Source organism: Chelonus insularis, unplaced genomic scaffold (assembly GCF_013357705.1).
Source record: "Chelonus insularis isolate UGA/USDA-ARS -01 unplaced genomic scaffold, ASM1335770v1 contig_90_pilon, whole genome shotgun sequence".
NCBI classification, from domain to species: domain Eukaryota; kingdom Metazoa; phylum Arthropoda; class Insecta; order Hymenoptera; family Braconidae; genus Chelonus; species Chelonus insularis.
The window spans coordinates 1-103338 of record NW_023276779.1 but is presented as its reverse complement, the minus strand read 5'-3'; the positions used below and the strand labels follow the sequence as shown (position 1 = coordinate 103338).

The following is a 103338-nucleotide window of genomic DNA, read 5'->3' as shown; positions in this document are numbered from 1 at the left end:
CTCGTTGGCAAAGACATAGATAATAATTGCTTCCATCCAAGTATTTCTGAAGGACTACCTGAACTTGCAACTGTTTAGAAAGACTCACATCATGACCTTGTAACCTTTCCATATCTTGGACAAATTTTACATTCTGTTTTACAATTTCGTGCTACTGATTATCTTACAATGCAAAAAATTAAAAGGTGAAGGATTCAGCCTTTAATTCTCTTCAAAATACTTCATATGTGAGAACAGTTATCTTAATAGTTTAAGTCATGGTCAAGGTCATTTTCCATATCTGTAACTTATTATGAAATCCCTGTAAAAAATCAAAGTCAAATTTGTAGAAATCTTTTTAATTAAAAAATTATCTTGAATTTTTATATTTCATTCATTAATGTGAATGAAGGAACTTAAATACAATATCTGTTGATTTAATGATATAAAAAATTTTAAAGAAGTTTAAAGATACTTCGTATTAGGAATGATAAAATTTTATTTAAAATTTTTTTATTGAAATTGGAGTCAGGATAATGTGAAATAATAGTAAGGAAGTATAAGAATTGATGATGAAGGATTAATATTATCACGATGGAAGAGTAAAATGGGAGAGGAAGTCTAAGGATCGAGGGAGATTCTAGTGTTGGTTCGCTAATCGATCAGGAGAAATAAAAGTAAAAGTTATGAGAGGGCTGGCATTGATGAACTTACATATCTCTTACGTAGTACGATGATATATGGTAGAAGCTAACGTAAAGGTCGATCTCGTGCGATACCCTTCCTAGTGCAATTATTTGTATCGCACTATCTTCCATTCTGATTCACTGCTTGACGAACGAATGTACTCTTTGATAAATAAAAAAATTTTCATAAAAACCCACATAATTTATTAATTAATGAGAACATTAAGCATACAATCAAGTTCATATTCAAGTTATTTAAAAGTTTAAAACTTCTCAGGAATGAAAGAATATTGTTTGTATTTTATAGAATAAATCGGTTAGTTTATAAAAAGATTATTAAATTTAATCTTTAGTTTCTCATACCATGAGATTAAAATTTACATATGGGGGACGTTATATTAAATAGCACATTTAGACGATTCTTTTCTCGGTTCAACTATAAATGTCCTAATTGTTTTTAATTAAAAAATATCATTTTGTAGAAATGTTCATGATAAAAAAATACTCTTAAATTTTTTCATAATCGCACATGTATTCATTTATCAAAGAAATATAATTTTGTATTTTTTATAGAAGTAAAAAATTTCTTTAAAGTTTGCTGAACGAAAGTAGATTCTCACGGGCGACAATTGGGACAGTATAGTTGGACCGGAGAAAGAGTCGTCTTCGGGTGATTCCGAAAAAGTCAACTCTGCCAAAAAAAAATAACTAAAATGATATCTAAAAGATGTCTAAAAAACGTCTAGAGGAAGTCAGAAAAGATGTCTATTAGAAAAAATGTTTTTAGATATCTGTTGGACATCTTTTTGGTTTTTTTTCAGACATCTGTTTAGCTTTCTTTCAGACATGATTTCAGACATTTAAATCGACATCTTTTTGGATCTTTTTAAGACAACTTTCAGAATGTCCAATAGGAATTTGATATCTTCTTATCTGAGTCTAACAGATGTCTTCTGGATAGCTTTTTTTAGTTGGGATTAGTTCAAATTTCCCTAAGATTTTTTTATTACTAAGAAATATTATTTTTATTGATATGAATTATTGATAGAATGTGTACACGATGCGATATATCATATGAATTAATTATAAAAAAGCGAATTAATAAATGAATTTTCGATTTTTTATATTTACCGCGAGGCGTAGTAATAAAAAATAGGGGAAAATAGAGCTAGGCGCATGCGCTCATTATTTTAGACATGGTGGGGGTATTTTGGCTAAAAAGACTCGAAAACGACTCTTTCTCTGGTCCAACCATAACTTTATAAGTCATCTTTTTAGAGTTAATTAATGCTCAATTGTTTTATTTATCTATTGTCATTCAGTAACCTTGGTTATATTAATTGTAACCAATTTTAAATTTTATAGGAGGTATAAAATAATGACTTACAGATAAAAATAACAAACAAACAGCAAAATAATAAAATTAATGATGTAAAAAAAATCCATTATTTGAGAAGCGACTTCGTTATGAATTTTTCTGGACAAAAGTCATTTGCACTAAAAGTAATCAATGGATGAGGGTCGGCACCGAAGGAGTCTAGAAATAACTCGAGGGTATGTGACAAAAAAAGTAAAAATCAATTTTTTCATAGTTTTTATAGCTTTGAACAAATGAATTTTCTACTACCATAACATTTTTTATTGTTACAATTGTTGTGACGTTTTTAAACTATTCTGGGTGGTCTATTTACGATCGAAATGAACTTTAAAGTCATAATAAAAGATCACAACGCCATTTCCTAAAGTTATTTTGCTTTAGAATTTATTGTAACATTATTTTTCCAAGGAAAAATTCATTTACAGGTTGCAGTGTGATTTTCCTGAAGAAACATCAACAATAATTGAAACGTCTTATTCAAATATCGATCGTACGTATTATTGATTAGTTGATAATTTAAATGAGATACTCTTCAATTACCATAATTAATTTACACATAAAATTTTTATGTTTTAATAGCTTTCATCAATTTACATCATCAAACCATTTCTGAAAGTTTACAAGTATTTTCGGAGTCACTTCAACGTTGGTACAACAATACTAGGGTCGTGACTAACGCTACGGTGTCGGACATTAAAACCCTTTGGATAATAACAAGTTAGCGAAGAGAGAACTATTTAGAGAATAAATTCATATAATTCAGCAATAATCCTTTCCTCCAATTTGTCTGATTGCAGGCGGAAATCATTTGCATAAAGGAAAAGTCGTGGGAAAATTATTGGCGTACTATCTTATTGTTATTGGAATTTATCTCATTCAAGTTGGATTTTGGATCAACATTAAAATTATCAAACTTATACTAGATGTCATCATGAATCAGCCTAGGAAGTAAGTTCATTCATTCAACAAAATATTTTTTCATGCGCTTTGTTTGCTAATAATGAACTGTTTATGATGTATCAATGAAAAAATAGTTTAAAGACACTAGTAGCCTACAAGCCAAATATTATCACTATCAGTAAATAATATTCATTGTATGAAGATCATTAAGCCAATATTAATAACGTCATTATAGATAACACAAGAGAACAAGTAGAAGGTTTTGAAATACAATTTGTATAAGATGCTTTGAAATATGTACTTGTGCATAATAAAATATTTAATTAGCTTTGAAAGACTAACTAAAAAGCTATTGAATAGCTCAAGTCAAAGTACCAATTTCATATGCAGATAAACAATGAAATAGCATTTTGTAAACTTACGCAATACAGCGACTGGTCTTGTAATTTCTTAACTCATAAAAACAATCATCTCTGCATTTTTACATTTTTAAAATTTTTTTTTTCGGTCCTTACGACCGCCTTCTCGTGAAGTTATGCTTTGTGCAGTAAAGAAACCGCCTGGTCATTCTTGCAGTTCTAAGGGCGAGTGAAAACGTCGAAATGAGAAGCAAGTTTCCTAGTGCGAGTAAAGTTTTATACACGATCCCTCTGACTTATTATTATGCTTCAGTACTTTTCTTCATATTCTCTTTTTCTCCTCTTTAATTTGGCTCTTCCGTACGCTTTTGCTCAATATAAAATAGTTATAATTCTATTTTATTTTTATCATCTATAAATTATATCATATCCATTTGTTTATTTTCCATTTTTTAAGTATCATTTGTTAGACTGCAATCCTTGATTAGATTTATAGTATTTTTTATGTTTAAATAAGTGTCGGTTATGATACTTCCGCATTGTAATAATTGATTATTTAACAAATATAGAAAAGTAAATTGTTGACAGAGTCTAATTATTGTTCTAACAATAGTTTTATTATTCTCTTTTATAATAATTGTTCAGGGTAAAGAAATTTAATGATAACTACTTTGAAATGAATTTGAAAAATTAGTTTCCCATTGTTTCAACTTTTACTACTTTAATTAGCATTATCATGAATTCTTGCGTTTTCGTTACATCCATCTCATATTATTTAAAAATAAAAATAATAAAACTAATATTGATCCAAATAAAATATTCATTCCCTCTAGCTATAATCGCATCCTAATAATTATTGTAAATAATTCTGTCAAACATCACACCAAATTGTTATGTTTAAATGTAAAGATTAATATTAGATGATTTTTTTCAGCAATAGAAGAGCACTGGGGATCCTCTTTAGCATCTTAATGGCTCTTTTGCTTGGAGCAACGATCTCTGCTGCATGCGATGACTAAAAGACTCTTTTCTATCTGTCTCGTTCTAATGTCACGATTCAATGCACGCGAGCCTGCTAAATCGATTTCGTAGATCAATTTCAACTTGATGGATCGTGAGTAAATCTATAAATGTTCTTCAATTATTTCATTTTTTATTTATTCATCCTTTTATTTGAATTTTTTTATCAATCTCACCCTTCATATTCCTTCCTTTTGGCTCATTTTAATTATTTACAAAATTTTTAAAATTATTTTTACAGGTTCTATCTATCAATTGGAATATTTTTCGTCTCATCACTGATTCAATAATCATAAAAATGTTTCATGTAATTTTTCTGTCATGTCAAGTATTTTCTTATTTATTTAACGATTAGGGTAGTTTATATGCTAATTTGACTGCGGATTGACTTGGGTTTTACATGATGATGCAATCTAAATCGTTTTCTATCGACACAAAGCGTATAAAGAGTGTTTGATTGCGTATACAGGTGGACTTGATGCGTCTGCATATGTATATTCAACAATAATATATAAGGCAAGATCACGTTACCACGCGTATGTAAATGAGAAAAAGGGTTATATACGTATCTACCGCTATAAGACGACCGCTAAGAAGACCACGGTGTGAACCGTGTGAATCCCAACGCGGCTGTTGTTACCGTTCTCGTTCCTCATCCCATCTTTCTTGGTTTCCTTCCTCTTTCTCTTTTGATCTGTGATCACTTGACTCACGGGAATTCCACATTTTTATCTGACAAATTGTGCTAACGATTAACAATGGACCTAACAAAAACTACCTAGTTGGTTTCTTTTGGATTCTTATAATTGATTGGATACTTTTTACCTATCATCGAATTTACCACTCACAATCATTTATACACTGAGAAAAAAATTTACTTCATACAAAAAATATTTCATTCGATCATTAACATCGAAATTTCAAATAGTCGCAATAAAATATTTCTTCGAAATTATGAATATTTCATTGAAATCATTTTACTTACTCAAATGAATAAAATGTCATTTGTTTTCATTCTTGTCGTAACCTTGAAAATTTGTTTTCAAACTTATCGCAACATTGAAACAAAAGACAAAATCGGTTTTTGATAACACTACTATTAGTCTGAATAAAATATTATCTTGAGAATATTCGAAGTTTCCATTATTGATTGGATAAAAAATTCTTTCATTTAACGAAATTTTTTTCTCAGTGTAGCATTTACCTTTTTCTTAACTTTTAAAACTTTATTTAACATTTTTTACTTTGATAAATATTTGCTAAATTAGATTAAATTAATAACAAAACATCGTAAATATATTTTTTTACAATAAAAAAAAAATTTATCATCATTAGGTTTTTTATGATGTATTACTTTCTCATTAAATACCTCATGATTAAGTCTTTTTTTTTTACTTTATAAAGACTTGATTATAAAATGTAGAATAAAAAATAAATGCATGCTATTCAATGAAACTATTCCATTCATCTCAGATATTATAACTCTTTCTTTGCTAATATCATATTTAATTTAAAAGTAATCTTCTTTTAATAAATAAGTTTTTTTCTATGAACAAAAATGCAGAAGGCTTTACTATATTTTCTCTTATAAATATTTTATTAATAATTATATAATAATCGAAAGAGTCATAAACTGAATTCTTTTACTAATGTATCCATGTAATTTTTTTTTCAGAAACTTATTATTCCTGATTTGAAGATGTCGGAACAAAACGTGATTATACTACTTCCAAAAATGTTTAAGGAAAAAAATTAAACTTAGTATTCAACTAGATTCTGTTAACAGTTAATTGAATTAAATGCTCTGTTATTTCTGCTATGTTAAGAAAAATTTTTTTCAAATAAAAGGTAAATAAAAAATTATAACACGTTTGCTATCGAAAGAAGTAATAATTAAATAATTTTTTTTTTAGGCAAAAGTATTAACCGGTTTTTAATAGATCAATTGGTTTTTAAAAAATATTCCATGTCATTAGGATGAAATATTTGAAGGCACAAAATACCATGGATCTCACATATTCAGATTTATTCTATTACGTATTTTATTTTTTGTAATTTACCACATCCAATCCACAGCTGTCCATATCAAATGGTATAAAGCATGAAAAGTAAACGCGTTACACTGTCATCGTCGTATCTCAATCGCTAGAACTTCCGTCAGCCACTCAGTGAAATTGAAAATTGCACATTAGCTTAACTTTTATTCTTATTTGTTCTCTAGTTTTGCTATTTTATTGAAAAACGAAATTCAATGCTTGAAAAACTTTTCCATGTTTCTTTTCCCTCTTGTTTACATTTTTTTTTTGGTTTATATTTTCATCAAATTTAAATTTAGATATACCCCCAAGTGATATCAAGTCCCAGTATCATTCCAAATAAAAAATAAGTCTAAATGGAATTTAGTCTGTCCACAATGGCAACTTACACTGTAAATTTTAGTGTTTTATTTTAAAACATTAAAAGTGTTTTAATATGACGTTACCCATTTGATAAACATTGTCTCGATTTTGAAACGTTTTTAAGTGTTTAAAAAAAAAAACACTAAAATTTACAGTATACTAATTAATATTTGAAGACTTTATACGAATGAATATTTATATTTTTTTTAAAAATTAATTAATTATGAAATAATGAAAATTTAATTCAATTGTAATAAAAGAATTATTAGTGTAAACGTGATTCTTATTTCATAACATCTATTTTAAAGAGCCATTTAAAAGCATTACTTCCGTTTTGTGCAAAGGGTAACAGGGTAATTTAAATCATGAGGACGTCGTAGTAGTAGTTCTAACTGACTCCTGCAGCCTTGTGCATCTATTGTGCATAAACTTGCATTATGCAGTAGGTTCAATCGTTACATTCTGCTACCGGGAGATACGAAGTAGCATATTTCTCTCCTGTTTTTTTTCTGTTATTGAATTTCACGGTCGTCGCCTAGTCTAAGATGATTTTTACTTTTAAGAAGTACTCTCTATGCTTTCTGTAAATTTCATACTGACATTAACTACTACGTGTGCGCAATGTCGGCATCAGATAGAAGATTTATTAAAGAACATAAAAAATAATTTTCTCATGTTCATTTATCTCTTCTTTATTATTTCAGGATTATCTAAACGATCTGAAGATTCTTGATGACTAGAATTCTCTCCCTCTTGTCAACTGTTTATTCTCTTCAAGATTAACCAAGACCAATCCGATTTTGCGTGGGAAGCAGAGTTGCAAAAATAATTGTTTAGAAATAAATTAATACTCATGCTGGTACTTTATCAATGCATCTATCATTCGATGAATAATTATAAAACTTCTTAATGGTGAGATAAATGACTTTTCAATTTTTACTGTTGTGTTAAAGCATCTTAATAAGTCGACTTTATTTATTTAATAACTTTTGTTTGAAGATCATAAGAAAACTAGTTATATTTTTCTAAAATAAAGTACTTGAATATACTTTAGTCGGAAAAAGAATTTTTGTTGTTGCAGATCGATAAAAATTAAATGATAAATTCATAGATGGTCCGATGAAAATAACAATTTGAAAAGTAAAAATGATAAAAAAAAAAATAATTACGTCATGATAGATAATGCACGTAAGTATATACGCAAGACAATCGAGTAAATTTTTGTTGTTTACTTCCTGTACATTAATATTGATGCATTATTCAAATGTAACGGTCTTCGAATGATTCATAAACGTCGCAAGAGCGTAAATACAGTGCAGTTCACCGAGCATACTTTTATTGTTTACTTATTATTATTATTTTCATTATAATTTTAATTTTTTTTTGTTCGACTTTTTTTTGCTTTGCTATCTTTGGAAGATTTAAAAATAAGTTTAATGAATATTCTTAGTACAAAAAGATTTGTTAGATTGTTTAAATTTCATGACAGATTGACGAATACTAGAGGAAGCAGGCGTTGATGACGAAGAAAAACGAGATGAGCTTGATGGAGAGGTCGTGGGACGATTTTGTTTCATTCTAGACAAGGAAAAGGTTCAATTTAAATGAATAGTCACGGTCTTGGACTCATCCGTTATTCACTATGTCAAAAACAAATTGATCTAGATGATTAACAATAATAATTATCAACAAAAGTTCGAATTTTACAATTTTATCAAATTAATTCCTTTGTTTCAACTCAAGAAGTTGAGAACAAGTGGTTTTAATTTCACTAAAAAATATTATTCTATCAAATTTCACTTTTGTTTTGACCAATTTGTTAAATTAAATCATTTAAATGAAATTTTTGATCATCAATCTGAATATATTAATCAATAAATGTCTATTTTACCTGATTATTAAATAATAATAATAATAATAATAATAATAATAATAATAATAATAATAATAATAATAGAAAAAAAAAAGACAGTAGAGGCTGAATGATAATTTTTTAGAACTTTGTTGATCAAAAATAAAAAGACATCAATAAATGTAAGTAACATTATATTTCACTTTTATTTCAAATATCATTATTTAGCATTGAAAGAAAAAATTTTTTTCAATTTAAAAATATTTTTGCAAGGAATCAATTGCTCCAAACAACGCGTCATGTTTGAAGGACCATTCGGGCTAAGGCTGCCGAATAAATCTCGTGTTCAGCCAGAAGGGAAATCAGAGAATCTCGAGGCCAAGGGGACAAGACTCAGCGGAAGTCAGTGAAGACTGTTGGTGCGTGTATGTCAAGATGTTGTATCAGGATAAAAAGCATCCGCATCGGTGATGATGAAGAAGATGCCCACGAGGAAGATATACAAGCCTAGTGAAAAGGACGAGCATGTGGGTGAAGGCTGTTGAATATCTTTCTTACTACTTCAACGGTGGTGTTACTCTTCAGGATGTGTCGAAAGTGAAACTTCATCAAGGTCTTAAGAAATTAATTCTTCGTTGACTCTAAATGTATGTACATATACATATGTTTCTCACTTTTTTTATACATTTTTCTTAGCTCCGAAAGCTACCTTCTCGTACACTTTTCCTTGGACTTTACGAGTTACTCATGCAGGAAAGTAATAAAGAGTTTCATGTGTGCAGCACCAAACGCCTGACGTGCCTCGTTATTGTTCATCATTCCTGCGTTCAACAACCGTGTAATATCCTTCAAGTCCCTTCGGGCTTGCAAGTGTTACGCAGGGTAATTATTAATCATAATATGGTCAAGGTAAATTTCCTTGTAGATTATTTATTTTTCCAATTGGCCATGGCGTCGACTTTTAAGTTAGACAGCTCACTGGGAGCCTTATGAACTCTTCAAAAAGACTCGTTAATATTTTAATCATCTTCAGAGAGAAAGATTATCTATTCATAGTTAATAAATCTTTTTTACTATTAATGAATAATAAATTTTAATAAAGATGAAATATTTTTGCTTTAATTAAATATATATATATATATAAAATTTAAATTTTAATAACCCTTCAAAAATTTTTATCAACTTTTATTTGTTAAATAAAATTTATCATCTATTATTCTGTTGATAAAGAACATGATTTATTTTTTTATTTATAGTTTATCGTTAACTATAAGAGAATGAAGACATGAAAAATAAATAAAGTGGAATGGTGAAAAGTTACAACTTCCGGATTCTTCTGAAAATTTATAATCCCACAAAAAAAGAAACGTTGTGGGAATTTTTGCATGTCCGTTATTCAAGATCTTCATCTCTTACCATGTAGCTAACACTACATGCTACTGGTTTTTACAAAAGATCATTTGACGATTTCATTCATATGCTGTTCACGATTTTTTAGTATTATCTCATATTTTCTTGATAATTATACCTTTCATGTTATCTCTCTTCATCCATTTTTAAACTTTTTATTTCTTACTTCAACATTTTTTTTTTTCATTATTTACGGTAAATATATTAATTTTATATGAATGAACAATAAAAATTAATTAATAAATTATTTACACCAATATTCTATCAAGTAGAAGAGTATGAAAAATAAATTAAACTTGTTTAGCATAAATTATATTAAATGTCAAACAAATTATTATTTACTAGAAAGAATAAATGCCGCTGTAATTTAAATTTATTCGCGCCAGTGTTTGTGAGACAAGTGTCGCCATCACAGATTACAGCAAAGGGTGCAATACCATGACAAAAATGAGGTTAGAATCAGTTAAAGGTATCATTAGAGCGTGAATGCATCGTCACTAAAATATTATCGAAAAAATTCATTTATTATTGGATGATCTAAAAGACAGATAATAAAGTTCCGTTGATTAAATAATCAAATTATGTTACGACCATCGAGAAGTTTAGTAACGACTCTTCAACGTGTTAAAGAATGCAGTCCAATTTTGCTGTGTGTACGACAACGTTCTGACATAACGGAATATGAATGTAAGTTAAATAAAAAATTTTAATTATTATGATTACATATATGCAAAGATTAACAATAAAATATGTATGTAATTATTGTCCACGAAATAATAATTATATTAATTATACAATTTATATAATTATTTAAATTGTTTTAGCACCCATTACGGACGAATATAAAAGAGGTCCTTCTGAAGGACGTTCTCTATATCTTGATGCTCAAGCCACAACTCCAATGGTATTAGATAGTTTTGTTTTTTTTATAATAAACATAGTTAATATTTATTTTCTAAAATACAAGACAAGTTTAACAAATTCAATTTATATGACGATAAATATGCATATGATTAGATTTATAAATAAGCATAATAGTGAATGAAAAACGTAAATCATACATTATTTATAAATTGATTGATTTATAAATTATTCGGTCACGATTTGTAATTGAATATATTATCTTCAATGAGAAGTCAAAATAATTAATTAATATTGTTTTTTAACAGGATCCTCGAGTATTAGATAAAATGATGCCCTATTTTGTCTCATACCATGGAAATCCTCATTCACGGACTCACATGTATGGTTGGGAGACAGAGGCTGCTGTTGAAAAAGCTCGTCAGGTATTTAACATGAATTATTAATCATTAATTGATAAAGAATATAATAAATACTGATAAACACATGATATATGATAATAAATTAGCATAACAGAAAAAAATATATACAAATTGAGGAAATCACAAATTTACATTAATAAAAGAAAAAAAATTTCGAAAATTACTATAATAAAGTTATTTTACATTTTATTACTACTATTTATTACAGCAAGTGGCAGAATTAATTGGTGCAGATAAGAAGGAGATAATTTTCACTTCAGGAGCGACAGAATGTAACAACATTGCTGTGAAAGGAGTGGCTCGATTCTATAAAGTGAAGAAAAAGCACATTGTGACGACCCAGACCGTAAGTTAAAAGAGTATTAATTCTTTGGATTAAATCACTGTCTTATTAAAATATCTAATGAAGTGTGACGACAAAAATACATCAAACTAGAGATTTTAATATAAAATTGAAAAAGGAGTACAAAAAAATAATAACAACCGCTAGACTTTCATCTCATTGGTTGAATGTCTTAATAAAATCTTGTTTTATCTTACATCTATAACATAAAAAAATGTCACTTACTTATCAACGGAAATTAATTTATACCGAATATATATTTATAGGAGCACAAATGTGTATTAGATTCATGTCGAGCCCTCCAAGCTGAGGAATTCGAAGTGACTTACTTACCAGTTAAATCAAATGGCCTTATAGACATAAATGAACTGAAAGAAGCGATAAGGCCTGATACTTCTCTTGTTTCTGTTATGACTGTTAATAATGAAATTGGCGTCAGACAACCTATTGAAGAAATCGGAGCGATTTGCAAGTAATTTCATTTCATTCTTGATTAAATAGCTATTTATAAGAGTGTTTCAATTCTTAAGCTATTTGACACATTTTGTATTTACTAGAGATTCATTGAAACTGAAAAGTTTTTTTACAAAACTATAAAAATTTATTCATAAATAAAACAATAGTTAGTGCATACATATTAAATATTCAAAGTTTTGTTACTTACTTAAAAAAGCATTTTGCAGGGAAAAAAAGGTATTCCTTCACACAGACGCTGCCCAAGCGATTGGAAAGATTCCAATAGACGTGAAAGCAATGAATATTGATTTATTATCAATAAGTGGTCATAAAATATATGGTCCGAAAGGAGTGGGTGCTCTTTATGTGCGAAGAAGACCAAGAGTACGTGTGGAGCCTATTCAAAGTGGCGGAGGACAAGAGAGAGGTATGAGGAGTGGTACTGTTCCTCCTCCACTTGTTGTTGGACTTGGTGCTGCTTGTGAATTAGCTAAAAGTGAGATGGAAGTGAGTACTAAACTATTATCACCTCATTGCAAGTCTTGATTTACATAAAAAATATTTTGTAAAGACATGTAACATTTTCTTCTTCTTTTTCAGTACGATAGCAAACACATTAGCTCTTTATCAACATATTTAATCGACAAAATCACCACAAATCTTACACACGTTATCCGAAACGGTGATCCTGTTGCCTGGTATCCGGGTTGTGTAAATTTGTCGTTTGCTTATGTAGAAGGTGAATCGTTATTGATGGCTCTGAAAGATGTTGCTCTAAGTAGTGGATCTGCTTGTACCAGTGCTAGTCTAGAGCCCAGTTATGTTTTAAGAGCTATTGGTGCTTCAGAAGATTTAGCACACTCCAGTATAAGGTTTGCTATTAACTTTTCAATATTTTTTTCTTCATCATACACACAACATTTCAATAGTCTTTTCACATTTTTGACAATTCTTTTATTTACCTTGTTCGTTTAATCTTTTACTCTCTATTTTCTTCTTAATAGTTTATTACCTCCATTGTTTATTATAATTGATACTTTTGTTTGTAACTAACACTTTACTGCTTTTAAATTATTTTCTTCATTGGTATAATTATCAATTCTCTGCGACAAAAATATTTATGGAAAATTTTATAATAAACTTATTTTAATATTCAGATTTGGTATTGGTCGATTCACAACATTTGAAGAAGTCAATTATACAGCAGAAAAAACAATCATTCACGTAAAACGTCTGAGAGAAATGAGGTAAGAATAAAAATAATTTAATCATAATTGATTTAGTAATATATATTAATTTATTAATATCTTAAAAAAGGTAATAAATATTATTAACTGATTTTTTTTTAAAAAATAAATTCTTTCCAGTCCGCTTTGGGAAATGATTGAGGATGGAATTGATTTAAAGACTATCAAGTGGACTCAACATTAGCTTCAGTACTCTCTACTCGTAATATTTTAATTAATAACTCATATTGATAGCGAAAATTTTATTACAAAATGGCTGTTTTTTCAACTGATATTTTGATTTTATTCGAACGTTCGATGATCGAAAAAAAGCCTGCACCTGTCAATGTTTCACACTGTTAAAAAGTACGTCAATTATTATAAGCGCAATTATGTAATTAATTTTTCAATTAATTCGTTAATTGATTAAAGACTATTAGTTATATTTATTAATACGGAAAAAAGTTTCTTAAATCCTGTCACTCGTTTGCTTATTGTTCATTTTGTTCGTTTTGGTTCCACCATCCAATTAATGTCATGATAAATTTTCTTTTGTCTTATTTTTCTTAATTATTGGTAAAAAAGAGATCGTTGGTTAAATATTCTATCAGATATCTTATTATCTTAGTCATTTGTTAGCGTTCTAATTTGCACCCACTGTGATATTAAAAGATTATTACGATTTCAATCGCATAAAAAATATTAACACATGCATGTAGAATCAGCGGTTTCATCTATATACGATATTTTAAAATGGTCCTCATCCATTTCATGTAATCCTATTCTTGATCTGTTAGCTTCAACAAGGTGTTGTGCTATGTCTTCAAACATTTCGTGAATACCTTCCCCAGTTTTACAAGATGTTTTATAAGTAGCCGAGATTAAATTATGACATTGTTCACTAAAAAAACATTCCACCAATTAATTTATCATTGATTTGATTATTAAATTAAAAGATAGAACAAATGTTTACCAAAACTGATCCATTTCAGCATCAGTTACTAATGGACCATTATTGTCAACATCACTTTTATTTCCACATAAAAATATTTTGGCATTTTCCGCATAAGTAACAATGTCAAGTAAGTGTTGAGATAATAGATGAAATGATGTTGAATTGTCAAGTGCAAAGACTAGAATAGCTGCTTCTGCAAATTTGTAGTAACTAGACGTCACCGAAGCCACTCTTTCCATGCCTCCAGTGTCCCATAATTGTAGCTAAAAAATTTAATCATCAACGAATTATACTATTTTATTACCTAGTTAATTTATTACTCAAATAATTTATTGTTATGATTAATTAATGAATCGTTTTGAAATGATTAGCATTAAATAGTAATTACTCGGATATGCTTATCGTCAACAACATATTCTTTGTCAATGTTGTCAAGTCCTAAAGTTGATTTTCTGTCACTACTTGTGACAAATGTATTATTGGCAAAACGTCGAAATATTGAAGTTTTTCCTACTCCATATTCACCGCACAATATAACCTTTTGTTCAGTAACTTTGACAGTTGCCATTTTATGGTCCGCAACAATGACGCCACTAGTTTATCAACAACAAAACTAAAACAAAGAAAACAGACTTATATGGAAGTTCAGTTCTTGTGAAAGCTAAAAAACTGAGTTAAAATTTGCTGAAATAACTGCGAGATGGAATGCAAATACTAACTCCGATAGTTAGAGCGCTAAATTCAAAAGTTCTCGTGCTAATACTAAGGCAAGCAATCTATCAATTTCTAGCAAATGCAAACAGAAGAATTAATCAAGCCAAAAGACTTGACAACCACATGTGTGAAAGTAAAATATATGTGATTAATTGTTAGTAATTAATTAAAGATGATTATTATTTATTAATGAGTTTAAACTTACTTTCTTCTACTGATGTTGGGCTAAAATTTAGTTAAGAAGGTATCGAAAGTAAAGTTACTCCATTATGTTCAACAGTAGTAGTGAACAATAAGTTGCAATAAAGAGAACCTCGTTCATCCATGCATATATGACATATGCGCATAAGGGATAGAAAAAAATCATCTCTAAATCGTCTGAAATTTATACAAGAGTCATCATATTAGTTGATGTTTGCAAACAAGCGTACATTTATGCATTTTTATCAACTTATTTATTTTTTATTTGAGTGATTGCTTAATTATCTATTTTTTCATTATAATATATAAAAAATGTAAATAGAATTCAAGAAAAAAATTACGTGTGCCAGAGAACAAAAATGCTATGTACGTCTCCTTTCTCTGTTGTGTAAAATGATGGTATACCATCATTACTCTTTGTAATAAAACAAGGTTTATTTTATTTACACAATTAAAAATGAAAATATATTTATTCGAAATAATTGATTTTTTACTTTTTTTATTTAATTAGTACACTTAAGTATTTTATTTTATTTTATTTATCAAAAACTAATTTTTAATTTAGTACACAGCTTCATTTTAGATGTACACAGACGTTTTAAAACTCGCGGATGCAACGACTTTTGATTTTTTTGAAGTGACAACTAGCGGTTCATGTAAGTCAATTCTCTAACTAAGCGCCATCTATTCAATGTGTTTTTTTTTAGAACTAAGATTGTCAACTTCCCATAAGGAAGTTATTGAAATTGGGTCGATTGATGAAATTTGAATTTTTATCATATCTTCACGATATTTGCAACGTACTGACTGATTTTTAGAATGATGTGTGTGTATGTACGTACGTATGTATGTACGTATGTTTGTGTGTCAGCATTTTTTTTCGTTTTTGATATCTAAAGAACGGATTGAGATATCAACTTCAATTAAAATTTATTCAAAAGATGTTATTATGAAGAAGATCTAAAAGGAATTTGAATGAATTCGGTTGACCGGTTTTTTTTATAACAAAAAAACTAAAAATAAATAAATGAGAACATTAACTATCTAAAATACTTTTAAGCAAAAAAATAACAATTTTATTCGAAAATGAAATCAGTATTAACTAGACATTATTGTTTACAACTAAATATAACTTCTATCAAACATGCATTGTTTATAACGATATGAATTTGTTTCAAACAATTAAAAATTGTATTTTTCGATTAAGTAATGTGTATATCATAGGGATTTGGATATTTTCAACAAACATTGATTATAACTATTTCAATTTCTTATAAACAATTACTAATGGGAAGTTCGTCGTGTTAGCACAGTCAAAGTGTGCTCAGACCTATTTTTATTGATTTAAACACCGTGAGTTCTGTTATAAAATAGATACGTGCTATTCTTCTATGAATAGTAATATTTTCGAAAATTAAAGTTCACTGTAATTGGTTTAAAGCGAGGTACAAATTTAATCTAATGAATTATAAAATATAGATAAAAATTTTTAGATCACAGATTCCTATTCAAACCTTTTAGTGTTTGGATTGTCTCTAGCTTTAGCTATAACTTTCTCTATTTTATTTATTTTATTTTACGGTCTTAAGATTAATTGTAATATAGACATATATTTTGTATAAGTTATTCTGACACTGTGCATTTCAATGACTAGACTTTTTTTTTATATTTGTTTTTAAAATTGGACATTAAAATGATAAGTCAAATTAACGTCCAGTAAGTTCTAATCTTAGATATTAATTAAGAAAAAACAATTTAGTGTGACCAGTAACAAATCTATCGGCTGTTTAACACATGAATTAAAATATTTTTCTTTTCTCTCTGAAGAATTCCAATTCTGCAGGGAACAGCAATAAAAATGATGATGTACTAATATGGACCGTTTTCTAAATTAAAAAGGTAAATTATAAATAATCCCTAGAAAGATGATATTAAAAGTAGCCGAAACATAATAAATTTTCAATATATTTCAAATTAACTTACCAATGATAGAATAATTGGCTATCAATTGAATGCAGAATCTAAACAAGAAAAAAAATATCATTTTATGTTTCAAAATTTCTCTCGTTCCTGAGGCACAAATTCATGCAGCATGTTTCTGAGGCGCAAATTTATGCAGCCTGTTTCTGAGGCACGAATAAATTTGACCTATGCTTTGATCAAATTTCTTTTAAAATCAGTTTATTTCACGAAAAATATTTCAAACACAGTGGGCAAGTCCAATCATCGGTATCCATTGGTTCACCGTTTTCATATCTCATTCGTCATCTATCATGTATTTTACGTTTACATGATGTACATTGCAATGTCATGTTCTTTCTTTGTCACTTGTGCATAATATACAAATATTCTCTATTGATTCCGATGCTTTTAACAAATATGATGCAATATCGGATCTGCGTTTATTTGGATCGTAGTAAGGGTTTTCGAGAATAGTTTGAAACCCAAAATTCTCCATATAATACATAATAAACATCCCATAATTATACCCATCAGACTGTACTGGCCGATTAATGGTCAAGTCTGTCTCAGTAAAAACTTTCCACCGTATATCATATAAATTATTATTTTTCAATTCAATTTTTCAACTAGAAGACACCAATGATTGCGATACGTATATGGTAATAATAGGATGTTTACTGAACTTCAATCAATGTGATAAATAAAACATGAAGGATCTATTTCTTCCCGTTCACTGTTGTCTTCTAATATAAATGCAGTATGCCGAGTCGTTATAAATTGCACATTTTTCTAATGTTCTGATGAAGATTGAGCTATTGAATAGCTATCAATAACATCACCATCAATCCATGATGTATCTCTTAATGTTTTAAATTCTGTAGACCACGAGTTATATACTGACACATCGAGTAAAACATTGGGATTACATTGATATTGTGCCACTGGATAATCTGCATTGATATCTTGATAATAGTATTCAGGATCATTAAAAACTGCCGTAGAAAACATGGGTGTTCGTTTTCGTTTTTTTCTAATAAACTCCATTGTAATGTATGTAGGATTTCTAATTTCCATGTTTCGATTATGCCTACTATCGATGATTTCCGGAATCAAACAATTCGTATAGAATCTTTCTAAAAGTTCTTCCATATGAACAGTCCAAAATTCATCATCTTTCAGTACTTTTGTCTGCTTCATACCTAATGGAGTCCAGAGTAAAAATACACAATAACTACGATTTGTAATATGTAATAATCCTTGTATTTCATAATAGAACACATGATGAGTGTTCATATCACTCATGTCTTCGTCAGTATAAATTTTACTCATTTCTGCAACATTTTCTTTGAAAGCTTCTTCTGGTGTTAATTCTTTTGCCTTGATGGGAAAAAAAATTTCTACAATTCCATCATTGTTTATAAGTCCACCGGATGGAAAAGCTGATAAAAATGGTTGTTTAGGATCAATGAATAATCCACATTTTGGAATTTTCGAATCTTTTTCTTTTTTTCGAAATTGATTCCAAGCTTGTTTTAAACTTTCTTCCTTGTATTCGCTTGCAACCGTATTCCGTTTTGCTTTGTAAAGAATTCTTTTTACAATTTCTGCTCATGAAGTTGACTTTCTCAACTTGCAAATTTTACCAAAATGTTCTGCAAAAATAGTGTTATGCAAGATATCATTAAGCAATCCCAGGTTATCTTCTCGAGTTTCAGTTTGGATTTGATATCGAGTTTTTTGCCATGACCATAATTTTTTGTATAAATTTTTTCTTCGTTCTTTAAACTCTGACTCATTTATGTCAGGCTTTCTGCAATTTTTTCCATAGTCTTTGGCCGATTTTGTTTTTTCTGTTGACTTATTTTTTGTTCGTTGGTTCCCATCAACTTTTTCTAAATATCCCCTAGCTTTTCTTAGATCATTACTTAACTTTTTTCTTTCTTCCATATCTACTACAATTTTTGCAGGCACTTCCCCTATGGCTTCAGCCATCTTATCCAACTAGATCCTGCAATTTTAATTCTATGCTTCTATTTTGTTCGATTCTGGCTTGACGTCTGAAAAATGATGTATGGGGCCAATTTCAATCCATTTTTATTAGTTCTCAAGATTATTAAATCAGAGGTGTTAAGGAAAAAAATTCAGCGCCATTTACTGTACAAGATTTCTATTGTAAAATTACTGTCCTATTGATGAAAATTTTTACACCGACAATTGTACAATAATTTTAGTATGTATTCGTAAAAAAAATTTGATTCACTTAAAAATGCTAATGAATTTTTATTACATGTCCATTTGAATTTTTCAGTATTAATTTTGAAAAAAAATATTGAAAAATTACAAAAAAATACATTCTACCATCTTTTAAAATTTTCTTTCAATAGAATCAGTGGAACCTGGAAATCTGGAGACCTCTCATTATTGATGGTAAAAGTGTATCAAAATCGACTTTCTAAGTGGAAAATTTTTGTTGTAAATTTCCACTATTAGTGCATAACTAGTAAAAAAGAATTACTATGATCTTATGTTGGATAAAAGAATTAATAAAGATTAAAGGTCACTATTTTTTAGTCTTCAGAAAACTTTGAACTTTATTAACTCTGTCGAAATGCATGCAGTTGTATTTTTCGCCACTTAAAAAAAGCTTTAAATGTCATTTACATGACTGATCTAGTGCAAAAATTAGTTTGCTATTTTAAAATAACGTGATAAGCGCCCCGCGTGTTTGTCACTATGGTAATCTCCTATCTCTTCTAATTTCATATCTCTCACTCTCTTACTCGTTTTACATATGGCCGACCAAAATCTGTCAAACCGCTTTGGATTTTTAATTGCGGATATTAAGCTTATTCTTCAACCAATCGTCCTTATCTCGTTTCATTCCATAGATTTTTGTTGCGCGAATCTTTTTCTGTAAGTATTTTCTTATTTTATTTATTTATTTGCCTAAAACTAGTGCGCAAAAATTCATATACTTTAATATATCTATATGTTTCCGCTCGAGGCGCCTTAATGACTAAAGAGCGAGTACGTTTAACCCTCCATATCATGATGTAGACTGTAAGCAACATACCGTTCAACCTACTACTTAATTTATATGATTCGTTTTTTAACATTATATTGCCCCCCAGGCAACTCTCCCTGTTTTTCTATTTTTTTTGGAAACTAATTGAATAAATAAAAAACTACGAAACTCGTCTAATCTTATTTTGTCTTAATTACCCGTAAACAACATAAAATTAAAAATTCATATTCTTGAGTTATAGAGGGTCAATGATAAAAATATTCATAAGATTTCAAATGTTTTAAGAAATTATTTTAGTATTTATATAGTTGATGTTTTTATAGAAATCAAGATAAGTTTATCAAATAATTAGAAAATAACTAAAATGAAAATGTTAGATGTGTTACTATTCATTTTTTTGTAACTTTAATTTGTGTATCGCTAATTAATCTCCTACAAATGTATTAGTCAAGTATTCCCTATTATTTCAAATTTGCCTAATATCGAAATATCAACCAATCGGCGTAGTTACTTGCAGAAATGACCAAGAATGAAAAACTAAGTGACTCTCGATTTGATCGATAATTGCATTACAGTACATTCAAATGTCTTTAGGTACTAAGTAATATATAGTTTGGTTTATTTAAAATAAAAAGATAACATTTGATTCCAATAAGAAAAGAATGCTAAACACGTCAGAATTTTATTTTTAATATCATAACAATTCTTTATATTATCTCTTTTAATAGATTAATAGCAATAAACAAATGTTATTGCGATTAGTGTCAGAATCGTAAATCTTTATTTTTTACCAAGAATGATAATAATACTTTTTACTTTATTTGATCATCTGTTTTCAAAACAGATCGAAGGAAATGTGTAGAGGTAAGAAGAAAACTAATTAGTTTTCAGATAGAAAATCATGATCGTCATGACATGATTGAAAGTCATGATTACAATTTTTTGTTAATTTGTATGCATTGTTATATATTAAAATATGTTCAAGCAAAATGTATACAAATTAAAGGCATATAATGAGTATAATTTCAGTTAAAATAATGCATACTTCAATTTTCTTACATATACTTCAAGGATACATCATGGAGTGTATTCATTTGATTTAATTAACATTCACAGTATTTTAAAATGCATATTTGATACATGTGATGATGCATAAATGAGTATTTCTCTGGTGAAAAAAAAAATATGCATTTTCCTTTGAAAACTGTCATAAATGGTGGGGTCATTTTTTCAAAACACTATGGTGTATTTTCTTTGACGCATATTTGATACATCTGGTGATGAAGAAATGAATATTTTTTTATCAACAACGAGGATACTCATTTTTGCTTCAAAATTGTTAAATGAAATGAATTCATTATATGTCAGCATTATTGAATGTTTCATTAGAAGCATATTTGGTTTATTTAATGATGAAAGAATGACTATTTTTTTGGAAATAACGAAAACACAGATTTTTACAACATTTTTACGAATAATAAAACTACGATCCAATTTTTAACATTAATTATCAGTAATTACTGATAGTTTTGTACATTGAAAATTGCATTTCATATCAACAGTAGAAAATGAGCATTTTTTTAATATGCATTGTATTACTTATACATTTAAATGCCTGTTTTGGGCACTTCCACATCAATTAACGGTGTATACAGCCTAAAGTTGATGACATAAACTCTGTTACCCAGCATGATTTCATTCTAAAAAATAAGTAATTGTATGGGTAATACGCGTTACCTCAATAGTATTTTAAAATATGCTATAAAAACTAGGACCAAGCAGAGTACTGCTCTAAGTAAAAATGAATTCTGCTCACTTTTATTTATTTATAAATAAACTATTATGTAAACTTAAAAAAACTATCCAATGCACTCTTTGTATGGCTGCATTGTACTTCAACATGTTTGAACATGCTGGATTTTACAATCGGTCTATTACAGGGAAATCCCAACCGTACGTCTGGCAACAAATTTTATTACTTTTCAAGGATTGATTCGTGCTCTTCGAGACTATGAACACGTGTTTCATTTTTTTTAACTGGATCCTTTAGGACAAATCTTATGTCTTGTATAGACTGTCTTGTAAATATTCCCTTTCCACCAAATATTCAATATTTATCTGTTATTTTATTTCAACAAACCCTCAGTTTCGTCTTGTACTTGGAAGCGTTCTGTTCTTTAAAGTATCAAAGTTCTCGGCAAGATTTTCATTATTCAAATTTACATGGACTGGTAAATCAGGACCAAATAGTTAGCCAAAAAAGAAATTTAAAGGAACAAAAATGATGAAAGTGTTTATGAGTAAGTATATTTGATATATTATACCTGATTAATTATTATAATGATATTAACACTATAGTCATACTCGACTTTATTATTTATGACTACTATTTTTAAAGAAAACATGATAATGTTACAGGTGCAGCAAAAAGAATTAAGAAAATTAAAACGTTCACTTTGAATGAATTCACTTCGAATTTCTCCGAGGTCCTACGACCTTATAAACAAATTTCGAAAGCTTTAAAGAAGAAGAGGGCAAACAGAGGCCAAAATGAGGAAGATTCAGATTTATTGTCAGATGACGAAGATAATGAAGCAATGATGGATTAAAATTTAAACGAAAGAACATTGAAATTAAATCCCTGGCTACTCTGCATTTTGTATTAAGATTAATCTAATAATTATTAGTAAGAAAGTTTTTTTGTATTTCATATCCTCTAACATTATAATATAATTACATTTATATTTTTAAATAATCATGAAAGTATTTAATATATTTTAATGTTAATGATAATTATGTTTTATATTTGTATTATTTAATATTATTCAGGTGTTAAATAAAAAATGTAATAAATAATTTTACTGCATATATCTATCATACCGATTTCTCTAGTAGTGTCACATTTTGATCATTTGATGAAGTAATCATGATTTGAAAATAATTCTTATTTAGAGAAGTATATATGTGTACATATTTAACGCTTCAAATGTAATCATCGTATGCTGTGAATATGACGAAAATATGATTTAAAAATATTCGTCATTTACACAAGTATATTTGTAGGAGTATATGGTGTTTTTAAAACCATCACGGCATGCTTATAATATGAGGAAAATATGAGTCAAACATTTTTATCATCGTAATAGGCATACATGTAAGAATATTTAATTTTTGTAATGAAATCATATAACGCTGAAACTAAACTATCGATTTTTAGTACAAATTTTCTATGATTTACTTGATCTGATATTTTGACAATCTACACTCAATCATGTATGTCATCAGTTGCTTTCAATTTGGTCTAACTGAGGTACTCACAAAACGGTCATGATGAGTTCATATAAATAGTAAAAAATGGTATCAATTTGATTTAAATTTCATAGAGACTTGTCTATCTGGTAAGTAGTTCTTATATTTATATATGATTTCAAATTAAAAAACTCATTTTATAATTATAAAATAGTTAATAATTGAAATATTAATAATTTTGTTATAATATTTCTAAAGAAAAATAAATTACATATTTCATTCACTTAAAATATTTACAGAGATGTATGATTCGTTCAAGTTTTTAAACTATTTAAAAATTCCATCCTTTTTTCAACATTTCATCGTTCAGTTTGTCATTAAGTTGTTATAATAGAAGTTTGAACTAATAAAGTAATATACAAATTACTTTGCACTTGATTTATATTTTGAGTTATTTGATCAGTTTGTCATCATCTTATAATTGAAAGTATTTGCTAAATAGATCGTTTTCTCAAATTTCGTGGTAATTATTGTGTATTTGTCTACGTAACTTTATCGGTATTAGGGAATAAGTCAAAGACAGAGCATCCAACTTTTTTAAATCCTGTCATAAGTTTAAAAACATCGTAGGAGCTGAAAAAGAATGGCGTGAATTAATAGAGATTGTGATTGGTGAATGGAATAAAGATATATTGCTATAAACATTGCCAAAACAATATTCAATGGGTGCATGTATCTTAAACACGAATTTGGAGCAGAAAATGAAGCTATCACCTGATTCAAGGTTTAGCTGAAATTGATAATTATGATTCAATAGACAAGTTTTTGGATTGAAAATTTGAGACAATAGCAAAGAAGTAAAAGTTTAAAGATAATTTTAAAAATCACGTATATTAATTTTGGTGTGTTTGTAATATATGGTATTTCCGTAAAAAAAAATATTAACGAGGCAAAAAAAATTTTCCTAATTTTATACCCGGTTTTAGAATCAAATGAAGAGTCAGCAATAGCTCACTTTAAAAAAGATAAATTACTTCATGTTGAAATGGATGGCTTAAATAAATTTTATCTTGATGAACTGAATAATACTGGTATTTTAGATGATTTTTTTCTTAGTGTTTGTTAGAGGCATATACGGAAATTTAACGACTCAAAAAATATATGTCTACTGTAATGAAGAAAAATTAACAGTTATTATAACATATCTAATAATTTTGATACTCTTTGTCTTTTTCAATATTTTTTTTTCTTAAATTATTATAATGATCAAAGGCATAATTTTGTTTATTTTTTATTTTTTTAATGTTTTGAATGAATTAAATCTGTTAAACTACTTTAGTAGAATCAAGAGCAATTGTGTAATCTTAGTGAAACTATACAAGTTGATAGTTTTTCAGACTCATCATACAAACTTGATAAAACTGTGCGAATTATCTTAAGATACTTGTCAAAAAATTGTTTGCTTATTAATTAATTTAAACTTATATTATAGCTAGTCTACAGAGTCCTCTCCTAAAGAATTGATTGTCATCGAAGTTGTAATACTTTTATTCGTGTTGTGATTGATTGTTGAATTTATTGGCGGTAAATAGCTTTTATTTGAATTTGGTTGTTTGGTTAATTCGAAAAGAATGTTATTTTTATTTTTTAATCAAATTATATTATATTTATATTATTTACGTTACTATTTATACCTCTAGTGTAAGTAAATTAATAATTTATCGCTATTTCGTAACCACAATTTCGATGATAAAATAGCCAGTTTGTTAATCGGTAAAGTAGTCCGATCAGGAAGTGTTGGTAATTTTCCTCTTTATTCTATTTAACGACGACGTAGTTAATCGAGACCCCATAAAAAAGTGAAATAAATTTTAGTATCAAGTTAATTTGGATATATAAATAAGCGTTAATTTACAACAATAATTTATTACTTATCACAATTATGGCAAGTTATACTTTCTTGAACTCCAGGGAAATTAAATACCGGTGGACCATAAAAAATTTTGTTGATTACTTCACTTTTGTCACTCCCCAAAGAGATAATACGATAAAATCTTCTATGTTCGATATTGATGGACACGAAGAATGTCAATTCTATTTGGAAATGATTGTTTCGCAAAATTCTGTACAATGTTTGCTCCTATTGAATCCTTGTAGTAGACGTTTACAGCTGACATATGAGCTATCTGTATTGAAAGCAAATAATGACAATTTCACGAAAGTAAACGGGAATATCTTGTGGGATGACACAAAATATTACACACGTGCATCTCCACAATTATTCATTTCGTTGGATGATTTTTTTGCAAAAAAATTGTACGATCAAACGAGCTCGCCGAAGGCGAGCGAAGTTCGATCGAAATTATATAAAGTCTCGTTCGAAAGGATTACAAACGTAGTATCGCCTTCGTACTACAACACAACCACACATTCAGAGATAGAAAAAGAGAGCCCTCTATGACTCTCTACCAGCTTCCGGGTAACTCTCATAATTTTTACAGATATGAAAAATAAATAAACTTGGGGTGGGACTTTCTTTTATTATATTATATAATTAAAACTTAAGGGGTTGGGATGTAATCCTTTCGAACGAGACTTTATATAATTTCGATCGAACTTCGCTCGCCTTCGGCGAGCTCGTTTGATCGTACAATTATAGTCGTCTCGTTCTCAGGATTACAAACGTAGATGTTTAGAGTCCTAATTTTTTGGGTAAAAAATTTTTTATTTATTTATTTTTCCAATTACATATTTTCTTACAGCATTACTTTACTTAGATTATAACTGAAGGCAGAGTATTTCAACTTAATAACTTATTATATTAGCTTGAAGACAAACTGTTTCAGCGAATATGCTTTTCGATACTTTAATTGGTCTATTGTAAAATCTTGCGAAAACCTCTGACGATTTCGTCCAACCAGCCGTTGACTTAATTGTGTTTATGTCAATTCCTTTTTTATATGCAGTTGATGTGGATGCATGTCGCGTTGAATATGCGGTAAATTCTTCTGGAACACCACTTTCTGTTAACACTGACTTAACCCAACGACTGATTGTTTGAGTAGACGCTTCTTTGTAAGGTTTCTTAAAAGTGATTAGCAGTTTGTCAACATTATTTCTTAATGAATTAGTAGCCTCAATATATTTTTCTACTGTGCTTGCAATACATAGTTGAGGTTTGTCTTTAAAATAGGGTAAAAACAGCAATGGTTGATTTACACCTTTTTTAGATGTTTTTGTAAAATCTTCAATTTCTATTTCTAATCCTCCTTCTACTTTTTTGATTTTACTTACTTTAATTAGTGCCAACGTTTGTATTCTATGAGCAGTGCCTAATGCTAACAAGGTTGCTACTTTTAACGTTAACCTTGACAACTTTAAACTTTCCAAGGGAAACCAAGTTTCTAACACATCTAAGACTATCTTTGGATCCCGGGTTTTATCATACTTCGGCCTTAGAGGACGATTTCGATAGACACCTTTGAAAAATCTATTTAATAATAGACTAGATGATAGGCTTTTTTCTGATAATAGGGATATTGCTGCTCTCATTGAATTTAGGGAGCCATAAGCTGCTCCTGCTTGAAACTTGTGAGATAAAAATTCTAATAAATTATTTTCTGTGATATTATATGGATCTTGCTTCTTTTCTTCGCAAAATCCAAACCATTCTTTTATTGGACCAGCATATTGTTTTATTGTTCCTTCTGCAAGCGATAGTATTACAATCTCTACGGCTGATGACGGAAGTCCTCTTTTTTCGAACGCTGTCCGGATAGCTTGCCGACAATCAAAAACATTTTTTGATGCAAGGGATGATTTAATGATCTGCAAGGTGATAACAAAAGTTTTTTAGATGGTTTGAAAACGATAGGTTTTTCTACTAAAAGAGTCTCGAAAACTGGAAACCAAGCCTGTGTGGTCCAATAAGGGACTACTAATATACCCCGTGCTCTGTCAGATACAATTTTCTGAATGACCCTAGGAATCATAGCAAACGGAGGGAACGCATAGAAAAACCAGTTATGCCAGTTGATTGTAAACGCATCTACGATGAAACTTTCTGGGTCTTGAAACCAGGAACAGAAAACCTCGCATTTTTTATTAATTCTGTTCGCGAAAAGATCTATTTCCGGTGTACCATATTTTCTAACTATTTTACGAAAATATTCGTTTCCAATCTCCCATTCAGTGTCGACATTGTTTTTTCTTGATTCTCGATCGGCATCTTCATTTTCTTGAGAGGGGATATACGATGCAAAGATCCAATTGTTTTTCTGTTCACACCACTGCCAAATTTCTCTAGCAAGAATATTTAAATTCTGATGTTGAATACCACCCATTCGATTTATGTAAGAGATTGCAGTCGTATTATCAACTCTCAAGAGAATGTTACAATTGTAAAGATCCGAAGCGAATGATTTTAAAGCAAAGAATATTGCAAGCAACTCTAAATAATTTATATGGTGTTTTTTCTCTTCTACAGACCATGACCCGTGAGTACCAGTACCTTCACAATAAGCTCCCCAACCTGATAGAGAGGCGTCAGTAAAAATAACCCTTTTATAACTAGGTAATTTAAAGGAGTTTCTAGAGTTCATAATATTTATTTTCCACCATTCAAAATCCTCTCTCAAATGCTCTGGCAACCTCATGACGCAGTCATATTTACCATCCTTCTTCAACAGCGACAGAAACTTCTCTCTCTCTAACTTCTTTGTATAGAGCCAACCATATTTTATTGCTGGACAAGCTGCCACTAAACTTCCAATAAGTTGAGCTAATAATCTGATTTTTACTTTTTCCTTATACATTATTTTTTGAATCTTTTCTAATAAATTATGTTTCTTTGACTCTGGCAATTCTAACGTCATACTACTTGAGTTTATCAAAAACCCTAAAAACTTACACTCTCTATCAGGTATTAATTGACTTTTTCCCTTATTTACGATGAATCCTAAAGACTCAAGAAGCTGCACTGTTGACTCTACATTCTTTGTACATTCTTCATAAGTGTTTCCTACACACAAAATATCATCTAGATATGCAATTAATAGTGAACCCCTCTTTCGTGCAACATTAAGTGCAGATCTTAAAACCTTAGTAAAAATGAATGGGGCTGTGGATAAACCAAATGGTAAACAAACAAATTCGTACAGTTTATTTTCGAACCTAAATCTAAGATATTTTCTACTCTCCTGATGCATTGGTATAAGAAAGTATGCATCCTTTAAATCAATTACAGCCAAGTAGTCTCCCTGTGATATAAGTTTTGAAGCTATTTTTATATCTTCTAGCTTAAAATGACTAGTGTCTATGAATTCATTGAGATTTTTTAAGTTTATTATAAATCTCTTTGTTCCATCTGGTTTATCCACTAGAAAATAGGAAGATATAAACTGTCCTTGAATGTCAGAACAAAGTCTGACAGCTCCTACTTCCAATAACTTATTTACTGTTATTTTATAATTTGTCAAGTTATCCAACTTAATAAGGTTAGGACTCGCAGGTTCCTTAGACTGATAAGGAGTTTCTCTAAACTCGATCTTATAACCCTCTATATAACCTATGATAGTTTCATTGGCAGTGACCAGTTTCCACGACTCCAGAAAGGATCCTAACCTCCCAGCATGGTGGGTTACCTCTATTTGTGACGACGATCCGATGACCGGTGAGTTGTTTTGGTTCTGCTGTGAGAGCTCGCATATCTCGAGTCTCTCTTGGACGTCATTCTCTGAGTTTGGGGATTGTACATCTTCTGTCCCATCCTCGAATATCCCAGATTCTTCGAAGATGGGTTCTTCCAGTTTAAATGATTCTGTGATTTCGAGGGAAATTTTTTCATTATTTGCTTAGGCTTAAGTTCGGAAGCCGCCTTTTCAATTGTTTTCGTTGTTTGGATTTTTTCCGCTAATTTTTCACCAAACAGATATTTGTCGAGTTGACATCTTTCGAGAGCATCTTTCCTGGATTTTTCTAATCCTGGCAGAATAAATGCTCTTCTGTTAATAGCCATTTGATGATGAGTTTCAGCCATTAGCATCCCTGCGTCACTTACATATTCTAACAACAGATTCCTGTGCTCATCTTTAATGACCTTTTCCTTCAATATTAAGGAAATCCCCAGGCCTAGGGCTATCATAGCTGAACCTAATGATTTCTGTGTTTCGACAGCATGTTCATCTCGCTTCTTTGCCGCTGGTTGCATTATTACGGCGACTTCTTCATTCAGAATCTGGGGTTCTAACAGAACGTTTTCAGCTCGTGGATAAGCTGCAATGAGATTCTCCTTGATCTCTTTTTCAAGACCCTCTGGAATCCATGACGACCATCTCGCTGCAACTTCTGGGTGTATTGAAGCTATATTTGTATTTTTAAGTCTTGGGTCCTTTCCTAAAATATGTTGAGTCTCCTCATCTACCTCGGTTGATGAATCGACCTTCTCTGTTTCCGCCATATTTCTTTCCTCAGTGTCCATTAGCGTACCCTGTCGCGTGAGATTTGAATTATCTTGCGGTTCAGGGTGGGTCGGTAAGCTATCGGCTGGATTATTGATTAGCTGATCTCCAGTACCATTTCCCTCACTTGCACTCTCTGCAACAAGCCATGTAGACCCCAAATTACACCTTGCCACTCGTGCAAGTATTACTCGAAATGAACAATCTGTCCCACCACTCGTGTGGGCACATTGTTTTGAATTTTCTATTGAAATTCTTGAGCGATCTGTCCCACCACTCGTGTGGGCACATCGTCATTAAGCAACCACTCTTCTTTTTACACTCACCTGAATTCGAAGATTGTTCGTTAGCAGAGTGGTTTTGCTCGCTTACTATTGTCCCTGTAATTTTATGTAAAAGCGATTCTAATCCTTTTAACTTCTTCCAAATCTTTTCCCGTTCTTCTCTTTCTTCCTCTCGCTCACGTTTTCTTTTACTTTTTCCCATTTTTTCCTCTTTTTTGATTAAAATTTCTTACTTGAATCTCTGAACGTGTGACCGTGCCGCGCACAAAAAACGTTATGAGAGTTACCCGGAAGCTGGTAGAGAGTCATAGAGGGCTCTCTTTTTCTATCTCTGAATGTGTGGTTGTGTTGTAGTACGAAGGCGATACTACGTTTGTAATCCTTTCGAACGAGACGACTATAATTGGAATTATTCCCTGACTGAATTTTAATTCCAAGATATCAAACAATAACGAATAATTTCAAAGAACTTTTGAATAGTCAAAATGAAAGTGATGTCGTATTTGAAGTTGATGGTTAAGAATTCAATGTTCATAAAATAATACTAATGGCACGCAGTCCAGTATTTTCAGCAATGTTTAACTACAATATGATTGAGAACAAATCGAATCGAGTCAAAATTGAAGACATAAGTCAATTTTTAAATAAATGATACATTTCATTTATACAGATGAAGTTGAAATAAAACTTGATCTAGAAACTGGAATAAATTTATTGAAAGCAGTGTGTAAATATCAATTGGAAGGTCTGGAAGCGATATGCGAAACAGAACTTTGTAATCTATTAACTATAAAAAATGCCATAGACTTATTGGTAGTCGCTGAATTATATAACTTGCCCAATTTTATAAACAACATTAAAAATTTTCATTAAAGTTCACCCGAAAACAATTCAGAATATCACTAATCCTCATCATCTTTTTTTGATTCTTACTGATAAGAAAGAGGAAAGTCAAGATTTCGCCTCCCAAGTAAGTAAGAGAAATAAGTTTTATTTACTTAAATAATAGATTACTATTTCAATTGTCATATGTCTTAATATATCACTTGCGATGTTTCAATGTTTATTAAATGTTAAATAAATTCATTTTTTGTTTTTCTTATAGAACTAATTTCAATTCCACTTGATTGAGTTAAATCTACTTGGACCGTTGCGTAATGAATCCAAAACATAAGTTACTTGCAAAAATTATCTTTGAAAGTTAGGAAGGGTTACAATAACGTCAACTAATAAAGCTAATTATCAATATCAATGTCATCCGTAAATGATGAAAACAAGAAACACTCCTGTGAAAAATATCGATCATACGAATTCGTTCAGAAAAAGCACATTATTCTTAATTCTTTCTGTTAACCTGATAAAGCAATGCATGTTAGTATTTTATTTTTTTATATAAACGCAATGAAATAATATAAAATTTAATAGAGATTTTTAGCAAAGATAGACATGTTGATTATTGAATATATGGGTACGAGAAGAAGAAGTAAATTTTTAATGTCCAAATAGTTATAAAAAAAACATGAGTCTATATGATATTTGGTAACTTTGATAAATAAAACTTTTTCTCATAGAATGTAAAAGTGATAATAAAAAGTTTTATATATACGTATGTTATCTATATAATCAAGTTGATATAAGTTATACACTTTCCTGTAATTTTTGGAATAGTAGAGCCAACGTAAAGTTGGTGAATGGCATCAAAGATAAGAAGAAGTCAATTTGTAGTTTCTTGGCAGAGCTCAAACTTGAATAAATATTTAAATATTCTTCTAAACGACACATTATACTATTGTGACAGGAAATTATTATTTGGCATAAGAACTTGATCAATTAAATACAAAATCGATAAGGTATCTTATAATATTTATATTAATTTGGTAATAGGATTAATTCAAAAATAATTTAGTAATTAAGTAATTAATTAACAGCAGTTAAAATTGTAGGAGTGATAACAAATATAAATGTAAGATATATTTATTTATCTTTTACCTACTTTTCATGATCATAAATTATCAACGATAACTATTTATTAATTTAGTTCATTAGTATCAATGGCATTTTTCTGTCAAGTATCAGGTAAGAAAATTCTATCTTTGTACCTACGATTGTAAATAATGTTATACAACTCTTACTACAAAACTGTTTTGCCGAGATTTCATACGTAAGCATTAGTAAAACATCATTTAATTTTTTTTGTTTAAAGTTTATCAATTAATAACTTGCAGTTTACTTTCATTTAAGGTAAAAGATGCAGTTTTCGGCTACACCACCATTGTTGTCTAAATTTTTTATATTTAATATATGTATATATAATTATCAAAATCATCAAACAATCATGGTTTTTTAAATTCTCATATTAAAAATTAACTAACATTTTTTTTTAATTTCTATAAAAGAATAAAACAATGATATTTTTTATATTTAGTAGATAAAAAAACAATGATGCGAATAATCGTTATATGGATCTGTGTCTTTTACTCTATCAATGTTTATCACTGGTATTTTGTTTATTTTGGAAAAAATGATTGGAACACTGAAAAATTTTTTCGCGGATAACGAACATACCTATTAGTTTAAAAAACTATTCTCAAAACATCACCTGATGACATTGTTAAATTGTCAACATATTGTTTAATCATAAAAATACACTATTGATCTGTTTTGAAAACCGTACATTTTTATTATAACATAGATTTTTATGATGACTTAATTTTTTTCTCACAAGAAACAATGTTTTAAATCAATTTAGACTGAGTTTTAGAGGTAAAGTATTCAAGTCGAATAAAAAATTTTTTGAAAACATTAATAAATTACTGTTTAGCGTTAATCAGATATTTTAAAGAATAATTAATTTATCATATTGATAATAAAAAAAAATTGTAAGTAAAAATACCCAGAATATTTAATTAATAATATTTATTTTTTAATGAATACAAATTGAATGAATTATTTACAGATCGATTATCATGTCGTCACGTTTTAAACAATGGTAATCTCAGGATTTATGCTAAACTATGTGATGAGAGTAAATTTAATCCTTTCTATAGTGTCAATGGTCGTTCCTAGTAATTCATCATCTAACTCATCCTATGTAATAAGCCACGAGTGTTCTGATTCTTCACAAACCATCAATACTAGTGTAGTAAATTGATTAGCTATCAAATGTTATAAGTTTAATTATAAAAAAATATTAATAAGAGTGTTGCTTTTTTATGGAGAGATGATGTTTCATTTAATATTTAAATTAAAGTCTACAAAAATCACTAAATGTATTTTTGTATGAAGTTTAGATTTTATATATAACTTCCCAGTAGGAAGCTGTTGTAATGGGTCCGATTTTGCAAATCCTAAATTTTGAAAGATCTTCAAGCGCTTTAGTGCCTTTGGCTGCTCAGCTAAACGTGAAATAATCAAACAATGTAGATAGTAAACTACACTTTGAAGTCCTCAAACAGTTGGTAAGTAAGCTTCCATGACGCTGAAATAAAAAAAAGTTGCTACTGAGTGTACATATTTTGATACAGATGCTTATGACATATAGGTACTAGGTGGTGGGGATATAAAATCGACCGACCTGAATTTTTTTCTATTAGTTAGACTACAATTTTAATATCTTCTGTGCATTCGTTATTCATTGATTAGATTTATACAATAAACCGTGTTCTATCTCTCATAGAAATAGTGGTGTCACAATTAGTAAAAATTATTTACTTTAAAGACACAAATCATCAGTTTATAGAAATTATTTATTTAGAAAACATATGACGTCACATTCTATTAATAGAATTATACAATTAGTAAGATAAATTAATCAAGTGTGTGAGTACACGAAGATCATTTCTGTAAAATTATTTCATTTTAGTATGATAAAATTTATTCTATTTTACTTTTATTTTATTGATTTTACTTTTCAAGTTAACATTTTATATTCTTTGTGACATTGAAATTTTTCAAGTTTCTATATGCATTCTATAATAATAAAATTACATAATTTTTTTTTTTATAAATTACATTTAACTATTTTTGTTGGATATTATGTGTGATATTAAAAGTGATAATTACATTGTTTCAGCCTATATATATACATATATATTAAGTGTTGTCTATATAATACTCACAAGAGACTAAAGTTAATTTATAAAAATGAGGAACTTGAATTGTGGTATATTTCATATATTTTATTTAATGACCATTTTTTCAACAATCCAAGGTGGTGAGTATTATTTTTAAATTCACATTAAGTGAATCTATTGGAATCGAAACTTAAATTCCAATTGTTTCATAGATATTTTTATCAAATATTTTGACAGTACATTAATCAATCAACTGTCCAAGTGAAGATTAGCATGTTAGATTTAGAAATATTTAAAAAAAGATTAAATAAATAATTAAAATGATTTACTGTTTCACGTATATGTTATAAGTTAATTCTATAAATTCTTTTGGAATTCAATTAGTATGTTTAAATTGAAATTTTCATTGAAGATTGTCCTTCAAGTCGTATAACACTTAAGTTTTATTTAATTCAGTTGTGTATTATTACCCAAAATAATACGCTTTTGTTAAAAGATTATGATAACATTTGATGTGATTATTTGTGGAAAAAATTCTTTTGTCATTAGAAATTTTAGAGCTTTGAAACTTTTTGTTAATCTATAATTAACACCTTTATGATTAATATTTTTCTAAAATGCTAAATTGTAATTAATTATAAATAATTGATCTTTATAAGTAATAATCTTTATGTTAATATAAATCAACAGTAATAATGAATATTTAATTTATTCTAATCAATTTTCATTATTCAACTTTTATGAATACAAAAAAATGAAACGTAGGTATGATGAAGACAAAGATAAATTCAATAATAGTTTGGGAATACATGTCTTTAAACTTTCTAGAACAAAACGTTTATTGTCGTTAATGAATTTTAATTAATACACACTATTTCTATTTCAATTAAAAATTTTTCATATTATGTACAAAATAAAATCTAAGGAATATTAATTGATAATTTTTTTTAATTATTTATAAATTTAAATCAAATTGCTTTCAAATTCAAATATAATTTATTTTCATATAAAAAATTATTGTCATTTTACAACATATTATGAAGCTTTTCAATAACTTGTAGAAACTATTGTTCAGAATTATAAGTGGTATTTGGATGATTCACTTGCTAAAAATAAAAAACCTAAAAGTCATACGTTTTTGTTTCAGTAACATACCATGGATCGACTGAAGTACAAGAAGAAAATCCATGGAGTATTGAATGCAGAGGTCTCAAAGCAGATGATAAAGTATCTTGGACGCGAAATGGTCAACGTCTTGTTGATGAACTAGGATCGGGTGATATTACAGTCACGAAGATTGACAATGGTGCAAGTTTGTTAAAGTCACAACAAGCTAAAGATTTTCATGAAGGAAATTATAAATGTATACCAAATAGTAATGTTACTTTTCACTTGACTGTTAAAAGTGGTAAGTTATTTTTTTATTATGATATAATAATAAACATGTCAAATGTTTATATAAGCTAATATACTATAGTCTTCTTATAAATGATAATTAAAAAATATTTCTTCATAAAAGAGTGATCATTCAATGACTAGTTAATAATTAACAAAGATTTTTGTTAATAGCAGCATAATTTGTTCAGTAAATTGATCAATTAATTTTTACGTATGACCAAAGCAATGATATAACTTAAGTGGTTAGATGCAGATAAATTTGTCTGAGCAATGCTTTATTTGAAAATATATAGTTGTTCTTTCAAATTCATATACAATTCATTTTCAAGCAATTGGAATTGCGTGTAAGTTATATCATTATAAAAATTAGACATTATAGACTTCACTACTAATTAAAGATCAATTAGTGTAATTTCGGCCTGCAATTAGTAAAATATGTTTTTGACAGCTTTCGACACATTTATAGAACTAATCGAAACATGTATATTTATTTGACTAGTTTAACATCTTGGGAATAAGTAACATTAATTAATGTTTGCTAAGTCAAATTGCCGAAGAAAATGTAATTGAAATAGTAGTTTACAAAATTTTTATCATGAAAAAAAGATTAATTCAATTTATATAGGTAGAGTTTATTTTGGGAGAATTTATTAAACATGAAAAATGATTCATTTTACATTAAAAATGATATGTTCCTTTACAATAATGCTTTTTTCATTAGTCATTGTGAAAGTAAAATTAGACATCTACTATGTTCTTATACAAATAAACAAATAATCAGTTAATGCATGTATAATATTATTTATTCAGGTTTGAAATTAATATTCAATAATTTAAAATATGTTAGATGATTTTTTTGTCTTTTATATTGAAGCTGTGGATTGTGCTAAATAAATAATCGCGATAGTTGTGTGATAATAAGTCGATAAGATAAAAAACGTGATTGCAATATTAACTAGAAAAATCATAAAAAATAAAAATTAAGGTGCCTTGAGGGATAATAAAGTAATTATGGGAAAGTAAATAGATGAAATTTGAAAAATATTTTCGTCTTCATTTACAAATATTTTTTCGTAATTTTATTCATTAATTTGTTTATAATTACTGTGCAACATTTAATCTTATTTTTACACATATGTATTATCAGTTATTTGTTCGGGCAACTAAACCAATAAATAGACATCACTTAGAAGAAAGTCAATTCACTCGAATTATTAAATGATCAGAATTAAAATAGAATAAAATATTTTGTATTTGTAATAATTTTTTTTTTTTTTCAATTTTTTGGGCTTAGATGTTCATTCACTGGTATGTTCATTAGAATAACATTCCAACAAATCTATTCCTGCTAAATTCGGTCATTCATAAATTGCTTGTGTACATCTGTTGTTCTATTAGGGGTTCAATACTGGTAGTATTGTAAACCAGAGGTGGGCATATATAATACTCAGCTTTCCAGGTATAGAGAAAGTTGTTATTTACTTGCACTCATTAATATTTCCAGAGTCACTGAAATTTTAGGCTTCCTTGTAGTCAAATTTTTTCCACCTCTGATGTATATTGTAATACAACATTCGAGTTTAATAAATTGTAACTAAACTCATGATTTATTATAACTTGTTTAAGATCCCATCATTTATAATCTACATATTTAAAATGATAAGATACTCATGAAAAAATACAAAATGAATTTACCCTATAATAATATATTCAAGATATAACTATTTACCTGTAAATTATAAATTTATATTTTTTTATTTCAATGAAACTGAATTTTAAAGACCAAATTATTTTATGTTTTCAGTTACAAAGATAAAAGTTATCCCGCCAAAAGAGGAATTACGCATTGAGTGTGAAAATGTTACTTCTGGTGATGAAGTAGTATGGAAGAAAGATGGAGTAGATGTAAAGCAAAAATTCGCATCAAAAGATGGTTTGGTTGAAGTTGAAAACAATAGTGGAGTTTTAAAAATTCTGAAAGATCATGCAGATGTTTTGGGTCTTTATAGTTGTAATACTTCTTCCAATGCAATGACATCTATACGAGTTGTTGGTAAGATGAAAACTAATTACTATTACTTACAATATAAATTATATTTATATTTAATTAAATTGATTGAAACCAAAGAGAGAATAATTCGATCATCAAAATTATGAAATCGTTATTTTTCAGCATAACTTAAAACTCCACGAAATACTCTTGGGGTAGTTAAAAAGAATTAGTGGCAATAGAAATTAGTTTGCTTTACCCTTTGCTTAATACCAGGCAAAAAAAGTAATTACCAAAAAACTACTTCAAAATTTGTTTTTCGTGATTAATGTAAATTTTACAAGATACAGAAAAAAGTTTCAAAAAATATCAAAGTTCTTTAAATTTCACATAAAAAACGTCAATTGGCTACACTTTATATCTATTATAGTTTAGCTGTAAAACTACAATAAAAAATTTATTTTCAACATTCTTTCCTTTTTATGATACTTTTGCAACTTAATTGTGGAAAAGAAAAGGTACAAATCTGCTCACCAGATGTTTTAGACAAAATTATTTTCATGTGGCAAACTTAGATTAAAAAAAAAAAATAGTTCTAAAGACAAAAAATAGTCTGCCTGTAAGTCAAAGGTGGGTAAGAATTACCTGCAAAGGAGCCTAAATTTTGGGTTACTCTGTAAACATAAATGAGTTTGAGTAAAAGAAAACATACCTGAAGAGTTGTTCCGGTTCTGAAGAACCGATTTTTTTTATTTTTTTTGGAAAGCCAATATCTCGTGTTGAGGACCCAAGTTTTGCTTAAATCGATTTCAATATTAATCTTAAAATTTAAGTTCTCTGTTAAATCCTCAATAAAATCAAATAATCAATATATTTGATATTATATTACAGCTCCACCAACAGCTAAAATCTCTGAATTCGTGAGTGTTGTCGAAGGTGAAAAGCTTCATTTAACCTGTTCGGGATCACATAGTCCAGGAATCAAAATAAGCTGGCTTTTTGCTGGAAAAAATTACACCAACAGCGATGGGCGTGTACAATTGATGCGTGATGAAGATCGTGGAATTAATCGTGCAGTATTAAATGTGGATCACATTGAGATGAGTGATCGTGGTGATGTCACATGCTGGGCATTGTACGACTCTGATGATATGCAATACACTGCTCATTCAACAGGAACACTCAGAGTTAAAGATAAATTAGCTGCATTATGGCCATTCCTTGGTATTTGTGCTGAAGTTATTGTTCTCTGTGCTATCATTCTGATATATGAAAAGAAACGCAACAAATCAGAACTTGAGGAGTCTGATACTGATCAAAGTCCTGACACGTGAGTTATCTTTATTTTATTTATTGTATTTATATTATATTATTTATCATTTGATTAGCATAGTTTAATGTATCAGTAAATTAACAAGAGGCTTAGAATTATATGCCTATATAAATGAATATTTTTTCAATAATATTAAGAATGAAGTGGATGATTTTACTGATAATCATGAAACTTCATTAAATCTTTGCTAAGATAAAAACACCAATGCTTGATAAAAATGTATCAAAAAATTAGCAAAAAATAATATTTTTTTAAATTGATTTGATTAAAAAAATACAACGGAATTGAGCATTAGTGTATGTATTTACTTTTATTTATCATGGTTATTTATTTTATTTTTGTTAAAATTAAAGAAAATTTTTTTTTATCTGTTAAAAGCATGAAATATTGGTTATTAAGATGAAATTAGAAAGATAATTCTGAAATAATTTTTTTTTTCAAAAAACAACAGGAAACCAACGCCTAACAAGGACTCAGATGTGAGACAAAGAAAATAAAATGTAAAAATTAAGTGTCACATTGGAGAGGAAGTCAATACAATGTCAATGGTTTCAGTATAACTTCCAAACTTATAATAAAATAGCTACTTATTTCTTTCTAAATATAAAGTAAGAATAAGTTTAAAATAACAACTTACATACTCTACAATTTTTATTATTCATTAGTGATTATTCATTTCATTCATAGAACTATTAATAAAAAAAAAAGTTTGCTATAATTTCTAAAAGATAAAACATAACAAAGAAACAATTGTTTCTGATATATCTACTAATATTATCTGATATAAAAACTTTGGATATTTCTTATGATGTGTAGGTTTTTACCACAATTGCAATGAAAACAAATAAGATGCTTTTTCAAAGTACGTACATTATATATTGATATGAAATAATTATTATGTGCACTGTTAGAATTATTATTATGTGTATACATAGGTTAATCGATATTAAAAATTTTAAATTTATTCAAAACTGAGTTTTTTCTGTATGTAACACATAACAAAGAAACATTTAAATTCATTTTAACATCCCATCGTTTTTGTTAAATGCCAAAATGTTATTCTATTTTTTAGAACATATATCTTCAGATGTTGAGATAATATTAGAAGATGGTTATGGTACTTGAATATTAATTATTAAAAGAGTGAAAAACAAATTGTTTACATCTTTTATCATTATTCATTATTTTACTTCAGATTTTTTTCAATGTTAAAACAGTTATATTAATAGCACATTATATTATTTTCAATTGAAATTATCATTTCATTTCTGTAATGTGATTGATAAAAAATATATTTAAATTAAGGATATTTTTTTAATTCTTCATTAATCCATGGGTTATTTTCTGAAAAAGTTGAAACTTTGACGTGATCATTCGTCCTATTAATTAAAAATCCATACAGATACGGATTCTGTTCGTAATCTGGGCATATTAATGGATTATAATGTGAATATGACTTCCATGAAAAAAAATAAAATTTTATTTAGTTAATTGAATGTGTATTCATTTTGATGAATATTTTTAAGTGAGTTATGAAAAATAATATTGCTTTACCTGATTATCGGGATGATAGATTTGAAAGCAGTTCATTTCGAATAGAAATACTTTACATTTGTCATCAATAATAAAATATTTGTCAGCATGTGGAGAAAATGGAACATGTTCTGAGTATGTATATCCAAAAAATTTACAGCATTGTGGTTTGGTGATGGAATAAACGTACTCAAATTGAACTTCATAACCATTGTGCATGTTTCCTTTGGTATCTATGAAAATGCATCGAGTTGGATCACCTGCATCTTCACGATATTTGTGTTCGTAAATATATGAACCAGTATTTTTGACAGTGACGAATGAATTTAAATGTATTGATTCAGAAAGTATTAGTAAGTTGACATCGTTTCTTCCTACTTCACCCGGGTTCAGTTGCTGAAAATTCATCATTTCTGATACGGAACGTTCTTCATAAGCTACATGTTTAGTTATGTTTCTGTTGTGACTCCAGTTATAAAATCGAACTGATGTGACATCTTGAAATCCCATTCTGCAATGAATGAAATTAGATTTGAGTTTTTCAACTGATTCAACAAATCATTTATTTAAAAAACAATTTGACACATACAAGATTGTAAGTAACATTTTGGTAAAATCTAAAATCTATTTCATCACAATAACAAACTCAATAAATCAAAGCTAAGCGAAGCTTACTCTTGCTGCTATTAATGTTCTTTAAATAGGTTTGCACATACTGAAAGGCTCAGTAGAAAAGATCCTGATTTTCCTGTAATCTGTTTAGAAAAAATCAAAATTTTTCCATCTATAGAATAAACTAAATAAGATTAAAATAAGTAGATGAAATTTTAAAGTACATTTTGTGCAACCTCATAAAAAATAAAATCATTTGTTTTAAAGTAAGCAGAGTAATAAGTACTTGATAATAAAATAACTAATTATAATATGCAGTTTTTTCTACAAATTTTTATTTAGTTTATTATTCACTTTATATTGAACTAATTGAAATAAATAAACAATAATTTAAGATATTCAGCAACATTGCTTTAATAAAATTGAATGTAAAATATGGGAGACATCACATCAATATTGACTAGTAAATTCTACTGTCTCTTATAGATAATTATTCTGTCATTTTTTTTTTTTTTTTGAATTTTTATTTAGTTCTGCTATTCTACAAATTGTATACACTGTAAATAGAAACTTTATATTGTTGTTTTCATTGAATTTTACTTACGGTACACATAATGCAGAGACCACTACAACTTTTGGATTAACCACAGCACCTAAACACTTAAATTCATAATCAATCTTCGATGAATTTTGTTTTGGAGTAGAAAAAATTGCAGCAAACCAGTCGGGATGAACTCCTTCAGTTTCGAGTGGATCATTGTGAGGACCACAACAATAAGATAGCTCTACAAAGCTAATAATAATTAAAAATATTAGAAAATGGCTAGAAAATCGATTCATTTTTATAGAATTTTTTCAGACAGACAATTATGATTATATATTTGATGTATGTTAATTGAAAAGTTTTTTGGAACCTAAGTCAGTTAGACATCACCATTTAGTATAATGAATACTTTATGTTAGTTTAAGAAAAATGTTAGGATTTAACGATGTCGAAAATAATGATAAATCATTTTAACAAATGGAGAATTATCAGAAAAATATTTTCTTATGAACTTGTGGAAATATTTGAATAACAATGTGCATTCTGATAAGATAAAACAATCATTAAATGATAGAAAAAATGGTTAAAAATAATTTAGCATTTCCTTGGAATCTCATATCATGATTACATTGTTGTAAATTCAATTTTGAAAAATTCATCATGATCATGAATGTTTTTTTTGCTGTTAATTATCCAAATTTATATAAAAAAAATTTTTTGAAAAAATTACAATTTGTCTAATGATAAATTAAAAGTTCAATGAAACTGTTATTAAACCTAGAAATTTGGTTTTACAATTGACAAAAGGTGAATTAATTTAATTAAAAAGAAAAGATTTAAAAATAATTGAGAACAGAAGTAAATAAGTTAATATCATTACAGTTTATTGTATTAAACACCAAAATATCATAAGTAAATACAATAATAAATATAAAGATTGACAATGGCTTAAATATACTATTTATTACAATAATTTTTAACAATATGGAATATTAATTGTTAAATAAACAAATTAAAAAACTATTTACATATTTACATTTTGTTTATAAACAGTAATTTACATGTTAACAATTCAAAAAAAATGAAGATAATGAATAAACAAAACAATGTAGTAAATTTACATGTATTTATCGAACAAAATCATTTATTAGTACTTTTTTGTCTTCGTCATTTAATAAAGCAATAATGTGCTCAACGCATTCATTTGGCAATGATGGCAATTTTGTTTCTTCAATGAAGAATTTCATTAATTTAAACATGAGATTATATTCTTCTTTTTTCGTAAGAGCAATCGTCAGTTTATTTTCAATTAATTGTGCATACTCAGGAAATCTACTTGGAAATTGCAGCATTATCTTGAGGTCTTCAAGAAGATCATCATTCCGAATTATTTTTGCAGCTTGTTCATCAGTACTTCGAAGAAAGTGATAAAGTGTGATGTAGCTGTTGCTGATCCTAGTTTCTTTGATGAATTTAAGTTCATCGTCGATAATTTTGCTGAAATCGTTGTCCAATTTTAATATATCATTGCTGTTCTCCATCAGAGTTCTTGGGCCAACAGGAAGTCCTATTTGATCAAGCTGATAAACATAGTGCTGCAGTAACCGGAAGGTTGCAAGTTTCAGCATGGAAACCATTTCGGAGACATCACTTTCTAGATTGTTACTGCTGTTCACCCGTATATTTAGAGAAACTATCTGATTTTGACTGAGTTCTAAAGGCGTCATATTTTTGATGTTGACTTTATCTACTCGTGCTCCGTGTGCAAGTAGTACCTGGACAACACCAGGGACTCCGACTTTGGCAGCAAAATGAAGAGGGTAATAATGAGTATTGCTTGTTTTTGTGTTAATTTTTGCACCCTTCAAAATGAACAGCTTGACAATTGTAGTTTTGGTATTATTTACATGCCAGTTTAAATGGTTATGGAGCCAATCTGCCTGTTCCATTATTGCATAGTGAAGTACTGTATAATTGTGTGGATTAACGTCTGCTACATTTGCCCCATGATTTAAAAGAAGGTGGATGATACACAGGTTGTTCTTTCGAGCAGCAATCAATATGGGTGTGTTTCCATCATAATCACGAAGATGGATGTTGGCACCATATTCCAAAAGTAGCCGAACGATATTTGCTTCTTCGACTTTTACAGCATTATGCAGTATAGTTCCATCTTTTCCAAATTGAGAAATAATTTCAAAATTTGGATCGATACCCAGTTGTAGCAGATTCTGGACAGCTTCGTAATGACCGTCGTCAATAGCTGCGAGGATCAGTTCAGGGGTGATGTCAGCTGGATTCAACGTAAATCCGTATCCGTAAAGCATCCTGACCAATTCTTTTGAATAACCAGAACGTAGACAGATTGCTTTTGCAATTACTTGCTGATGCTGATAAAGATTAACACTCGGTCTGTGTGCCAGGATACATCTGACTATAATAATTTTTCCTTCTGTCACAGCATAAGTCAGAAGAGAACAGTCCTCTGTGATGAGAGTGTCAGGGCTGATTTTATTTTCCAGAAGATAGTGAATGACTGGAAATCGATTATATTTGATAGCTAAGTAAATTGGCGGCATTTTTCTAGGGGATATGGCAAAAATGTCGGCTCCGTATGCGATTAGAAGTATGACCATAGCACAACTTCTTGAAGTTAAGGCAAAATGAAGTAAAGAAGAGCCTTTCCAATTACCATGAAGAAAACATTGGTTTGGATCTGCTTTACTTTCAAGCAATAATTTCACCATTTTAATGTCGTTTACGAGCAAAGCCATTTGGAGTGGAGTGTATTCTTCGACATTGTCTCTTGATTCTGTAGCTTTTAGAAATTCTATTGACTCCATCATTTAAAATTAATGTACAATGACACTTTACACTTGAAGTTTGAACCCTTGGAACTTATCACTATTTTTTAGTAACAACTTAACAAACAAATTTAAGTTATTACACTGCGAAGGCTGAAAGCTCTTTGATGGAGGTGCTAAGAATTGAAGAGCCTCTATCTCAGCCGAAGACCTTTGTGCTGCATGGAGGGGATTTTGGGTCAGTAGTGGAAATATGTGAATGAAGAATGAAGAAATGCAATTGGTAGTTTGAAAAATTGACCCCACTTTACTAAACTCAAAGATTATTGCCTTTTTTCATTTTTACGGTACAAACGCTATTTTTCTAACGTTTTTGACATTTGATTATGGATATATAAATTTATATTTATTTTTCAAAGTCTTTATAACTGATTGATTCTTACATGGATATAATCTATTTAAAAATTATCTTTAAGATAATATGTTTCTCAAAAAATAATCTGTTCTTCCATCATCTTCTAATATAAAAAGAGTATTGAAAGAAAAGAGATTGCCTTGAGTATTAATACTTAATAAACTGAAATATTAATTAACATTTCAGTTCATTTGAGATAAAGAAAAATATCTATAATCTCTTTAACACAAAAAATAAAAAATAGTAAATTATGTAATGAATAATCATTTATATAATTATGAAATTATTAATTTAATAACAACTACAATTAATATTCAATTCATTGGACCAAATGATTTATAACTTCTAAGTGAATTTATCATAAAAATATCAAAAAACATACATACTAAAGTAAATGATAATTGTTAATAAACGTTATAATTAATTGTTCATAAACGTAATATACAAATTGAAGAACTTAGGATTCTAAGTTTGTATATTATCATATCATTGCTTGGTGACGAGCATGACTGTTGAACAATTATTCAGTAAACTTGAAAATTCTAAAACAGGCATGGGCAACGTTTTTTAAGTCAAAGTCCCTTTTAAGATTAAGAGTACTCGTACAATAAGATCCACAATGAAAATTATATTAAGTAACTCAGGTACTCAGTCACAGGGACTTCGAGAAGTCCCACTTATTACCCATGCCTGTTCTAAATTTTAGACTAATGGATTTCTATAATATGTTCAAAAGTACTACATTGTTCTTCAGGTAGTTTTCTGCTATCCCCAATTTCAATATTCCGTTGCAGCAAAAGGTTATGATGGCCATTGTTGGAAATCAGCGTCTCCGACATATTTGAGTGTATAGGGCCTGTACGAGTGTTCGGCCCTAATCGGTTTCCCCCGTAGCCTTTCGGCTAACGTCTCTCGTCGTGCTCTTCACTTGATTCAAGTTGGTCGTCTATTACGGTTCAATAATATATTCATTGATAAATAAAGTTCTAATTTCTAATTAAACTAAGTCTTATTATTATTGTTTAAATCCACATAACCTCTAACAGGTTATGGGCCCAGAGCTCGCTTTCACTGAGCAGATTAATAAAGTGTTTGTTAAATTATAAAAGGTGTAGTATAGAGAAACGTGTAAGTGATTTTGGAAAATCTAACAAAGAAGACTTGCAGTTTCAATGGCTGAAAAACAAAGACAAAGAAGGATCGACAGTGTCGTCGAGTTGGTATCAGTTCTTTTAAAGTAAAATGAACAAGAAAATTAATGTATACATTATTAAATGAAAGGCGGTTTGACGAGTGATGACACGGTTTGGAAAATAGTCAACGAGTGTCCAATGTTTAGCTAAAACAAAGAAATCATTGTTCATTTTACTGAATAAAGGTTATTTAAATCTAGGCCTAGTATAAAAATATCATGATTAAGTACAAATAAATTAGAAACTAAGCACGATCGTGCGGCGAGGTTTGGCTTGGCGGGAATTTGAGAGTCCATTGTGACGACAATTGACGAGTTGTGCGCATGATCAGACAGTTGAACGGGAAAACGAGTGCTAGACAACGAGCGAAGGAATGTAGATGATAATAATAAACAAACAAATGAAAGGACGCATTACTGGCTCTTTGTCTCGAACTACGGGCCAAATTCTCGCTACACTAAATTAAATAAAAGTTGATCAACTATAAAATATATGTTTGCATGTAAACTAACAATTCTTTTCATTCCTACAGCTTTTGAAATAGACACGTTAAATGAAATGCTTGATAACATGACATTTGAAAATGTTATGGTCAAGCTGGAGGGTGTGTTTATGCTTAAAGCAAACCACCCAAATGAGGAAATTGAGTTATCCCTGCATGAAAATTATATTTCACTAAAAACTCAGACGAGTGTTGAGTACAAAGCAGGTGAGCGAAGGGTATTTTTATTTTATTTTTGAAATATTTCCAAGAAAATATGTATAGCTATACAAATGAAATTATAATTAAGATGCATCGTAAATTTAATTATTAAAAATCTCGAGTAACTGTGCATATTTAAAGCACGAATAATAAAAGACCTATGAATGTCTGAAGACATTCTAAATAATAATTTTTAAACCATTAAAATCAAATTACTCATGCTTGGTGGTTGAGTGCCGTGCATTTGGCTACTATGTATGAGAGTAGAGTTTGTATATGTGTAACCTTGTGTTCGGGTAAATGTATACTTGCTCGTCTTAGTCTGGAGAAACTTGTGTTCGGTGGATCCAGCTAACGACATGATTTAAAATCCTGCCAAATGTCAGATTTTTATTCTTTCTCAATATATTGCAGCTAAAACATTTGTTACCAAAGAGGAGTTGAAAGCGCTAGAAGTATGGCTGGACAAATGTAAGAAACAGGGTGTGAAAGCTGTGCTGCCGAGTACTGTAAAGAAACAGGAAATAGTTGATCCTGTAGAGGAACAATGGTTGGCTACGAGAATCAGCAACGACAGAACGAATGACGACAGTAGTGGTGACGACGGAAAGAGTGACGAGAGAATCAGTAACGACAGAACGAATGACGACAGTAGTGGTGACGACGGAAAGAGTGACGAGGGAACTAGATATGACGGAACTAGTTATAAGAGGAGTGTCAACACAACGAGAGCTATGATTCATAATGTAGAAGGAGATAATATAACTCAGTTGGCCACTGAGACAAAAGGTAAAGGTCTACCTAAAATAATTGAGACAAAACCGGTAAAAATATCTCTAAAGAAATTTAACGTTCCTAAACTATTGAATAAATCTGACAATAAAAATTGTTTAGATGACACAAATACAGAAACTAAACAAAAGACTGACGAAAAGGCGACTGCCTGGATACCTTGCTTCAATGCCATGGACAATATGCTGTTGCAGCAGTCCAAAATGTTGGCTAGCTTAACTGAAACTATGAAAAGCATGGAGAAAAGGCAATCAGAAATTATGGAAGAGTTATGTCGTAACCGACAAAATATGAGTGATCTGGGTAAACAAGTAGAGAAAATCGAGTGTAATATAAAACAGGTAAAAGAGTGTGAACCTGATGTGAGTTGCATGACCCAGAACAGAAGCTCAGACATCAATCTGGGAGAACCGAGTGGTCACAATTTAAATAGCAATGTAAGACAGAATGACGACAGATACGTTAGAGCTGATGATGTTAAAGATGCAATAAAGTATGAGATAATAAGTAAAGATGTGGGTACGCGCCGTGATTACAAATTAACTAATCAAACGAAATTTGAATACTTTTACGATTATTTTTCTTCAGAATTGAGATCGCTTGAACTATTGTATGTAATTGACACGAGTGAAAAACCGACTAAAAATTATGATGCAAATACTTTGACAAAACATAAATTCAAAGTGCGTGATATTCTCATAAATCGTTTAGAGTCATACTATCACACAAAGGTAGCTCATTTAAAAGATCCTGTCGAAATACTAAATAAAATAAAAGAATTAAAACGATATGAGGTGAATTTAACTACTAGTATGATTAGAAGGAATTTTCACACCATGCAGTATTCACCAGATAAAGAGAGTGCTTCTGAGTTTTGTGAAAGGTTGAAAACTGCATACGCGATTATGGGAATATCTCAGACACTGCGACCTTTTCTGAGGAGGAAAAACGCGACACATTTATAATGCTATTATGACCACGGTTCCTTCTGTTCAAGCTGTTGAGTTTATAAGAGTGAGTGGGACTGGTAAGGGTTTAGATTATGAGAGTCTGAAAATGTTTTTGATGCAGGCAGAGGCAAATCGAAATCAGACAAAATCAGGAGAGACCAGAGCAGCAATGACAGTTAAGAAAGGTACGAGTGCGAGATGTTATGAGTGCTCTGATTTTGGTCATATCAGTTATGATTGCCCCCGAAAAGGAACAGGTGTTGTGAAATGTTACGAGTGTAATAAGTTCACAAACCATAAGGCTGACGAGTGTCCTCAAAGACAGGAAAGACTAAAGAAGCAAGGATCTACGAGTGGTCGAGTTTATAAAGAGGTAATGGCAGGTATAATTACAATAAAAACTTACAAAAATCTGGACAGATTAACGACAGACGACAGACATTGAAAAGGAGAAATGACGATAATACGAGAGGTTATAATACAAGAGAGGCAGATTCAATCAAAATAAAGGTCGAGGTGGCTACAAATATGTTAATAAGAACTTCAAACAGCCCAAATCAAATAATGATGGGAATAAGAAATCAGCTGATACTGCAAAGGGTAAGTCATTCTTGGCTGATATTAACTCTAAGTTAAGAAACGATGATATTTTACACGAGTATAATGATGATAGAGAAAGAGTAAATAACGAAGGTAGATTAGTAGCCAAGTTCTTAGCCGACTCAGGTGCGACAGAACATCTCACAAATTCTAGAATAATTTTTAAGACCCTGGACGTAAAAGACTACGGTACAATAAAATGTGCTAATAAAAATCCTTCAGCGGACCTGAGAACGGAGGGAGTAGGCCAGGTTGAAGTAATCCTGGACAATAACAAAGTTATGAAAATTGATAACGTTATATTTGCGGAGGCTCTTTCTGATAATCTTATGTCCCTGAGAAAATTCGCTGAAATGGGGATTAGCAATATATTTAGATAAGAAAAGGATAAATATATTTGATCCAGTCTCGAATGAGCTATTCATTACAGGTGTTTATAATAAACCCTATTGGATTATTGAACTGGAAATCAATCGAGATACGGCTGGAAACGAGAGTAATATATGCGAAAGATCTAACAAATATATTTTAGCTGACTTGACGAGTGATTACAAAACAACTGTAAATGAAGCAAGATGTATGTGGCGAAACATTGCGACAGAAGACAAAACGAGTGCTGAAGAAAATTTTATTAACCGAACAGATATGAGCGAAAATGATAATGAGTGTACGAGAGCAAAGAAATCAAAAACAACAGATGAGACGATAGACGGTACAGAAAGAGTGGAAACGATTGAGAGCAGGCAAGAGAAAACGGGTGAAAACAAACGAGTGGAAGCGTGTGAAGAGGTACGAGTGAACGAATGGGGAGAACAAAGTACAGACTGAAGACAGAGAAAGGAAGACCAATAGTAATACTCTGACTGGATACACTGAGTCAAGTATCACTGATGATCAGAATGTAAACATGAAAAATAAAATGTATCAAAACTTTAACTTTGAAACAACCATATGGGATAGGAAAATTAACGATCCAAATGAATTGCCAGTAACAGAAACAACAGATATTGAATCTCCATTAAACGAGTGTAATAATAAAACAAATTATGACAAAGCAATGTTATGGCACGTCAGGCTGGGGCATGCTTCAGTAAATTATTTAAAGGCATTGCAAAGAAAATTACCCGAGAATAAAGAGCTTCAGAAGATCGTGTTCGATCAATCGATCATGGATTGTGAGATCTGTATGGTTTCTAAAATAAACAAGTTGCCATTTAAAACAGTGCGTAGACGAGCGAATGCTCCACTGGAGATTATACATTCAGATACGATGGGACCAATTAGTCCACCTTCTCATCCTAAAGGATACAAATTTATATCTGTATTCATTGATGACTATTCGCGATTGGCAATGGCATATGCGATGAAAGTTAAGAGTGATACGGGTGCTTGCTTTGAAGCATTTGTGAAGAGTGCGCGAAATCTGCTAGGAAAAGATGCCAAAGTGTGCTATTTACGCTCTGACCAGGGAACTGAATTTAAAGGTGGTTATACGACAGAGGTTTTAAATAAATTAGGTGCAGAGTTACAGGTCTCTAGTCCTGATACCCCTGAACATAACGGTGTTGCAGAGCGGTTTAATCAGACTATACAGAAGAAGGTGCGAGCCTACATGTATGATGCAAAATTACCCGAGAACATGTGGGATTTGGCTTTGAGTGCAGCTGTCTATGCCTATAATAGGACCCCTCATAAAGCAAATGACATGATAACTCCTATGAGTAGATTTGCACCAAATCATAATTTTGATATAAACCAACTTAAACGTTTTGGCTGTATTGCCTACATTAAAGTTCAACGGAAGACTGGACCAAAGTTCCGTTTCGAAGGAAGACGAGTGGTGTTAGTTGGCTATACTCCCACTGGGTACCAATTTTTAAAACCTGAAGAAGGAAAATTTTACGAGAGCAGAGATGTGCGATTTAACGAGAAATTGGTTTATGGCGACAAATACGGTAAAGACAGCATTAGAAACTGGCCAATTGAAGAGTGGAAAACAGAAAAAGACAAATGGTTTGTGGAATTCTCTGAAAATATAAACGAATGTACTAATAAGTTAAAAACGGAGGGAGAGATTCCAATAAAAAGAAAAAGAGGAAGACCTAGGAAAAATCCTGTAATAACAGACACGAATGTGACGAGTGATAACATAATAACAAATAATAATGGGCAGAGTGAATTAAGCATGAGTGATAGAGAAATTGAAGGTAAAATTATGTTTACATCTAAACTAAATGACGACTATGATAGAAAAATAGAAAACCTAGAAGATGAAATGTATTGTGCAATGCTGGCAAGAATAAATGAGGATCCTGCTACCTACAGACAAGCCATGTCATCGAGTGAATCTATTTACTGGAAAGAAGCAGTAGATAATGAGTTGAAATCAATGTCGGAAAATAACGTGTGGGAAATCATTGATCGACCAAAACTAACGAGTGATGGTAAACGAGCGAATATAATTGATTCTCGATGGGTATTTAAAAGGAAAGTAAAGGATGATGGTGAAATAAGACACAAGGCAAGACTGGTTATACGAGGGTTCAAAGACAGAAACGTCTACGAGCTGAAAGAGACTTATGCTCCGGTGTCCAGACTACCACTAGTTCGAGCTGTGCTGGCCATTATAAATAAATATGATCTGGAAGTTTGTCAGCTAGATGTGCAAACTGCTTTCCTCAATGGGACGATTGATGAGGAAATTTTCATGGAAATACCTGATGGAATTGAAATAAGTGATACCGACAGACGAGAGAAAGTATGCAAACTAAACGAGCGTTATATGGTTTGAAAATAAGTCCAAAACGTTGGAACAAAAGGTTTACAGAAGTAGCTCTAGGTATAGGCCTGATTAATTGCAATGAAGAACCATGTTTGTTTACCTGGCGGAATAATAAGAAGTTTTTGATTTTACTGTTGTACGTTGATGATATTTTAGTTGCAAGTAATGATGAGAATAAACTGAAAGAAGTGAAAGAACGATTAAAAAGTGAATTTAAAATGACAGATTTAGGTGTACCCAAAAGAATTTTTGGGTATTGGTATAACGAGAGATAGGAAAAATAAAATATTGGTCCTGAATCAAAAACGGTACATAGAGAAGATACTGAAGAGATTTAATTTTTCAGAATCACATCCACAGAAAACTCCTATGATTACAACACAGGCGGCCAACAGAGAACGAAAGCTTAGAGAAGAGAGTGAGGATCCAGAGCTGCTACGAGTGACAAAAACGAATGAAAATATTCCGTATAGAGAAGCTGTTGGAAGTCTATTGTATCTGGCTGGTGCAACACGACCAGATATAGCTTATGCAGTCAATGTGCTAAGTAGACATCAAATAAATCCAGTGGATAATGACTGGAAAATGGTGAGAAACGAGTGTTTAGATATTTAAAAGGAACGACGGATGTAGGACTGAATTATTTGTCTAATCAGGATGATCTAAGAGCGTATTCGGATGCTAGCTTTGCTGATTGCAAAGGCTCCATCACAACGAGTGGATTTTTAATACAACTGTATGGAGATACAATAGCCTGGAAGTCTCATAAACAAAATTATGTAGCACTATCGACTTGTCAGGCAGAATACGTTGCGATGAGCGAAGCAAGTCAAGAGTTGATTGCTATGAACAATTCTCTTAAAATAATCTTGGATCAATCATTTACTCCAATGCAACTATGGTGTGACAACAAAGCAGCTGAGGCGAGTGCACAGACGAGTGGTGGAAATAAGCTGAGACATATGACTGAAGTGAGAGAACACTATGTGAAAGAGTGTGTAGAAAGAAACTTCATTAAAATAGGCTGGATTCCTTCAAGGAATCAAATAGCAGATCTATTTACTAAACCTCTTCCCTATGGGACTTTTAAACGACTGACAGAAATTGTGTTGAACAAGACGAGTGACAATACTGAGTGACGAATGTAACGACTGAAACCATTTGAAAATTAATTTGTTTTAATTACAGGTAATGGATCTGATCAATCTAAAGAATGAGAGTTAAACGAGAGGAGAAACAGAAGTTAATGAGACGACCAATTGCCAAAGCAAGGAACCAAAAGACTGAATCTGTTCCTATAACTGGATTTAAGTTTGTTATTGTTAAAAAGTTCATATATATTTGTAAACATATCATATTTTGTATTTGAGATTTGAGACTTGACGCAAATATGTGAAGACGGGAGGGAGTGTTGGAAATCAGCGTCTCCGACATATTTGAGTGTATAGGGCCTGTACGAGTGTTCGGCCCTAATCGGTTTCCCCCGTAGCCTTTCGGCTAACGTCTCTCGTCGTGCTCTTCACTTGATTCAAGTTGGTCGTCTATTACGGTTCAATAATATATTCATGATAAATAAAGTTCTAATTTCTAATTAAACTAAGTCTTATTATTATTGTTTAAATCCACATAACCTCTAACAGCCATTTTCAAGAGAAAAATTTTACCTACTTTACTACTATACTAGTAAACTAGTTATACTGCCTCTTTCATTTCTCTAACCATTGTAGTCGTTTTCATTTTTCTTATTTCCTAATTTGTGGAAAAATTGAAAATTCTTGACTGACGTTAAATCATATTTGTCAAATTTATCTTGTTATGAGTAAGTTAGATATTGTTGGAGGATTTTTTTGACTTTTTTTACGCTTTGTTTAATTAAAAAATATTTTTATATTATTTGGAAAATTTATTTTCAGATATAGAAATAGTATTAGAGGATGACGATGTAACTTAGTAGCCGAAAAGTATTTATTATGTCCACATTTCTAGTAGCCAAATCAACGTCAGATTTAGATACTTTGTCCTACGTTTGTCATCTACGTGTGTAGTTGCTATTTTTCTGAAGCAACCAAACATAAGATTTTCGTCAGAAAATTTAACGTCAGACATGGCACCATAGTGCTTTGAAACATTTTTTTAAAAAAATGCTGATATTAATAAAATAAATAAATTGAACATATGTATACACTAAATAATTATTATCAAGTATAAAAAAATGAGTTGTGCATAAGTTATGAGAAATTTTAATGGAAAACTTTAGTGGTGACGCCGGCATTCTATTGTTCAAATAAGCCGAGACAGTTAAGCTGCTTGTTCTTCAGGTAATTTGCTGTCTCTAATCTCCGTTACAACACAAGGTTTTGATAGCAAATTTCAAGTGAAATATTTTACTTGCTTTATTACTATATTGCCTATTTCGTTTCTCATCATTGTAGTCGTTTTTCTTATTTCCCAACTTCTGGAAAAATTGAAAATTCTTAACTGACGTTAAATTATAGTTGTCAATTTATCTTATTAGTATTAGAGAATGGGTATGTAACTTAAATAGTAATTAATAAAACTAATTATGTCAATAGAACATTATTCAAAGTTACCATTGAAGTAACCATGGAAATTGTTTTTAGCAAGTTCACTTAGTTCTTAGCTTATAGAAAAAATTAAAAATCTTTTAGATTAGACATAGTAAAAAATTTATCTTGCTGGAAGTAAATCAGTTATCATTGGATTTCTTCAACTTTTGTAATTTTACGCTTTAATTAATAAAAAAATCTTTCTATGATTTATAAAAGACAAAACATAATGAAGAATCATTTTAATTTCTTTTAACATTAATTTATGCTCAGATTAATTTTTTTCTGCTACATAGTACGTCGTTGAATTATTTCAATACATATAACTAAAATGATTCATGATACCATTTCAATCTGATGAAGCAAGTATAATTGCTTTACATTATTTCATGTAATTAGGAATAATTTATTTGAATTGATTGTTTCTAATAAAATAGATTTAATTGATCAAATATCATCAACAATCGAAATTTAATTCAATTGATTAAAATAAAAATGCCAGTCTTCCAAAAATTTGTTTCAGTTATCGATTCTAATAATGAAAATGATTAACAAATATTATTTTAAAATATTTAATTTACAGTATTATAATCGCCTACGATAGATAAAAAGGTATAAACAGTTTTATTTTTGTAAACATAATTTAATAAAGATGCCACAAACCTTTTTTATCATTTGAGCTATGTTCACTCGTACATCTTACATATTCTAGTCCTGATATAATCAAAAGTAAGATCAGTAAGTAATTCAATGGTATCCTTTGAATCACAAAATTCTGATGTAATTAATGTATTGGATTCACGGTGAAATAGAAAGATAACTTAAGTAATTTCATCATCAAATAAACGCAGTCCCACAATGGAACTGGCTGTTTTGAGCTAATTATATGTAATTTATTCTTTGTGAATTAAATACTGCATAACGATACGTAATATTAATTAATTTAATATTGAATAAAAAATATATTTTCGTTTATCACTTAACTACTCCGATTTTTTCTCCCCAAAAAGTGCCCTTAATTCGGCAAGTGATCGTCCTTTTATCATATTTGCAACAGTTTTGCAAGAAACTTCCATGAGTCCTTTTACATCCAAATAATTAGCGGCCGCTATAATCTCAAAGAGAATTTTTTGGTCGACCTAAACAAGATGATTGATATCTTAATATTTTTAATCTTTTTTAGGAAATAATATTTTTCTAATATAATAAAGAATAAACCTTCAAAAAATTAGCATCCCACTCGCTAATATCATCACTTCGTTTCGGCACCATTATATCGTTGTCTTCTAGTGGTAACGGATCATCTTGATGATAAGTGGCCCATTCTATGACTTTTCTGAGAATAGTTGAATTGACTTCGGATAGAGGAATGATTTCATCTTCTCTATCATCATCTTGATCATCATTTGGATTCAAATCTTCCACCAGACATTTAATTGTTCCTGAGAGTTTGGCAATTTTGGTATCAACTTCGAAAATCTCACCATCATTGGTCTGCAGTTTGATGGTTGTCATCTATGGAAGTAAAAGTATTTATTTGGTCATCATTTTTTTAGATCAAACAATCGTTGTTAAAAATACACTTAGAATCAAGTGTAAATTGCATGAATTCATTATTGTGATAAAAATTTCAATCACCGCATCTTTGACGGGGTTACAGAGTAATATGTAAAAATGACATTATTCTTTACCTTGACCGAATTAATGTAGTTGTGATGTATGTTTTCAATATACAATAAAAATTTCGTATTATGTTTAAAATTGTTTTTTAAAAAAAATTACCATCTAAAATTGGAAGTTGCATGGTTATATTTTTCAGTTAAATGTCACACTATATGTAGAGAGAAGTCATTTCCCTATTTTGCATAAGAGGGTATAAGAAAATCGCATGTATAACCTTCAAAAAATTGAACACCATTTATGTCCGGTACTGTATGTTTTGCATGTATTCTTGTACTACAACTTGTACGTTTGTGTTGTAGCAAAAACGTGGTAGAAGGGATAAGAAATTAGTGGTGGGGAGCCCGAAAGCATTGAAGCAACTCTTTTGTTGTTCGACAATAATATCTCTATGGTTCAATTATAGCGTAATTTTAATTGAAAATGGCTCTATCTTGTGCAAGCAGAAAGAAGTCTTCTCTCTGGTGCAAGTAAGAAAATCCTAAAAATAATTTCAACAGTTTTATTTTTCACGGTATAAATATTATTAAAAATTTTACTTCAAAATTATAAAAATATTAACAAATAGAAGATACGTTATGTTATATTGTACCGGCAAGCTAACCTTAAAAATGAGCGTCTTTTCTAAATTATTATTATTATCATAATTTTTTATAGTCGGACTGAGAAGAGAGTTCCTTAGGGCGAGTTTCACCACATAGCAGACTGCTATTGTGTACCAACTTAAAATTTCAAAAATGAAAGAAATTACCATTTGTGCCATCTGGCGAGTTCTGGTGAAGTAACTTATGTTCTTGGAAAGAAATTTCAATATGGTTGACCGGCAAAAGTGATTGTAAACAAGAATAAGACTGAATAGGTAAATTTTACTCCTTATAACTTTTCTTTCACTTAATTCACTCATTAATCATCACTTATTGATAAATAAACTTCTTAATTATCTCAATATAGTGCAGGTAACTGCAATTTATATTAATTTTTCTCATAAATATTATCTGTATGCTATGATTTATTTTGTTCAGGAGAATGAATAATCTTTTGCTACTGATTCTTTTTGACGACGATGATGATGATGATATTGTCAGAAGGTCTCGGATAATTCGTCCTCGAATGAATTGGTTCGATACTTTTGATGACGAAGATTTTGTACAAAGATTTCGCCTAACCAAAGCAATGACAAGGGTAGTTTTTGAGCAAATAGAGGCAAGAATAACTCCTGACTCACCACTGTATGTAATAAATTTAATATTAAGCGCATATCAATAGATTATTTCTAGGCATTTCAATTTCATGTACATTCATTTCAATTTTCAGCAATAATGCGATTCCACCAATGATCCAGATGCTTGTAGCTATGAGATTTCTAGCTACTGGATCATTTTACATCACAATAGGAGATTTTACTGGTATTAGCAAAACTAGCGTTTGGCGAATCGTGCATAGAGTATCAGAAGCAATTGCTGGATTGAGGGAACGTTACATCTATATACCGCCTTCTCATCAAGAAATTAGAGCTATTCATAGTCAAAATTTTAGTCAAGCCGCCTTTCCTCGTGTCCTGGGTGCTATCGATTGCGTCCATGTTCGGGTTTGTTCGTATGGTATGTATACATATACAATAACTCATCTTGTTATAATGCGATATATACATACATGTATATAATTTCAATCAATTATGTAAACTATTACAATTTAAGGTATCAATATTACAGGTGGAGAGTATGCAGAGTTATTCCGGAATAGGAAATCGTTTTTTTCAATCAACACTCAAGTCATTGTCAATTCGAGATTGGAGATTATAGATATTGTGTCACGTTGGCCTGGATCGGCACACGATGCTACCATATTTGACAATTCTAGAATAAAAAGACGATTCGAAAACGGTGAATTCTATAACTCATTGCTTGTAGGTGATTCTGCATATTCTCAAGTGCCATTTATTATGACACCATTGCACAATCCTATGACTCCAGCTGAAGTCCTTTATAATGAGTCACAAATTCGAACACGAACGATGGTTGAGAGATGTTTTGGTGTTTGGGGACGAATGTTCGCCGTTTTAACTATAGGTTCCAGGTTTTTTAAATCAGAGTTGAGTATGCATGCAATAATTGCATCCGCTGTGTTATATAATGTGACAAGAAGAGCAATTCCTCAATCGCTAATAAATCAAAGAGCTTATGATCAAATTCCTGAAACTCATCAGCAACTTATACAAAATCAGCAGAGACATATAATAAATAATTATTTTCATAAGTAAGTATCGAAAATTAATATATATCATGATTATTATATTATATTCCATGGTGGAAATATATCTACAACAAACTACAATTTTACACAACCATGCAAAATGTTGTCAAAAATTGTAATTTGTTGTAGAGTCACGTAGAAAGTTGTAGATATATTTCCACCAGGGTTGTAATTTATTGAGTCTACTCTGTTTCAGTTTACTTTGAATGGGTATCTTTGATATGCTTTGATTGTCTACATTACATCTACTATACATCTATTTAGATTATTATCTGTAAAAAGATTTAATAAAATAATAACATGATAATGCAATAATAAGAATGTCGTTTACAAAGGTTTATAGATGTTTATTTATTTTTAACTGTGATAATAAAGTTATACAGTGTATATTAAACTTTTTTAATCATACATGTTGCCATTTTCACAAAAGTAATATTAAGATCTTTTTAACTCAAAAAAATACAAAATGTCGAGTTACTAAACTACGAATTAATAATTTTTTCATGTTTTGTACTAATGTTATTAATAATTAAATATGATTTAACATTTATTAATGATAGAACTTGCAATACTTATCGACTTAGAATCACAATCATATTGCATAGTAATACTTTCATCACGTGCATAAAAAATATATTTTTTTTCACAAAACTAAATAACATTTTCTTATACTAATTTGTTTTTTAACATATTAAATGCTGATCTACTAATAACAATACTTTTGCACATAGATCATTCTTTTTTGAAGAATACTAAACGTTATTCATAAAATTTTATGAAATAATTCTTTCATTCAAGTTTAAGAAGAAACATATGCTCAATCTCACATGTAAATATTAAGATTTAAAAACGAATTAACGAACTATAATTAATACTTGAACGATAATATTTGGTTATTAGACTATATTGTTAAAATTGTACTTTCGTTTTTAAATATATCATATATCTATGTCCTCTAATCGGATTCGGAACTAAGCAAAATCGAATCATCATTCTGAGAAGCAGTCTGTTGATTCTCATCATTATAATCAGGTTTTTGTACTTTAGCATGGCTAGCTATATTTTTCTTTATGTTATCATTACTAGAATTGTTCTTTTTCATTTTATTCAAACCAAAACATTTAGCTTTTAGAATTTCCAGTTCGAGATTTTCTTGCGCTAACTTTGTTTTTAGATATTCTTTTTCTAATGCTTGGTTTTCAGTTAAACTTTTTTTAAGTAATTGAAAAGCTTCTACTTTAAGAGACGTTAATTCGGTTGCAGACCACTTTTGTCTTGATGCATTAGTAATGCCCGTGGATGTACTAGGAATTTGCTGTGAAACATTACTGACGGCATTACGTAAAGGAGCACTCAATGATGCTTTTAACTTCTTCGGGTCCCATTTGTTCCATTTTTCTATTTTTTTTGTTTGAAGTAAATGCTATAAAAAATAATAACTAAATGTTTCTTATTTAAATTATCATTTTGTGTCACAATTAATAACTAAAAATCTATGAAAACTCAATAAAAATTAATGCATGTATTAAGATCTAAAAATTCTAGAATAAAATGAAATAATTCAACTTACATCAAACACTACTTTGTTAGGACATTCATTTTCAGCATCACTATCGAATATATTCTGTAGGCCTTCTACAGAGAATGGATGAATTATTTCCAATGCTGCCATATCAATTATACTCATTTGACCTGTATTAACACCTCCACCTGTAAAAATTAGTATTAATGATAATTGATAGTAAGTCTGGGTTCGAATTATTATTGATTTTATTTATTATTAGGTTACCTGTAGCACGTGTTTGTTGCTTAGATTGTGCTGCATTTTTTCGAGCACATTGTTTTATATGCTGCCAGCAGTTTCGCAAGGATGCAGTATTTCGTTTGAATACAACTTTCTTGTTGAATGTCTCCGTTATGACACTCCATGCTTCATCTTTTTCGAGATTTCCGACTGCATCAGTTCTCTTATTCTCCACCACTTTTGAATGTTGCTTTACCAAATCAATTAGTATTAGTTTGTCATCAACGGAATAATGTTTTTGTGACATTTCAATAATAATCTAGAATGAAATTACATTATTAAAATGAATCATTCATTTCCATTGATTCAAATGTATGAACATAAATGAGCCTTTAACCTTACTTCTTTCAATTTCTATGCTAATAACAATTGCTACTATTTGTTTACATTTGTTCAATAAACGATTTTCTAGCTAATACATGATTCAGTAATAATACTTACTAATATTTATTGTAAAATAAGTGAAAGAAAAGTTATAAGGAGTAAAATTTACCTATTCAGTCTTATTCTTGTTTACAATCACTTTTGCCGGTCAACCATATTGAAATTTCTTTCCAAGAACATAAGTTACTTCACCAGAACTCGCCAGATGGCACAAATGGTAATTTCTTTCATTTTTAAAATTTTAAGTTGGTACACAATAGCAGTCTGCTATGTGGTGAAACTCGCCCTTAGATGCTCTTCATGTGTTCTTGTACGCTTGCGCAGTAGTAAAAAACATGGTAGAAGGGGTAGAAAATCAGTAGTGGGGAGTCCGAAAGTATTGAAGCAACTGAGGAACTCTTTTCTCAGTTCGACTATAGTTTCTAATGAAGTGCCGGATCATCCAGTAATTTCACCAGTTTCGGGCAGTATTTTTGAAAAGAGACTCATCGAGAAATATATTGCAGAAAATGGAATAGATCCTATTAATGGGAAAGAGCTTACAGTTGAACAGCTCATTGAAGTGAAAGGTAAATATTGAATTATTTATATGAGGAATTTACTTCTCTTCAAAAACTAATAAAATTCGTTTTAATCTATTATAGCATCACCCTTAGTTAAACCAAAACCTCCAAGTGCGATCTCGATTCCAGCGATTTTAAAGATTTTACAGGATGAATGGGACGCAGGGATGCTTCATTCTTTTACTTTACGACAGCAATTGCAGACGGCGCGTCAAGAATTATCACATGCCTTATACCAACATGATGCAGCATGCAGAGTAATAGCCAGGTTAACCAAAGAAGTAACAGCTGCTAGAGAAGCTCTTGCATCTCTGAAATCTCCAAGTGGAATTATGCAAGCTACTGCTATTCCTCAACCAGCAGTTGCTGTCGAAGCTGGAGGTGCAGCAGCACAACCCACAGAGCAAGCTGGAATCACCGATGATGTTATTCAGATCCTACAGGAAAAAGCAACTGTTTTGACTCAGGAAAGGAAACGGCGAGGATGTTCTATACCAGAAGAGTTAGTTCCTGTAGATAATATTCGAATATTCCAAATTCTAGCATCTCATCCAAGTCTCCACTCGGCAAGTGTACCGGGAATTTTAGCCCTTGACATTCATAGTACGGACACTAGTAAAATTTTAACAGGAGGTGCTGATAAGAATGCTACAGTATTCAATAAAGACACCGAGCAGGTAGTTGCCATATTAAAGGGACATACAAAAAAAGTTACTAGGGTTGTTTATCATCCTGAAGACGATGTTGTTATGACTGCTTCACCAGATACTACAATTCGAATTTGGAATGTTGCTACCAGTCAGACAACTTTACTATTAAAAGCTCATGACGCCCCTGTTACCGGATTGTCGCTTCATCCTACTGGTGATTATTTACTTAGTTCGTCGTTAGATCAACATTGGGCATTCTCTGATATACGTGCTGGACGATTATTAACAAAGGTAGACTTGATTTTTTAACTATTTTTTGAGTTTAATTTTATTATTAATTGCTAAAAAATTATTTGCTGATAGGTTGCTGGACCAGCAAGTCAAGGGATTTGAGGAAATTGAAAAATTTCAAGACTTTGCAATTAGATGATTCATACGAAGTAAGAGATTTAGCTTTCGACAAAAGCGGAACATATTTGGCTGTTGCTGGGTCTGATATCAGGTAAAATTCCTTGTAAAAGTGTAATAAATAATAAATAATTAATTGATTATAAACTTATTCTAATCTGACCAATAAATTGTTCTCAGAGTATATTTATGCAAACAATGGCAAGAACTCAAGGTTTTCAATGAACATACTGCTGCAGCAACTGGTGTTCGTTTTGGTAAACATGCTCAATATATTGCATCAACCAGCATGGGTCGAACCTTAAAACTATATGGATTGGTATAGAAAAACGAATGAATAGATAGTAGATTTCACTTCTAAAATCATTATCCAATACAGTTATGATTTTGTTTCTATTCAATGAAGTATTGAATGCTTATATTTGCCAATAACATTGAAAAATAAACAACAAATGAAATACAGCAAGATTGTCTAAATTTTAGACTCTAAAGGTTTGCCTATTGGGAGCTCTCGGGCCTTTAAGAATGTAATAAAATTTTATGCTCGAATACAACAAAGAGTTTGAGATAATAATATACAGTACCGGACATAAATGCTGTTTAATTTTTTAAACGTTATACATGTGATTTCCCTATACCGTCTTATAGAAAATCACACAGCATTTATGTCCGGTACTGTACCTGAACACTTTTAGGTAAAGATTACAATGAGTCAATCTGTAAAAATTTTTGAAAATCGGACTTTTGAGAAATTCTGTTGTATGTCTTATTGCAGATCAACTAATGGAAATAATTAATGGACTTTTTGTCTAGAGAATTACATTTTTATTTTAAAAAAAATTTATCACTAAAGGAGCTATAGCTATAATTATAGCCATAGCTCTTCTTAAGGCTGGGCTGAAGTCAGAGAGGCGACTGATTCCCCCAATCCAAATACATGGGATCGGGATATTTCTAATTTCTTCGCCAATTTACTATTATTTCTATAAAATTAGATACAAAATTACAGAGAAATCAATGCCGGACTGACGTAAACAACAATTTTTTGTATGTAGTGAATATTTTTATTGAAAAAATTAGAAAGAATAATGAACAAATTATGAATTGACTTGCCGCGCTTAAATTCCAAGATGGCGGCCACATTATTCAGATGAAAAATAACTAATTATTTCATTTTTATACGTTTTTCGCCCAAAATTCGTGTTTGCGTCAGTCTTTGCCACCTGTCTGAATGTCAAAAAAATCAATTCATAGTATAAAATTGAATAATTTAGAAATAGTTTCCCAGAGTTGACTTCACGCCCTCGCGTTGTGCGGCGAAAGACCGAAGCTCGATATCAATTGAAATTGAGTAGGTAACAATGAAATCGTTCGAAAAATGATAATTTTCAGGGATGCACTACAAAAAGGAAGCCTTAAGGCACCAAGCAATCAACAAATTTTAGAATAATCTGTTCCGAGCAAGACAGAGCACAGAATATATCTATCTATCTCCGTCTTATTTTTCAGAGAAGATTACGAGTTCGAACAGTTGACGAGCAAGCACATCCTCCACCCTCTGTTACTAAGTCTGAAGCTTATGATATCTAAACGTAATAGTCCAGTCAAATGAGGGAAATGGGATAATTTTAGTTTGCTGCGGCCAAATTGATGATTTATAGATGACTGGATCGGAAATTTCGCGAGAAACACAATGGTGTAGGTTAAAATTGTTTGGCACGCATAGGGGGGGAGTAAATCGCGAAAAACCGCCCCTCATCGCGAATTTCTCGATTTCTATGATAGATATGAAAAAATGTTTTAAATAAAAGTTGTTCAGAATTTAATTTTAATAAAAAAAGTACATGACACTATTTTCATATCTATGATAGATAAAAAGTTATTCGCGACTGAAGCTTCACTATTGACAAAAGCTCCAGTCGCGTCTAAGAAAATTGATAAAAAATACTTAACGCTACAAATATCACTTTGTAGTGATTTATTTCGAAAAATGAGATATTGAAGTACATTTTCACAGAAAAATTTTTTTTTATCAATTTTTTCATTATTTTTATGAACAATGAATTATCTAAATCCTTCTGATTTAGATTCCGATTCTGAAAATCGGGCTGATCGGCGCATTTGAACAAAAATGAGAAGGAATATTGCGGAAAATTTTTTTTTTTTAATTAAATTGCATGTAATTGCAATTTTATCATGCCAAACATGAGTTTCAAATTTCAATTTGTATGTGAAATTATTTTTCAATTAATCGATGACAAATGAGAAAATATTTAAACAGGGCCATTAACCTTTTTTTTTTGTACAAATACATTGATAATAGCCTTTTTAACAACTTATTAACAATAAAAAATAGTTTAAACAATCCGCGGGGAGTTCCGGCACTTTGCTGGCAAGCTTTATCCTTACCCTTCATACTCAAGCCTGCATTATCCAACTCATAAACATGAACATAATGTCCGAGATAATGTGTTAGCTGTGTGGTTAGAACACCAGGCTTTCATTTTACCGATTAGGATTCGATCCCAGTCATAGCCAATTTTTGTTCATTAAAATTTTACATAAATGCAATAGTTGGTTGTTTATATTAGTTCAAAATCAATTCCTATAGTCTTTTAGAGACAACATTTTCTAAAAAAAAGAATTCATAGTAACTCATTCCTCACCCTCAGCTTATTTTCAGAAAAACAAGTTTTTTTTCGTAATTAATTGGAAGAATATTTCAATAAAATTTATAAATATATAAAGTTACTCAAACGAAAAAAAAGAAAAAAAAAAATTTGCTATGACTAGGATCGAACTCTGCCTGGCAAAACAGAAGTCCAACACTCTGACCACAGAGCTATCAGGATAACAATTATTTTATTTATGCTTATAAATTCTAAGCTGTAGGCTTGGGCACAGAGAGTGGGGGTAGAGCTTGCCGGCGAAGTGTCGGAACTCTCCGCAAATTGTTTAAATTGCTGCTAAATATTTTCAAATTATTTCTGAAAAAAACTACATTTATATAACTGTACTAAAAAAGGGTTTATGGCCCTGTTCGAATGTCTTTTCCCTCAGCGTTCATTAATTAAAAGAATTATAAAAAAAAAAAAAACTCAAATTCTTATTAAGAATCAATTTTGGCTTATTAAAATTATAATTACATTTAATTTCACTAAAAAAAAAAAGAAAAAAAAATTGGCCGAGATCGTGATTGAACCCTGCTCGGCAAAATAAAAGTCTGGTACTTAAACCACAAAGCCAGCATATTTCCAATCATATCTTCATGTTTATTCATCTTAAACTACATGCTTCGATCCGTAGACTTGGAATTGAGCTCGCTTGTTGAAATTTATACCTAATAGAAATAATAATAATGGATGAATATATGTATTGTAAGTTATTTTCAGGTATTACATTAATTAATGTTTAATGAGTATCATCATATTCATATATATAATACAATGTTTCTAATTATTTCTAAATTATTCAATTTTATACTATGAATTGATTTTTTTGACATTCAGACAGGTGGCAAAGACTGACGCAAACACGAATTTTGGGCGAAAAACGTATAAAAATGAAATAATTAGTTATTTTTCATCTGAATAATGTGGCCGCCATCTTGGAATTTAAGCGCGGCAAGTCAATTCATAATTTGTTCATTATTCTTTCTAATTTTTTCAATAAAAATATTCACTACATACAAAAAATTGTTGTTTACGTCAGTCCGGCATTGATTTCTCTGTAATTTTGTATCTAATTTTATAGAAATAATAGTAAATTGGCGAAGAAATTAGAAATATCCCGATCCCATGTATTTGGATTGGGGGAATCAGTTGCCTCTCTGACTTCAGCCCAGCCTTAAAGTTGTCTGAAAGGTCATCTTTACGCCATCTATATGAATCAACCAAATCCTGACGGTTTAAATGTTACCTTTAAGTTAACTTTAATAATTGACTTCTAAGTCAGCTATTATTCGTTGAAATTAAGACATCTTTTGAAAGATATCGAAAAATTTATGCATCTCGACATCATATTATTAACATTTCCAGATAAAGTTAGTTTAACTTTCGTAAGTTATCTATTTGATGACTTACTCTTTTTGTGTCTACTTGGGAATTTGTCGTATACGAACGTAACGTTTAGCTGACGACTTTTAGACTAAAAATACGAATTTTTTTATCAGGACCACATAATGTATAAAGAAGCCCCGAGATTTCTAGTAAACGTGAACGGTTCAAATATACACAACTTAGAAAATCTGATTGGCTAATAACCCGCTAATCGAGTGATATCCAAAAGATGTCTGAAAAACGTCTAGAGGATGTCAGAAAAGATGTCTTTAGATGTCTGTTGGACATCTTTTTTCATCATAAATCATTCTGATCAACCTTCTAGCGTTTTTCAGAATGTTTATCGTCAAACTAGGTTCATTAGAAAAATAAAAATAAACCTTCTATCACCTGAGGTGAAATTTTCATATTTAATTTGATACTGAACATCCTGAATGACCGAATTTCGTCCGGATTTGATATTGAAGATCTTGAAAAATTGATTTCATACTTATTTTGGTACTGAATATCCTGAATATTTGGTCATACAAATTTTCATACTTATTTTGATCCTGATCACTCTGATAGTTTCATCTTGAATATCCTGAATATTTAATCATCAAAATTTTGATGCTGATTTTCATCCTTAACACTTTAGTGATTTCATCCTGAATATTTGGCCTTACAAATTTAATATTGATTTGATCCTTGATACTCTGGTATGTCCTGCTATATGACAGATTGTTCAGGACCAAAATCAGCATTAAATTCTTAAGATAATTATTGCCAAAAATTCAGGATATTCAGTATCAAAATAACACATCTTGAATCTTTTCAGGATATAAGTATTAATTAATATTTAAATTTAATATTAAAATTTAAATTGTATCTCAAATGTAGTATTAAATTTAATCTATATCTATCACAATTACATGAATTTCTCAATTATTCTAGGACATTTGTTCATTAATTATTATTTTATCTTGTCAATATCATATTTATTATTAATATCATAGTATTACATATCAATTTTATCTATAACAATTAACAAAAGAATATATTGTTTTTATCATGATTGACTGCAATGCACAATTGCAGTGCATATAGTAACAGTTGATCATGAGTGATTAGTTATTATTGTTCATTAAATTGTATTATTAAGTATTTACCTGCAAACTATAAATATGTAATTCTACAAAAAAATAAGATAACAGAAACTTTTATTATTCTAATTCATACTTATTTATAGGAAAAATTACATAATCTACTTTATCAATACTGATATAAATACATGACATAACAATATCAGTGATTCTTATAATACTATCAAAAGAAAATTAAGATGGTGTTTATACAGTAAATTATTGATGATTAAAATCATAGAAAGGTTTCGTATGATGTAACTATAATTGTAATAGAACTTTTCTATAATTTTAATTGTCTTGTATTGACTGTACAAACAGTATTTTGACTTATACTAATCATACTGGCAATACCAGACAGATATGATCCTGATATGATACTGCATATCCTGAATTTCTCATTTAATGAGATCCTTAATTCATACTGAATATCCTGAATTTTTAAATTGAGAAGATCTTGAAGATCCTGAATTTTTATTTTCATATGATCCTGAATTGGTCCTGAACATATAGAATGCGGACTCATGCTGAGGTCTTCAGGATCAAATCAAGATCTTCTTAACACGGAATTGGTATCCTTGTTCATCCTGAATTGATACTGAAGATTCTGAATACTGTCAGGATATTCAGGATCAAATTAAATACGAAAATTTCACCTCGGGCATACTGAACATCTTACTAGAAATAAATTAGTTAATTTTATGTTTACAAGAAGGAACGAGAGTTACCATCCATTAAATATTGTGAAGTACGATAAATTTAATAGAATAACGGACTAAATGTTATTATTAACAATATTTCAGTGTCAACAACAATATTCAATAGTTGTTTTCACTATAGCCTTATACGTGAAATAAAGATTGTTTTCATTATGTTTAATTCTTTTAAACATAATCGACTATTGTATAAAAAATATACAAAGGTTTCTAACAATATTTAATTGGTCTTAGTGCAATATTTATTCATATTCATATAATTTAGTTGCGCTCTCTTGAAATAAAACAGTAAAAATAATTAAACTGACTGAAAAAATCAGTGAATATTCATTGATTTTGCATTTAAAATGAAAAAAACTACTCGAAACAGTTGTATTATATTCATTGATTTTATAGTTAGTTTTTTATTTTTACTGTTACGTTTTTAGAGAGCAGTTCATCGATATTAATTAAAAAAACAATATTTAATGGTTATTCACTAACTTAAATATTTATTAAGAACTATTATTATTTATTATTAGCTTTATTGCAGTTGTTAGATTAATAATCAAACACTTTATTAACACAAAATACGAAAGAATATTCAAATTCAACATCGTACGGGAGTATGGAAGCTAGCACTCTACATCTTCAAAGTCAAGCAACATCTACCGTGGAGAATACTTAGATGGGTGACCGCTTGGGAACCCGAGGCGATAATATGAAACTTATTTGAAGTTGTCTAATTTAAATTAATTTCGAAATCAAATTTGCACATCATCGAAGTACTGGTCCATTTTAATTAAATAAGTGTGAGAATTAGCAACTTGTCTATCTATGTACCGTGTGCCATGAATATATTTTAAAATTTCCCCATTTAGATTTTCGTATTCGTAGCAAGTAAAACTCCACAGTGGCCCTTGAATTCTCACACTATTCGCCAAATGCCTCAGTAAATAAAAATGAATAGAATTAAATTTATTTCCATAAAATTCAGTAAATTCTTTGGAAAATCTATCTAGTAAATCTTCGGCTGTATTAATCATCAACCATGTTATTTCATCACAACTTAATATATATATTTCTGTTACTAGTCGTAAATAATGTTTGAAAGAATTTTGTTCCATTATTTCATTGAAAATCGGTACCGAATGATAAAAAAAAAATTTTTCAGTTCAGATAACTTCCAATGAATATAGTCATTCAAAGTTCGTGGCATACGATAAATAAATTTTAGGGGGTTTGATATCCTTTAAATATCTATTTACTTCGTTTATAGGTCTATGTAAAGAAAATGGAGAATTTTTATCGTCTTGATCGAAGAATAGCCATAACAGTTTCAATATTTTTACTGTATGTGTCTGTAAACATAAAATTTTATATATCCAGTGACATGACCCTTGATCTTCTGAACAGTTCTTTGATATTTTTCGATTTTTTACATGATCAAAACGTATCAGAATGTACAAAACTGCATGTTTTCTGTCCCTTCTTCTCTAAAATTGATGTTCTTATTATTGCCCGCAAGGTCAATTTGCGGTTTTCAATAATTCTAATCGGATAGAATTATAGATCAGACTGTTCTCTATTAGTTTGCCAATTTTTATTTCTTAATATTAATATTAAAAAAAGTTACCGATTTTAAAATGTGAAAAAATCATGTTTTCTGACACTCATTTCCTGTACTGGATGCTTCCGTGCAAGTTTTATCTATCTTTTTTTGCCCCTCAAGTATTTTACCTATTTTACGCCTCTCTATGTTTAATTCTTTCATAATGTTTGCTGAAAAAAAATAGTTTTTTTCTTACTTTTATATATTTAAGCCTATATATAAAAAGAAAAAGTTTACGATGGATTATCTTTGCCGTTAATGACTGTCATAAACACCTGCATGATTTTTTAATGTTACGTAATTTCATTGTTTTTTTTTCCGCTATTTATTATTCGCGATTTATTTTCTATAATTTTTTTTCTTCTATATCGATGTTGTCTTATTTTTCTATTATCATTTGGGGCCAAGATACTGTTCTTTGATATTAATTGTTGTTACTTTTTCGTTTATTAAACAAATTTCTTTTTCCAAGTCAATTTAATTTTTAACGTCTTCCCTAAATACGATAAAATGTTCGATTGAATCCCTATATTTTTCGCATTGCTATGATCGTGTAAACTTTCCTCATGAAAAATTGACCACTAAAAACATGGTTTTTGGCCCTAAAAAATTCTGTAACTCGCGAAGTTTTCAATTCATTGCGTTGAAATTTTCACAGGAGTTGTAGAATCGGTTTATCTTTATATTGATTACTTACACAACTTAATGAGATTATTTTTTTTTTCATATCGCTTTTGAAAGTGAGGGGCCTATACTTTTTACGCCGACGAAAACTGACCGTTTTTCCCGGAAAGTCTGCGTTCTAAAAACTTCTGGGTCCCTGGAGAAGGGATATCAACACCTAGGAATTAATTAGAGTAGTAATTATACGCTATACGCTTATACTTATAGCCTAATACGCCTATACTTTACGACCCTTAAATTTTTAAAGTCCTAGAAATCGTGCTGTGAGACTAGATTGAACAATTTGATGCTTTGAAAAATTATTCTGGGACGTTAAATATTATTCTGTAAAAAACTTTAGAGCTCTTCATTGTTTTATAGGCTATTCTTTAAATCCTCCTTAATTTTCATTTCTTAATTATTGTAAATAAATTAGTTATGAATTTTTAAAGTCCAAGAAATCGTGCTGTGAGACTAGATTGAACAAGTTGATGCTAATAAATAATATTAATTCTTATGATCCACAGATTTATTAGAAAATTGATCGATTTTTTTTTAAATAAAACATATGTTATCGTTCTTTTAGTCACCCATGAAAGTACCGAAATTGGTTAAAATTGTGATTCCGTCAATATTCTAGTGGGATAACGTATATGAAAAAGTGGGTTTTTCAAGCAGTTGTTTGAATCATGATCATGTTGTCGAGCCGCAAAATGTAAATTCGTCTGTACATTGTCAGACGCCACCCGACGTTCCTTTATCAGCACCGATTATCTTGACTACAGAGGAAAGAAAGAAGCAAACTAACTGTTCATTAATATTTGAAGATTTACTAAGTAAGATCGATTTAAAAAAATCAATGAACAGCTAAAAGCTTCCCATGACAAAATGTCATCAATTAATCAGAGTATGACCAACACAATTCTGAGCAAGAATAGCAAAAACATCCCAGAAGAGCAATGGAATGTTATTAAAGAGATCTTTGAGACATCAAAATTGGATAGTAAAAAAGGCAGGAGGTATTCTGAACATTGGATGTATTTATGCATCTTATTGCATATGAAGTCGCCTACGACATATCGATTTATTAGAGATAATAATATCTTGCCTTTACCATGACCCAGTACTATTAGGAAGTACGTAAAACATTAGTATTTTATAATTTTTTTGTTACAAGAAAATTGTACATAGCAAAACTTTCTTTTTTATTGTATATTGAAATTATTAACTTTATGTATTTGAACGTTATACAGACAGCTATCTACAATTACAATAGACGGTGTATTTGACGATAATTTTTTCGTATTATTGGAAAAGTATCTCAGTCAAAAAGAGGACAAAGATAGAGTTTTGTTGGTGGATGAAATTGGAATACGTGAAAATATAGCAGTCAATGTTAGAAAACTGGAATATGTTGGATTTGAAGATTTTGGAGAAGTCAATACAGACAATCAACCAAAAAGAAAAGCGAATTATGGCTTAGTCTTCATATTTCAATCATTAACGGAAGCATTCACACAACCAATTGCAGTTTTTACTTCCCACGGACCAACATCTGGAATAATGTTAGGACGATTAATAGTGAAACTAATAGCATTACTAGAAAAAGCGAGAGCTATAATTTGGTCTGTGATAACGGATGGTGCGTCACCGAATCGAAAATTTTGGAGTGAAGTCGGTGTCAGTGGAGCAATGAAAACAACTAAATCACATTTTCAAAATCCAATGGATGAAAATCGGAAAGTATTTGTATTTTCGGACACTCCACATCTTATAAAGACTATAAGAAATCACCTATACGACAAAAAATCACTCCAGGTTAGTATATAAAAAATAATGGGGATAAGACAGTTCTTCAGTTATTAATATGACAACATAAGTAAGATAATCATGATATTTCCACAGATACATTCATCTCAACCTTTTATTAAATGGAAGCATTTTAATGATATCTGCAATTGTGAGAAAGTAAAGCCTATTAAAGATCGTGCTATTCCAAAAATTACATCAAATCATCTAACGTTAAACAATTACTAGAGCGTCTAAAATCGGGTAACTGCGAAATAAAAGATGCAAATACGCAGTTAATTACAATGCAAGAGCTTCAAGAAATGTACAATAATAAGAAAAGCGGGAATCGCAGCAATATAGAAAATTTGATCAAAAATGCTGTGAGCGATAATGAATGGGAGGTAGATAATATTCTAACAGAACATGATTATCATTCACCGGAGATCAAAGCTTGCGTTTTATACTATTGTACAGAAGCGATTTCCCCCAAAGTTCCCCCCCCCCTTCCTTCACTTTTTCCCTATTCTTTCTCCTACATCCCCCGGTTTTCTTGGATCAGCATTGCCATTGATCCGCGTCTCTTTTTTCGGACCCTGTTTCTCTTTATTAGGATCTCTATGGAGTTCCTTCGTCTTTTTCAGGTCCTCCGGGAAAGGGGGGGGGGTCGTCCCTTGGTCCTACCTGTAGTTCCGGTAGGTCCTCATACTCTTCCATCGGATTGCGGTCCTATTCCGTCACTGGGTCGGGAGTTTATTTCTCGACCTCTAATTGCTGGAGGATTGCTGTAACGCTCAAAACAGATCGACCAGTAATAAAACTTTGTTTTTTGCCAACCCTAACTGATGACACCAATAATTCGAACCCTGGAGGTTCGAAGGCCGGCGGGAATGTCTGAAAACTACGACAAAAAAAGAATCCCATGGAAAGTCCCTTGGAAAAACCCAACACATGTTGGGAAACCACCGCAAAAAACCCCAACGGATTTTTCCAGAAGGCTTTTAGACCCAGCACGTGGGACTGCTCCTACTCCTCACAGCACAATCAATCGCCGCACATCTTCCCTCCAAAAAAATGGGCAGGAGGGAAGGACCTCTCGACAGTCGTCGCGTTTTGTCTCTGGTCAGTTGATCGTCGGCTTTTTTCAGATAAGCTTCTCAGGCACAGTGGTTTTCGCTCAGAAGTGTTTTTTGTTGTTACGAGTTTCATTACCCTTGCTGGTGAGTCGTTGGTTGCCCACGCTGGTAACAGGTGAAGGTTCATCCTCGCTGATGAACAGTGATCGTCCACCCTCGCTGGTGATAGACACAAAGCCACCCCCTGCTGGTGAGAAGTTTGAGTCCACCCTTGCGGGTGATGAGAGTGCCCTCCTTGCTGATGAACAACAGTGAGCTTTCATTTTTTAGGTTACAGTAGTGAAGTTCCCGGACTCAATCCAATCATCATCGTGCTCGAGTCAACTGAGAGGCGGCGTCAGTGGGATCTTAGAGGCTGTTATAGAATATATTTTATACAATAAAGGAGTGAATTACAAACAAGTTATACCCTCAGTTTTTCACTATTTCCTAACATTTTGGTAATACCGTGAAGATATTATACCGTGCACGGTAAAGGGGCTTCACGGTATTGAAGGGCTCTGTAAATTGATAAACCGTAAGAATATATACCGTATACGGCATACCGTCCACGGTATTGTGCGGATAGCCACTTCCCTTCATTATCTCTGATCACGGGGGTAGGTGAACAACACCAAGCATTAGCAAATGGACGTGCAGCACATACTCCTTTACCGCATCATTCTCAACATCCACAAGGAAACCATCCACCGGTAATTCACTTTATATACTAATCTAGACGAATCAACTATAAAAATATTTTCTTATTCAATTTTATAATCATGAATCTTATTACCAGGAAATAAAATCACTCATTTCAACCGTTTTATCTACATTAGTTTTGTAGTGTTTATTTATTAAATTGTTTCTTATTTTTACACAAAACAAATACTCTTGATTAACTTTAAAATAATTATTTTTTGTTCATCAATAATATTAATCTATTGTAGGGCTAATTCCAGGTTTAACACCAGCTGAATTTGAAGCCAGAATGATAGAATAAGTGAAACTTCTCAACAAAGAACTAAGAAATGCAGGTGCAGGAACACCTCCACCAATGATATACCGACAAGGGAGTGTAATATCATCATCATAAAGTAATGAATTTTTTTCTAATAAGCTTGCAAAATTGATTCTTAGCATCAAAAAAAAACAATATAAAGTTACCAAGGTAAGATTTACTTTTCCACATTTCATAAGATAATTACATAGTATTAGATAACGTGTAATAATCTTTCAAGCAGCTCATAATTTTAACATGAAATATTAGATAAGTATATTTAATTTTAGATATCGGAGATGTGGAAAAACACTATCCTGGTTTATTGAAGGCAACAATCGAGTGGTTTAAAATTTATAAAGTTCCTGATGGAAAATCAGAAAATCAATTTGCTTTTAATGGCAAAGCAAAACTCCGTGAGTTCGCTTTACACATTATAGAAGAAGTTTACGAGCACTGTAAAAATCTTATCGAACGTGAGACTGAAACTTCAGGAATTTTATAGTAGTCACAATATAATTATTTATATATAAATTACTTGAAGAAAATCTTATTAAAGGTAGACATGTATGTAATTTAAATATAAATTTAACTGTGGATAGAAGCCCATTTAAAATTGATGCAAGTGCAACTGAAGATATTTTAAATCAAGTATTGATAAGAAGAATAGTAATAACAATAATAATTAATGTAACTATATCAATGATCAATTATTTGCATTAAATAAATTTTGTTATTGTTGTATGAAGTAGAACACTTTTTTTCATATTATGGTGTCAGTTTGAACGTATCTTATATCTAATCTTTTAATTATATGAAAACCTAAATTACTATTCTTGAATCACGAATAAAATGGTCAATGCATTATATTTTTACAAATATTTGTTAATGAATATAATCAGAATTTCTATTGTCTTCAAACGAATACATGAGTAGTTAAAGTGACATATGTCATATGACATAAGTCATTTTCAAATTTGACTTTGTTAACCGAATAGTACTTAGTTTATTATCTTTGTCATAAATATTTTTATATGTACAATTTTTTGTAATAATTTAAGACAAAGCTTAAAACTTCTCCAATGATAATGAATAAAAAGGATAAATAGAAGTGAAGTATTTTATTAATAAATATTTTTTTTATTTTTCCATATATTTAAAATTAAATATTTCCATAAATATTAAGGATTAAATTAAATTACTCAAATAATTTTAAGATATTATTAATGATGATAACATTCTATTGTTGTTAAATTGGTATCTATGTAAATTGTAACCAATTTAGATGTAATCTAGTGTAGTAATAGTGAAGTAATCAGTTAATTATAATTGAAATTAATTTTTCTATTAACCACATATTAATTGTATTAAAGCTATGATGATCAGACATCCTAACGCGAATCTTTCTGAATCTGAACGATCAAGAATTATCGGATTGTTTGAGGCTGGTAAATCAGTTGAGGAAATTTCTGAAATGGTTAATGTTCCTATAATGTTCATATAAGCACAGTTGAATGATGGACATTACGCTATGAACATTACGGAATCGATTGTATCAAAGATCACAGAAAGTGGAATAAACGTCCACTCAAAACAACCACCGATGATAAGCAACAACTGAAGCAAATAGTAGAAGATCATCCTTATGATGCAGTGGCTGACATCTTGGAAGGACGAACATGAATATTTCCGTGAGAACAGAAAAAAGAAGATTGAGAGAGTGTTACGTCCTGACGAACTTCACTTAGATTTTAGGTTAAAGAAAATAAATATACCACTACATTTATAACTCCGAGCATATAAATTCATAATCACCACCAAGTCCAACGCACATGTACGTGCAGCAGGCGAAAGCCAATGCGCATGCGCTTGGACTTAGTGTCTAGCAATTTATTCATTATAATTTTCGGTAATAACCAAATTGATTGCCTGACAACCCAGGGATCTTTTTAATAAAATTTATGCATACCATTAAGGCAGAATTTACTGTTTTTATAAAATTTCTACATGACTAGTAGTTTTTAAATAAAATAGGATTTAAGTTGCCAAGCGCGGCGGGGCAGGCATTTAAGATGATTTTGGTGATCCCCAAAACTGTGCAATGGTTACCCAGCACCTATCCTCAGTGACATTTTTGTGGGGGTGAGACAGTTTAATTTTGTGGACCTCTCCTTTAAAGTTTTTTTCATTTTTGTGTTGTTGTTTTCGCAATCATAAGCAACCAGCGGGCTCCGTGGGACCAACAGGAACGTACTCCGGATCATCATACAGCGACGGGTTTGGTAGTTGGCAAGGTGTCACAGTAGACGCTAACCTTCGCATCACAATAAAAAGCTACTCGGCTCCTCTAAACATTAAGGAGGAGCGAGTAATCACCAAATCAGGCACCAGATGTGTCTACGAAGATTTAAAATGTCTCACAAGCGACGGGTCGACCGCCTATTGGAGAGAAATCCCCACTGATACATGTAACTTCGATAATTACGCAGTACTATATCAGGGCCCAGCACAATGGCTAACGGGTAATGGGTCGAATCCCGATGTCTATGCTATTACCACGAGCCAAATAACATTCGCGCTTACGCGTAAAAATCGATTGAATGTCTGTGGATACAGTATAATCAGTACTGAACATCCAACACTTTTTATATTACATATTGTTCATTCGGAGGTGCCACCGAATCAAAAACACATTGAAACTGATAATATAGATTCGTTTGCTTATATAAACACAAAATTCATTTATTTAGAGCAAAATATTTATTCTCAAATAAATAAACTTTACCAAGATGTCCTATATCGCCGCTGTGAGCTAGAACGGACAGTACTAATGAACTCTTTGGCGTTTTCAACTCATACACCCGACGAATTTGGCTACGTTTTGATGAAGGGACCAGGCTACTACACCACGATCGAAGGAGAATTTATCCACGTCATCAAGTGCGTTCCAGTTCCAGTCAAGCTCAGGAGAGCTGAACTCTGCTACAACGAGTTACCAGTCACCTACAACAATCAAATGTTTGCTAAACGATACTTCCAAGAGCAAGGAACAGGATCACCTGTCGGACCAAGTACTCATTCTTCCATGCCGATAAAATATGAATATGATCATCGAGCTATTGGATCAGGTGCTCCAGGATAATTATTTAAGACGTAGCAGAGAGCTAGGTTTATAAGCTTCGAAACCAGCATGTAAGCCTTTTTTACTACCTCATCACATGCATCAAAGATTGGAATATGCTCACGATCATCTTCGTTGGACTGTGGAACAGTGGAAAAATATTATTTGGTCTGATGAAAAAATAAGTTTGTTTTTAAGTATAAAAATTAAAATTTCATTTATAATTTTTTTTAGTTATTAAAAATTTAAAAAGATGGAAGGAGAGTAGTCTATAGAGCGCGTGGCCAAAGATTAGATCCTAGATTTGTGACTCCAAATAGATGTAATGATCGTTCATCTGTTATGTTTTGGGGCTGCATGACTTCCACAGGAGTCATGGCACTCCAAGAAGTTTCAAGCCACATGAACGCAGTAGAGTATATTGAAGTTCTAGAAAATGTAATGCTTTCAGCTGTGAGGGAGGTCTTTCCTGAAGAGGAATACCCATTTATTTATTTTCAACAGGATAATGCCTCAATCCATACAGCAGGTATTGTTCGCCAATGGTTTGTTGACCACCCTGAAGTGATCCTCATCCCTTATCCTCCTCTTTCTTCTAATTTAAATCCTATTGAAAACATATGGGGTATATACATAATAGATTTATTTTTTTTTCTCTTATAGTGAAATCAAATTTTGTTATTAAAATAATTAATTTTTGTTAATATTATTATTACGAGATTAATGGAAAAACAATGGAGTAGGAATTATTAAGGACGAAATCGTAATGATATAATTATGAGTGTAATGAACGTTTGGTATGATTTGAAAAACAGACCAGATTTTACTGAAAATTTAGTCAATTCTATGCCGAGAAGAATGCAATCGGTAATTGCCAACGAAGGTTATTAGACTGGTTATTAAGGTAAGTATTCTTCATGTTTATTTATTATTATTTAATAATTTAATAATTTAATAATTAAAAAATAAAAAGTACAAAACTTACCTTAATTAATTTCGTTAGTCTATATAAAAGATTTTCTATTTGCAACTCCAATTCCAAGTGATGATTCATTTTTTTAACTCTAAAATCCATAAAAATGAAGATGTCTGTTGCAGCTCCCATCATGTAGATATTTTAAAAAACAATTTCATATTTCTTTATGATTCATATTCAGATGGACGTGAGAAAAGTCCATAACCTACTAAGGTTATTACACATATCAGAACACCTGGTAGATCTCCTAGGAGTTCTTCAGGTTGTAATCGAATAAAAACTCATATAAGAGACTCTTCAAAGACTATAATAGCACTTGTAACGCAAGAAACTCCTTCACCTGTAAAATCACCTATTAACGAAGCGCCAATATCGATAACAGATACTCCTGTGACAACGAAAATTACTAGTGAAGATGAGTTCAAGAAAAATAATAAACCTTCCTATATGACAGAGTCACAGAATGCAGCAAATGAGTGAGTCATCAGAAACGAAAATATGTACTCCTAAACTAGCTGAAGAAGCACCAGAAATAAAACTAGCTCAAGATGAATCGATAAATGAATCCAAGCCGATTTCCTCGATATCTGAAATCAATATATCAAAAAATGCGATCCAAAATGATGAACCAATGGAATAAGAGCTTACAAATGATAAGGAAAATGACATTGATAATAAAATATCTGACGCATATTCAGAAGAAAAATCAGAATATGATAAGATGTTCAATTCTATTGAAGAAACAGAATAAAAATATGAAGACACAGAAGAAAACATGAATTAATGACGTTGATGATCGAAATCATGATATTAAACCAGAAAAACAATCTTTTGATAACTTTAATTCTTAAAATGTTTCTGATGATAAAGAAATAAAACAAGAGTTCGAAGAACAGTCATCTGATAATTTGAAACAAGAGACTGATGATCTCAATGAAACAGCTAAAATTGAACCAGAACACGGAGAAAAATCATGTGGTAGATTTTGCATAAAAAGTTATGCCGATTTTTTAAAGTAATTTTTACATAATTTTAAGTAAAGACTACATGTTGTTTGTGTTCAAACTATCGTAGACCTAATTAAAAATTACATGTAGATTTATGTCACTTCTTTATCGCGTTATTACATTGGTTTTGTGTAATTTTGACATTGAACCAATGCTACATTTCCTCGTCAGAAATGTTAAAGAGTTTTCAAGTTCATTTATTGAATCTGTTATGTAGAAATTACTTTCTTGTAGAGTCAGATTTACTCACAGGCAAAGTAATATAAACATATGATGACCGCAGGTTTCCTAGAATTCAGTCATCGGTTTTGTTTACTTCAGAGTTCTGTAGATTTTACTCTAGTATGAAATAAAATCAACTGATCACCTAAGTTATTGGTGTGCTAATACGAAAAATACTCCTTCCATTTATCGATCGACAGTTTGAATTTTTAGTTGACCTGAAGCAGTGAGCCAGGACACACTATTGAAGTGCTGTAATTTATTTAGTGATTATAATTTATAGTGAATTATAGTTTATTAAGTGATCATATATTAATGATTTAAATTTATCTGAAAGTACAGAAATTGGAATTCAAAGGAAACTTTCAAATGACATTTACAATAAATATTTTTCAAACATAGTTCTCAAAAACTGTATAAATAAGGTGTCTTTGTTGACTGTTTCAGGAATTAAATATACAGAAAACACAGTAATTATAGTTGAAATGAATAATTTTCCTGTATTTTGAATTATCGATAGTGTGTACATGGCTAATAATAACTCATATTTCTTAGTTCATAAGTTACATCCTATTTGTTTTAATAATCACTTTTTTGCATATGAAGTGGAAAAAAGTGACGATTTGTATGTCATATTATATAATAATCTTCCAAATGTTGAACAATGTTTATTCATTGAAAAACATGAAAAAAAATTTGTAATGACTCGTTGTGTGATTTGAAGTTTTTAATAAAAAATATTAAATGTTAAACATGATGTATTTTTTACAGTAATTTTGTTGCAATTATCCCAACAATTAAATTCCAATAATTTACTGCATATTAAATTAAATCAAAAAAATATATAAGTAGCATTAACATAACATTCCTAATGTTACTTTTGCATATTACTTATGTATATTTGATCGTTTTTTTGTTATGTAGCTTTTACCAAACTTTTATGCTGAGATAAGTTTTTATTTTTACATATCTTTAATTAATTTTTACTTCAGTTGTTATGTAAATTTTACACATTATATGTGCTAAATTTATATAAAACTATATGTCAGAATTGTAATTTAATTTCTGTCGTTTTTATTTATAATTAAGTAAACTCGAACAGCGTTCGAACATTACATAAATTTTTTAGTAGTTAATACTTAACAGTGATGCTGTTCATATACGTACATTAAACTTATGTAAAAATAACAAAAAATTAAATAAAATGTACTGAACATTTTTCTCCGTGAAGATGTTGAAATGAAGCCAAATGTGCAGCAAGAACCCGATGAGAAGGAATCAAAAGACTATGAACGTAGATATCGTAGAGACAGAAAAAAAGAGCAATGGACTAGTTCACAGAATGCTTGCCACAACAGTACAAGTATTGTTGACGATGAACCAGAAATATATTATTCGAAAGTTTTATTATCAGAGTATTATTCAGATTTGAATTTAATAATTGATAAATCTAAATTTTTATTAGTAACCCCAATGCACAATAGTGGATTTGTATATTTTAAAATTAGAAAACAAAAGTTGTGATTATGTTTTAAAACAAAAGAAAAACAATTTCATATTCCATTTGTTTATTAATATGTATTTGAAGTGGACTAATTGACTGTATGAAAATAAATTAAACAATTTAAAAATGTGTAATTTTTTTTTGAATTTTAATTTCCATTTAAGTTTCATAGCAAAAGAAATGTCGCTTTCCTGGCTTAATCCATTGGAATGTTGGAGAAAGTTTTGTGATTTATATCACAAATTGAAAGGAGGTTTCATAGTCATAATTTTTTCATTATTATAATAGTTATCATTTTCTCAGGAAGAATATCATTTACATGAAAGAGGAGAATCAAAATACAAAGGATCATATTACTAGAATTTTGCGAAGAAATAGTAAATAAGGATAATGACTTTTGGATCATTTGAACGAAAGAATTATAATAAAAGAAATATTTATTAATAAAATAATTCACTTTTATTTATCCTTTCTATTCATTATCATTGGAGAAGTTTTAAGCTTCGTTTTAAATTATTACAAAAAATTGTACATATAAAAATATTTATGACAAAGATAATAAATAAAGATAATTACAATTTAATTATAAACTTAAGTTTATAATTACTATAATCAAACTAACATTAATGGTCACGATTATTTCATGATAACTGAAGAAGTAAGCTTAAATTAAAATTATTATTATTCAAATTTATTATTAATCTCCTTTCGGTTCGTCAGAGGTGTCTGGCCAGGGATCCCAGGGCTCCGACCCACCTGGGGCCTGACCAGACGGGATTATCCTGCAGACACCCGACTCCCTCAGGTTTGAGGGTGAGCCGGGGCTGCAGCCGTTCAGTCATTATTTACAGTCGTCTCAGGATTCGGAGAGAACCAAGGATGACCGCTTTCTGCATACGAGCCGCGAGAATCTCAGCCTGACTACGGCAGACTGGTATTGTTCGAAGCTCTGTCAGAAAACGGTCCCTCATCCCTCCGAGGGCGCCAATCACCAGGACTATCACGTGCGCCGTGTATTCGGGATAGACATTTCTCATGACCTCCATGAGCTCTCTGTAGCGTTCCTGTTTACTCTCTTCTTTCGCACGTATATTTGTCCCGGCCGGGGCTGAGAACTTAATGTAATATACGTGCTTGGTGGTATGGTCGAAAAGAGTAATATCCGGCTTATTGTGTTCAATACGTTGGGGCGTAGAGAGTGGGTAATTCCAAAGAATTTTTGCTCTCCCGTTCTCAACGACTGACTCAATTTCACCGGGCACATAGAGCAGCACTGGTGTCTCGTCTATTCCATAAGAGTGCCGGAGGTGGTAATACAGCACTCTTAGGGCTGCTATTATCATTATTATTATTATTATTATTATTATTATTAATTATGTTATTAATAAACTAATAGAAAAAATATTTTTAAATATGCGTTTATTGCATAAAAAATATCGAAAGTAACATTAACATGTAATTAAATCTATTTGTGAATTCGAATATTTATATATTAGTGATTGGCTATTGGATGTTTTACTTTATGTGTAGTATTAATTAACACATTCGATATCTTTAACACATGACTTAAAAAGTATGATTGTTCTTGCAAACTATTTAATTTAATTCTACTTATTTATAAAAGTACTCCGCCTCTGTCGTACGCTAATATTTTTCGTTATTTTCCGTCTTTTGTTTATGACATTTATCGCTGCTTTGTTTTTTACACCTGTTGAGAATTAATTAATTCTCAGTTTGAATTTGCCAGCTGACAGGAACTTCGGCGGCCATCTTGGGACTTGGTCGATAACCAATCGACCAAATAATTAATATTTCTTAATCTAGTCACTCATTTGACTAACTTTCAGTGCCCCTTTTGACTAATGAATTTCTTGTCGCCATTCTTTCACTGTTCTCGTCCACGTGTACACGCCATTCACATTCCTTTCTAACAAATCTTAAAGTTTTGAGTCAATCATTAGTGCTAGTGCTATTGTAAATCATCAGAAACATTCAAGTTGTAGTCTACAATAGAAATCAATCAATAGTTCAAGACAATTCAAGAAAGTAAAATGAATTCTTTTTGCATTGCATAGATAGGCTAACGCCACGTGCACAATCATATTCTCGATCAACTTGAGAAGCGTGCTGAGCTCGTGTGGGAGGTCAATAATACCGAACACACCAAGTTGAACATTTGTTGGACATTTAATTCAAACATTCGTTCTTGTTATTCTAATTATTGTTAAAGACATTCAATTTTTGTATTCAGACATCAACGGTCATTCAGTGTATATTGTGTACCTGTTAGTGCTGAAAATAAAGATATTATATTTTTTACAAGACCTGACTTCCGTTTGCTCTGTTCCGGCACAATCATCCCTATCCTTAAATAGTTAGGTTAATTGAAAAGTTGAGATTCTCTCAACAACACCTATTTTAATCTTTCTAAGATTACATCAGAGTTCAATCGTTTTACAAAATGCGAATAATAGACTTTAATTTTACTTATTATTTCAATATATCAAACCAACGTAATATTGAACGTAGTGATAAATCACCAATTGATTTCTCAGTGAATAAGTGTGTTATTTGCCTCTCTTCTCTAGAAAAATTAACGTCGTCGAAAAAAGAATGTCAACGGATCATAACTGCAGCATCAATTCGACAAGATGAAGTGTATATGAGGTTGAAAGATTTACCTGAAACATTTTATTTTCATATGACGAATAAGTGTTTTAGACAATATACAATAAAGACAAATTTTGAACATGCTTGATTTAATCTGCCTCATCATAATAAGGTCAGTTCTAGTCAGCTTGAAGATGAGTGTTGTGTCATTTGTGATCAAGCGCGTTTTAAGACTGATCAAAAAAATTAAAAATAAGTACGATTGGAAGAGCTAACAAATTTTTTGCAGCATGCCATTTTAACAGAGATAATTCGTATAATCGCATATCTTTAATTAAAACTTCTGAAGAACTTCTTACATCAAATATTCGCTATCATAATTTGTGCATGCGATTATATTTACAGGCTTATGACAGAAATTTAGCAAGAAAAGGAAGTTTTGGTAGCTCCGAAAACTGTATGGAAATAGATAATAATAGTTCCTCATTAAATCTATCAGTTAATTCAGTAAATGATAAGAGTACTTTCGATAAAAAAAAATGATGCTATCAAAAAAGTGTTACTTGACATAAAATGTCAACTGGGAGCAGGGAAAATTTTTTCTCTAACTAGTATTACCTGTAAGGTCAAACAAATTTTAAGTTCTAAAATAAATGTTACCAATCGTGATGTTAAGCTATCCGTAAAAAAAATATTATAAAAAAAATGTTTCTTTAGTTGCTCCACTTCAAGCAAATCAATCGAAATTATTTTTCGATAGCTCTATTCAGCGTGATGATGCTATACCAAGTCTTTATTCTATAAATATTATCAAAGAAAGTGCTAAAATGATTCGAAAAACACTCCTGGATATTGATTTTAATTTGAAGAAGAGATTTTGTAATAATGTTGATTTGGAAGATTAGTGGAATCACATGCAAATTCCTCAATGTCTTGAAAAATTTCTTAGTGTTTTATTTAATAACAAAGGAAAAAATAATGATACAGTGGACTCCGCAAAAATTATAGATGAAAAAAAAGATGAAAATAAAAAAGAAAAAAGATTCGACGATGAAGAGCAAGATAATGATTCGAAGAAACGACAAAAACTAATTAAAACATTACGGATGAAAAGCTTATACCAAATAATGTACTTTATAGTACACAATGGTAAAAAAAAGACACCATTACATGTAATGAATGGTATTGCTATCTATTCAACATGCAAGAGTTCTTCACTCATCACTAGTTCCGACAAAATCGGTTCATCAATGTCTTATGACGATGTTAGACGATGTCGATTACGTTTGGCCAAGTACACAATTGAACGTAGCAATGGTAATGTTCCATTACTATCTCGTTTTAATTTAAATGAATTTACTGTAGGTGCATTTGATAATTTCGACCACAATGAAGCGACATTATCAGGATTAAATAGTTCTCATAACACTGTGTCTGTTTTATTTCAAAATAAAGCTTCTGATGTAAACAAAAAATCTTTTATTGATGAAACTAATGTTTGCAAATCTGATAAAACTTTGCAATCTATGTTGAATTGTCAAGAATTAAAGGAGTTTGAGAAGCCTACTGAAATCATTATTCCATCTAACTATAATGTGCATGTTAAGCCAACTACTAATCCTGCTCATTGTCGACACCATACTTATGATCTTCCCTGGCTTATTTGTAGAATGAACCTTTTTTCAGAAGAAGAAAAAATTACTTCTGTGAATAGTAATCCACAAAATAAACAAACTATACCTTCGTGGGCTTCATTTAATAGTTTATTAACTCATGATACACGTCCAATACAAATATCTGGTTATCTTCCAATACTACCTGCTTTTGTGACTGAATTTTCTACTGTTTATACATCTTTGTCCAATTATAAAAATGTTTTATCTTAACTAAAACAAAAATACCTACCAATATGTTGTGATGAAGGTGTGTACAGAATAGCTCATCACATTAAATTTTTGAAACCTAAAGAATTTGAAAACATCTTTGTAATGCTAGGTTCGTTTCATATGGCAAAAATTGGATCAACTTGTATCGGCAAATGTTTATAAAGTACTGGTGTTGAGAATATTCTTGTTGAAACTGAAACATTTTTAATGTTTAAAAACTCTTATCCATTACAGCTTGATTTTGAAGAATTTGTTATTAGAAGAAGTTTGCAATCACCTTTATTTTCATTTTGGAATTCTATAATTATAATAATAAATTTATTTAAAGATTTAGTTCGAGCAGATCGAACCGGCAACTGGGAGTTCCATGTTAATTTAGTGGTAAAAATGCAGCCACTATTTCATGCATTTGACCGAATAAATTACGCACGTTAGTGTTCAATATACATTGCTGATATACTACAATTAAAAACCACACATCCAGAACTATTTGAAGCCTTTTCACAAGGGCTTTTTACAATTAAGCGTCAAAACACTCCATTTACTTCAATACCTGTAGATCAAGCATTAGAATGCTCTATTAATCGTTCAGGTAAAGACTCTGCTGGTGTCATTGGATCTACTGCTAAAAAACAGTATGTTACGATGTGGAATCTTGTATACCATGAAGAGCTTAGCATTAAAAATCTTTTTAGAAAAATTACGTCTGTGGAGGAAGATAATTATGAATTAACGTTGCACCATGAATTTACTCGATCATATACGGAGCAATCTGACTCGATAGTATTAAAAATTTTAAACTTTATACAGAAGTATACTAATCCATTTTCTCCTGGTTCTCAAATTTTAAGTAATATTGTTACAGAAGAAGTAGCTACAAGTTTTACTTCAGACAGTTTATTAAATATGTGGGAAACAGGTTGTGAAAATTTTAATACTTTTTTTAATTTCGCATTTCGTTTTAATTAATACCTCTAATGATGGTTCATGAAGGTATGAAAAAGAAACAATTGCAAGCTAGCTTTGATGATAGCAAGGATGCTCAGAAATTGTTTGCTTTGGCAGCAGAACGCCAATATTCACTAGAACTCTTACTCTCATATGATTTGACAAGAAAAAATAAATTATTTGAAGAAAATGGCTCTCTAAAATATGCTGAAACAAATAAACTTATTGACGGACTCCAAAAAAATATTCTATTACTTGAATTAAATTCATCTAGAAAATTTAGAATATTTGTCATTGTATGACCGTGCAATTATTCACATTGATAATACTGTGATGGAAGGGCGTTATTTTATAAAAATATTTTTTGGAAGCTGTGATCTATTGGTGATAATAGTGTACTATTAGCATAGATTCCAGACGTTTGGTTTGAAAGTTAGTAAAACAAGTATTATACTCAAGTTTTTCAATGGGTTAAAGGCAATTATCATTCAAATTTGTAACATTGATGAATTAAAATTGTCGATAAAATAATCAAACTACTTTGAAGCAATCTGCATTTGTCCGATAATTTTTGTTACTGATTTAGGAAAATTTGAATTTCAAATGTAAACATGAATTTATAAAGTAATAAATTTTTTTTTGTATATCAGGAATTATGGATAGAATTTATGACGGGCAAAAGAAAAGTGATCATCCCAGTTCATCACTGGGTAATGTACAAGGCAATCACAAAGAAGTCTATTACTGTTTAAATAATTATTTTCAATTATTTTAATAACAGTATATTTCATGATTTGTTATTTCTTTATGGAGATTATTGAATATTCAGAACGTAATTAAAGAATACTCCAAAAATATTTTTTCTGTGTTAAATTATACTCAATAATGTTATAGGTACTTGTCAATGGCAAATGAATAAAATATTTGATTGAAGTAGTGAAAAAAAATAGTTATTGTAAGACTTTTTAACGAGTTAAGAAAGTGGGAGTACACAACCAGAAAATCAGTAATTGTTACTAATCTGTCTCCAACAACTGCAACAATATTTCTGCACATTTTACGAGCATTCTACATCACCAATAAAAAAATTTCATCACTCGAGCCACTTCGTCAAAACTTAAATCCATCAAAATTTGTATACACTAGAACAAATTTAGGACAACTAATACTACAACAAGTAACAAATCTATATCCTCCAATTGATGATTTACCATCACCGTGTGATTGTAAGAAATGTTCGAACAGTTATCAATGTAAGAGTTTTAATGTTTTGTGTTGTGCATTTTGTACCTGCGTTGAAAAAAAATATTAAGAAAATTATATTTTTATATAACTAAAATAATTTTTTTTCTATTAAAAAAATTAAAACCATGATGACAATACTAATTCAAAGTCAATAAAAAGATCCAAGAAATTCTTAAAAATTGAAAATAAAAATTTTCAATTATTCAATTATACTTAAATCAAATTAAAAAATTGTAGTAAAATTGTATAATTTGAAAAATGAATAAATAAAAAAAAAGTATATTGCTGAATTATATAAAAACTTATATAATTGAATAACATCAAGTTTCATGTGCGAGCGTCGGCATAGCCAGTGGTATGCATTCGAAAATGTGCTCCATTTTATAAAAAACATTATTCTGCGTAAACTATTGAGGGTAGAAAGAGAAAATTTTTTATTGGAATCCTAGTGCGATTCTAAATAATTTATTTGTGTAATTTTTCCATCTCAGACTAATAGATTTTGAGATATTTAAGAAAATATATCTAAAAGAACGTAGCACGCAAACGGCATACAAACTGCGCTCGAACGTGAGTGAGACAGATCATAAGTTATAACTGCGTGCAAGTGAGAGACCCGATCAATCGGAACACTAACAATACATTTTATTTCAATTTCATAATAAATAATTGAAATACAAAAAAATACTTTAAACAAAAGTTGTAGCCAAGATTATAGAGAACATTTTTTGTCCAAGAATTTTTTTTGTGAAATTAACGATATGGCTTGTATAACAGTTTGAAGTATAGATTTGCTAATAATGAAAAATTGACCACAAATATTAAAAATAAACTTGATACACGTGATCCCCACCTAAAAACTATAAAATCGCGTTGAAAAATCGAGTGGACACTCAGATGTATATGGGCTTCTATCTAAAGCCAATGGACTATTAAATTCTGTCTAACTTTTGACAGGTAAAAGATAGAGCAGCATTTTGCATGGGTAAATTGTTTAATTTTCGATTCTTCACATTTTCAGCCCAAAATCGGGCTGATCAGTGCATTTTTACAAAAATTAGAATGATTTAAATAATTCATTATCAATAAAAATAATGAAAACATTAATTTAAAAAAATTTTTTTCCTCTGAGAATATAGTTTAATATCACATGTTTTGAAAAAAATCGCCACAAAGTAATATTTGCAGCGTTCGTCAATAGTGAAACTTCAGTCGCGAATAACTTTTTATCTATCATAGATATGAAAAAAAGTGTTCAGTACTTGTATGACTTTTCTGAATATTTAAAGGGACAGTAAGCGACCGCAGCTCTGACCTTTTAGCAGTCAGCTACTCCTCCTTTCTGTCCCTTTCAAGAGCGTAGATGGGCCATCTAATAAGAGCGTCTTATGTTTATGAACATAAATATGTACAAACAATCTCGAGTCTTCTGTCAACCCCCTAAAAAATTAAAACTAATCAGAAAATTTGAATTTCCTGTATTGCTCGACATTAAATTCCTTCGACGTATTACTGCTGTTTCTTAGTACGTTTTGTACATTTTTCTTTTTTATGTAATTTCTCTCATGTAATCTATAAAGATTTATACGTTATGTCGTTTCCAGGAACGAAAAACACAAACCTCTCCCTTTCTTGGCAGTCTGGCCCCAACTGATGTGGGCGGATCTACCGCTGTAGTTCTCTAATTTCCTTATCCCTCTCTCTTCTGCTATTCTCCCACTTGCTTTTAATTTTTTGACGCTTCTTGACATCAGCGCTACCCGTAGAATTTAGGAGAACTATCCACCAACTCTACTTTTAGTACCAAAATCCTATCCCTGAGCTCGGCCTCCTTGTTATATTCTCCATGATCAAACGCTTCAGAGGCTGAGGACGAAGTCTCACTGACACCCGAGACAGCCGCACTGAGTTGGAGCATACTCCCGTTCCACCCTTCTCTCACTGCAGAACCCCCATCTCCTCCCCCTGAGGGCACCAATCAACAGGACTTTACCAGCAGAGAGGGTAATTTTCTCCAGAAAATTACGCTCTCTGCAGAACACCTAGCTAGCGCTAACCAAGATCTCGACCATCGGGTACCAGATAAAGTAGACCTTTTTGCACTCAACAATGCAGTCTATGATGTGACTCGAGGGTTTACTCAGGGCAGACGAACACCTGTCAATTCTGAGTTAAGCCTGAAAAGACGCATCGAACAGATTGCAAGTAAGATCAAGAAGGCTCGACAGGGTGCATCTCGTATTCACAGTGTGATGGATCACTTAAGTACTCACAGGCCTTATACGCCAAGAATTCGGCGTATCGTGGCGAGTATCAGACGTGAACATCACACTTTGAATACGGCCGTGTTACTGATCCTCAAGGAGAGGTACACAGGCAAAATAAGATCGCTAATGGCCGTTAAAAAGTCATTAGCAAAGCAGTACAAGCGACGAAGAGACAACAGATTGTTCCAATCTGACCCTTCGCGCTTTCTTAAGCCGCAAGCCCCTGTCACTTATGAGCCCCCGAGTGCAGAAAGAGTCGAAACCTACTGGACCGAAATATATGGTCGCGCTAGTGCGCTAGATGTAGACACTCCAGCCCTTCAACTTTTCAGAGAATTCTGTGACGAACATCTATCACGAATTCCTGAAGAGATTCAACGAGTCAGCATGGATGAGATCAGGAATGCTTTAAGGGGCACAAAGAACTGGGCTGCCCCTGGGCCAGATGCAATCCCCGCCTTCTGGTGGAAGAAACTGACGTCATTCTACCAGCATCTGGCGCGTATCTTCTCAGAATATCTAGGAGGAGATACACCCATTCCTGGATGGCTCGTTGAAGGGCGTACTGTGCTGATCCCCAAAAGTAGTGATCTGTCCGACCCCAAAAACTACAGACCTATTACATGTCTAAATACTCTCTACAAATTGTTTACGAAGATTTTGAACGAGAGGATTTTGACTGCAATAGAACCTGTATGGAGACAGATAAACGAACAACGTGGCAGCAAGCGTGGCTTGACAGGTTGCAAGGAGAACTTGCCAGTAGACCGATGCGTCACAATGGACGCATACTACTACAAGCGCAACTTGTCAATGGCCTGGGTGGATTACAGAAAGGCATTTGATACCACATCACACGAGCTTCTCCTCTACTTGCTCGAATGCCTTTCAGTACCCCCACAAATAGTGAGATGCATCGAACATCTGATGCCGCTCTGGAGGACACGTTTCACCGTAACATCTGGTGAAACAAGAGTGTCTACCAGAGCAGTGCCATTTAGGAGAGGCGTATACCAGGGAGATACCCTGAGTCCTCTTCTATCTTGCATCTCACTGCTGCCATTATCTGTCACTCTACGCCGAACGCCTGGATATAAAGCCGGACGAGTCTCCAACCGCGTACACAAAGTCACACATCTATTTTATATGGATGACTTGAAAGTGTACGCGGCAAGTCCTGAGAGACTCCGAACAGCCCTAGAGGTTGTTTTCGAGTATACCAGTACAATCGGTATGGAGTTTGGGTTGGACAAGTGCGCAGTTGCCCACTTAGTAAAAGGAAGATCGCCGAACTGGAGTGATAATGTCGAGCTTACAGACGGGAGCATCATAAAACATCTGGATGCTGGAGAGTCATAGCGATATCTTGGACAAGCACAATCTCCTTTACAGGACGTGTCTGTTATCAAAGATACTCTCCGCAGTGAGTACAAGTGGCGACTTAAGAGAATATGGGGCTCTGAATTATCAGGCCCTAACAAAGTCAAAGCTACGAACATGCTCGCTGTCCTAGTCTTGCTATACTCATTCGGAGTTCTCAAATGGCTCCGAAAAGAGCTTAAAGATCTGGACATTATCACGAGGAAAGTGATGACATTATATCGAAGTCATCACCCGCGATCTCCTGTCCAACGCCTATACTTTCCCCGTGATCTGGGAGGGCGTGGACTACTAAGTTTGGAGTGTCTACATGACAGGTTAGTGATAGGTCTGGCTTATGACATCTATGAAAGCTCTGATCCTCTTCTCAAGTTCGTGAACAGCTTTGAACTATTGGGAAGGGATGCGTTCCTATATAGAGCAGCATATCAGGCAGCGCAGAACCTCGGCTCAGTTTTTGACCCTAGCAGCCCAGACGGTCTAAGGCTTTTGCAATTGATCAGAGGGCAGCAAAAGGTCGATATAAAAACAACCGAGCAGTTAAAACTGCTCGACGAACATGTGGCAAAGTCCTTACATGGTGTGTTTCACCGTCATCTCGAAACACAGGACTTGTCACACCAGCTGACTTTCCAATACCTTAAGTCAGCTGGCTTGTTCTCTGAGATCGAAGGATTCATTATGGCCTGCCAAGATGGTGTATTTTCCACCCTCGCCTATCGGCGTGATGTTATGCACGAGCAACTCGAGGACACAAGATGCCGAGTTTGCCACGGTGATGTAGATGAGACGCTATTTCATGTATTATCGGCTTGTCCGATATTAGCGCGCTCAGCCTACATTCACCGGCATAACACCGCCCTAAGAGTGCTGTATTACCACCTCCGGCACTCTTATGGAATAGACGAGACACCAGTGCTGCTCTATGTGCCCGGTGAAATTGAGTCAGTCGTTGAGAACGGGAGAGCAAAAATTCTTTGGAATTACCCACTCTCTACGCCCCAACGTATTGAACACAATAAGCCGGATATTACTCTTTTCGACCATACCACCAAGCACGTATATTACATTAAGTTCTCAGCCCCGGCCGGGACAAATATACGTGCGAAAGAAGAGAGTAAACAGGAACGCTACAGAGAGCTCATGGAGGTCATGAGAAATGTCTATCCCGAATACACGGCGCACGTGATAGTCCTGGTGATTGGCGCCCTCGGAGGGATGAGGGACCGTTTTCTGACAGAGCTTCGAACAATACCAGTCTGCCGTAGTCAGGCTGAGATTCTCGCGGCTCGTATGCAGAAAGCGGTCATCCTTGGTTCTCTCCGAATCCTGAGACGACTGTAAATAATGACTGAACGGCTGCAGCCCCGGCTCACCCTCAAACCTGAGGGAGTCGGGTGTCTGCAGGATAATCCCGTCTGGTCAGGCCCCAGGTGGGTCGGAGCCCTGGGATCCCTGGCCAGACACCTCTGACGAACCGAAAGGAGATTAATAATAAATTTGAATAATAATAATTTTAATTTAAGCTTACTTCTTCAGTTATCATGAAATAATCGTGACCCTGGGATCCCTGGCGAGACACCTTTGATGGTTCGCACGACGATAATAATAATAGTAATAATATTAACAGTTATAAATATAATTATAATTATAACCAAAACATCGCCGCTATTAGGACAGACGAGCTCCGTCTTCTCTAATTAAATCTTGATCTCAACATTAACTCCACGAAAGAAGCGTTTGCACTTGTGAAAGAAGAGCAACTGTATGTACTGTTATTACAGGAGCCCTACTCCATGAATGCCGGTTTACAAGGCTACGCAGTCCGAGGATTTGGCCAAACCCTCGTTGCCGCAAAAACCCATAAACAAGAAAAGTCAAAATCGGCTATTGTCGTAGTCAATCTTCTTTTTAACATGCTCTATATCGATGAACTTAGTACTGCACACTGTACATGTGCTCTTATTGAAGGGCTTGGTTATTCATTTTACGCTATTTCACATTACTTCCAGTTCAAGGATCCATTCGAAGTTCACACCGAACACCTACGAAAAGTTTTGACGACTCTTAAAGGCAAGCAAGTTCTTATCTGTATGGATGCGAACGTCCGATATCTTCTGTGGTCACTAGACTTCGACACCAGACGGGAAAAGCTTGCAAATTTCTTTACTGAATTTGATCTGGAAGTTCTCAACAAAATCGGAGAAGGTCCCACATACAGCTCCTCAAGAGGAGAATCGCACATAGACGTGACCGTAGCGACTCAGGAATTGTCACAGTCCCTTAGCATAGGGGGTGCGTCCTGCCGGTGATTGCTTATGCGTCACGGATGCCGCCAGTATTCACAGGACATGGTATATTTCTTGTATATCAGTGCGCGATAGACACTTCGTACGGACGAAGCAGTTACGTACAACAATGTTAGGATTTCTGTGAACGATAATACGTCAGAAGAATCGTCGACGCTGATGATAAACCTCAGGCTACAAACACTCAAAATATGGCAGGCAGAGCGGGATGCGTCCGAGACGAGTCGCGAAACATACCAATTCTCCCTAAACATAGCAGATAGGCTCGATAATAATTAGATACACTTGAACAACCTAATGACACCAGTATTCACAGGACATGGCATATTTTGTGCACATCGTGCACAATATGCTGCAGAAACAGACCCAACCTGCCCTAATTGCAATAGGGGAGACGACGACACAGTGGACCAGTTCTTGCTGTACTGTCCTGCATATAGAGACAAACGTAGGAATCTCATATCGGTCATACGTTCGGAAACAAACGTTGACCTCAGCCTAACATGACCTGAAATAGCGCCAAAATCCGTCCAAACAAAGGACACATGTAAGGCACTTGAGCAATTTGTCAAGGCGTGCGCGAAAGAGAAGTTGTTCGGGGAAATCAGAAGAATCCGCGAGGGGGTGAAACAAAAGAGAAGGGTAGCGCGAACGGGAGCAGCAATGCCCAGCACACAGAATCCTCCGCCCCGTAGAAGTAGTAGGTCATTACCAGCGCCGAAAAACATAGCTCGTGAACTTCATTGATCCACACCTAGGTGTTGTCAGAGCGCCTAGGCACAGGTTGCAGGCTTGCAATCTTTGCAGAACATCTGTAACCTGTGGATCTAACGGATAGGGACCTTATTCTCCATTTACTTTATTTAACAATCTTTAATAATAAAAACTTTTACATATTTCAGGAAACACCTAACGCTAACCATTTCCTTTCTTTCAGCTGTCGACAATATAATGGTGCTCCCCTCACACCATAAACAACTGGGGCCGCCGACCAAAGCGGATAGAACTGGTACTACGGGTGACCGAAATCCAAGCCCGCACCTGGGGCTGCCAAGTCGAAAAACGATATGTAGAACCAGGTGCTTTTGGTCAACTGAAGTTGGACTTGTAGTGGTATGTCGTAAGGTCTTGGGCTAGATGCACGCATCCCCGTGCCTTCCCGAAGGCGCGAGTATATTACGTCCCAAGTAACGCCGTCACTAGAAGTAGAGCCATTCTCAGAGTTATGCCCTATAAGGCGAGGTACTCAAATAAAATGTCCTTCTCAAAACAGGGAAACAAAGACTTGTATTTTCTGGCAGTCTGAATGGAAACTTTGTAGTGCTCCAAATCAAGGACTACGGAGTTCGACGGCAGCTGACAGTTGTGCAGCAGCTATTTGGTCATCGCCAAAGCCAAGCAGATCTCTCCAGTTCGGTCGACCCAACGTGGGATATCGTAAGCTAAGTTTTTCTGTGCTGGCTTCGCATAATTTTTATTGTAAATGGTATCATACAAGTCAATTGTATTGCTCGTCTATTATTAGTGTGTGTGTGTGTCTGCTGTGGAGTTTTTACGCCGCATGGGTCATGCGAGTGAGTGTGTTACGTGCCCTAATCCTTCTAGCACGTTTGAGACGGCTAGAGAAAAACTTTGTATGATGAATTCTCAATTAGTTTAAAATAACTCCGACAAAATGGCGGTTGAGCTATCGCGCCGGAGTTGAAAATAATAATAATAATGATAATTGTATTAAAAGTTAAAATTGTAAAGTATCTGGTGAAATATGTAATATATTTGTAAAGGGAGAAATAGGGAAAAAGGGGAATGAGAAAGTGTATGATTATTATTTTTACTCTCTATTTGAAGGGATATATTCCAGGGTACATGGAAGAATTCCGGTTGTTTTCTATTCTCGGTGGATTGATACCTTAATTTGTATGAATAATTATATTTAGCAGCGTCTTACCTGTCCTTGTCCGACCCAACGGTTGACAACTTTTGGCGCAAAATAGATCAGCAGCAGGAAAAATAAGTGGAAATATCAATCTAATACTTTAATTAACAACAAGAGTGGATCAAGCACAGAGATCTGCATACGAGGAGGATTTATTCTCTCGTGGCACTATCCTTGCTGCCGAACTTCCAGACTAGCAGATCCCAGGAGAGATCTGCGTGAACCTTCAATCAAGCTTCGTCGAATAATAAGGAGTCACTCCGCCATGACTTCCCTCTACGAAAAATGTGCATGCAATCAGAATTCCTCAGGACAAAGGTTTTGGCCAAAGTTCAACTGAATTAATTGTATTATCTTACTTACTATTTAACCTAAGACTTTATTCAACAAATGGTTTCTTTGAAATAATTAGTCGTTATAAATAACGCGAGAGGTATAATCTTCTTATGACTTTTACATAAATTACCGAATTCTAAACCAAAGTCGGGACCGATTGAATTTACTGAACGATTTCCAAGAAAATAGTACTGAGTGAAGGAGAATTAATTACTCCCATTTTCCGCTAAAATGGTAGGTAGGTGCAGTTTTTATTACAATAGTAGTTTACGTGCATCACCTATGCTCAGTATAAGAATCATACTGGACGTGATGTCGCTCACCCATTGATGTTCTTAGAAATTTGCACTGGAACCTTCCCTCTAGTCGTGGATGGTGGCTTGAGTTCGAAGACCTCCTCTGTTGACTCTGCGACGGCTGGGATAAACAGCAGCTACGACGAGCTCACTCTCCTAGTCACCCAATTGTCCAGAGATGAAGGCAGATCTTGAACCGTACTACGATGTCCACGACCGTCTTACTGATCTCGGTTCTCGCACTCGAGAGTTTTTGGCGGCAAAATTAAGGTAATAATTGCGTTGCCTTCGGTTTCGACCTGACTGTGCGACTGCTCGCCGCTGAATAACTCTTCTGTGCCGTTCAGCGTGGGTGCCAAGCTCTGGCGTCCCTTCCAGTTTCCTAGAGGTGCCGTCCACTGAGGACTGGCACGCCATTTCTTTTGAAGCTTGCCCATAATTGATGATCATTCTGGTTGATACAGTGGAGTTGCTAGTACAGCTTCCGCTGGCTGGGTCCTTTTGTTGGATAATGTAGTTTTCCCCTGAAACATTTTAGCTCCTACAAGATAGTTAGCGGGTGACACCCCCTTTAGATGTAAAGTTCAACTGCCATTTTCATGAGGAAGGGTCAACTTGTAATCTGACTTGTCATAAGTGCCGTGACGCGAGACGACGTATGTCGAGTAATAGTTGTAATTAAGTTACGGAGTGCTGTATGAACACTCAAATAACGTATGTCATAATGTATCAATGATTAGAAAATTTTATTTTTTTGTAAATTTATCATGTATGTTAAACATAGCATACAAGATCCTATATTAGTCTAGTAGCTGTAAATTTAAGCCCCATGCTATCATGCATTAATTATAGAATGATAATAAAAAATTTTCGGTTACATATTCTTGTAGGGGATGATGAGGAGAGTATTTTTGCAAATTTTTATTATTCAGTAACAATAATAACTATTGTTTATCGAGTGTCAAAGTTTGGCGAATTTCGTTTTGCCACCTTCCACCGCTTACGTAGCGAGAACGGTAAGAGACATAAAAAAAAGTTGACATCTTTTTTGTAGAGAATCGAATTCTCTATAAAAAAGTCAGCAAGAGCACCTGTCTATCGTGGACAGATAAAAATGTACAGCGCTGCGAAGGCAAGCTAAAAATCGAGCATTTTGGGCGCTCCGGGCAGAATATGCCGTTGAGCGCCTTTTTAATTAACCTTAAAAAAAAATATTTCCGTCATATGAAAAAATTAAGAAAAGTGCGTAGAATTCATTTTTTCACAAAAAAACTATAAAAAATTATTCACGAATTCGAAATAATAAAAGAAATGTGAAAAAATATTCTATAATTACTAATAAGTAATTATAAAAAAATTCGGAAATTATTTAGTTTAATCTTCACCAGGCCGATGACCTTGACCTTGAAATATGTGGTGCAACTCGTTGTGCTGAACAATTATATGTATATATGTTGGGCGCGGAAAGCATAAAAAAACATAGTCTGTCTGCCAGGAGTGTTATAGGATAATATGGGAGTTAGTAGCACACCCCAAACCGTGTATGAGGGCATAACAAATTGTAATGTAATATCAATCAGGAGTTTTGTAGGATAATATTAGAGTTAGTAGCACTTTATGGACTTGAGTCCATATGGAATAATGAGTAGAGAAACGATTTGCAATGCGTTGAGGAATGTGCAAAAAAAATCGATGCTAATTTAATACCATAAGTTATCGATACTGCTGAGGAATGTAAACAAAGCGACAAGAAATATCAAAAATAAATGGTTAAATATACTCTTGTAGTGTTAGAGAATGTAAATAAAGCGTCAAAAAGTATGAGTAATGAAATTAATAGCATTAGATTTATATCCATGCAAAACACAAGTTAATAAATACACAATTTTCAACGTAAAAAAAATGTGTGAAGGAGGCATTTCCGCGCCCAATATATGTATATCATCTTACTCAGAATGACCCCAAAATTTACATATTTTAAGGTCAAGGTCATTGGGCCGGTGAAGGTTAAACTCAATAATTACCCTTCATGCCGATAGGCGAGGGTGGAAAATACACCATGTTGGCAGGCCATAATGAACCCTTCGGTCTCAGAGAACGAGCCAGCTGACTTAAGGTATTGGAAAATCGGCTGGTGTGACAAGTCCTGTGTTTTGAAATGACGGTGAAACACGCCAAGGACTTTGCCACATGTTCGTTGAACAGTTTTAACAGGTTACCTCAAGGGTCCTGGTTTCAGATTCAGCATCAGCAAGGTTGCACTACAATAGGGTGTCGCCTGGTTCCCCAAGGGCATCGTGGCGGCAATAGCACTTTTGTACTATTCAGTCATCAGCACGATAGCTTACGCCTTTGACTGCCCTCTGAGAGGCCTCCCGCTCATCGTGGTCAGAGAAAAGACTATATTATAAATGGGTCTTGTCTCGGCCGGGAATCGAACCCGCTACCCATAGTGCGCCAGGCTTGCACGTTACCACTTAGGCCACGATGTCGGTTTATTTTTTTGTAAATAAATTTATAATGAATAAAATAATCTAAAGTTATAAGAACAAATTGATATTTTCAAATACCAGTACAAATTTCATTGTTTTATAAAAATTACAATTGAAAGTTTTTGGAGAATTAAAATTTCAAAGTCTTTTCCCCAAGCTGCCCAAACTCCTTGAGTTGGACCCAACATCCACAGTAATAAAATAACATGTAATAAATGCAAAAAATAATAATTAAGTCAATTATTGTTCCTTTGAATTATTATATTTGTATTAGATTTTACAAACTATATACTAATCACTTTTGTACATCACCACAATAGTTGACATCGCTCTCATATTTTTTAATCATATATAAAAGTGATGATGATAAATAAATAATCATAATTATTTATTTAAGAAATATTTTTTTTCCTGTTTATATTTTAATGACAATTATTAATTACTAAATAAAATTAAAATGTGATAATGATAATTATAAATAGTATACAAGCAATTAGTTTTTAAATATCTTTATTCAATAATTTAAAAGTATACTTTATAAAAAATGTAGCATTCATAAGCTCTGAAATTAATTTTGAACAATTTACAAATAGAAACGTTTTTTTTCTTTGTTAATGAAAAAAGATTTTATTTAATTTTTTTAAAATGAAGTTTGCATATTCTACTTGTTATAAGCAGCTTCATTCATATGAACAATATATTTGAAACAGGCATTTTAGAAAAAATGGGGAATCGATTAAAGGATATAAGCGAATAAAAAACTAAGATAAAAAAATAATATTCAACAATAAATAATTTATTATTTACACATACCAGTATAACAAATTATACATTATTAAACTTTTTGGTGTTCAAATAATACGAGTTTTGTATATTTTTGTCTCATAAAATGATGCTTTTCGGACATTTTTTTGGCTTCATAATGTAATCGAGTATTTAAATATAATTCAATAACGTATTTGCAAAGTTGCGATTGATGATTATCCAAAATATCTTGTGATAAAATGTGTTCATTCATGATTTTATTGTCGATTCGCATCTCTATGTTGTTAAATATTTTATTTATTAAAAATTGTTCAATGAAAGGTTTACTTATTTCAGATTGATATTTTCTGATAATCTTGTGATAACTTGTATGTTAACAGGTAATTGAGTCCTAAAGTTTTTAGTTGCTCAAATAACGGAAATATATTCCTCAGTCCTATAATTATACCAATGAAGCCCGTTTTCCGATTACTTTGTATAATTTTTTGGTCATTAACAGTTTGAAGACCATTAATGTACTCTTCTAAATTTTTTGCTGCATATTTTAATTTTTCTACATTTGCATCATTTAATGGAATATTCAGGGTGTTCTTGGAGAATTTATTTTTACAATTTGACATATCGCTCATGTCATTGAAGTTTTTACAAAATGTAGCAGTAGCCTGAGATTTTGCAAATACTTGTTGTATCTTGTCATCATTGATATTTTTTAAAAAAAATAAAGAATAATATATACTGTTACTCAATTTTTGCATTGCCAATTTAACATTCATCTTACAATTTTGATAATTAATATGTTTTTTTGTTAGTTTATTGGCTAATCTTAAGCCTTCTTCTGTCTGTAGTTCAAATAACTGTTGAATAGAACTTCAATCCACTTTTCTCCGTCAGCAGTTTTTAATACTTTTAAATCGCCTAACGTATTACGTACTAATTTAATCATATGACATAAATCATAAAAAATATAACACGTTTCATTTGAAAAAGGATTAATAAAGTAAGGTTTAAAGTTTGGACCATATATTAAATTAGCACCTAGATTACTACACATGCTAATGTTTGATGCAGCTCCATCGAACGTTATTGAATGAACTTTGCAATTTATTTCATGCAATTCTTTCAGTGCTAACTTTATTAAATTAGCTCTTTAGCATTATCATTCTGATAATCATGGTCATCTCCAAAGTCAACGCAACCATAAAAACGTCCTTGCTGATGAAATCATTGTTCACGAATAGACATTTCATCTATAACTAAATTAGTTACAACGATCTTCTTTTGAGTTCACAATTTAATAGCTTCTAATGCTTCAACTGTAAATCCCGGGGACCCATCAACTGTAATGTAAATGGTTCCATGTCTGAAAATCCCCCGACAAAATATCCCCGACAAAAAATCCCCGACGAAATTTCCCTAAAAAAAAAAGTCCAACACAAAAATATTCCCCATCTGAACAATCATTTTATTTTCTTACACTGCATATAAAATTTTTTGTCAATTACTTCATCAAAACATAATCAAAAAATAAAATTTATATAAATCATGATACGCTGTCATTACAACTAAAATCTTATATAACTACATTGTGAGCAACACCTTTTAAATACTCCAAAATATTATTTCTATCATAATTATTAACCACATTTTCTAAACGTCTGTCATAATCTATATACTTTCTTCGCTTTTTATTGCAAACATCTCTCCCTGCAGCAAGCTGTTCTGAATAAATTTCTATAGTGTTTTGCTCATAAATTAGTACTTCTATAAACTTTCCAAAAACAACAATAAATCTATAAGTACTTCTATAAATCTATAAATAAATCTATAGTACTTCTATAAATTTTCCAAAAACAACAATAAAACTTATTTACATTTAGAAGAGATTTCCCACTATCTCTTTCCACCTCCCACCTTAAACCTCCATATTCTTTCTGATATACAATTTTGACTGAAATTTTTTTGTATTATAAATCCCCGACAAAATTTCCCTCAACACAAAAATATTCCTCTACTGAACAATCATTTTATTTTCTTACACTGCATATATAATTTCGTTGAATTAACGTTGGTTTTGCCCTCAAACACGGGATTGCATATTCTACATAATCGCAAACAATTCTACAAAATATTATTGGACTAAAATTTGATTGTCTTTCTGACATACAATTTTGACTGGAATTTTTTCGTATAGGAAGATTTTTGTTAGGAATATTTTTGTTGGGATATTTTGTCGGGGGATCAATTTATCGGGATATTTGAACGTGTCACGAATGTAAATGTACGTTAAATTATCATTGGGAGATAAATTACACGCTTTAATCCACTTATTTCTGAGTATTGGATTCTTCAGAAACCTATTTAGAAGTAATATGTAGAATTAAATGTCTCGATAACGAATTTATATTATAATATTATACAATAAAAAAAATTAAATACACCCAATTAAACTTACTTGTGTAAAGAGATTCGATCACCTTTTGATGCTTTGCGTCGGCATACATAGAACGTCAGGCTCATTTTTTTTAATGTTATGCACAAAACTACACTAACAGGTACTTATTATTTAAATGATATATTAATTATTTGTATAAATAAATAATTAAAATCACTTGGTAGTAATAAAAACAATATAATTAACCTCTTAGTGAACACACTTCACGAACACGTGGGATACACGTGAGTTTATTTGTACACGTAAATATTCATAAATATAATAATAATTATTAACATTGAATTGATTCTGAAATGGTCAATTAAAATATATAAAAAATTGGATGTAGCATGTAAAACAGACGCTATTTTATATGCAAAATGACGCTATTCTATTTGCAAAGGATGCTATCTCATCCCTTGTACAAATTGAAATGCTGTCTAATGCGAACGCTTTATTCACGATCATGCGCACAAGTCGCAGCGTATAATAAGTGAGACAAACGCATATATGTCTGCACCGTAATGCTTAAGTCTCCCTCCCTATACCGACTAGCAATATAGGAGTATTACATATATGTGCAATAGTCATCAAAGTGTAGGGCATTGTAGAGTGCTACACTATCTTTACATCACATACATATATTCCCCGTACACACACATACACAAATTACTCACCGAAATGCAGGGCACCACCAGTTCTGGATGCGGATTGAGCATTTTTTCAATATGGACGACTGGGGTCAACTGTGATCATATGTCTATATGGTGCTGCTTTCAGTCGGACTTATTTGAACTAATTTCCAATGATAATCATCTCAAATCCTAGGTTTCTAATTTCTTTGTAATTATCCAATTTTATCACCTGAAATAATTTTTTTTATTCTTAGAAATGTTGCAAGAAGTGCGCTAGACAACATTGAGGAGCTGGAATTAGATAGAAAATAAAGAATTCACGATTTCTTTTCATAACCTTGTAGCGGCCATCTTGGAATTGAAGCGCGGCAAATCAATTCATAATCGTTTAATTTTTTTTTTAATTTTTTAATTAAAAGAATCGGTTGGATAATCGAAATTGCTATCTAGCGCACTGCATCATGAAACAATCTATAATTTGGGACCAAAATTTTCAAGTAATAACCTAAATTCGCGGAGAAATTAGAAACCTACGATCCAATGTATTTAGATAGGGGGAATCAGTCGCCTCCGTGACTTCAGCCCAGCCTTAAAACATCATATTTGGAATATAATAACGAATGTCATAATTATTACAGTTCACCTTAAACTTCAAAATTCGAGATTGGGAACTCAATCTGAAAAAAAATCATTTCCGCCGTCGATAATCGCTCATAAGATACAAACCAGGCATTACAGCTGGGCTGAAGC

The 103338-nt window shown here is 31.4% G+C and overlaps 12 protein-coding genes across 15 annotated transcripts; 6 read left to right on the top strand and 6 right to left on the bottom strand.

The window, feature by feature from the left end:
• The first annotated feature begins 2041 nt into the window (after window positions 1–2041).
• LOC118072258 (uncharacterized) lies at window positions 2042–6059 on the top strand. Its single transcript, XM_035091971.1, has 6 exons — window positions 2042–2219; window positions 2469–2533; window positions 2623–2760; window positions 2841–2991; window positions 4237–4416; window positions 5998–6059. The coding sequence occupies exons 1-5, from the start codon at window positions 2176–2178 to the stop codon at window positions 4319–4321; spliced, it is 483 nt and encodes a 160-aa protein (XP_034947862.1). The 5' UTR covers window positions 2042–2175; the 3' UTR covers window positions 4322–4416; window positions 5998–6059.
• A 4358-nt stretch (window positions 6060–10417) lies between these two features.
• Nfs1 (Nfs1 cysteine desulfurase) lies at window positions 10418–13744 on the top strand. The gene is made up of 9 exons (XM_035091960.1): window positions 10418–10670; window positions 10808–10887; window positions 11153–11269; window positions 11475–11612; window positions 11876–12081; window positions 12293–12572; window positions 12666–12937; window positions 13223–13312; window positions 13433–13744. The coding sequence occupies exons 1-9, from the start codon at window positions 10565–10567 to the stop codon at window positions 13494–13496; spliced, it is 1353 nt and encodes a 450-aa protein (XP_034947851.1). The 5' UTR covers window positions 10418–10564; the 3' UTR covers window positions 13497–13744.
• On the bottom strand, window positions 13340–15317 carry RabX6 (RAS oncogene family member RabX6). Of its 2 annotated transcripts, none has more exons than XM_035091961.1 (4): window positions 15166–15317; window positions 14635–14859; window positions 14265–14509; window positions 13340–14192 (listed from the first exon to the last, which is right to left on the bottom strand). In XM_035091961.1, exons 2-4 carry the CDS (start codon window positions 14812–14814, stop codon window positions 13994–13996), a joined length of 624 nt encoding a protein of 207 aa, XP_034947852.1. In that variant the 5' UTR covers window positions 14815–14859; window positions 15166–15317; the 3' UTR covers window positions 13340–13993. The 2 variants fall into 2 exon arrangements, with proteins under 2 accessions (XP_034947852.1, XP_034947853.1); XM_035091962.1 differs by lacking the exon at window positions 15166–15317 and adding an exon at window positions 14966–15061.
• A 10885-nt stretch (window positions 15318–26202) lies between these two features.
• LOC118072268 (uncharacterized) lies at window positions 26203–28211 on the bottom strand. The gene is made up of 2 exons (XM_035091981.1): window positions 27282–28211; window positions 26203–27225 (listed from the first exon to the last, which is right to left on the bottom strand). The coding sequence occupies exons 1-2, from the start codon at window positions 28209–28211 to the stop codon at window positions 26203–26205; spliced, it is 1953 nt and encodes a 650-aa protein (XP_034947872.1).
• On the bottom strand, window positions 27169–29928 carry LOC118072264 (uncharacterized). The gene is made up of 2 exons (XM_035091978.1): window positions 29040–29928; window positions 27169–27225 (listed from the first exon to the last, which is right to left on the bottom strand). The coding sequence occupies exon 1, from the start codon at window positions 29873–29875 to the stop codon at window positions 29042–29044; it is 834 nt and encodes a 277-aa protein (XP_034947869.1). The 5' UTR covers window positions 29876–29928; the 3' UTR covers window positions 27169–27225; window positions 29040–29041.
• Window positions 29929–33704: 3776 nt separating this feature from the next.
• Window positions 33705–40024, top strand: Bsg (immunoglobulin domain-containing protein Bsg). Its single transcript, XM_035091964.1, has 6 exons — window positions 33705–33958; window positions 34212–34352; window positions 35360–35620; window positions 37415–37663; window positions 38492–38930; window positions 39385–40024. Exons 2-6 carry the CDS (start codon window positions 34283–34285, stop codon window positions 39428–39430), a joined length of 1065 nt encoding a protein of 354 aa, XP_034947855.1. The 5' UTR covers window positions 33705–33958; window positions 34212–34282; the 3' UTR covers window positions 39431–40024.
• Window positions 40025–40140: 116 nt separating this feature from the next.
• On the bottom strand, window positions 40141–42101 carry LOC118072254 (uncharacterized). Its single transcript, XM_035091965.1, has 3 exons — window positions 41683–42101; window positions 40488–40977; window positions 40141–40389 (listed from the first exon to the last, which is right to left on the bottom strand). The coding sequence occupies exons 1-3, from the start codon at window positions 41916–41918 to the stop codon at window positions 40234–40236; spliced, it is 882 nt and encodes a 293-aa protein (XP_034947856.1). The 5' UTR covers window positions 41919–42101; the 3' UTR covers window positions 40141–40233.
• Window positions 42102–46555: 4454 nt separating this feature from the next.
• LOC118072266 (uncharacterized) lies at window positions 46556–48924 on the top strand. Its single transcript, XM_035091980.1, has 3 exons — window positions 46556–46743; window positions 47152–47870; window positions 48601–48924. The coding sequence occupies exons 1-3, from the start codon at window positions 46593–46595 to the stop codon at window positions 48922–48924; spliced, it is 1194 nt and encodes a 397-aa protein (XP_034947871.1). The 5' UTR covers window positions 46556–46592.
• Window positions 48925–54989: 6065 nt separating this feature from the next.
• Window positions 54990–56462, bottom strand: LOC118072279 (S-phase kinase-associated protein 1-like). Of its 2 annotated transcripts, none has more exons than XM_035091995.1 (3): window positions 56120–56462; window positions 55647–55943; window positions 54990–55567 (listed from the first exon to the last, which is right to left on the bottom strand). In XM_035091995.1, exons 2-3 carry the CDS (start codon window positions 55941–55943, stop codon window positions 55412–55414), a joined length of 453 nt encoding a protein of 150 aa, XP_034947886.1. In that variant the 5' UTR covers window positions 56120–56462; the 3' UTR covers window positions 54990–55411. The 2 variants fall into 2 exon arrangements, with proteins under 2 accessions (XP_034947886.1, XP_034947885.1); XM_035091994.1 differs by having other exon boundaries at window positions 56211–56462.
• On the top strand, window positions 56444–58748 carry LOC118072277 (putative nuclease HARBI1). Of its 2 annotated transcripts, none has more exons than XM_035091991.1 (6): window positions 56444–56578; window positions 56766–56967; window positions 57131–57337; window positions 57423–57709; window positions 57821–58364; window positions 58558–58748. In XM_035091991.1, exons 3-6 carry the CDS (start codon window positions 57135–57137, stop codon window positions 58565–58567), a joined length of 1044 nt encoding a protein of 347 aa, XP_034947882.1. In that variant the 5' UTR covers window positions 56444–56578; window positions 56766–56967; window positions 57131–57134; the 3' UTR covers window positions 58568–58748. The 2 variants fall into 2 exon arrangements, with proteins under 2 accessions (XP_034947882.1, XP_034947883.1); XM_035091992.1 differs by lacking the exon at window positions 56444–56578 and adding an exon at window positions 56606–56622.
• Window positions 58749–59156: 408 nt separating this feature from the next.
• On the bottom strand, window positions 59157–60795 carry LOC118072278 (uncharacterized). The gene is made up of 4 exons (XM_035091993.1): window positions 60659–60795; window positions 60151–60424; window positions 59932–60071; window positions 59157–59784 (listed from the first exon to the last, which is right to left on the bottom strand). The coding sequence occupies exons 2-4, from the start codon at window positions 60410–60412 to the stop codon at window positions 59317–59319; spliced, it is 870 nt and encodes a 289-aa protein (XP_034947884.1). The 5' UTR covers window positions 60413–60424; window positions 60659–60795; the 3' UTR covers window positions 59157–59316.
• On the top strand, window positions 60755–62984 carry LOC118072265 (pre-mRNA-processing factor 19-like). The gene is made up of 4 exons (XM_035091979.1): window positions 60755–61118; window positions 61194–62053; window positions 62126–62264; window positions 62351–62984. The coding sequence occupies exons 1-3, from the start codon at window positions 60755–60757 to the stop codon at window positions 62153–62155; spliced, it is 1254 nt and encodes a 417-aa protein (XP_034947870.1). The 3' UTR covers window positions 62156–62264; window positions 62351–62984.
• Window positions 62985–103338: the final 40354 nt, after the last annotated feature.

Bases quoted from the DNA above. Each gene is read 5' to 3' on its own strand.
- LOC118072277 (XM_035091991.1), top strand. From the start codon at position 57,135: ATGAATAATCTTTTGCTACTGATTCTTTTTGACGACGATGATGATGAT. The intron at 57,338-57,422 runs GTATGTAATAAA...TTCAATTTTCAG, and splicing joins ATAACTCCTGACTCACCACT to CAATAATGCGATTCCACCAA. The intron at 57,710-57,820 runs GTATGTATACAT...TCAATATTACAG, and splicing joins TGTTCGGGTTTGTTCGTATG to GTGGAGAGTATGCAGAGTTA.
- LOC118072279 (XM_035091994.1), bottom strand. The intron at 55,568-55,646 runs GTTTATTCTTTA...CATCTTGTTTAG, and splicing joins GGGATGCTAATTTTTTGAAG to GTCGACCAAAAAATTCTCTT.
- Nfs1 (XM_035091960.1), top strand. From the start codon at position 10,565: ATGTTACGACCATCGAGAAGTTTAGTAACGACTCTTCAACGTGTTAAA. The intron at 10,671-10,807 runs GTAAGTTAAATA...AAATTGTTTTAG, and splicing joins TGACATAACGGAATATGAAT to CACCCATTACGGACGAATAT. The intron at 12,938-13,222 runs GTTTGCTATTAA...TTTAATATTCAG, and splicing joins TTAGCACACTCCAGTATAAG to ATTTGGTATTGGTCGATTCA.
- LOC118072278 (XM_035091993.1), bottom strand. From the start codon at position 60,412: ATGTCACAAAAACATTATTCCGTTGATGACAAACTAATACTAATTGAT. The intron at 60,072-60,150 runs GTAACCTAATAA...TAATTTTTACAG, and splicing joins GCAACAAACACGTGCTACAG to GTGGAGGTGTTAATACAGGT. The intron at 59,785-59,931 runs GTAAGTTGAATT...TATTTTTTATAG, and splicing joins CTAACAAAGTAGTGTTTGAT to CATTTACTTCAAACAAAAAA.
- LOC118072258 (XM_035091971.1), top strand. From the start codon at position 2,176: ATGGATGAGGGTCGGCACCGAAGGAGTCTAGAAATAACTCGAGG. The intron at 2,220-2,468 runs GTATGTGACAAA...ATTCATTTACAG, and splicing joins AGTCTAGAAATAACTCGAGG to GTTGCAGTGTGATTTTCCTG. The intron at 2,534-2,622 runs GTACGTATTATT...ATGTTTTAATAG, and splicing joins GTCTTATTCAAATATCGATC to CTTTCATCAATTTACATCAT.
- LOC118072264 (XM_035091978.1), bottom strand. From the start codon at position 29,875: ATGGACACTGAGGAAAGAAATATGGCGGAAACAGAGAAGGTCGATTCA.
- Bsg (XM_035091964.1), top strand. From the start codon at position 34,283: ATGAGGAACTTGAATTGTGGTATATTTCATATATTTTATTTAATGACC. The intron at 34,353-35,359 runs GTGAGTATTATT...TTTTTGTTTCAG, and splicing joins TTTTTCAACAATCCAAGGTG to TAACATACCATGGATCGACT. The intron at 37,664-38,491 runs GTAAGATGAAAA...ATTATATTACAG, and splicing joins GACATCTATACGAGTTGTTG to CTCCACCAACAGCTAAAATC.
- LOC118072265 (XM_035091979.1), top strand. From the start codon at position 60,755: ATGGCACAAATGGTAATTTCTTTCATTTTTAAAATTTTAAGTTGGTAC. The intron at 61,119-61,193 runs GTAAATATTGAA...AATCTATTATAG, and splicing joins ACAGCTCATTGAAGTGAAAG to CATCACCCTTAGTTAAACCA. The intron at 62,054-62,125 runs GTAGACTTGATT...ATTTGCTGATAG, and splicing joins CTGGACGATTATTAACAAAG to GTTGCTGGACCAGCAAGTCA.
- RabX6 (XM_035091961.1), bottom strand. From the start codon at position 14,814: ATGGCAACTGTCAAAGTTACTGAACAAAAGGTTATATTGTGCGGTGAA. The intron at 14,510-14,634 runs GTAATTACTATT...TAAATTTTTTAG, and splicing joins TTGACGATAAGCATATCCGA to CTACAATTATGGGACACTGG. The intron at 14,193-14,264 runs GTAAACATTTGT...ATGTTTTTTTAG, and splicing joins GCTGAAATGGATCAGTTTTG to TGAACAATGTCATAATTTAA.
- LOC118072254 (XM_035091965.1), bottom strand. From the start codon at position 41,918: ATGAATCGATTTTCTAGCCATTTTCTAATATTTTTAATTATTATTAGC. The intron at 40,978-41,682 runs GTAAGTAAAATT...CATTCATTGCAG, and splicing joins GTCTCTGCATTATGTGTACC to AATGGGATTTCAAGATGTCA. The intron at 40,390-40,487 runs GTAAAGCAATAT...TTTTCATGGAAG, and splicing joins TCTATCATCCCGATAATCAG to TCATATTCACATTATAATCC.
- LOC118072266 (XM_035091980.1), top strand. From the start codon at position 46,593: ATGCTTGATAACATGACATTTGAAAATGTTATGGTCAAGCTGGAGGGT. The intron at 46,744-47,151 runs GTGAGCGAAGGG...AATATATTGCAG, and splicing joins GAGTGTTGAGTACAAAGCAG to CTAAAACATTTGTTACCAAA. The intron at 47,871-48,600 runs GTAAAAGAGTGT...TTTTTGATGCAG, and splicing joins TCGAGTGTAATATAAAACAG to GCAGAGGCAAATCGAAATCA.
- LOC118072268 (XM_035091981.1), bottom strand. From the start codon at position 28,211: ATGTATAAGGAAAAAGTAAAAATCAGATTATTAGCTCAACTTATTGGA. The intron at 27,226-27,281 runs GTAGAAAAACCT...ATCACCTTGCAG, and splicing joins CAGTTTTCGAGACTCTTTTA to ATCATTAAATCATCCCTTGC.